Below are 144179 nucleotides of genomic sequence, written 5' to 3' on the forward strand. Positions count from 1 at the left end.
TCATTAGAAGGGGAAGGAAAGGAAAATTAAAACAGAGTAGCAACGGAGTTTGCTTGTTTTAAGACACTTCCTAAGAATGGAAGTGCCCTTAGAAAAAGGAAAGGGGACTCCAGGAAGGAGAGGGAGAGGCACAGGTGAAAGAAGGGGCTGCTTGGGGAGTTAAAGGAGGTACTGAAGGGAATCAGGATCAATGATTCTGCATGCACACAAAGCCTATGTAGACAGGCAAACTGAATCTGAAGGATTTTTAATTGAACTATTGAAAAGGATGGGAAGCAATGGACAGTATTCAGTGTTTTTGTGCAGAAGATAATTGCTTATTGAGTGGCAGAGGACATTATGGAGAATTTCTATAAAATAAAACCGAAAGCAAAGCACGAAGTAAAACATTAGCATTGAATGAGTTCCATTTCACAGCAACTGTACAGCACAGAGTGGGCTACACCCCCAAGCGTTCTAAAGCTCATTGCTGAAGCGCTCCGCCCTCTCTTTCTCCCATGAAATAGTTGGTGGTCTGAACTGCAGCAGACTCTCTTGTATAGTGTATCTACTTTCCACCGCAGCCCCTGTGGGAACATCTACAGAGCCTCCTCATAACGTGCATTTGGACCAAGAATCACAGGCCTTATTTAAGCTACAGCTTCGACTGGATTTAGAGTCTTTCATGACACAGAATTTTCTTCAAACCTATGGGGGGAGATAAATTACCCATTGTCCATTGGTGAATCTAGCAAGTTATTGCCAGTAGCACATCAATTTCTTCAAAGCCAAATGGATATATTTATTATCTATAATCCTAGATTTATTGTATGTATCACACAAAATGACATAAAGATCATAAACTACCCAGGCCACTATGAACTTTGTTTCATTTTATTAACAGCGTATTTTTTTGCCACAAATATACTCAATAAAGCACTGGTTCTATCAAATGTTAAAATAATATATATATAAACATTATGTATATAATAACATTATGTATATAAACATCATTATATATATATATATACACACACATTATTCTAGGAAAATCCTATCTTTGCTGTGTCTAATGCATGCCAGAATAATAAAGGCTCTGTAGAAACTCAAAGTTAAAAGTCAAATAAGAACAACGCTAAGAAAACACTTGTGTTATTAAGCCATGACCCCATATTTCTTTATCTTTCAATCATTAGTTCATTAATTCATTTGAATAGTCTCTAGCCGATTCCAAAGACTGAGCTGTTCCAAGTGACACCCATCCTCCCATGGAGGTGACCTGTATTCATATGCTATGCAACCCCAACTCTTGGACACCCCAGTTACAGAAGCTCTCTCATCTTTATAACCTCCAATTGTTTTCACCCTGCATGACGGGAGATGCAGCGTCGTGTTCAGTTAAGTACATTGTGTGTGTGTGTGTGTGTGTGTGTGTGTATAGAAGAATCTACACATTTTAATTTCTGTGTGGGCAGAGCATATTGAATCGGCAAGAGAGTCAGGAAAAAAGAACTAACTTGCCAAGGACATCTAGCCAGAATCACCAGGCAGGGATATATTTGTCGGAAGAGTACAGGGTCAGCACAAAAGAAGGCGAACCTCGATGGGATGATCGTCACAGTGGCTGCACTGGGCTCAGACACAGTAAAGTTATAAGGTCAAGGTCGGGCTGGGCACATTTTCTTTCTGTTGCCCATAAGGTCGTTGTGAGTTGGAGCAAATTCTGCGGCAGCTAACAAAAATGACGCATTTGAGACTGAAACTGTGGTTTCTAAACTCCTGATGCCCAGGACATTTCCCAGTGGACGGAACCCTGAGACGGTATCACACTGCAAAAAGAAAAAACGTGAGGGTAATACAGACACAAGTGTGAATGCGGACTCTGCCTCTGATCCACCACGTTTCTGTGAACTGTGTTTAATTTCTCTGAGCGGTTTTCTAAACAATAAAATAGCAGTCACAGAACTGGTCAGGCAGATCTGTTTTGAAGATCCAATAACCTAAACTACATAGTACTTAATGTACTGTGTACATAGTCCGAAGTACATGCACCAAGGTATAACACATGCGAGATGATTAAAAAAAGAGGGAATCTGTATTTTCCTGCATTTTGACCCTTGTGAGTTCGCAGTTGCTTGGGCACACGGGTACACTGAGCAGGGCTGGGGACTCCTCCGGGCGTCATCGCTGAGAAGCGCACCCCTCAAAGATCAGGGAAGGGGCTCAAGGACTGTGCTTCCAACTGGTTTTCTCAGAATTCATTATTTTCTTCTATTAAAATGAATTGAGGGGGAAAACATAATATGATCGCATTGATAAATGAATGCCGAGTGGAATATATTACTATTCTGGAAAAGTAATGTCCTTAAATGGAAATAAATTTAATGAAATTTTATTTCAGTTGGACACGAAGGCATTTCCAGTAAATATCATTAGAGACCAAGAGAGAGAAAACATGAGGCGGATTGGAGCATGATATAACAAACACATTAGCAAGTTATTATACACACTAATGAAAACTACAAAGAAACTGCCTTAATGACCCAGGGGGGCCCCAAAGCATGAGGGGGGCGGTTTGTGTTTGCAACACAGCCTCCGCAGTTTAGGATCCTGGCTGCAAGTCTGTGCCAGCCCCAAACACGTGGCTGTTTTCCAGGCATACTACATCAATCATAATGTTTGTTCCGCCAGCAGGCCTTCGATGTCAATAGGCAGAAGCCCACCTTGCTTCCTCTGAGTATTAATGAGACACTTCTGATTTGCTTTGGCTCCAGTTGTGTGCAAAGTGGATGCATTTTGGCTTTCGATTCAAGCTGTTCTCCTGGTGGCCATGACAATTCAAAGCCAAGGCCACCAGGACAAGACACAGAATGGAAAGGGACAACACTGAAATAAATACCCCATCTGAGGCGCACGGCAATGTGCCTGCTTTTTCTCCACCTGGTCCCTGCTTCTCCTAGGCCAGTATCTTGGGGCTTTGGTCCCTTCACAAAGCTACCAAGATGAAGGAGGGCCTGAGCTAAGCACCAGCAGCAGAAGATGTTGAGATTTAGAATCAGCGGTGTGCCATTCACCTGTGTATTCAGAATGGAGGAAGGGAGAGTTCTTGGTAGACTGCACCCCTAGTGGGAGTCTTCATTTAAATTCCATGATATAATGTATGCTGAATCGTATTCACCACTATATAGATTATACCTTATTGTATTTATCAGGATATTACTTGCCTAGCTTCGCCCACGATTTATGGAGAGCACTTCAATTTGAAAGGGATACAAGGCTTTCTTCGTCAGTAGGTTGATTCTGGCTCATAGAAACCCTACGGAGCAGAGTCCAACAGCCTCTGTGCATTGTTCCCAAGACTGCACACCTTTATAGGAGTACATCTTTCTCCCCTGGTATGGCTAGTGGTTTCTAACTGTGGACCTGGTAGGTAGTAGCCAATGTATAACACAGTAAGTCTCAAGGGCTTCGGGTTTGCCTGGCTAGGGCCATAACTAAAGGGAGATATTTTGGAATTATTTGTTCTAATTTTAATTTCAACTTCAAAATTTGTCAGGTGGTGAATCTGGTATATGTCTTTTACCTTTTCTCTTTTCTAGACCTTTATATGTCAAATGGATTTGGAAATAGATTAGCCTCATTGGCATATTTTAAGATGAATTTAAATACTACACATAATGTGTTTCACATAGTTGTTGGTCAGTACTTAATAAAGGTTATTGTTGTTATTGTTAAAACAGCATAGTGAAATAAAATAGTAGGTAAAATGTAAATATTTTTAACACTTTGATTGACATAGCTTACATATAAAATTCAATGGTTCAATCAAAATAAAGAGATTTTTGCAATTATCACTACAATCAATTTCAGAACATTTCCCTTCCTTGTACTCATTATTATCAGTTCCCCATTCCCACCTACTCTCTGCTCTCATCTCTCTAAGGAACTATTCATCTATTTTATTTACAGATTTCCCGGTCCTGGACTTCATATACAGAAAAGGAAGACAAAAACACAATAACAAGATAAAATAAAGACAAAAAGAAGGCCTTCTATATTAAAAATCAGAACAAATTTAAAGTGGGCCAAAAAACGAGATCACATGAAAAGATGTTCAACTTTAACCTAAACATGCCTGGAATAGCCCACTCTCTGATGTACTCTGACAGCAAAGGTACTCGCACGCCAGGGCTACGGTCAGAGGGCTTAATCCACGAGAGGACTCCAAAACTGGGCCGGCGGTTTCCACTGTGGCCCACAGCCTTCGGCAAACTAGTTATACAGAATATAAACTCGAATGCCTATCCCTCCTGTGGTCTGAGATTTTAATCTTTACAGCGCTTGGATCACATGAGTTGGTGTGTTTCTTTCATGCAGACTTAGCCGACACTTCACTTAGGCATCTGCTTGTTTTAAGTCAAATCTTTAATTCTCAAGACATTGATTTTTTTCTGATAGCTGGCTACCATCTGATTTATTCACCACACTTTCCTTAAGCATACATATCTTAACATTTTAATACCTACATGTCAACAATTCATGTATTGGGGTCTAGAAAACTGCCCTATATATGTATAATTAATTTTCTCAACAGTTTTTTTTTAATTCTATACCATTGGCTGAATTAACCGTATCATCAGTTAAATTACTATATGCCTTTTTGGGAAGATATATAATGTTCCCCAATAAAAGGATACTTATGTCTCTAAAGACAACCAAGAACATATCTAAACCATAGATATATGAATGCATTTTGAGCTTTGACTTTATTGTAGGCTAATGTAAGAACAATTAGCTTTATGAAGGAAGCATATTTAAATCAAATTATTATTATTATCTCAGCTTTCCCACTGAGTTTTTCTTGATATCATCCCCTTAACATTGCCATCAAACTGAAGAACTGGGTTATCTTCTTGTGTCACACTTGTAACGGATGGAGGGATGCTCAGAACTCATTGATCACTTGAGACCTTGAAGCTGCCTGCCCTTTGGATCATGCACCACCGCATACCATGCCTACTGCAGACCATCTGTACTGCAACTGCTACCTGCAACCATCAAATGTCCCAGAACGAAGTTGGACTTGCAGTACCTAGTTAGGCACAGGCTTTATTCCAGATGCTGGCAAACTCTTTTCTCTAACTCATCAGGTTTACAATAATTTTGAATTCAGCCCTCCTTTTCTGTCACAGCCACGCGATTCTGATGGTTTAACATGAAAGCAATATGGACTATCAATGTGTACGTGTTATGGTGTTACAATAAGATGCTATTCACAAATGCAAACTATGAGTCCACGGGTTGAATTTTGACAACCCTTGTTTGGAACTCTGCATTGCCTCTTATGTTAAACAATAAACCCATGTCAATTTCCTCGATCACATTGTGCTCACACATGGCTTTTCCTAATCCTCCAAACTGCCAACCCGCTTTCATTGAACACTAATTGTACGTTCCTATGCTGTTGAACCAGAACTGTCACAAATGAGTGCCTTTGAACAACAGAAGTTTATTTCTCAGAGTTCTATAGGCTGAATGTCCAAGAGCAGGGTCTCGACAGCCTTGATGTCTTCCTTGTAGGTCCTTCCCTTGAAGATGATCCTCATGGTGTCTCCCTTCACTGGCGCATTCAAGCCTACGGCGGTGTCTCTATTTCTCTTTATATAACTATGGTTATATGGTTAGGTTTATGCTACATGAGTATGAGCTCAACTAATTGATAATATCAGAATACATTTGATTACAATTCATGTACAAGGACTGTACATATATTTTTGAGGGTACAAAATTCAATATGTAGCACTTCATTTCAGGAACTAGGTAGCTTGGGGGTAACTCTGAAGGAACTCATACCTTAGTAGGGTAGGCAGTTAATAAATAATTAATTGCAAACCTAAGTAATAGATAAACTTCATTGTCCCTAAGGAAACTGACACCACCACCAAATGCAGAAGAGAGGTATGCTGGGAGATAAGCACCATTTATCTAAGAGCTAATATGCAATGAACTGTGTCCTTCAAAAGGATATATTCACATCCTAACTCCTGATACTGGTGGATGTTATCTTGTTTGAAGATAGGATCTTTAAAGAAGATGTAAGTTAAATTTACCTGAGGTCTTTCTGATGAAGTGTGGATCCTAGTCAAATGTGGGTAGTGTCTTTATAAAATAGGAGACCAGATAAATGCTAGAGAGATTTAGAACAAAGAAAACTATGTGAAGATGAAGACAGAGACTGTAGTGATGTCATTATAACCAAAGGATATGCCAAGGGTTATTTCCAGGATTCCAGAAGACAGCAGAGAGCCACGGGATATACTCTTTCCTAGCACCTCAACAAGACCATGGCCCCTAGGGTGTCTTTAACTCTATTTCTAGTCTCCAGAAGCGTGAGACAAGAAGTTATATTATTTTATGTCACTGTGTTTTTCTTTGTGATGACAGCCCTGAAAAACTGATGCAGGGGTGATATTATAGAAGGCAAAGATGGTGCTATATCTGAAATGATTATTTGGGAGGGAAGAGATGGAGAAGATTTATTCTAGGTAGAAGCAATAGCCTGAATGAAAGCACAAAATGCAGTATGCTGGAGAATCTAGTAGATGGAAGGTACAATGATGAAGCACATCTCTGCTATTAGAGAAAAATACTTATTGGGTGTGGATTACAAAAGACAAGACTAGCAAGAAACACAAGAAGTCATATTTGTGGAACATTAGGTCTTGTAATTGAATCAAGATTGCATATTGAGCTGGCCCCATCCACTAATATTAAGCAGGGTACTACCTTGATCAACCTTGCATCTCAGAAAAATAAATTACAGGAATATCAATGCATATTTTGCATAATGGCTGACAAATATTTCCCACTCAATAAATAGCAGCTTTCTCCTTGCTATTATTAATTACCATTGAACAAAAGGAAGAAGGTATTATAAGAAATAATAAAACAAGGCCTAGCAAGGTGAATAATGCTAACATCTCACTTGTTTGACTGATAAATTACTCATATTGGCCTGAAAGAGCACTCTGGCAGAGTGCACTGGGTAGTAGTGCACAGGAAGTGAGGAGACTGGACAGATAAGAGTTCAATAAATTAGCATGAAAAAGGTTGTCAACAGACCAGGCACCAATTAAAAAGGGAACGCAAATCAGTAACAATGCTTTATTTTTGCTGTTGCTCTCACCTTGCTGACGGACTGCGATAGTTACTGTGTATACCCGAATTAAAGCCGAGTTTTCCAGCACATTTTTAATGCAGATTTCATAATAAAATTAGGTGCCTCGGCTGATGTTCAGGTCGGCTTTTACTCGAGTAAATATGGTAGCTTTTGTGTCAACATGACTGGGCTGGGATTGGCAGGGGTTTGCCAGTTGAGATTTAGTATCCCCATAATGTGACCTAATAAAATGGAGTCTGCTCTGTAATGGGATCTGCATTGAGTGGCCAATGAACTCCAAGCAGATTATGGAAGAATACAACACCCTTACTCATGTCAAAGCCCAGATGTAAGTCAAAAGAAATTTCTTCAGGACTTTGGTCTATGTCCAAATTAAGTAGACCAGCTTGAAAAACTTGCTTGGTTTTTGCTAGGTCTGGATTCTGTATCTGGCTCATTGACCACCAGCTCTTTGAATGCAGCCAATGGCCTGAAAGGTCTGGGAGTGGTCCTTCAGTGACCTGCTTTCTGACCTGTCAACCTAGGATTTATTTAGTTCTCCAGTTGTAAAGTAGACCTGATGACCTCAGATTTACCCATTTCTACAGCCACCAACTTCTGATATCAGTGATGATCTTAGGTTTACCAGCACTTGAAGCTCAGAGTCAGGAGAAACCTCCAGTTGAGCATCTGACCCACACACATAAAACATGCCTAAATCCAGACTGACCCTCTTCTGAAACTAGGTGAGCCATTTTCTTCATTCTTTATATAAACTTCTCTCTCCTTTTATGTTTATATTTTACACACACACACACACACACACACACACTACTGGTTTTGCTTCTCTATAAAACCCAACTTAAGACAGGAAACATGTTTTTCCCTTGTCCCTGTGTTTGTTAACAAAAACATGGGACCCCAAATGGTAGAGAGGGGAGAGTGGCAGGCCTGGTGGGAAATGATCAAGGGTAAGGTTGCTTAGAGAAGAGGTATACTCTAGCCCAGGTGGTGACGAAGCATGGTAGTAGGGCAGGAGGAAAGTCAAGGGAGATGGAGGAAAGAGCTAGGAGTCAAAGGGCATTTATGGAGGTCTAGACAAAGACGTGTACATGCAAATATATATAGGAGGATGGGGAAATAGATCTATGTGTTTATATTTATAGGTTAAGTATTAAGGTGGCGGAGGGACCTTGGGCCTCTACTCAAACACTCCCTCAATGCATGAATACTTTCTTTTATTAAATTGGAACTCTATGATGCTCACTCTCCCGACACAACTGCTAGAGCCAAAGTGGGTGAACAAGTAAATGTGGTGAAAAAAGCTGATGGTACCCGGCTATCAAAAGAGATAGTGACTGGGTTCTTAAAGGCTTGAAGATAAACCAGTGGCCATCTAGCTCAGAAGCAACAAAGTTCACATGGAAGAACACACCAGACTGTGTGATCGAGTGGTCCCGAAGAGATCAGTTACCAGGCATCAAAGAACAAAAAATCATATCATTGACTGCATACCTCCATGATAGGATCGCTGAAGACAAATGGGTGCATAAGCAAATGTGGTGAAGAAAGCTGATGGTGCCAGGCTATCAAAAGAGATAGTGTCTGGGTTCTTAAAGGCTTGAAGGTGAACAAGCAGCCATCTAGCTCAGAAGCAAAAAAGCCCACATGGAAGAAGCACACCAGCCAGTGCGATCACGAGGTGCCAAGGGACCAAAAAAAAAGATATATTTGTGTGTATGTATGTATGGATATATGTGTGTATGTATATGTATATATGTGTGTATATATATACATATATATATGTATATATATACACCATATTAAATGAAGGGGGAAGTGCAGAGTGGAGACCCAAGGCCCAAGTGTCGGCCAATGGAGATCCCCTCATAGAGGGGTTTAGGAGAGGAGATGGGTTTATTAGGGTGCAAGGTAGTACCGATGAAGAACACAGCTTTCCCCCAGATCCTGGATGTTTCCTCCCCCCAACTACCATGATCCGAATTCTACCTTGCAGGGCTGGATAGGGCAGAGGCTGTACACTGGTACATATGAGGGCTGGAGTCACAGGGAATCCAGGGTGGATGATACCTTCAGGACCAAGGGTCTGAGGGGCGATGCTGGGAAATTGGTGGGTGAGTGGGTTGGAAAGGGGGAACTGATTACAAGGATCCACATGTGACCTCCTCCCTGGGAGAGGGACAGCAAAGAAGGGGCGGGGGGAGGGAGACTCCGGATAGGGCAAGATATGACAAAATAACAATGTATAAATTACCAAGGGCACATGAGGGAAGGGGGAGAGGGGAGGAAGGGGAAAAAAAAAAGTGGACCTGATGCAAAGGGCTTAAGTGGAGAGCAGATGCTTTGAGAATGATTGGGACAGGGAATGTATGGATGTGCTTTATACAATTGATGTACGTATATGTATGGATTGTGCTAAGAGTTGTATGAGTCCCTAATAAAATGTAAAAAAAAGAAAAGAGGAGAAAAAAATGATAAGGGCAAAGAATGTACATATGTGCTTTATACAATTGATGTATGTATATGTGTGAACTGTGATAAGAGTTGTATGAGCCCCTAATAAATTGTTTAAAAAAAATGATTAGGGCAAAAAAAAAAAAAAGACAGAACCCATGTAGTAACATGCAAAAGGAGTCTGCCTCCTTCCGAATTTTATTATCTCATCTACCATTGTGGCCCTTACTGACTCAAGGTCACTGTGTCATTTGTGACTGTTCTGATCTCTAACCCTCCAGAAGCAACATTCTTACCAGAGCCATCACAAAGTCTTGTTTAGATTGCTGATGTGAAAGAAAGATTAGCTTTCACTCAGTTCTTTGCATTCTTAAGATAGGACCCATTTACTTGAGCTTTGGGGGAATCCTTTAATAAAACGGGATGGAGTCCTTAATCAGAAGAGGTCTGATATCCAGAACCTAAAGAAATCATAGGAGTCATTTATAAAGCAATAATTCTAAAAGTGACTCAAGAGAGCTTTTCCTGAGTCTTAGATGGGATCAAGTTCCTTTCCCTAAAGAATGGCTGATCTTGGAGCCTTTCATTCACAATTGTCCACTGTAGAAGATACCGATATCTCTCTGGAGTCTTCACTATCTCAAGAAGATTCCAATAGTTTTGATAAAGCCCAGTATCAAAGGCATTATACTTTTAAACAATTTATACCCTACAGGGTCATTTTATTGTTATTTATTTTTTTAAAGAATACTATCAGGTGACATTTGATCAGTAAAATCGGCTCTTGATCATGTCCATCCCCTGAGCTTCCTTAAGTAATATCCTGTTCTGTATTTATTGGATTTTCTAAATGTAATTTTCTTTCAAAATGTTAGTGTTTTTTCCCCTACTCTTCTGTCATACTGTCATTATTTTCTTATTGACAAAATTACTGTTGCGTCTATTAAAAACATCTCAGCATTAGTACTCAAGACCATTATGCTGTATTAAATGAGGCCCCCTTCCCCAGTAAACAAATCACAATCCCTTGTGGAACCTGTGAATATGGCCTTATTTAGAAATAGGGTTGTTACAGAGTTAATCAAACTAAGATGAGGTCATAGTGAATTAGAATAAGCCCTAAATCTTGAATTTAGTAACTAGAGAAATCTATGAACACAGAGACACATGGGGCGTGCTATTTGCACAAGTGAGAGGCAGCGAATGGGGAAAGACCATGTGAAAATGGAGACACAGGCTGTGTGGAAGAAGCCGCACAGCTTCAAGGACTACTCACAACTATCAGAAGCTACAAGAATTAAGGAATATTTATTTTCTAGTGACTTTGGATGAACAGAGTCTTGCTTGAATCTTGATTTCAGACTTTTAGCCTCTAGAATATAAAAGAACGAATTAATGTTGCTTTTCACCCCATCATTTTGTGTTATTCTGTTCGGGCAGCCTGAGAAAACTAGCGTAATCTTGCGTGTAAATTTTCCTATTCTTAGATTATCCAAAGATAGATAGTTGGGGAAATTGGTAGTACTTATAAATTCAAATTATCCAGCTCTTCTCTGATGAGATGATATGAACTAGAGTTGAGAAACTTCACTAGTGCTCTAACACAGGAAGTCTATTGATTTCTTTTCCCTTTAAATTGCAGTGGTGCCTTTTTTTACAACTGTTAGCACCTCATTCCTGAAAGGCAAGCAGCGTGATTTGCTGGGAAGAGCTCAAAGCCTTGAAAATCCTATGGAGTAGTCCTAGGATGGGGTTGCTATGAGTATTAATCAACTTGATGGCAACTAACTACATCAAGATAACAAAAAAAGCTCCTCTTTGTTATCTGTAAACTAATCCCAAAAACTGTTGTAAAAGGTTTTTGATTGGTTTGTTTGCTTTAATATCAAGAAGCTTTGGGATTGGAATTCGAAACCTGTGTAATAAACTATAACCATACATAGAAGGATAATTTTAATAATATTGCTATAAATTTATAGAAAGTTTTATTAAATAAAAATATCAAAATTTGAAGCTATTATTCTTGACCTAGCTCTATCTACTGCTGCACATCTTTGAAGGTAGTGTTTGCATATACCTCTTTCTGGGGTGATTATGCACTGTTTTATTTACACTCAATCAAATGGTAGTTTGTACATCATGGAGAGACCCAGGTTATGTTCCCTTTAGATATTCCTTGAGCTTTGAGAACCTAAAGAAATCTTAAGGGTTAAGATCATGGCTACAGGGTACATACAGTATAGTTTCATACAGAAATTATTATAGGACACCCCTTTCTATGCTGCCATTAAAGAATGAGCAGGGAAGGCATTGCCATTGCTAAATATATATACAAAGTATATATATTTATATCCTGTTCTGTATTTATTAGATTTTTATATATACTTTGTATATATATATAGTATATATATATATATATACAAAATTTTCCTAGTCATTTTTCTCACCAACATAGATTTCAATTCTCTTAAAAGTTCCTAATACGTCCCTGTGACCACCCTATGGCTTGTGGGGGGAAAATCTATCAGTATTACTGACTCACCTTGAAGCCCCCCCAAAGTGCCTGAAGCATCGTAGTGGAGTTCTTTGTAGGGACCTCTGGTATGATCTCCATACCATCCCAGCAGGTATGTTATGTACTGTATATTGAGTCTAGTCTAAAAAGTTACAAAAGGTCAATGCCCTCAACTAGCAATTTAAAGGTTGAAGGTTTGAGTGCCCCCAGAGGAACCTTGGAAGAAAGTCCTGGCAGTCTACTTCCAAACAAATCAGCCATGGGAAATGTTTGCAGTAACGCTTCTCTTACATGCGCCAGGCCACCATAACTCAGGATCAAGTGAACAGCATCTGGTTATGTCGCCCAGCACACTCTTTCACCCTCCACTTCAGCTATTAGCGTGGTCGATCTTTCACTTTAGACCAGAGGTTCTCAGCCTTCCTCATGCCGCGACCCTTCCATACAGCTCCTCATGTGGTGGTGAGCACCAACCATCAAATTATTGTCGTTGCTACTTTATCACTGTCATTTTGCTACAGTTATGAAGCTTTATGTTACTATCTGATAGCAGGATATATTTGCATTGTTACAAATTGAACATAATTACAGCATAGTGATGAATCTTAAAGACAATATGTCATTATATATTGTGAAATATTTATTTTGAATGACATATATATGAAATGTTGTCTTGAAGCATGGTGCAGCATGGCTAACAGGCTTCATGCCGGTACTCGTTTGTGGGTATAGCTGCATGTGGGCGGACCTGCCTGGAGAGGAATAGAACAGCAGTGTCTCAGTTCCAAAGACCATGGGAATTATGTGCTTTCTGATGGTCTTAGGAGACCCCTGTGAAAGAGTCCCAAAGGGGTCACGACCCACAGGTTGATAACTACTGCTTTCGTACTTCAATGGTGGCTGTACACGTATAAAAAGAAGGTAGCAAGATTCAGGCTCATCTGTCTCAATAGCTTTCTGTAGTCTACATTCAAGAGATTGAATAGTTGTCTACATTTAAGAGATTAGGGTAGAAAAGAAAATCTTAAATCTTCCGAAGAAAGATTTAATATATACATGCTCAAAACAGCTTTCTAACCTTTCTGTAAAATGTATGCCTATTATTTTTTCTCTTTTAGTGATTATAGAAGAAAAGGGGCCGTTTACTTGGGCATCACAGTCATTTGCCTTGGCACGCTGCTGACAGAATTTGTGAAACTCTCCATACTCTGCAGATTGCTGCCTTACTCTTACTTTATCCAGAGAGCTAAGGTTGCCAGATGTATGGGGTGTGTGTGTGTGTGTGTGTGTGTCTGTGTGTGTGTGTGTGTGTGTGTAGGTGTTGTATTAGGTAAACCTGGCAGAGACACTGCCTCAAAGCCAGAGCTGTTTCCTAATGGATACCGTGCTATCTTCTTATTAATGAGATGCCCAAAGCTCAGATTAGCTCTCGAAGACTTCGAAGAGTGGCTCAATAGCCTCTTCTGAAAATCAGAGTACATATGGCAACCACTGAGTGCCCTTTAGCTACCCATTTTGAAATTTGGATATAAAAGTGATCCTATTTCTTGCCCTATTTTAGTTCCCCTTGTGGCTCTGTTATCACCAAGGGACACATAGATTTATCTGCCTTAATAGTATAGTTCATTGTTTCCCATAGGACTAGAGATAAATGGATTTGTAAAGAGAATAAAATTGGATTTTTCTTTTCCTTTTGATAACTTAGTGGGAATTCCAAAATTATTACTTGGGAGATTTTCCTTACTGTGAATAGATTATTGTCTATGCTACACTTTAATTCCTCCTGCCTATGTCCATGCTTTTTTAAAAGATATGACTATTTAATGATTCACTGTATGTTCTCTGTCTGAGGTCTGAGGAAAAAGAGGTGTCAACAAGTTTTGGTTAATTAAAAGGATGAGCTGTAGGGAGGGAGCTGCTTGTGGGTCACTCTTTCGGGTGTTAATTTTGTGGTAAGTAAGCAGTGCCCTGTAGACTTTTTGTCTGATTCACTTTCACTGTGGACATTTACATGTTAGTTATCTTGGTTTTTAAAAATATTGTATGTGACTCTTCTGTGTATGTTGCCCTAGACATTATAAGACATCAACTAGGCTTGTGTTACTAAAGATACTGCATCTCCTATTGTGGGCTGGATGATTAGATACATACTTCAAGCACAATTATGCCATCCTGAGAGATTGTGGTTTTCAGATAGCCGCATCATTAGAGGAAGTGTGTGTAGAAAGAGGAGGCACTTGAGATGTGTCTGTGAGGAAGCAGAGGAGAATGCTTCGGAAGTCGGCCATGAGTGTGCCTGAAGGAACGTGCTAGGTTCCAGCTCAGGTTCCTTTGTCCATCACATAGTGAACTGCCCTGCAATGAATTTTATGTATATGTGTGCTTCATAATTTATTACCTAGGTTAGTATTATTGGTGCTTCCTCTGAGATTCCCAATCACAAAATACTTGAATTTTCAATTTTGTTGCTATGATATATGCTAATAAAAACCAATAGCAAACATTTGAAAGGTTTTCTTAGATTAGGACCTTTAACGAATCGATAATCTCATTGACATGGTGTATAAAGCTATTAGTTCTCCAAGGACTACAGCTGCCTGAGAAAGCATGCATGTCAACACCATCAGAAAAATCAATGTTCTAAGTCGTCAATAATTCTTAAAGGCAATTGGAATTATGAAAAATCTAACTTGGGCCTCACGACTTAAGCTTTGTAAAAAACTGTATAGCAAACTAGTTTTTGCTCAAGACAAAATTTGGCCGTTTTGATATGTTAACTTATAAAAACAATACTTTATTGCTTCTAAGCTATAGTGTTGCATGCATCACTAGTTTGAGAGATGTGGATAACATCTCAGGAAGCATAAGACAGACAGAAGTTGTAAGTATAACAAATGACTCATGGAAGAGTTGGATGGAATGTTCAAATTTTCCAAATTCTGCTCATTCTTTTTTGGTGGTGATGGTTTCCCGACTTACATCAAGTATCAATGTTAATGAAACGTATTCTTACGCTCTGCTTGAGTCGATGCTGACTCCTAGTGACTCTTTAGGACAGTGTGGAACTCTCTGTGGGTTTCTGAGACTGGAACTCTTATTAGACTAGAAAGCCTCCTCTTCCACCCACCCTTACACTAGTCAGCCTGCTGGCTCACAGCCACCCTAAAGGACAAGGTAGAACTGCCTAGAGGGGTTTCTGAGACGTAACTCTACAGAAGTAGAAAGTCCGATCTAAGGTCCTTGAACATCTTCAATGCCAGCTACCACCCCACACCTCACCAGAGAGAAGCAACTCTAGCCACTAACTGTGGGATGAGCTAATTACATGTTTATCCAACATGGTCTGAGAATGAGGTCATAAACATGCCAATAGCCCTTGGCAGAAAGAACATTCTCCACCCCTGCTTTAGATGGAGAGAATAACAAACAGAGCCGTCCCTTGTGAGGACAGCAGCTCCTAGCCCAAGTAGTTCCTGTACCCATTAAAAACTCTTGCATTATTTAACATTGGAACTTCTTTTCTGTGGCTTAGTCATTCTTTGGTTGAGAATCATTAAAAAATATGTTTTTTTAATTAAAAATGTTTACAAATAAAATGAAACCTTATCCCTAATGAAACATAATTAATATAAAAAGAGAACAATCCTGGGAACTCCTCAATGTGATAATGAATTATACAGTCTTCAATCAAATTTAAATTTTAATTATAGGCAATTGTTCTTATTTTTAATGAGGCACTTTTGACCTAATACTCCATTATTATATAAGTAGATAATTAACTCCATTAATTACTTTATCATTTATTTTTCTTTGTTTCATTTAAATATTTATACATTATACCCATTTTTATAACCACAAATTTCAGTGTAATTAGAATTGTGAGAAAGAAAAGCAGTAAGACTAATGGAATGATAGACACTGCTTTTTCTTTATTTTTACTTATCACACTGCTTGATTTAATATAATACTAAGTATTTGCCAAATTTCTGTCTTATCAAACCTGTAATAGGCAAGCAACATTTCAATGAATATAACAAGTTACTAATGCCTACTATGTGCAATTTCCAAATTTCTGGGATTAAAAGTAAAGGAATATTCGAGGTGACTAAGGCTCAATCTTTGTCCTGTTGTTGATAGATTGCCAGGAGTCAGCTCCCACCCATAGGGAACCTGTGTACAAGAGAATGAAACACTGCCCTGCCCAGTGTCATCCATACAATTGTTGTTTGAGACCATTGTTGCAGCCACTGTGGCAACCTATCTTGTCCAGGGTCTTCCATGTTTTCTCAACCCCTTTATGTTATCAAACATGATGCCTTTTGTCAGAACTGGTCCCTTCTGATAAGAGGTTCAAAGGGCTTGAGACAAAAATCTCACCATTCTTGATTTGAAGTTCATCCAAGCTGTACTTCTTCCAAGACAGATTTGTTAGGTCTTTTGGCAATCTTTGGTACTTCCAATATTCTTTTCCAGCACCTTAATTTACATGGACTCATTTTTCTTCTGTCTTTATTCAATGTCCAACCTTCACATGCTATGGGACAGTTATCTAACCTTGCCCTCTCATCTTACAGCTTTATAATCATCAGTAAATTACTTTAACATTCAGTGCTTCAAAATGTTTCAAACCTCTAACAGTTTTTACCTCTAAAAATATGGAGTTGTAGGAATTTTGAAAGTTATTAAGTACAAAATTATGCAGGACAGTCACTGGAATATAGTAAAGCCTGACAATATTAGTTACTCACTCTATTCTGTTTTCATATGCATATTATCATTACTTATGGTTTGTTTTCCTGCTATTTAAAAGGATTTTGTAAATACTTTTGTTCCTATTCAAAAAATCACTCAGTACCCAAATGTGATTGATATATAGTGGTCAGGAACAAATAAAGGGGAGTATGTGTGCTTATTGTAACTCTTGTTTGAGATTGAAAAGCTATCCCATTAGTGTTGGAATTGCATTGAAATATTTCTCCATTACTTAACCATGCTTATTTAGTGGTCCCGTCACTTATGGAAACGTGAAACTGGAAGTTATGTTACAAGTACTTCAAATACCAGCTGTGTAATTGAAGGTGATCAGCTTTCAGCAGAGCTTCCAGAATAAGAACATGTTCTGAAGAAGAAATAGGAATTAGACACTCCAGGCCTTATAAATAGCAGCTGAAAATGATCAGATAATGAGCCAGAGGATGAGCCCCTCAAGTTGGAAAGCACTCAAAATATATATTTGACATTGAGTATGGATGGAGCAAAACCTTCAAGAACTTCCTCTGCTGGTGGGGCACCACTCAAAATAAAAAGAAATAGCAGCAAACATCCATTAATAGTCATAAATTGAAATATACAAAATATGAATCTAGAAAAATTGCAAGTTGTCAATAACAATCAATGTGGTAGGCATGAGTGAGCTGAAATGGATTGGTGTTGGTCATTTTGAGTCAGATAATTATATGGTTTCTTCAAAAGTAACATTTTAAGATCTATCTTAACAATGTCTGTTATTTGATAATATGTACACAAGTTAATAAAACTATTATTCAAATTATAGAAAAAATACTAAAGACAGTGATGAAGCAACTGCAGAATTCTACTAATATCTTTAGCCTGGAATTGTTCCATAATGTTATCAGGACTGATAATTATTTGTGATTGGAGAATTATAAAATGGAAGAGAAAGTTGGAAACTGTGATAGTTTGTTGTGCTAACTAGGCCAATAGGAACATGTGGGTGTAGTTTAATCAGGTCTCAGCTTGATTGGAGGGCAAGACAAAAGGCTTTCTAAGGCCTGCCCCTTTCTTCCTTCCTTCCTTCATGGTGAGTGGGCCAGCATGCTGCTGCTTGAGCTAGTTCTTTGCCTCCACCATGTGCTGCACTACCTGTGGGCCAACCCAGCCCATGGATCCTGTTACTAGAGCTTGAGACTCCTTCAAAACCTGCTTCGCCACACTGCTGGTGCATACATCATTTGAGCTTGAGTATGGTGGATCCTGTCACTATGCATCACTCTTGATTTTGAGATCCCATCGGGGCCTGCTTCACTAAGTTCCTTTGCTACTGACTGTTGCTGTCTGCTGCCTGCAGGCAGACTCTGCCTGCCTTGCCAAAAGGAGGACTTCACTATCTGATTCCTTGACCTAGGACTGGCTGTCTGCATGAGTTGAAGGACTTTCGGTATATTAACTGTTCCACAAAAGTGAGTTAAACTGAGCAATCTGTCATGCTGCATAGACTAATTAGCTTTTATATTACTTCTCCATGTATAGATCTATCTATCATCTATCTGTCTATCTCTCTATCTACAATCATCAGTGTCCTGTTTCATTTTTCTAGAGAACTCTACCTAACACAGAAGTTATAGCCTGGGTGATAGAAGCAAAGCTGGAGTTTGTCTGATAGACTTTGCAAGAGTTTCTTTACTGCAAATATATTTGTTTCTCAAAAACAAAAACAATGACTATACACACAGACTTTTCCTGGTTGAATATAAAAGAATCAATCTGACTACAGCTGTGGGAAGAGATGTGGAAGAAACTCAATATTACCAGCCAAATCATCCCAGGTTTCCACTGTGGAACAGACCATCTATTTCTCATATGCAAGTTGAGGTTGAACTGGAAGGAAAATAACACAAGTTCATGGAAACCAAATATAACCTTGAACATATCCCATCTATATTTAGAGAAAATTTCATAAACAGATATGATATCGTGCACACTAATGACAGAAACCCTGTGGGAAGAATCAAGAACACCATGTAGGAAGAAAGCAAAGGTCATGAGAAAGACAGAAAATACCAAATGGTCATCAGAAGACTGACACTTGATCTTTAACAGAGAGGCTCTAAAGCAAATGGAAAAAACAAAGTAGAATAGTTGAACATAAACTTTCAAAGGCAACTCGAAAAGATAATATATAGTATTATAATGAAATGTGGTACTTGGATATACAAAGCCAAAAATTGAGAACATACCGTATCTTGAGTTTAAGAAAATTGAAATCAAAATGAAAGCTTTGACTTTGATAATTCAAGGATGCTATCGATAAAATATTCAATGATGTAGAAAGTGCAAAATCAAGGTGGAAGGAATACAACTGTACATCCATATAGATGACAACCACGAACCAGGTCAAGAGGTAGAATATAATCAAAAAGCAGTCAAATTGGAAGAAAAGTCATAGCTGCACTGCAGGTATTGGCAAAGACACACAAGGATTGGGAGAACACCAGTTGAATTGTTTTAACAAGGGGATGACACATGGAGAGCATTCAGTCAAATATATCAAGACATTTGGAATACAGCTAGCTGGCCAATAGATTGGAAAACTCCATATTTGTACTCATTTTAAAGGAAGGTGACCCAATAGAATGCAGAAGTTATCAAACAAGGTCATTAATATCACAGGCAAATGAGATTTTGCTGAAGATCATTCAACATTAGTAGTTGCAGTACACTGACACTGTTGTGACAGAAACTCAGCTGGGTTCAGAAAAGGACATGGCACAAGATATGTTTGCTATGTAGCAATGTGTCGTGAATAAACCAACTGTCAGAAAGCAAGCAGAATACGGGGAAAACACACCATTATTTGTGTTTTACTCTTTATGAAAAATCATTCAATGCCATGGATCATAACAGCTAAAATTGAAAAGACTGAAAGTCAAGAACACTTAATTGTCCTCATGTGGAACCTGTACATGGAGCAAGAGTAAGTTATATAAATAGCATAAGGGAATACTACCTGCTTTAAAATCAGGAAAGGTGTACTTCAAAGGTGTATACTTCTATCAAAGTTATTTAGACTGCATGCTGATCAAATAATCCTAGATGCTAGCGTATGTGAAGAAACCTGCCTCAGGATGTAATGAAGGTTCCCTAACAGCCCATGATGTGCAGATGAAATGTTATCTCCTACTGAAAGAAGTCAAAGCACTTGTCTATGAAAATCAAAGACTGCTGTCTTCAGAGCGCATTGCAGCTCCATGTCAACACACCGAAATCCTCCCAAGTGGACCAAAAGAAAACATCAGGAAAAACAGGGAAAAGACAGAAACTGTCTAGGATTTCCTCTTGTCTGTATGAACAATCAGTGTTCGTGGACGAAGCAATCCAAAAAAGATTTAAATTCACATTGCACTGGGAACATTGTTGACTAAGATCTTTCTAAAATGTTGAGGAACGATGTCACATTGAGAATTAAGGTGTGCTGTACCCACGCATTCTTCAGAGAATTCATATCGGAATTCTGTGAGTTGGAAACCCAAGTAAGGGAACTGAACTTGACCATAAATCTGTTACAGATGAAAGGATCAGAAATTCTCCTTTGAACATAGAACTAAAACATACATGAGAAGAAATGGAGGGCTGTTGTCCCAAGGTGGGAGAACTGGAAGTTAGTGAACTGTGGTTCATATGTTTTGCTTTTGAGATTGTCTCATAACTGGCAATCTAGGACTAAAATTTACTGCTATTTCCCCACTTTCTTTGCTTTTTTTTTTTTGGCATGTCCTAGTCCCGCAAACAATGTTTCACCTTTGTGAGTGTTTTGAAAAGTTTCCCTTCTGCCTAACTCTCTTTTTACCACCTTAAACAGTGTTTAGTTCATTAAGTGTTGACCTTGTGTACATAAGTATGTCATCTATTTTAGCCTAATAAGCTTTCCTAGATGTGCATATTTTCTTCTTCAATCGTGCTTTAAAACCTTGGCTAGATTAATTATATTATTTTTATTATAATTGCCAAATATCTCATAAATATTACTTGAATTATCTTTCAACGAGCTGATAATGCTGCTTATAATGTGCACCATAGATGTCTATATATAAACTAGGTATACAGATAGGTTTTAGGCTCTCACTTTCTTATAAACCCTAATCTAAGAAAAATCAGTTCTTAACCTGTGAGCTTGCTCAATATTTGCCATCATGAGTGATTACTGAAGATATGGTTACCTTGTAGCAAAGTGTTGTGAATAAACCAACTATCAGAAAGAACAGTATCTGTGGTCTTAAAGGCTTGTTTTAAAGTAAATAGCCATGTAATTGAGGTGTCAGCTAAATCCACACAGAAGAGTTCATCAGCCCATGTGATCCACGACTTATACATAATAAAATCCAGTATCAGAGGATGGAATTGAACTAGAGCTTAAATTCTGAGCACCCATTTTGTGGAAAGCTCTAAATGACAGTGAAATCCAAAAATCTATTTGTAGTATACCCACATTGATTAAGCCTTCACTAAACTCACTCAGGCCATTGACAAGGGATGTAAACAGCCTGCCTAACGGTCTGAGTACTCTAGAAAGTGGATTACTTCAGACATAGCTATGTTATAACTTAACATATAGCCATTTGTTTTCCCTTGGGACCTAGTATTAATTTGTTCCAGTCTCTATTATCTTCTACTTTCTAATGGATTGTGGTTTTTTTCTTTCTTTTATTTTGATGCTGTTTTTTTGAACAACTTTCTTAATATGTCTAGGATAGATAAACGATAGAGACAATTTCTAAGGGACATTCTGGTTGTACTTCTCGCTGGAGCAGTGGGTTACAAGTAGGGCTGCTAGCCACAGTGTCAAACATTGGAAACAACTAATTGCTCCTCAGGAGGAAGATGGAGCATTCTGCTTCCATAAAGATTTACCATCTAGTAAACCCACAGCGGCAGTTCCACTCTGTTATGAGACACAATCAATCCACTCGCAGTCAGTTGAAGTCTTCAAGACAAAATTTGTATAAGCTCCTGGGAGTACATGGTACTTTCTATATTTTCACCATTATATATATTTCAAATAAATCGATTCTTCTACAATCTTTCCTATTCATTGCCCATCTTACATATATCGACTAGGCAACTGACAATGTGATGGATGTGTTAGTAGGAGAGATCAGTTCCTGGAGAGGGACAGCATGCTTGGATAAATAGATGGGAAGCAAAAAGGAGGAAGACCCTTACCAAGATGGAATGACACAGTGGCTCCGCCATGGACTCAAGCAGAGGAGCCCCTGTGAGGCTGGGACAGGACCAGGCGGTGTTGTGTTCTATTGTGTGTAGAGTTGCCATGGGTCAGAACCAACTTGATGACATAGAACAACAAAGCAATAACAACAGTGGGTTATGGGTTACTAATCACAATGGGTACACGGATGAAGAAAATCTTTTAACAATGGTGTTTATCTCTGATGTGTTTTGTCATTGTGAGAAGCCCCCTTGGATTTGTGTTCTATGCTTTTCAGTATATGACACCCACGAGTGATGAACCCATAGAGAAAATAAGTAGAATAAGGATTTCTGGGGAATAGAGTGGGGCCAGGGGTGAACAGGAGCTGATATCAAGTTGTGAAAGAAGGAAGAAAATATTTTGAAACTGATCCTGGCAGCAATTGTCCGATTCTGCTTGATATGATGGAATTATGGAATGATATGATCTGTATTGACTCTTAATAAAATGTTTCTCTTTAAAGTGTTTCAAATTGATTGTGGAAATGGTTGCATGACTCTTAATATATGTAAACCATGGAACTGTATGATACATGGATTATATACCAATAAAACTGTTTTTTTTAAGAGTACAGCATAAGTGTAACGAAGGGACACCCTCAAGAAGATAGATTAACACAGTAGCTGCCACAGTAGTTTCAAGCGTAACAATAATTGTGAGGATGACACAAGAGTGTACAGTACTTCCCTCTGTTGCACATAGAGCCGTTGAGTACGAATCCATAGGATGTCACATAACAACAACAACATTGAGTGGTCACATTCTATGGCCCATGCATTAATGAACAGTTACATGCTTAGAGTAGCAGTCTCAGGAAATAATAATACTATAAAAGTGAAATAATCATATTAAAAGGGGAAACTCTCTTTATTGTTCCTGTAATTTCTTTGCCATTGAATCAATTCCAATTAAGCACACCTAGAGAACACAGTACAACTACTTCACAAGTATTTAACAGACTAATCTTTTATGTTAGCAGACTCCCATGTCTTGAATTGAAAGGAGACACTGTTGGAGTTGAAATATTGACTTTTATATTAGCAACAAAGCACTTAAACTTTGCACCATCAGGGCCTAAGATTGAGGCTTACTGGAAATTAATCATTTAACTGTTCTAATATTACTTATATATGATTACAAAGGTTTATGTACAACTTGTTGAAAGAAACAGAGGTTTATGCACAATTGTTGATTACAGAGCTTCATGTACAACTTGTTGTCGAAAGCCAGTCCAAACCCAGGCACGGAGAGTCTCTATTTTTAAGGAAAGTGATGAAATACCCATCGAAAATGTTCAACAATCTGATGAAGCACTGGACGCACTCACTCACCTATACCAGGAAATGTGGAAGACAGCTAATTGACTAACTGCCCTGAAGAGTGCATATTTGTACCCACTCCAAAGAAAGGTGACTCCAAAGAATTCTCAAACTACCGAGCAATATTACTGATATCATATGCAAATAAAATTTCACTGCAGCTCATCCAACAATGGCTGGGGTAGTACATTGACAGGGATCTGATTCAGACAGGCAGGATACAGGAGAGGCCATAGAACAAGGAAAATCAAGGCTGAGAGCAGATAGATCTTGGCTCAAAGCAGAGAATAGGTTGATTTGTGTTTTATTGACTATGCCAAGGCATTCAACTGTGTGGATCAAAAACGATGGATGATCTTGAGAAGAATGGGGATTTTGGAACACTTCCTTGTGATCATATGGAACCTGTACCTGGATCCAGAGGCATTTGTTTGAACTGAACAAGTGAATGCTACATGGTTTCAGCTCAGGAGAGGTGTGTATCAGGGTTGCATCTTCTCACCATGCTCGTTCAATCTTTATGCTGAGCAAATACGCAGATAAACTAGATTATATAAAGAACAATGTGGCATTGGGATTGGAGGAAGTCTTATGAACAACGTACTAAATATAGATGACATAACCTTGCTTGCTAAAAATGAAGAGGATTTGAAATACTTGCTGAGGAAGATCAACGATTGTAGCCTTCATTATGAATTAAAACTCAGTGTGAAAAAGACCAAACTCCTCACATCTGGACCAATGGATAACATCATGATAAAAGGAGAAAAGATTGAAGTTGTCAGACATTCTGTCTTGTTTTGCTCCATGAACATAGTCAAGAGATCAAATGACACATTGCATTGGGGAAATCGGCTGCGTAAGGTCTCTTCAAAGAAATGAGAAGCAAAGATGTTACTTTGAGGAAGTAGGTGTGCCTGACCCAAACCATGGTAATATCAATTGCCTCATATGCATGAACGTGGGACATTGGATGAGGAAAACTGAAGAAGAATGGGTGCATCTGAATTGTGGCGCTGGAGAACAGGGAAAGTACCCGGACTGCTCAAAGGACAAAAGTGTCTATGTGGGAAGAAGTATGGCCAGGGTGCTTCCTAAAAGAAAGGATGGTAAGACTTTGTTTTACATACTTGGGACATGTTGTCAGGAGAGACCAGTTCTTGGATAAGAGACCATCAAGTGGTGAGGGAGTGTAAATAGGAGATGTAATAGGGAGTGTAAATAGGAGATGGGTGGACATGGTGGCTGCAACAATAGGCTCAAACATATGAACAATTGTGAGGGTGGAGCAGGACAGTGTTTCTTTCTACTGTGCCTAGATAGGGTGGCTATGAATAAGAACAAAATCGATGACAGCTAACAACAACAATGTTTTCAGTGAAAGAGGTCTTGATGGTGTTGTGAGATAAGTACTGATTTACCAACTGAAAGATGGGTAGTTCAAACCCTCTACTCCCTCCGTGGGAGAGAGATGAGACTGACTGCTCTCATGACATTTTCAAATAACAGAAGCCATAAGAAGTCAGTTTCCTCTTTCCTTTATGATAGTTTTTAGTTGAAATTGACTCAGACACAGTGTTTTTTTTTGTTTTGTTTTGTTTTAGGATTAAACTGTCCTTTGTATGAAGAAGTTCTGAAAGGAATCTCAAGACTCAATAATAATGATGGAATTCAATGGGTAAATATTTTAATAACAAATATTTTGCCTCAGTACTGTCCCAGGATCACTTTCCTGTTTTATAATTAATAAAAACAACGGGAAGCATATGATAGAAGGAATATTTTAATGAATGACCTAGCAGGGTATACTCTGGATGTCATAGAGGGGCTCTGTGGTGAGCTGAACTCAGCATAGATGACTTGTGGGGCCACGGCAAATGCCAAGACTCCTTATGAAAATAAAAGTCCACAGGGCAGCTTTTTCTGCTCAGCCCTGGGAATTTTTTTTTTTTTTTTTTTAGAAAGAGATGCATCCCTGAAGCCAAAAAGGGTGAACAAGCAAATGGGGAGAAGAAAGCTGATGGTGCCCAGCTATCAAAAGAGATAGCATCTGAGATGTTAAAGGCTTGATAAACAAGCAGCCATCTAGCTCAGAAGCAACAAAGCCCACATGGAAGAACACACCAGCCTGTGGGATCACGTGGCTCTGAAGGGATCAATTATCAGGCATCAGAGAACAAAATAATCCTATCATTGGGTGTACACCTCCATGATACAATCACTGAGGACAAACGGGTGCATAAGCAAATGTGGCGAAGAAAGCTGATGGTGGCCGGCTATCAAAGGATATAGTGTCTGGGGTTTTAAAGGCTTGAAGGTAAACAAGCAGCCATCTAGCTCAGAAGCAACAAAGCCCACATGGAAGATGCACACCAGCCCACATGGAAGATGCACACCAGCCTGTGCGATCACGAGGTATCGACGGGATTAGGTATAAGGTATCATCATTAAAAAAAATCTTACCATAATGAATGAAGGGGGAAGTGCATAGTGGAGACCCAAAGCCCATTTGTCGGCCACTGTAGATCCCCTTGCAGAGGGGTCTAGGGGAGGAGATGAGATAGTCAGTGTGCGATGTAACACCCATGAAGAATACAGCTTTCCTCCAGTTCCTAAATGCTTCTTCCCCGCATCTACCATGATCCGAATTCAACCTTGCAAGTCTGGATAGAGCAGAGGATATGCACTGGTTCAGATAGGAGCTGGAGGCACAGGGAATCCAGGACAGATGATATCTTCAGGACCAGGGGTGTGAGTAGTGATTCTGGGAGCGTAGAGGGTGAGTGGGTTGGAAAGAGGGAACTGATTATAAGGATCTACATGTGACCTCCTCCCTGGGGGACGGACAACAGAAAAGGGGGTGAAGGGAGACAGCAACAGAGTGAGATATGACAAAATAATAATTTATAAATTATCAAGGGCTCATGAGGGAGTGGGGAGCAGAGAGGGAGGGGAAAAAAGAGGACTTGATGCAAATGGGCTTAAGTGGAGAACAAATGCGTTGAAAGTGATGAGGGCAGAGAAAGTACAGATATGTTTTATACAGTTGATGTACGTATGGATTGTGATAAGAGTTGTATGAGTCCCTAATAAAATGCTTTAAAAAAGAAAAAAGAGAAACCTGCTATTTAAACAGAAAAGAAAGAGATGCATGCCATTGCAAATGCGACATAGAAGTCAATACTTCACTGCAATTCTGGGAAAACTAAGGGTAGAAATTGAGGGAGGGGTTTGTTCTTTCTGTATTCTCCCATGTGTTTTATCTCTGAATCAGCTGGAAAGAATTCAAAGTTGATGTCTGCACAGTGCACTCTTAATTTCTCCAAGTGTCTGGCTCACTGCGCATGCTCAGCAGAGACTTATTAATTCAATGATGCTAATATTTAACTCATGAACAGTGATGCGCCAAGGGTGTGAAAGCATCTCTTTATGTGTGGTTTTATTTAAGCTTTCCAACCATTCTGTGAAACCATTGGTATCAATCCAAATGTACTGATCTGAAAACTGAAACCCAGAGAGGCCAAATAGTTTTTCTTAAAATCAAAACCCTATTTGTCTCTTTGCTTCTTCTATTTTTAAGACACTTTCTGCAGGAAAACATTTTACTGGTACTCAGTAATAGTTTTGCCAGTTTAATACTTCTGTCCAAGAGAAACACCCAACCTTCCGCCGTGGGACCTGATAAAATTCCTTCTTTGAGACTGACATCCCAGAATATCGACTCCTTTCAGTATGTGGTCATTGCTTTGTCACGAGGAAATCTATTGCTCTATTATTAAGCCTGCTGGCTCTTTAACCCTGTATATTTTGTATATAACTATTCATTAAAGTAACAGAATATTTTGCGAACTCATAAGAAAAGAGAGTTAGCTACTGTCTGACAGGAAAGGCAAACGTCTAGGAAAATACCCAAGGAGGACAGCAGAGAAACCAATCAAAGTATTCTATCAGGAAATAACTTAAACACCAAATGGCTTGACCTTTTAATCCAAATGTTGACCAAACTAAATTATTTTATATTGATTGCACGGATACCAATAACTGCCTCAGCATTTTCACTCACTCATGCTCCTTTCCTATAACTTGACCACCGTGGGGACTGCTTGGGAGCTGGGGAGAAAATCCAGGTGAGTTTTGATTCAAAACAATTGGAAATCACGCAGGTAATTGAGCGCACCGTCTGTCGTGAGAAACTGAGTCAACAAAGTAGAGGCGCCTCTCCCTGCAAAAGCATGTGCATTTTCACATCCACACCTCTACGACTCAGACGCAAAACTACGGCACCGGAAACTCCATCTGTTACGTTTGAAACTAGGTAAAGAAATGTCTGCTTCCTCTTCACAAACAGAATAAAAAATAGGATTCTGGAAGTCACACTAGGTTCTAGCTCATGGGCAGGACCCTTTGATATTTTGTTGCCAACCTTCCTCCCTCTCCCTTCTGCCCTCCAAGGCTGCCCCCTGGCTGGCCTCCTGTTGGCAAGGTCATGCTGACTGTTTGTGACTGGCTTTCTGCCAAGCAGAGCCGAAGTAAAGAGCCACAGAGAAGAGCCCACTCCCTTGTTGAACTCCATGAAAGAGCAAAACAAGGCCTTTTCTTTTCAATCCACAGTTCCAACAACTTTCGAAAAAGAGCTTTCACAACTGGACAGAGGGGGTTTCTTCAAAAGGTCCCTAAGCCTCAGGTGCAGGAACGCCCCAGGGGCCATATTTGTTCAGTAGGTCACATCAGGCGGGCTTGGGAGCTGGAAGCCATCCTACGGTGTAATAAAGATGTCTAAATGTCCGTCTGACAGTCCTTTCCAGCCTTTATCAAGTACACACTGTTCTGCCTGGCAGGGAGGCCTTTATGTCATTACAGTCAGCTGATGAGTAGGAAAAAGTTAGTGAAGGCAAAGGCCATTTTCCCTGCATGGGTTAGATTCAAAGGCACAGAAAGCACTGGGTCAAAAGTTCAAAGCGGTGCCTGTTCATTTTTCTGGCAAAAGAAGGATCACAAGGGAGAAGGAGGTGCATTTTGCAAGAACTGAAAGAGCGAGGATTTTGAAGACGCATCACCGGCTCCAGTCAAAAGACAGCTACACTATGTTAGACTCCGTAGATAACAAAAGTTGTAGGCTGCTGGTGTATCTTCATGCTGAAGAGGAAATAGAAATGTTTCCTACAGCTCTGGCAGCCCAACAAGGCAGAAGACGTACCGGCAGAAGCCTAAGCCTTCAGGGGTCTGGCCCGCATCCCAGCCTTATCCGCAGATGATGGCAGGACTGTCAGAAATTCTTGTGGCACGGATCTGCATTTCCTGTCCTAAATGGTTGGACCATCTGGAATGTTTATTATGGAAGCCTTAAAATTATGGAACTGTCCGTGTGGGCTCCCAAAACCACGTCAAGTTTTCTACAGATTAATAATAAGTTGAATGAAGAATCTGTGCTGAGTACCAACTCTCCTAGTAAAGGAGGCATAAATGAATCAGTTATATTTTATTATGTTTTTACTAATCAATTCAAATTACAATGGTACATTTCCCAGAAAGATTTTCAATCCCCAAATAATAAGGAAAATGTGGGCTGATAAAAATGAAGCTCAGGTGATGAGATTCGGGTCATGAGTTTCTTCTGGAACTCCTGCTATTTCCCTTATGCACGTGATTAGGACGCAACGAGTCTGGACAAAATCCATGCCAGCCGCCCCATTCCCAAATGATGCTCAAAGTAGCAGGAAGCTCATTTGTCTACATAGAATCCAATATCGCTACTCTTTGTATAATTTCCATTTGGGAATTAATGTAGCAGTTAAAAATAAAAAAACAAAAACTGTAGTCACAATGCAAATATGGCCAACTAGATTATATTAGCTATCTATGGCTGTGTAAAAACAATCGTCAATGACATAACATATTTCTAGGTGGATTTAAGTGAGTTCTGTGAATTAGAGAAAGGGCAAACTCAAGGTTTCAGCAGGGCTGGCTTCTTACTGGGAGCTATTTCCTCCCAGTTGTTAGAAAACATCAAATCTGTTGGCTGTAGGACCCATCTCCTCCTTGCTTTGCTTGCTGCAGATGGGGCCTCTTTGAGCTCATTGAGACCACCACTATCCATCTCAGGTGGCCATTGATCTTCACACAAGTAAGGCATATCAAATCCTTTTACCCTGGGAATTTCTCTGGTCTCTGCTTCTTCGTACAGTCTGAGAAAGCTCTCCATTTTAAAGGGCTCATGTAATCAGATGAAGCCACAGAGTTAATCTTCCTGTGACACACATTTAATTCTCACTTACCGTAGCTACAGTCTCATTATCTATCATTTCATATTTATGCCAATACTTTAAAAATTCTACTATTTTGTGCATGGACAAGGTGGCAGGGATGGGAGCAATGGTGGCAAGCATGTCCTTTCTCAAGAAATATCTCTGAGTGGCCTATAGGCGGCTAGGCAACATGACCCCATGTCCTTTACCACTGTCTTTTATCAAAGCCAACAGATTTCCTCTGTGGCCATGGCATCCAGGATGAATGTGATGGTGCATTGTAACTTCACACCCGGACACTTGTCCTCCGGTTCCTGTCACTAGGTGACTGGGAGTTTTCAGTATCTCACAATAGTTGAGGCTCTCCTTGAGGTTTGCTATGGCTAATTCCTCTGAAGAGGACAGCCTAATCCTGCTTCATCTTCGGTCAATATTCTGGAAGCTCTTCTGAAACCTGTTCACATTGGGTGACTCTGATGGCCTTTGAAACTACAAGTGACATAGTTTCCAGCATCACAGGAATACATTAGCCACCACAGTGAAACCTAAGTGTAACCCTCTACAAGTATTTAGAGAAGCTGAATTATCGGAAGAAGAATACAGTATCACCCTTGGGAGGCTCATTAACAACCTTCAAGATACAGACTAAGCAACCTTCAATATGCAGACGACACAACCTTCAATATGCAGACGACACAAACAAGTTTGCCAAAAGTGCTGATGAAGATCTAGGAATTCTGTGTGAATTCCAACACAATATAAAAAAACCAAACTCCTCACACCTAGACCAACAGGGGACTTTAGGATAATCAGGGAAAAAAAGATTGAAGTTGCCAAGGATTTAGTCTTGCTTGGATCCACAAGAAACGCTGATGGAAGCAAAGTTCAGGAGATGAAAGGACACATTTAATTGTATAAATCTGCTGTACAAGACAACTTTAAAGTCTTGAAAAGAAAGGCTATTACTTTGAAGACTGAGGCGGGCCTGACCCAAACCATGATACTTTTCAATGGCCTCGTATGTGTGTGAAAGTTGAACGCTGAATAAGGAAGACAGGAGAAGAACCAATGTATATGAATTGGGGTGCTGGAGATTACTGAAAGTACTATGGACTTCCAAAGGAGAAAGAAAAAAACCCCAAAACAATCTGTCTTGGAAGGTGGATAGCCAGAATTCTCTTTAGAAGCAAGGCTGATGAGCCTTCGACTCACAAACTTGAACATGTTATCAGGGGATGCCAGCCCCTGGCAAAAGAAAAGAAGAAGTTGTCATGGGAAAGCCAAAGACCCTCAACAAGGTGAGTTGACACTGACTACAATAACCGGCTCAAACGTAACCCCCATTGTGAGAATGGCACAGGACGAGGCGGCACTGTGTTCTGTTATACACAGGGCCTCCAAGTTGGAAGTGACTTGGTGACATCTCTCAACATATCACTTGAGGTCCTACAACTGAAATTCACTGTAGAGTTGGCAATAGATAGGGCCTTGAATGTATGCAAGTTCAATGGCATCGGAAAATGAGGCAAATTGGGTTTTGTTGGGGTAGGTAGACAATCAGCCTCCAAGCATCCTGGCAGGAAACCCTGAGTTTTGGTGAATCCTCAATCCTTAGTGGCAGAGCAGGCGCTTGCGTTCATGAACAGAGTGTTTTCAGGGTTAGAATTGCAATCCAGATGTTGCTTCAAGAGGGAAACTCTGACTCAGTTGCACTCTTTTCCACTCAGATTATTCCAACCATAAATCAGGGACCTCTGTCAATGCCCTGAGGACATGGAAACCGGGTGAAATTCAGGAATCTCTGAGCACCAATCATATTTTGATGCATCCAGTTCTATAACAAAGAACTAGATAACAGCGGTGGTGCATGGAGAGTCTGATGATGGTTAGAACGTAGGTGTAGATACGCCTCGTCCCCTGAAAACTGCCCTACGTGCTTTAGAAGCTCCATCTCATAGGCCCCAGGTGGAGGAGGAAGGTGAACATGTATCACTGAGACAGCTCTCATGAGACATTTCATTGATGAATAAAGACTATGAATGCATCCAGTGACGTGAGCTTCAATCTCCACCCGAGGTAAATTTAGAGCCAAGGGATCTTCTGAACAAGAAAGCAGCTGAAGAACTTCCAGGGGAGAGGCAGACTAGGGAGGGGAGGCTGTTGTGACTGTGGATCCTAAAAGATCTGTTCATGCAGAATGACGGAGGCATTCAAACTCTCCCCTAAAATGGCCCACACCTTGGCATCCCCATGGAAGTAAACGCCGCACAGGTGTCACAAGACAACCAGGACAAGGATGCTAGGTACACACTTGGGAAGCATGAATTCTGCAAGACTTCGTCAGTGCCTCAATAAGATCACTGAGATAAATTAAGGCATTCATGATGACACAGGCCCTCTAATCTTAGATTGTACTGTGATGACAGGCTTAAAAAGGATGAACTGTATATAACTGGCTACTCTGGGGGAAGGGCAGAAAATGGAGATGATGGTAAAGGCAGGATTTTATTGTCATATTCTATGTTATCATTTATTCTAATAATCTCCATGGATTTTATGCTTAATAAGCTATAGACGAAATCACTAGTCTGTTTGCTATTTCTGAATAGCCTGTGTGACAGGGTTCAAGAATTACCAAGAAGATATTGTGAGTGTTTTTCATTTGAAGTACTTCTCATTGCAAGGATTCTAAATAGACCAAGTCAATAATAATTTGTTTGGGTCATCTTATTTCTTTTTATTTTTCTTTTCTTTTCTGGAGAACCCTCTTGGAGGTGGTAGGCATATTACTAAAACATATGAATTTTCTTGACTTAGTTGAAAATTGGCTGTGAAGAATATTTCATGTTTCATTCATTATGAGACTATATATACATAGATTCCTGTCACTACATTTTTATCTATTTTTTACTTAAGTTTAATTTTAGCATCCTAGACTCCCAAACTTCCCAAAGACATAAAAGGCCAGTCTAACTGTGGTTTCCTAAACTGGCTGATCATCATTATCAACCAGGGAGGGATCAGTTAAGTTAAAATACATATTAATGAACAATACTCCTTGAGATGCCAAGGTAAGTCTGGTGTGGTGTCAGCAAGCTCTCCTCTTATCAACCACCCCAGGTGATTTCACTGTGATACACACCTAACTTGTGATTGTCATACAGCCATTCTGGCCATACCCCTTGCAACCTAATGCAAATTAATTGGTTAATGTTGTTAATTATCTCTCCAGCACTCGAGATACTGCTAGGGTCCAGGTTTGACTTCCCCTCACCCAGCACCTAATGCAGGGTGAGTACTCAATAAATGTTTATTAGATTGATTGAGTTAATTTCAATCTACTAATAGTATGCAAATTGCAGTCTCAATGGGTTTGCATTCGGGAAAACTTGAAACAGACATAAATATAAAATCTCACAATAGTCAATCAACGCTAATTACCTTAAGTAATCCAAGAGCATTCAGGTGAGTGTTGTATACATTTATAATGCTTGTGGTGAATAGTAGGCTTAAGGTTGATACTTGTCCCCATCACTTGTTTTTGAAAGAATGTGCTGTTATGTTTCAGTTGGAATTACTAGAGTTGTTGCTTTTGTTTTGTTTTTTGCCTTTTTTTTTTTAGAACCTCTCACCATTAGCTATAATATGCTTGGTAGGAGAGCAGCCTTGGGAAAAAAATAAGCAAAGAATTGCACAATGTAGATACTGGAATATACACAATTTTGAATTCCAAGAAAACAATAAGGAAGTTACCATACATTTACCTTTACAACTGCTGGAACCCAAAAAGATTGAATACAAGCAATTGGATCTGACTAAAATATATTCCATTTGCAATTGCTAGAGATTTGTGCAAGATAGCAGGTAACACCTTCCTTTGAATTTCAAATACCTTATAACCTTTTGAAGTTAACAAGGGGTATTCAACTGAAATAATGGTAGGGAATTTATATCGGAGACCATGTAATTAGTTGTTATTTTCCCCAAGTATCACATACTCTGATCAGAATATATATTCATATAATTCCTCAGTAAGAATGTGGCTTCTTAAAAAAAATAAAAAAAAAAAAAAGAATGTGGCTTCTTGGTTCCTCCCCCACACCCTCAAACCTATTTTCACCTTTTGTTGGTTTTTGAACATCTTGATGCGTAAAGTATCTACTTAAGTGATATGTAAACTATTATCCTGAAATGCTTACGAATTCTATTGGCTTTTCAGGTTTATTTTTAATACATATCTTTATCAAAGCAGAGACTCAATAGAGGAAAAATGAAGCAAACACGTATCTTTCCTAGGGTAGTCAGTCTTCGTACCATCCACTCCAGTAGAACTGAATATCCCCACACCTACTCTGGAGCAAAGTCTGAATTTTCACTGATACTTTACAGCAGGTGTGTGTGACCCTTAGAAACATGTACAAGAAGTTCTTAAATACTGCCTCTTTGCTTTTTCCTAAAGGTTTAGGGGTGGGCAATAAATATATCAATATCCTTCAGCCATGACTGCAGATTCTTTTGACTTCTTGAAGGCTAATACAGACAATGAGTTTGATGATGACCGTGCTGTATCTCAGTTTAGACCCTAAAATTTAGAGAATTAGAACAATCTTCGAGAGAAGGAAAACTGGAGCCCTCGTCATGCTGTTCAGTCTGCCAAGTGGATGCCCACATTGCCTCAGGAAATCTCAAGTACATGCACCGAACAGACTTGAACCCTAATAAATACACCCATTTGCGATATGATATTAGTTATAGCATTATATACATAATATTTATATATTATGAATAAGACATCTATATCCGTGAATTCCCTTAAATAATGTGGCCTGATGAAATCTCGCAGAAATGCCGCAAAGTTGTTTGATGTCATGCATCAATCCCAGCTTCTACTCACCCTGTAGAACAGAATAGAAATTCCTCAAAGGTTTTTCTTGGCTGTAACTCAGATGGTAGCAGATCGCCAGGGTTTGAGCTGTTGATATTTCAATTAGCAGCTAAGCCTCACCCGTTGCACTGTCGGGGTCCTTGTAGTGCGAAGTCCATGCATGTAGCGCCTTCCCACCTGGTCCAGCAGCTCCACAGCTGGAATTCTAGAAGAAGGCATAGCCACGTAGTCAGGGAAGGCTTCATGGAGCAAGGTCTGGTGAATCCCAGGGAGCTGAGTAGAAACGGCTTTACAAGTAGAGGCATCGCGTAACAGGGGATGATGCTGACCCATGCTTTCACTCCAGCCAGATCCTGATGATTTGGTCCATCGAAGCAGCTCTCTTCAGATTACCATTCATTCCTACATGGTTAAAAAAATAAAAAGCCTATATAGAGTGCACAATGGATTCATTCTTCATAGTTATCATAGTTGCCAACATGCTATCAAACACTTGATCTACTCCTTTCAGTCCCTAGAACAGTGGTTCTCAACCTGTGGATCGCAACCCCTCTGGAGGTGGAACCACCCTTTCACAGGGCTCACCTGATTCATAACAGTAGCAAAATTACAGTGATGAAGTAGGAATGAAAATAATATGGTGGTTAGGGGGGTTATCATCACATGAGGAGCTGTATTAAAGGGTCTGGGCATTAGGAAGGTTGAGAACCACTGCCCTAGAAGCGTCCTTCAGTTTCAAATGTCACGTCAGTAGTTTTCAAGGCTCTTGTTTGCAACTGACCAACGATTCTAGCAGAAAGGCGACTCTTGTCCGTTGCTCTTGCATGTCTCCCAACAGGAGAGAGTAAGGAGAACATTTTCCTAACATAATGCCCATTGCACACTGCGGTCATTTACTTCACGTTCCTCCAGCTCTAGATTTCTTACTCAGCTGCTGCTTTACGCACATCCCACTACTAATCACTAAGTGAGGCTCCTCCTCTTTATGTGAAGAAACTAAAAATTGAGCATCCATATGCTTCTAATAGTGACAACAGAAATTTAATCTTGGATTACTTAAGATAATTAGTGTTGATTGACTATTGTGAGATTTTATATTTATGTCCGTTTCAAGTTTTCCTGAATGCAAACCCATTGAGACTGCAATTTGCAGGGAGAAAGTATAGCCAATTTCTGAAAAGCAGTTATATTGTTTTGTTTTTATGCTTTGTGCTCACTGATGTATCGATCACACATGTAAACTAAATATATAATGGAAAAAATGAAAGAAACAATAACATAGTAATGAAGAACATAAATAATAGAATTTTACTGAAATGCTTTTTTTTCCTGATTCACAGAAACATCTCCTTAAAATTTGAGAAAAGAAATTTGCAAGGCTTTAACTTCAATTCATAATGGTTCTGTGAGGGTTTGATTCTATACACATTGTAATTCCCTGCACAGTCCTCAGTTCTGATTCATAACCGACCGATGCACAACCCACCAGCATGACAGATGGGGCCATCCCCTCGCTCATTGAGCACCTGCTTGCAGCAGCCTTGTGTCAACTCATTTTATTGATGGTTTTCTTTTCTCCTCTTTCTCCTCCTCCACCTTCTCCTCCTTCTCCTCCTTTCACTCTTCCTCTTCCTCTGTCTTACCAAGTAGGATGTCCTCCTCAGAGAATGATCCTTTCTGATAGTGTACACACTACTGCACATTATCACATTACTTCTAGGGAACACGCTGGCTGTAATTCCAAGATAGATTTTGGGGTCTTGTGGGTAGAGCGTGGACTGTGTAATCTTCTTCACTTACACCTCAATGCAAAGGCACAGCTTCTTCTACAGCATGGCTGATTCCCTGTCTAGATCTCCCAGACGTGTGACGAGATGGATGAGTAAACCAGGTCCACCTTTGTCTTCAAAGTGACAACCTTGATTTTGAACACTGTGAACAGGTATTTTACAGACATTTGTCCCATATACTATGTCTCTGGATTATTTGACTGCTCTTCCACGAGTCGATTGTGGATTCACAAAAATAAAACCCTTAACGGCATTAATATTTTCTATATAACGTAATGTTGCTTATTGGTCCAGTGGTGAAGACATCTTGTTCAATAACACAGTACAACCACAATAAAGGTTGTAAATTTTGATTGTCATGACTAAGAAAATCAGGTCATCTCCAATTTCCACCAGCAAGGTTGTGCTATCTCCTTGTCGCACATTTTAATGAGTCTTCTTCCAAGTTTCATGCTATGCCCTTCATCACGTAGTCTAGATTTTTAGATTATTTGCTAAATAACTAAGCAAATACGCATTGAATAAGCATGGTTTATAAGAATTCAACCTTGATTCACACGTTTCTTGAGTATTCCCTCATTCTGTTCAAATAACTTCCTCTTGCTCTCTCTACAGGCTGCGCATGAGCAGAATGAAGAGTCCTGGAATTCCCATTCATTGCAGTGTTATGCAGAATTACTATACACCACACAGTCTGTTACCTACTCACGACAATAAAATATATTTCTGGTATTCTCTACTTTCAGCCAAGATTCATCTAATATCTGCAGCGCTCGTCTCATCCTCTTCTAAATCTGGTTTTTATTCTGACTACTCTTTACGATTTGCACCGTTTTTCAGTTATCTTCAACAGAATTTTACTTGCATTTAATATCAATCACATTACTTGATCATTGCCCATTTCCAACATGTTGCCTTTCTTCAGAACTGGCTTGCATCTCGTCCAGGCAATCGAGTGGGTAATTCTTCCACATTCCTTGTCAGTCATGGTGATGCTGAGCACTAGCAGTATTGCGTAATTACTGCTCCCATTTTACCGATGAGTTGACTAATTCACAAACTTAACAATGGTGGAGCTCAAATTTCAACTCCAGTTATTGGTATCAACTTAGTTCTATTTCCAACTTGATACTAATACTATTTATTAAACACATGACTGAGTTTCATTTCCTTCATGTCAGTTACTTGATTGACTGGTGGTTTTGACTGATCTCCACAAATGTAACTTTCAGGAAACCTTTAAAAGGAATCGAGTATTCTTATGCAATAACATTAGGTTGCTGAATATACAACTAACACATTACATTATTGGAATAGATACAATTTTAGTGCTTACAGCAATTGAAATAACATGGATGAAACTACCCCAAAAGGCTGTAGTGTGTACTATAAGAGGTATCTGAAACCTCTGATCTTAACCTAAGTCCTTTCCTCTTAGATACCTAGATTCTGTTGACTTCACCATTTAATTTAGTCAAATGTCTGATTATCTAAATCATGCATTATGAATCACTCATTTGGCTTCATTATCACAGTGCATTTCACATAATTTGTGAATGACAGCCTATCATATGCACATTGTGACTTTGGGAAAGGACATATCTTTCTATTTCTCAATGTATCCCCTTAGTTGGCTCAGTGGCGATCTCTCTGTGCCTGGAAAATAAAATTAAAATATCACCAACTAAGAGAAATTTCTATTATGAAACTAATATAAAAATTCCAGAACCCTAGATCTCAATTCATTTCTTTGCCACTGTAGTCTATTAATTTGGCTGATTAGATTCTAAACATGTGCACCCATGCTTCTTAAGGAGGGGAGAAAAAACATGGAGAGAATTTGTAGCACTTTTAAAGAAAACATTCTGCTTATTGATTCACTAAAATACTCCTTTTCCCAGAACACTCTTCCCATGTTTGTTCTAAGGAAGAAACGTGATGCAAAGACTTCAGGCAGAAATTAAAGAGAAAAATATGCTTCCAGTGGGATCCATTGACTATACATTTGAATAATTCTGAAATAGAAAGAAAGTGTTCATTATTATACGGAGTCTCAAGTGTTATGTCTCTTTCCCCGAGGTTGTGATCGGAGCTGCATCTCGTGGGTCATGAAATAGGAGGCGGGTTATGAGGAACAAATTCCCTTCAGTTCAACTTGGCATGTCCTTGAGGTGGAATTAAAATATATACTTAGCATCCAAAGGATAGCTGGAAAATCAGAAGAGGTGGGTTCTACATGGGCAATATCAACTGAGCATATTGTGTCTCAGACATTATCTTAGTTGCTGTATAGCTATTTTAAAAAATTCTTTAAAATCCCCTGTGACTTAGTTATTGAATCCTGTTTTACAAGCGAAGAAAAAAAGACATGGAGGCTCCTGTTATTGGGCATCAAATTGTTATGCCATTATACACTGTTTCCACAAACTGTCTTACACACAAACTTACTTGCCTGCCTGACACCAGTAAACAATGTTCCCTTATCATTTAATCCTTAGTCTTTCTTACAACTGTTTACTGTTTTCTGTGCTTACAGGTATTCAGCTCAAGCAGAGATTTCCATGTTTTATTTGCGTGATGAATCATAGTTCCAAAAATAATGTGTATTTTTTCCTTGCATTTAAACTTTCTGACACATTTTTAAAATTTACAGAAAGTTGCAAGAATCATCTAAGGGTTCTCTCCTGGCTCATTTTTAAAAACCATCATTTCTCGTATACAGAACACTATGCAGATGCTCTTTTTGCTGGTTGCCACCCAGTCAATCCTGCCTCATAGAAACTCTGTGTACAACAGAAGGCAACTCTGCCCCATTTCGTTCTCACAATTGTGTTGTTTAAGACCATTGCTGCGTCCCTCACATCAATCTCTCTCATTAGGGCCTTCCTCTATTTTAGCCTAGCCTCTACTTTACAAACATAATTTCCTTTTTCAGGGATTACTGCCTCCTGATAATAAGTCCAGAATACGTGAAACTGAGTCTCACCATTTTCTCTCCTGTGAAGCATTCTTGATCCATTGCCTCCAAGGCAAATTGTTCTTTTAGTAGTACATGAGACTTCCACTATTGTCCTCCAACACCACCGTTCAAATGCATTATCCATGACCTGGCGTTCCTTATTCAGGGTCCAGTTTTCACATTCATATGAGGCAATTGAAAAAATACCATGGCTTGGATCATATACCTCTTGGTTTTCAAAATGATATTTTTGTTCTTTAATGTTTTAAAGATGTTGACGGCAACAGATTGTCCATTGCAATATGTCACTAGACTTCTTGACTGATGCTTTTGGGAGCATTGAGACTACCCAAGTAAAGCGAATTTCTCCATTCCTCATGATGTATGCATATTATTTGGGATGTATTTTAAAGTCAGTTCAAGACATTTATGTATGGTTGCCCCTAGATAAATACTTAACTGTGTGTTTTCTAAAAGCAATTACATATTCTAAGATAATAATAGTACATTTGTTAAAATTAAAAGAAAAAATGTGCAATAACAGTGTAATCCACATGGCAAATTAAATAGCACCAATTGTCCCATTATTTTCCACTTAACTATTTTCCCTAGTTCAGTGTTATCTAGAGTCACAAATCCTGTTAGGTTTTATGACCCTTTGTTCTCTTTACCCTGGTATAATTTTAGAAAACGTTTACATAGTTAATTAATCAACTTTTATCTTTCTTGAGGTGAATACTCTTCTTTAAAAAATCAGCTGCCAGTTATTTTTTAGAATTGTGTTTAGTTTGATCTCACAATTAGCAAGATCTAAATTCAAGTTACAATTTTTTAGTACTGCATATAAAATATTATGTCTACCTTAGGTTATATAGACAAGTGAGCACAGTCTGTCCATTTCCCTCAATATGAGTGAAAATAATTTTCATCACTTGGTTAAGTTGATAGCTTTAATATTAATCACTGTCTAGTATTACTTAGTTATAAATAGTTAAATAAAATAGTAAGAAATATATGAAGCAACATAAAGACCTGCAATTTCTTCAAATTTTCACATGATACTTTCAGTATCCATCTCTGATTTTCTAACTTTTTTCTTGTACAATATTAAGTAAAATTCTACTACAATGGAACATTTTCTTCTGCTTCATTTATCATTTCTATAATATTGTTTTTATTATAATCATTGTATTTTAGTCATTATAATATAATTTATTATAATTTTTCTTATATGTAGGGAAACATTGTCCCTGATTTCATCAGTGTGAATTCCTTCAACTTGTTGTTATTACCTTTTCCAGCTTCAATGTGGTGCCCTTTGGCCAGGCTAGAGGGTTGGTTTGTGGAAGCAGCTGTATAACCCCATCTCAAAGAATGCCTCTGTTTACTCTCCTCAGAGGGACATGGAGCACAAATAGAGCTTGTCTTGTGCTTGTGTTGAAAAACTACAGACTGTCACCCCATATTGGCTCCTCAGCACTGAGATATGTTTCCCAGAAGACAGACAGAATCTACCATCCTGCCAAGTTTCTACACTCTGCTATGTGTGTTCTATTCTAAGCATCGACTCTATCAATATTCTCTCATGGAAAAAAAATAACTATAATTTGGGGTATTGCATGATTGTGTAAACTGTATTAATTCTTGAAAACAACATTTAGAAGATTCATTGCAAATGTATTGTACATGATCAATAAATATATAGTCTTGGGTATAGCCATATAGCTCAATCGATGATTTATCATGTGATCAGTGTATGTTGAATTAATTCTCTAAATTAATCTACTTTTCACATATGTCCCTTGCCTAATGTTATGTCGCCAAATTGTAGAAATATTAATATAGAATTATCAATTTGATTATGATCAGTATACACTTCTTGGATCAAGCCTACTTTGTGAATTAGGGCAGAATTCTAAAATTTCCTTTGCCACAACCAACTCCTTAGTGTAAAATGCTACTGACAATTCCATTGAATGATACGAAGATTCCCTACAGGAGTGTTAAAAGATTCATGTCACCCTACTTCAATTGTGAGTGACAGAGGCAAAATCCAACTGTAGTTGGTTTGTTATACAACCCAAGTTAGTGAGAAAAATGACCAAGTGAAAGTAGCTAAGAGGCACCACTGGCAACGTTCCCTTTGGGGCAACATGTATCCTCAGAAGGGAATGGATCTCAAGCCAGGAAGAGCCATGTCTAAACTATGTAGAATAATCAGGTACCTACTTTGTCCCTCAAACATCATAAATCTCTTATTTTCTAGCCACTTATTTTAAGGACAGTATTATGAAACCTGGTGTCTGTGTAAGAAATCTCAAGGCGTGTCTACTTACAAGGCATTAGAACATATCTTAATGAGAATGTAGGCATTATGTTATTATAGTATAGCTATAACCATTATGTTATTGATAGTGTAGTATTATACTGTCAATTATAATAAGATGATTTAAAGTAATGTCATGTGATTTGAAATGTCACTGAAAATTTGAAATGTCAATGAAATATTTTCAAAAATTTGAAATGTCAATGAAATATTTTCCATCATTAAACCTGCTAATAAAAACCACAATCTTCAGCTTTATAATTTTCTCTCAATGTCCAATATGTGTGTGTGGTTGTGCACACATGTGTGCACATGCTAAAATCCTAATATGCAAACATTGTCTATTAAGGAAAGTTACATAAAATATAAGGAAGAGAATTAAATCTTTCTTTAAAATATGGGTCAAAGTTCATAATGTTTAAAGTCAAGATAATGAATCAAAATAAAATTACAGAGATTAACTTCATTCAGGTTTATGAACACATTCAGAATTTTTTAATAACATAGAAAGTAACTTCTTGTGGAAGCAGAATCAAGTTTCACTTTGTTTCATTACAGGCTGTGCTCTAAAATTTCTCATCTTACAGCTAATTTATTATAACATATTTTTATAGAATAACTATGTCTATATTTAGATGATTCCATCAAGCTTCATTGAGACTTCATACTGGTAAAATTATTATTAAATATTATACGTAAATTTATAATTTTTCATGTATATCCTAAATTTGCTAATTTTGATATAGTTGCTAATAGTAACTAATGTGTTTTGTCTGTGTTTACCATTTTGCCATCTAAAAGAAGAAAGCATCTGCTTGCTCTCATTAGTAAAGTTGGCATGAATAAAACTAATTTTTATGGTCTTCCCTAAGGCTTTTTAGTTGGAAAGGGTAAATGTCTTCAGGCATTCTCTAGTTTAAAAAGGAAAAAAATTGCTCCCATAAATGTCATACAGCTGGATTCATGGCAACACAATCTTGATATTCTTTGAAAAATTTAGACTTTTACTGTAGGCCATGGGAGAAAGGCCCTACTGCTGTTGGCCACTTTCATATAAAATATAAGTAGATAATCTATAGGCACCAATGCAATGCGATACCCATTATATGCTACTATAAATTTATAATTAAGGGTGAAAAGCCATTGCCTTTTAATCCATTTCCACTCATATCACCCCCATACATTGCTGAGTAGAATTATACTCCATAGTGTTTGATGGTTGTGACCTTTTGGGGAGTAGATCAACAGGCTTTTGTCCTGAGGCTCCTCTGGGTGGGTATAAATTGCAGATATTTCCATGTAGTAACTGCTACTTAATTGTTTGTGCCACCTGGAGACTGCCAGTGTTGGCTCCAAATCCAACTGATCTCCACTCAATTCTGACTCACAGTGACCCTCTTTTGGGTTTTGAAGGCTGTATACCTTTACAGGAGCAGACAGGCTCAACTTCCGCCCACTGAGTGACTGCTGTCATTAAAAAACAAACAAACAAACAAAAACTGTCCTGTATCATCCAAAGAGCAAACATTTCTCTCTCTTGATTCTGATAACTAGGTGTACATCAGCACCTGATTACCCAAACTAAGCCACTTCACTTCCATTGAGTCATTTCTAACTCACAGAAACCCTATATAAGGGTTCCTAGGCTGTAAATATTCATGCAAACTGATACTATAGGAAATCTCCTCTATCCCATCATGTGGCTGGTGGGCTCAAACTGCTGCCCTTGTGGTTAGAAGTCCACCCTTAACCCACAGCTCCACCAAGCCTTCTTATAGGATATGTGTTTGTTTATTTGCAATAATATCTCCATGAAAACAAGAACTGTATATTTCTTGTTCATCTCTGTATCTGAAGTAACCAGAAGAGAAGCTAGGCCATGATAAATTATTAGTAAATATACATTGAATTATAAGTTAATTAATTGATGAAATCCTAAACTAGATTAATCTAATCTCAGCACATTAAATTCACCAAAAAAGTGCATTGAACAAAATAGGAGTATTTATGCAAAGCAGAAAATAAAAAGTTGAAAGCTAAAAGAAGGTTCCACATCAGTCTAAAGTTAAGGATATAGAAACCATACAGGATCTTGGTGAAATACCTTGCCTGATACCTATAAACTGAGATCTGATAAAAAAATGCAAAATATTCAGATGATAATCCAGGGATTCATAAACATCAGATGAGAAGATAAAGAATTGGATTAAACTCCAATGGGAAAGGGAGCCAGGAAAAGAAAAACAAACAGTGATGATTAAGAGAGACAGTCCATTCATCTAGAGACACAATAAGCAACATTAACAGGCAAAGGAAAACCAACTTCAGGTAACTCCTGCTGGGACAGAGGCAGTGTGGAAGTGAGACAAGTTGAGGATGGAATAACAATGCTCATCAAGAGTAAGCACAACCTCCTTCCCCTACCGTTCTACTCAATGTGTGAGCCTCAGGATGAATGACAGCTGGCAGTCAGCACCTACTTACTTGGCTTCATGACAAGCAAGTGCAGCACACACAGAGTCATTGTATCAAAAGAACCAGTCAATGGTCCATCATTTCAGGAGGTAGCATCTGAGCAAAAACCAATGCTGGTTAAGGAAGAACTTCAAAATGCACTGAAAGAATTAGCCCCCGAATTAAGAGTCCAGGTATTGATGGAATGCCAATTGAAATGTTTCAATAAGCTGATGAAGCCCTGGTAGCAGTCACTCATCTATGCCACGAAATTTTGGAAACAACTTGGCTAACTGCCTGGAAGTGAACCATATTTTTGCCTATTCCAAACAGGTGACCCAATAGAATGCTCAAACTGTGGAACAATATCCTTGACATTGCACACGAGCCCCATTTTGCTGAAGATCATCTAACAATGGCTGGCTGCAGCAGTACATTGACAGGGAAGTGATAGAAGTTCAGGTGGGATTCAGAAGAGAATGTGGAACCAAGGACATTATGTTAGGGATCTCTATAGAGAGGAAACCAGGCCACTAATGATTATATATATATGTACATATATACATATATATACAGTTAATTAATCTATAAAAGAGTACAAATTGTTCAGAGTAACTCACTTCCCTGAGACAGCTAATACATTAGAAGATCTTCAAGTCTTGAGGGCCACAGGTAGTCCTCTGTAGAGCAATTCAGGCTATCAGGGCACAGGCAGCAAACAGTAAGGCAGGTCACCAACAAACAGCCAGATGACAGGATCCAACAGTCCCCAGCTCAAGCGATGCATACTCCAGTAGCATGGTGAAGCAGGTCTTGAAGGAACCTCTAGCTACAGTGACACAGTTCACGATTAGGTGTCCCACAGGTAGAGCAGCTTGCACACTGAGGCAGAGAACAAGCTAAGGCAGTCACACACTGGGCTAATCATCGAAGAGCAAGAGACAAGAAAGGTGAGGCTCGTTGAGCCATTTATCTCTTCGCCCTTCAATTAATCCCACATGTGTCCTTTGGCCAGGTTGACAAAATAAACCTACCTATCACAATCCACAGCTTGCCAACTTAGCACCTGTACATTATTCTTTAGCCATATATAATTTCCAGATATTAATAAAATCAAACTTATATTTAACATCAAATATCTATCATGCATATAAGTGAAAACACACTGAGCCCAACTGTATCTGATATATCATACATGAATAAAGGAAAGATATTCAATAAGCACATATCAAGAAAATAAACTGATAATCACAAACCTCACTTTTGCAATTGAGCACATGTTCAAAACTGATATGTAGAACTACCGTCTTCTACTACCCATTGTGTTACCTTTGACCTAAGCAAGCACCTCAGCTGGCTGTGTTTTTTTGCTTGTTGGGGTGACCCCAGACCTTCATTCCTGAGGGCTCTGGGTCATTATAAGTCCTGTCAGGATTTGGCTGCTGTAACTTACTATTTACTTTAATCACAGGCATGGTAATACTAAGTCAGCCTACAGGACCTCCTGGATTCCAGAAACATTCTTCTCTACCTCCATTATGTAACACCAGTCCAATTTCTCCTTGGTAATCAGGATCAATCACACCACTCAGTACAGTGACACCCTTCCTGACCTGTTGATCCAAAGGCATGTGAAGCCCAAAGTGGCTAGGGGGTATTCTCAGCTGCCAGTTCAGTGGAATCGTGCTGTGTTTCCAGGTGGGAGAGTTCCTTCCTTTGGGATCAGGACCTCCAAGTCTGAAGTGCATAAGGTTGCTGGAACAAGAAGCGAAAATGCTGCAAGGGGATCACTAGGAGTAATAATGAGTGGTGCCACCCCAGCTTCCATCCCTTGGTTCCCGGACCCATAAATTCTGGCACCATATATTGGCCGCTGGTTTAGAGCATATACAGCTTCCTGGAGAACATTGCCGAAGCCCCGCAAGTTGTTTCCACCTAGTTGGCACCGTAATTGTGTCTTTAGGAGACCATTCCATCATTCTATCAAGCCGGCAGCTTCAGGATGATGAGGTACATGATACACCCAGTGTATTCTATGTGCCTGGGCCCATTGCCACATTGCATTTGCTGTGAAGTGAGTCCCTTGATCTGGAGCAATGCCATGTGGGATGGCATGCTGGAGGATGAGTTCATGAATGGTAGTTTTGGCAGAAGCATTGCATTCAGGGAAGGCAAGCCCATATCCAGAGTAGGTGTCTATTTCAGTAAGAACAAAACCCTGCCCCCTCCATGGCGGAAGTGGTCTTATGTAATCAACCTGCCACCAAGTGACCCATCCAGAGAGCTCTATCCACATTCCTCTTCCCCTCACCTCCTTGTCACCAATTTTCCAATCATGTTCCTTCCAATTCCCTGACCATCCAGCCAAGCCATTAGCCACAGACCATGAATCAGTATACATTCTCACATCTGGCCATTTTTCCTTAAATGCAAACAGAATAGCCAGGGACAATGCCCAATGCCTGGTCATTGGGAGGATTTCCCTTCACCACTGTCTTTTAGGGAGATCCCAGAAAGGGGCTGTAGTGCTGCTGCTGTCCACTTACGAGTCGTACCTGCATATCAAGCAGAGCCATCCATAAACCAAGCATGACGTTTCTGTTCTTCAGTTAAAGTATGGCAAGGAACTCCCCGGGAAGCCATAGGTGCAGACTGAGAGAAGGAAGGTAGTGTGACAGGAGTAGAGACTGTTGGCATTTGGGCCACTTGTTTATGCAGCTTACTTGTACCTTCAGGTCCTGCTTTGGCCCAATCTCATATATACCACTTCCATTTAACAATGGAGTGTTGCTGTGCACGTCCAACTTTATGATTACGTGAGACAGACAATACCCAGTTCATGATGGGTAGGTCAGGCCTCATGGTGACTTGGTGGCCCATGGTGAGGCGTTCAGTCTCCACCAAGGCCCAGTAACAGACCACCTACTGTTTTTCATAAATGGAGTATTGTCTACAGAGGATGAGAGGACTTTACTCCAAAATCCCAACAGTCTACGCTGTGATTCACAAATAGGCGTCTGCCAAAGACTCCACACTATCTTTATCTACAATTGACACCTCTAGGTCAGCTGAATCATATGGTCCCAGTGGCAAACCAGCTTGCATAGCAGCCTGAACCTGTTGAAGATCCTTTTCTTGTTCTGGGCCCCACTAAATATTGGAGGCCTTTTGTGCTACTTGGTAAATCGGTTGAAGTAGAACACCCAAGTGAGGGATTTGTTGCCCCCAAAATCCAAAGAGGCCCACTAGGCATTGTGGCTCCTGTTTAGTTGTTGTTGGGGGTGGGGGGCAGATGCAATAGCTTATTCTTCATTTTAGTAGGAATGTCTCTACATGTCCCAGACCACTGGACCCCTAGAAATGTTATTGAGTTAGAACGTGCCTCAGTCTTTGATTGGTTAATTTCCCAACTTCTTGTTTGCAGATATTGTGTCAATGAATCTAGAGTCTTTGATACATCCTCCTTAGTGGGTTCAATCAGCATAATCTCATGGATATAATGGACTAGTTTGACATTTTGTGGAATAGACTGGAGATCAAGGTCCCTTTGGACTAAATTATGGCATGGGGCAGAAGAGTTGATGTAACCCTGGAGGAGAGTTGTGATAGTGTATTGTTGCCACTGCCAGCTGAAGGCAAACTACTTCTGGTGGTCCTTTGAGACTGGTATTGAAAAGAAGGCATTGTCCAGATCAATAGCTGCATACCAAGTACCAAAAGTATTAAGTTGCTCAAGCAATGAAATCACATCTGGAACAGCAGCTGCAATTGGATCATCACCTGGTTAAGTTTATAGTAATCTACTCTCATGCTCCAGGATCTATCTGTCTTCCTTACAGGGCAAATAGGTGAGTTAAATGAGAATGTAGTAGGAATCACCTCCCCTGCATCTTTCAAGTCTTTGATGGTAGCACTGATCTCTGCCATCCTTCCAGGAATGCGGTATTGCATTTGGTTTACTATTTTCTGAGGCAATGGCAGTTCTAATGGTGTCCACTTGGCCTTTCCTACCATGACAGCCCTTATTCCACATTTCAGGGATCTAATATGGGGGTTCTGCCAGTCACTAAGTATGTTTATTGCAATGATGCATTCTGGAACTGGGGAAATAACCACAGGAGGGGTTCAGGGGTCCCCTGGTCCCACAATGAGGCGTACCTGAGGTAAAATTCCACTGATAACTTGACCTCCATAAGCCCCCACTCTGTCTGGTGGGCCTTCGAAACATTTTGGGTCTCCTGGAATTAGTGTCAGTTCTGAGGCAGTGTCCAGTAATCCCCGAAATGTTTGATTTATCCTTTCCCCCAGTGAACAGTCACTCTTGTGAAAGGCTGCAGGTCCCTTTGGGGAAGGCTAGAAGAAAGACTAACAGTATAGACCTTCGGTGATGTAGCAGGGTCCTCCTTCAAAGGGACCCGGCCTCCCCCTCATTTAAGGGGTTGTGGATCTGTAAACTGGCTCAGGTCTGGGCATTGTTTGAGTGATCATGACTGTCTATTCTGGTTGTTCACCTGATCGACCATTCTTCCATCTGTAAGTATTTAGTAGGTTTTGCATCTATTTCATTCTTAGGGACACCGTGGCTAAGTAGCCAATGCCATAATTCCACACGAGACAAGTTGCTTTGATTACTATGGAAACCTTGTTGTCTATTATAGCCATGCCCACCCTGTCTCTTGATTCAGTGCTGAAACCTGCCCTCTACCATCACGGGAACCAATCAGTCCCATTGTGGCCAAACGTCGGAGTTCCCATCGGGATGCTTCTACTGCTAATCGTGGTGCACATAAAATAGCAATCACAGGAGTCTTCACAAATGCTGGAGCCCACTTCACAAACTTGTTCTTTATGGTTATGCTGAATGGTATGCCCACAGGAAACCCACTTTTTGGGTTTATGGGAACATCCTAACATACCAATTTCCCTAAGTTTTTCTACAGTGTACCAAGGTAGGTCAGGTACTTCAAGTTGGTCTAACATAGGCCACCTAGCAGTCCATGCATCAGCGAATCAACCAAATAAAGAATTAGATTCTCTCTTAGCCTCTCTTGCTGAGACATTGAAAGAAGAATCTGTGCTTAGGAGGCCCATATCCAGAAACTCAGGCTGGTCTAATATTACATTTTTTACACCAGTATCCCACACCTTTAATAACCATTCCCAGGAATATTCCCCAGGCTTCTACTTGTATGTTTTTGAAAACTCGAGCAGAGCTTTGTGAGCATAGCACTCTTGGGTAATCATCTTAACCTCACCTTTGGAGCTTTCTGAGCCTTAATTTTATTTACAGGTCTAGAGCAAATAATGGGTGGGGAGGGTGTTTCCCTGGTGCTCTCAGCGTTATCTTGTAAGGCATCTCCCTTAGGCGATACTTAAGATTTAGGCCCACCTGGCATTTCAGCTTGAACAGTTTGGTTAATCTGTTCATGAGTGGCTTGTTCTATTGACAGTGAATTAATACATTGAGATTGGAGGGATGGATCTACTTTTTGGAGTGCCTCAATCATTTCTAGGGGCACAACATCCTCCTCTTCTGGAAAATCAGTCCATATGTTTACATCCATGTTTCAGGGTCTTAAAATTTTCCTATCAGTGCCCCACTTTAGTATCAGACACTGCACTAGACCTGCAATTTAGCTGATGTTGTAATTCAGCCACTCATATGACGAGACTCTGGAGCTGGTTCGCAGCATTGTCAGTTCTATTGCTAGAGGAAAGAAGGCTCTCCTTTGTAGCACAGGCAGAAGATTTTAGGTCTGTTATTCGGCACTTGAGGTGTGCTTCTAAGGTTCTGAGACCATCTCTCTCCTTAATCACACTTTCCATTGTAAGAAGGACCAGCCAACCAACTTCCCTATACTTGTCATCCTGACAAAACTGCTGGAAAATATCAAACACACAATCACCCAGGGCCTCTCCTTTAACCAGCACTTCATCTACTGGTGGCGATCCTGTAGATATTAGCTTTGCTATTTCACACCATGGAATAGTAAAAGTGGCAGACTTAGCCATGCGTTTAGGTGTAGAAATAACTTTATCAGTGCTATTAAGCCTAATCAGGTTGGAGAGGCAATTTAAGAAGCCCATATATATGATTTTATTTCTCTAGAACAACTCTTGGTACCAATTATGTTAGACAGGATTTTCTAGAGAAACAAAACCAGGACACTAGTGTGTGTGTGTGTGTGTGTGTGTAGTGTGTGTGTGTGTATAGATGTATATATAGTTAATTAATCAGTAAAATAGTACAAAAGGTTCAGTGTAACTCATTTCCATGAGACAGCTAATACACTGGCAATCCTTCAAGTCTTGAGGGCCACGGGTAGTCCTCTGCAGAGTAATTCAGGCTATTCGGCCACAGGCAACAAACAGCAAGGCAGGTCACCAACAATCAGCCAGATGACAGTCCAATAGGCCCCAGCTCAAGCGATGTATACTCCAGTAGCGTGGTGAAGCAGGTCTTGAAGAAACCTCAAACTACAGTGACACAGTCCACAGTTTAGATGTCCCACAGGTAGTGTAGCTTTCAAATTGAGGCAGAGAACAAGATAAGGCAGCTGTTCACTGGTCCAATAATCAAAAAGCAAAAGACAAGAAAGGCAAGGCTTGCTGAACCATTTATCTCTTCAACCTTTGGTTAATTCCACATGTATTCATTGGCCAGGTTGGTACAATAAACCTACCTATCACAAATTTCACTGTTGATGTCAGATGGGATGGATCTTGATTGAAAGCAGAGAATGCCGGAAAGATGTTTACTCATGATTTAATTGCTATGCAGACATTAGTATATGTGGGACATAACAAACTATGGACAGCTTTGAAAATAATGGGAGTTTCAGAACATTTCACTGTGCTCATGAAATAATTGTACATGCATCGAGAGGTCATGGTGAGAACAGAACCCTGGTATATTACATGGTTTATAATCAGGAAATATGTGTGTGTGTCAGGGTTGCATCCGCTCACCATAATTCTTCAAGCTCTATGTTGAGGAAATGATCAGAGTGGTTGGATTATATTAAGAAGAATGCATCTTTAGGATTGGAGGAAGGTTTATTAAAGACCTTCAATATGCAAAAACACAGTCTTGTTTGCTGAACGGGAGAATGCCTTGAAGTACTTGCTGATGAATCTCAAAGATTGTAGCCTACAGTATGGATTAAGATTCAATGTAAAAAGGACCAAAATTCTCACAACTGGACAAATAGGTAACATCATGATGAACTGAGAAAAGATTGAAGTGGTCAAGGATTTGTTTTGCTTGGATCTACAATCAATGCTCATGGAAGGCTAGTGAAGAAATCAAAAGACGTGATTCCATATGGGTCAGAATCTACTCACTGGCATCTAACAACAAGAAGAATAACAACAACACAATACTATCAGGAGATAATTAAGACGGCACTCTCAACAAATATCAGAGAAATTAGAGAGAAATTCAACACATATACCAAACCCAAGTTAACAAACAAAAATTAACAATACTAGCAATCCACTGGATCTGATATTCATATAGAGAAAACTCTACCCAATTACAATGAAATACACATTTTTTTTTAAAACAAGGCACATGGATCCTTCTATAGAATCTACTACATGTTAGCCCACGTCAAAGTCAGGTTTCCTGTCAGCGGGGCTGGGCCAACTTTTTCGGTAGTTTGGACAATTGAAGTCTTCCCTTTGGAATCCACTCTCTGCTGGGATCTGCTCTGGACACAAGGCAGGTGCAAGAAGATGAGGGAGGAGCTCATGCTGTTTTCTTAGGTCAAACCTTGTATAATTGAAAGAGTTGACATCACTTGGGAAACAGCATTCATGCATTTCAGATTTTCAGTAGGTAGTCACTCAGAAATGGACAGACTTCTGCTCTTTATAAGTTTTTCAGTATGTACATGAACTCTGTACCCCTTCTTAGTCTGTCCGTTTGGAAGCCCATGTTCTCCTCGGTGACCTGGATTTTCATGAACACACCCATCATCAACTTCCAGTAGCACAGCAATGCATAAGCCACCACAGGAGGACAGACATTTTGTGTGTAGCTGTTAATCTTAAGATATGGCTTTGTAAATGAAAATTCACACAGTGTTAGTTTAGAATAAATGTCATGTTGACAAATTACATTTATCCAGCAGTTTCTGTAAATTAATTTTTCTAATATTAATAAAGAATCAAATCCCACTTTGTGTTCATAAATTCATATACTAACATACTATTTTGTCAGTAGTTTATAGAGCATGCTATAAACTATATTCATAAGTTTCATTGGTATAATACTATGGGTCATATTAATCATGATTTGCTTTCCAGAGTGATATTAGTTTCATAAAATAAATGAGCAATCTTTTTTTTAAACTGAAGACATATATAGCATGATAAGGGAATTATTTTTAATAAATCATATGAAAAGCTTCTTACAAAGGCTTCAACATTTAGTAATTCTTTGAATAATTTCATTTTTATAAGTATTATTTGATAGTTTTATTTTTCTATGACATTTTAAATCCCTTTATCACCTTAAAATCCCTGCATCTTTTTCTCAACATTTTCAAATTAATTGGCATAGATTTATTGCATAAAAACCCCTACAAAAACTCACAACTATGTGTCATGAAATCTCAACAGGACATGTAGAAGTGCCGTGCAGGTTTCTAATGCCGTGACTCTGAGTGGAACTGGAAAGTTTATCTCTCCCCAACCAAGTGGCTGGGGGTTCCGACTACTGACCCTGGGTTTATTACTCCAATGTGCAATTCACTATGTCATCAGGTCTCCTGTTTAATGTATGTTATATGATTTATTACATAACATTTATTAGCTAGGATACTCTCTTCAGTGACCATTGAATCTGCAGGAATATCGCCATTTAATAGGTTTTGAGGATTAACCTCCCCCTTTAATTAAAACAATAGGTTATTTTGCTAATTTATTTCTCTGTCTTCTAAATCCCCCTACATGTTATTATTGCTAGCGGTTATCTGGCAGAATAGGTTTGGACTCATATCCACTGTATGAACAACAAGATGCAAGACTTCCCCATCACCACAAATGTGACCTTAAACCCATTGGTGCAAACACTGTTTCCGTTCATCTCCTTCATGCACTTCCTCTTTTTTGCTGACCTTTAGTTTTACCAAGTGTGCCAGTGTGCTGTCCTTTTTCAAAGCATGTCCTGATAACACTTTTGCTTTGCTTTGTTTTGACTTAGATGAGTCTTCCATTGGGTGGGAAAAGAAGAAAAGAAAATGCTCAGAGCAGCCAAGACTAACATTTGCTATTTCTATTTTTTTCTTTTAACCTTAACTGTAACCCTCCATTTGCTATTTCCAACACCCCAGTGATCACCAATATTGCTGACTCTCTCTATTTCTTAATCTTCAACAAGTTTGTGGGGAACAATGTAGAAGGCGCGGTCTCTGAAGCACATACGAGACAAGGTTTTGCAATCCTGGCTTTCCAAGGACATTCTAGTCTGGCTTTACGTCTTCCGAGACAGATTTGTTTGTTCCTCTGACAAACCACTTTATTTCGCCCACAAAGACCCAGGAAGTGACTGAAACACCAAGACTTAGGTCAAGGCCCCTTAGTCCTTGTTCTTCAACCTTTGAAAGACGGCTTGTTTTATTGGCTTTCGCTTTCGTGCGCCTTGACTGTAGATCCAAGCAAGATGAAAATTTTGACAACTTCAATCTTTCCCTATTTAATGTGATGCTATTTAGGGGTCCTGTTGTGAGATTTTGTTGCTGTTCCCATTGAGTTTCAGCAGTTCTCATCATGTGGGTCGCAACCCCTTTGGGATTGAATGACCCTTTCACAGGAATCACCAAGTTCATCACAGTATCAAAATTACAGTTATGAAGTAGCAACGAAAATAACTTTATGTTTGGGGTAACCACAACATGAGGAACTGCCTGAAAGGGTCACAGCATGAGGTACACTGAGAACCACTCTCAGTACTGAAAGGTGCAGTTTCGATCTTCATCAGCAAGCATTTCAGGTCCTCTTTGTTTTCAGCAAGCAAGGATGGTTCATCTGCATATCACAGGTTGTTAATGAGCCTTCCTCCAATTCAGATGCCAAGTCCCTCTTCATACAGGACAGTTTCCTAGTTTATCTGTCCAGCATTGAGATTAAATATGTAGAGTGAGGTGAGACAACCTTGATGCACACCTCTTCTAATTTTAAACTATGAAGTGTTCCTTTATTTTGTTAGGGATATGCCTCTCGGTGCATATATTGTTTTTTTTTAAAGAGCAAAAAATTTGTCCTGGAATTCCCATTTTCTCTCAATGCTCACCATAGTTTATTAAGATCCATACAGTGGAATGTCTTTGTATAGTCAGTAAAACACAAGCAAACATTTTTTTGACATATTCTCTGCTTTTAGGCAAGAGCCATCTGACAACCGTACCAATATCCTTCATGCCACATTCTCTTCTAAACTGGCCTGTCTGTTTCTAGAAGCTTCTTGTTCATGTACTGCTTTAACTGGTTTTCAATCATCTTCAGCAACAATTTTTTTAGCTTATGATATTGATGGTTCAAAACAAAACTCACTACCATCAAGCCTAGTAACTTGGAGGGCTATAAATCAAGCTGAGTGATTTCTGAGAGACTATAAATAAAGTCTTTACCAAAATAAAGTCTTATTTTTCTCCCACTAAACTGCTAGTGGTTCCAAATTGCTGAGCTCAAGGTTAACAGTCTAAGTATATTTTCTACAATCTGTTGGAATATACCACACATAGCATATTCTTAGGTGTACTTTTCAACTGTTAATTTTCAATATATTAAATCAATTAATTTAACTGTTTCTTCCTCCTGTTATCCATAAGTTTACTTTATAGAAGTTGAAAGCTTATGTTATTGGATTCATTTTTGTTAATGAATATTGAAACATTTAGAGCTGTGTATTTTCCCGTAAGTATAGTTCTAGGTGCATTAATTGCTGTGTACTTACTATGGATTCATCCCTAATTCATTTAACATTTATTTAAGAATAAACTGTGTTTTTATATTTTTGTTTTGTTCTTTAAACTTTTGTTATTATTTTATAATATAATGCTTCATTATTATTAAACAGAAAGGTGTCATTTTTAGGACTAAGGTACAGCTGACTAAAACCAAAGTAAGGAACAGAGATTACCTAAAAAGAATTAACCTCTTCGAATTAACATATTATGGAAGAATATTGAAAGTACTGTCAAAAAAGAGAGAGAAGAAAGAAAGTACTGTCAACTGCCAGAAAAATGAACAAATGTTTCCTGGAAGAAGTACAATCAGAATGTGCTTTAAAAACGAGGATGGCAAGACTTGGCCTCCCTTACTTTGTATGTGTTACCACTAGGGACTATTCCCTGGAGAGGATCATCATTCTTTATTGAAGGGTCAGTAAAAAAAGGGGAAGTCTGTCATAGAGATTGATTGGCCCAGTGGCAGTACCAATGGACTAAACATTGCAATAATTGTGAGGATGGCACAGACCAACAATTTCTTGTCTGTTATACATGCGATTGCTGTAAGTCATATCCAACTGGGCAGCACTTAAAAAAGCCACAGCCTAATGCCAAGCAATGTTACTTAATAGCTCTGAAATCTGTCTTACATGTCAAGTTTCAGAATTTTACAATATTTGCAGGCGTGTTTAAAAACGTGTTTTTAAGGTAAATCCTCAATGGTCCTTTAAAATAGATGATCTGCTTTTGTATGCTCTATATAACTTTTACCTGCCTTATTAACTATTGTGTGCTATGTTGGTAAAATGTGGTGTTTGAAAATATTTTATTCTATTTTAACTCCAAAACCAAAACTTACCGTGACCTCATAGGGCAGAGTAGAACTGTCCCTGTTGGTTTGGAAGGTGAGGAGTCTTTATCTGTTGAACGTGTCATCATTCTCCAGTGGGGTAGCTGGTCGTTTTGAAATGATGACCTTTATTTGTACCCTGCTATACCACCAGAGCTCCTTGTATTCATTTTACAAAATTAACTAAAATTTGCTATCAAATTAATTCCAACTCATAGGACAGGGTAGAATTATGCCTGTATATTTCTGAGACTATAGCTCTTGAAGGGGCAGAAAGCCGTCTTTCTTCCTTATTCTATTTCATATAAATCAATTCCTTTAAAATTAATTTAAGCACTAAACACCTTTTGTTTATTTTCAACTTAGCTTCTTTTGCTATTACAAACTTAATAATATATACTTGAGAAAAACTTATTTCATAGAGAACATAGATTTATACTTATTTTATTGATCTTTTAAATACTTTATTTTCAATTTAAAGCTACTTAGAAAACTTAATTATGACAAAAATTGATAAAACTGGTTATATTTATGTCTCTTATTTTATGTTTTTCAATTAACATATTTTCCATTTGTACTATTTCCTTTAAACTTCTTGTATGTACTCTAATCTTTCATGTTAAACTGTATTAATGATTTTGAAATACATCACCTCTTAAATATTGAGCTTTCAAATTTTTAGATATGAAACATTTATTCATAATATTAATTTATAAAATTATAAAAGACATTAATCAGATGTTAGTTTTCCACCTTTCAAGTAAGTCAATTTTATTAGTCTTTGCTATTTAATTTTGAAATTTTGGATATAAATCACTTTATAAGTTATGCATATATAATCACACTTCCAATAATAAATTAATATTTAAATTATAATTGAATATAAACTGTAAACCATTCGAATGTATGTTTTAATGTTAAAGAATATTAGAAGAAGTACAGCCAGGAAGCAAGAAAGATGAGACTTTGTCTCACAGACTGAACATGTCATCAAGGGGAACTCATCCCTAGAGAAAAATATCATCTTTGGAAAAGCAGAGGGTCAATGAATAAAGAAAGAACGAAGGAAAAACAAGAGTCAATGAAGCAGGCATTTGCATGACTTTACCAACAGAGTGAAATGAAGCAATGATGTGGGTGGCATGGGACTTAAGCTGTTTCCTTACGTCATTCACATGGAGTCACTATGAATTAGAACCGGATAATGGTACATAAGACCAACTAATTTCAAGGCAAACACAAAAACAAACCTCATGGCTGTCCGGCCAACTCTGACTAATAGAGACCCCACAGAACAAAGCAGAACTGAGAGCAGAAAATCGCATCTTTCTCCTATGGAGCAAATGGTGATTCCGAACTACAGACCCTGTGGTTCCCAATCCAATGAGCAGCCCAGTAAGCCTTCAGGTATATGAATGTTCAAGCATAGGGGCCTTTGATTCAGGACTTTGGGGTATCATGCTATCAACTCCCTTTTCCTTTCTTTGTTGCTTTTTTTTCATTTGTTAAAGTGGAATTATAGTATATTCTCTTACATATAACTCTCAATATGGCACCTTAATAATAATAATATGTCAATAAACTACAACTGATTTCCGTGAAATATTTTTCCGTAAAGTTATTTGACATTGTTCCAGAATTTAGTGTGGGATAATCCCATTTTTACTCTTGAATTTAAAAAAATACTTGATAAGATATGTGTCTGGGTTTTATTTATTTAATTTTACACTGAACACCATAAAACTTTAAAAATTATGTAAAGTGATCTTTCAGTTTAGATATATGCTTATTGATTATAATCTCATTTTTCCTTAATTTTATCTTTTTCTGCATATACTATTTTTTTCTGTATATACTAGTTTTACAGAAACTATATCAAGCTATTCTACTCTAAATATAATACATTATAGTCATTTTCAAGTTGCTATAGTTTTCTTTTTTTCAGTCGTTTTATTAGGGGCTCATACAACTCATCACAATCCATACATACATCAATTGTGTAAAGCACATTTGTATATTCATTGCCCTCATCATTCCCAAAACATTTGCTCTCCACTTAAGCCCCTGGCATCAGTGCCTCAATTTTTGCCCTCCCTCCCTGTTGCCCCCTCCCTCATGAACCCTTGATAATTTATAAATTATTATTTTTTCATATCTTGTCCTGTTTGATGTCTCCCTTTACCCACTTCTCTGTGTCCATCCCCCAGGGAAGGATCACATGTAGATCCTTATAATCGGTTCCCCCTTCCCAACCCACCCTCCTCTATGCTCCCAGATCGCCACTCAAACCACTGGTCCTGAGGGGATCATCCAGCCAGGATTCCCTGTGTTTCCAATTCCTATCTGTACCAGTGTACATCCTCTGGTCAAGCCTGACTTGCAAGGTAGAATTGGGATCATGATAGTGGGGGAGTGGGGAGGAAGTATTTAGAAACTAGAGGAAAGTTGTATTTTTCATCATTGCTACATCACACCCTGACTGGCTCATCTCTCCCTGATACTCTTCTTTAAGGATATGTCCAGTGGCCTACAAATGGCCTTTTGGTCTCCACCCTGTACTCTCACCCTCATTCACTATGATAAAAGCTATAATTTTCTTTAGAATTAGTGGACCATCTTCCAATGGTATACAGACTAAAAAGAAGGGCAAGGAAATCTACTTAAAAAACAAACAATAAAACAAACAAAAACCCCATCTTATGTGGGAGGTGAGCGGTGAGCCATTTATGACGGGGACAGGGGAACAGAAGGGGTGCTAAAATAGATGGCAAGAAGGGTGTGTCTCATTGGGTTGTGCTTAACCAATCAAAATGTATCTGTGAGAAATTACCAAGAGGTGAATAATGGGAAAACATGATAGTGGAGCAGGAGGAAATGAAAATTAAAATAGGAAGAAAGAAATATATATTTATTGGTGTATGAATACATAGATATATGTACATACATACATATTTAAATATATAAATTTAGGTGTATTTGGGTGTGTGTGTATGTGTGTGTGTGTGTGTGTGTAAATACAGCAAGGAAGCAGATTGACTCTGAGCCTCTACTTAAATCTTACTTCAGTAAAAGAACAGTCTGTTCTAACAATGTGACATTGTAGATACTTACCTTCCCGACACAGTCACTGAAGACAAAATGGATGTGTAAGCAAATGTGGTGAAAAACTCTGTTGGTGCCCAGCTATTAAAAGATATAGATTCTAAAAATAATAATAATAAAAGATGTAGATTCTGTGGTATTAAAGGCTTGAAGTTAAACATGTAGCCATCTAGCAGGGAAGCAGCAAAGCCCACATAGAAACACACCAGCCTGTATGATGATGATGTGTCAAATGAAAGAAGTAGCAGAAGGTCAAAAATAAGCAAGTGAATTGATGTGAATGAGCATGTATGTGGTGGAGCTCCAACACCCACCTGTTAGATAATTGGTCAGTCCCTCACAGAAGGGCCAAAAGGAAGGGATAATATGAAATATCCAGGGTCAGGTGTAGCACTGGTGAAGCACATAACTATCCTCTAGTTCTTTAACATTCCCTCCCCCTACTATTATGGTTTCAGTTCTACCTCATTAACCTTGTTATTCTCGCAAATGGTCATTGGCAAAATTAAGACCCTTCTATGCATAAAAGCTAACAGGTATTCCCCCACCACCACCAAAAGAATGTATCAGGAGTAATGGTTTCCTGAGCGAATGAAACAGGGGGAGGGTGGCTGAAAGGGTGCTGATTGGAATGATGACTGTACAACCCCACTCAAGGGGAGCAAACAACAAAGGTGAATGGATGATATATTAGTGTAAGATAAGGCATATAAATATAAATATATAAACAATACTAAGGGTTAGGGGGAATAAGGGTTAAGGGAGGGCTATAGGGGAGCAGATATCGAGGGGGTCCAGAAGAATGAGAATATTTTGAAATGATGTGGGAACAAGTATATAATACTGCTACATGTGACTGAACCATGGAATGTTACAATATCTGTACGAGTTCCCCCCAAAATTATTTTTAAAAAACCTCAGCAGTCCCCCCTCCCTAAAAAAATCAGCTTGTGCAACATTATAAATAACACTGGAATTTCGTCTGGTATAGTGCTGATATATGAACAACTCAAGTTGGAAGGTTCTCAAAAATATCACAGTGGGAAAGTAGCCATCTAAGGGTAAAGTTGAGTTGAATGCAATGGATAGAAGAAAGCTTTCGGTATTCATTCCTTGATTTTCACATCTCAAAATGAGAAGAGTTGCAAACAGCCATTAATAAGAAAGATATAGGGTTATGAAATCTGGCTCTATGAAAATGAGAAGCTCTTACAATATAATGGAATACATAAATATACATTTCCTAGGTATTATTGAGTTTAAATAAACTAGTATTGACCATTTGGAATCAAACACTAACAAGGCCTTCTGTGCTGTAATGACAAATTGAAAAGAAATGTCATTACATTAATTATCCATGAAGTGGAATGCTCTCAGTGATGGATTAATATCCACATGATCACAAGGAAGACCATTTAACATAGGTATTATTCAGATTCACATACCAATCACTAAAGTCACAGATGACAATATTAAAGAAAAGTTCACTCGACATCTACAGTATGAATTTGTTCAAATAAACAATCAAGATGTATATTGATAATTACTGGTGATCGGAATATGGAGTTGACAGCTGGTAAACATGGCCTTTGTGATAGGAACTACCCTGGAGATTACTTGATATGGTTTTGCAAAGTCAATTACTTATTCACTGAAAATACCCTTTTCAGCCACATAACAACTAGACACATTAACTTCATAAAATAAATGTTAAGTCAAATAGACTATATCTGTGGAACAAATGATGAGGTTCAACGCATCAGTCAGAACAAGTCCAGGAACAAGCTGTGGAAAAGACCATCAATGGTTTGTGTGCAAGTTCAAATTCATGCTGAAGAAAATTGAAACACTATTTCACGAGAACCAAAATATAACCTTGGAAACATAACCTTAGATATGAACCCTGATATCCCATCTGACTCTAGAGACAGTCTCAAGAAGGCATTTGAGCCTTGGCCAAAGCTGTACGTAGACTAAGAAGAGATCATTCAAGAATAAGAAGGGCACACTGGTTAGTTTAAAACCAGGGAAGCTGTGCTGCAAAATTGCATCCTTTACCACACTTATTCAACCAATATGCTGAGCAAACAACAACAGAAGTGGAACTACTGTGTATACTCGTGTATAAGCCGAGGTTTTCAGCACATTTTTAATGCTGTTATTGTGGTAAAATTAGGTGCCTTGGCTGACATTCGGTTCAGTTTATACTCAAGTATACAGGGTATATGAAGGAGAAACTGGTAGGAGGATAGGAGGAAGACTAACCACCAGCAATTTGCAACTGACACAACCTTGCTTTCTGAAAATTAGAAGGACTTCAAGCATTCAAAGATGAAGATCAAAGACTCCATTCTGGATTACACCTCCATATAATCCAAGTGATTAGACTCACAACTGGGTCAATAAGCAACATTATGATAAGTGGATAAAAGATGGAAGTTGTCAGTAATTTTATTTTATTTGGATGCACAATCAACATCCATGGAAGTAGCAACAATCAAGAAATCAAACAGCATGTTACATTGGGCAAATCTGCTGCATCATCGCTCTTTCCAGTACCAAAGCAAAGATGTTCCATTGAAGACTAAGGGGCACTTGACCCCCACACTGGTGTTTCCAGTAGCATTACATGCATGTGAAACCTAGACACTGAACAAGGAAGACCAAAAATCTGACATCTTTGAAGTGTGGTGCTGATGATGAATATGAGTACTGAATATATCACGGATTGCCAGAAGATGAACAAATGTATATTGAAAGACATACAAATGAAATTGAAAATAGGGAGTTTCCGTAAACTTTGTCTCACATACTTTGGTCAGGAGGAACCAGTCCAAGAGGAAGGACATCATACTTAGCACAGACAGCAAAAAGAACTGTCGTCATGGGATAGACTGACCAGGGTGGTGGCGACAACGGAGTCAAACAGGATTCAATTTGAGCTGGTGAAGGACATAGCACTGTTTCTTTCTGTCATCACTATGAGTCTGAATCAGCATGAGGGCACCAAACAGCAACAATAACAACTTTATATTTAATCCTATGCATGATTCAATTTTCTGTAGGGTTTTCTGATAACAGATTCCTCTCGTTTCTATAATGCCCTATCTATAAAGCAAATGGTCTCAAGCTCGCCGCTACAGACATTTGAATTAGGTAAACAAGAGCCCCATCCTTTATCTTCCATGTGTCAGTCACAGAACTCTCCCTCATACCACCAGTTGGACAATAAAAAAAAGTCCCCACTGGTTAGCAAATATTCTTTGGAATATGAGAGAGAAAACAATCACCCCATGTTGGGAATCATTTCTTTAGTGTTTAAATTTTTTTTAAATATTTTATATATTTTTTCAAAATGAATATGTGTATTTTCATTTTCTATGAATATTTGACCCTTATTAATTGACATTGGAACTACCTATGGTTTGAGCCTTAGAATTTTGTTTATTTGGGTCTCTCTTTTTGTTTTTCTGTTTTAGCTTTTTTTTTTTAAATCATTTTATTGGGAGCTCATACAACTCTTATCATAACCCATCTATCCATCCATCCATTGCCTCAAGAACATTTGTACATATGTTGCCATCATTGTTTTCAACGCATTTTCTTTCTACTTGAGCCCTTGGTGTCAGCTCCTCATTTTTCATCTCCCTCTCTTATCCTCCCTCTCTCCCCCTTGAACCCTTGATAATTTATAAATTATTAATTTTTCATATCTTGCACTGTCCCATGTCTCCCTTTACCCCCTTGTCTATTGTCAATCCCCGAGGGGGAGGGGGGCTAGAGGAAGGTCATGTGATCGGTTTCTCCCTTTCTCCTGCCACCTTCCCCTTCCCCTCCTGATATAGCTACTCTCAATATTGGTCCTGAGGAGTTTATCTGTCCTATATTCCCTGTGTTTCCAACCCCCATCTGTAGGGTTATGTGGTAGTCACCTAATCTGGTGTCAATTTAAGGATTAAGAGTGTAGGGATAGATTCTAGGCTGTCAATCTGGAGACAGCCAATGCAACTTCTGTGTGGGCATGGCCTTCTCCTGAGAATTCTGGGAAATCTGGAACTTCCTCCTTGGATGTGGAAGATATCTCTCTCTGCTACTCTCTGGTAGACATTGCAGAGGACAAACCATATGGACAAAACCAGACCTTGGAAGCCGGAGAAGCCACAGAGAGACCACTTCCAGTGGACCCAAAGACTTTCTACCCATTGGCTTGTGATCATCCTGCACTTGGCTTCAGTGCATGCATTTTGTGAGTCTGAAGAGAACTGTATAGATTGGTATCAGACATATAGGCTAATATCAGACTTAGGGCCTTGGACTGAACTGGGTTGGGATGTTTTCTTAATGTACAAATTGCTCTTGTATATAAACCTCTTCCTTATACACATATGTGTGTCTATGAATTTGTTTCTCTAGCCCACCTGGAATAACACAGATCATGATAGTAGAGGGGAGGAAGCATTAAAGAATCAGAGGAAAGCTGTATGTTTCATTGGTGCTATACTGCATCCGGACTGACCCGTCTTTTCCCCATGACCCTTCTGTAAGGGGATATCCAAGGGATATGCAATTGCTTACAGATTCACTTTGGTCCTCCACTTTGCGCTTCGTCCTCATTCACATTATGATTTTTTTTTTTTTTGCTCTTGGTCTTTGATGCCTGATACCTGATCCCATCGGCACCTCATATCACACAGGTGCTTCTTCCATTTGGGCTTTGCTGTTTCTCAGCTAGATGGCTGCTTCAAGCTTTTAAGACCCAAACATTGTATCTTTTGATAGCTGAGCACCATCAGCTTTCTTTACCACATTTGCTTATGCACCCACTTTGCCTTCAGCAATCTTCTCAGGCAGGTGAGCATCTCAGAATGTCAGATTATTATAACAAAGTGTTCTTGTGTTGAGGGAGTAATTGAGTAGAGGCCCAATATCCACCTGCTTCCTTATTACTAACCCTATAATTATATGTACATAGATCTATTTCCCTATTGTCATATATAAATATATTTACATATGTACATGCCTGTATTAAGTTCTCTATAAATGATGTTTGCCTCCTAGTTCTTTTCTCTATTTCCTTTAACTCTCCTCTTGTCCCACTATCATGCTTAGCCTTCATTTGGGTTTCAGTAATATCTCTCGGTTACATTGTCCTTCATCAAGCCCTACCAGATCTCCTATACCTTCATTGCCACTGATTTTGGATCACTTGTTGTTCCCTTTTCCCTGGGTTTGTTAACACGCAATTTCTTTCCTCCGCCTCTTCCTCTCCCATGTTCCCTCACCCATCCAAACTGCTGTTCTCTCTTCTGGCTTGTTTATCCCACCTATCCTATCCAGATAGAGAGGCAGAGACAACAGTATCCACACACACAAGACTGAGCAAAACAAAATAACAATAAAAATAAAACAATAGTGACAACAACAATGACAAAAAGGGGATGACAAAAATGCTTATAAAAAGTTCAAGGTCAATTTGTTTTACACATCCTTTCCTGTCGAGTCTAATGAGGCACCATGGCTTGGATCCACAGTCTATTTTTGGTGTTCCCTGGGGTGTTTTAGTTGTTTAATCATTCATTAACTTCAATGATCATATATATACCAGTTTGTTTAGAAGACTTGGTCAATCTGCAATTTGTAATTCAAGTGTGCGATATAAAATAGAAGTCCTTCCATTTATTTCCAGTGTAGTATCTGCTTTGCATCTTTAAAAATTATATAAGTTCAGGATGACCATAAGCCGCATCACACTTCATTCACTGCCTTCAGTCCTTTGCCCTTACTCGTCTTCACCATTCTTCCATCCTAGTTTGTGCATGTGAGCAGGTAACTGAAAGCAAAGTGGTGTTTTATAAGTGAGATGCAAGAACAGCTATAGAATCCAAACTGTATTTGAGTACTGGGCTAAAAATATCAAGTGCACTACTTCCTTTTATCATCATGTCTCTTTGAATAGACACTATTATTATTCTTACTTTATAGACAAGAAAATCAATAGTGAGAGAGCTAATTAGAATATCTAAGCTAGTAAGTGGTAGAGTTGAAGTTTGTGTCTGATACTTCTGACCCTGGAGACTAGTTCCTAGCCAACACATTATTCTGTAGATGCTATTTCTTTTATTTCATAAAACAGCCACTGTGGATTGGAGGGAAGTAGGGTGGCAGTGAGGAGCACCTGCTTAGTTCTCTACTCAAATTGTCTTTTGTGACCTAAAGCATGGAATTGACAGTTCAGTAAGTCAGAGGGTTTTGTTACTATTTTTGACTAGATATATACTTTAATTCAGGTCAATCCAACCCAAGCTCACTGCCGTCAAGTCAATGCTGACTCATGGCCACGCTCTATGGCTTTCTGAGTCTGTAACTATTTATGTGAGTAGAAAGTCCAGTATTTCTCCCAAGGAACTGCTGGTGGTTTTGAACTGCCGACCAAGTGGATCACAGCCCAAGGCATAATCTTTCAAGCCAAATTTAAATCCATTATTTTGGCAGCATTCTCCGCCAACACTAAATTACAAAATTTTCTAAGTTTCTCATAGTTCAAAAATTTAGATGATACTTCTAAGAATTTGGGAGAGGTAGTATTAGTCCTTGAGAGTATATATTGAAGTATTTCACTTGGAATTTTTGATGGAATAAATGCATTCATTATACATATGTATGAAGGGGCTTCAAAATGTTCATGGGGATTTTCATTAAGTTTTAATTCCAGTTTTCTACAAACTTTATGAAGCCTCTTCTATATCCTTAACTAATTTAAATATTATACTAAATTGGGATTTAATATTACAATAAAATTTTAACTAAATAAAGCGCTTAGAAAAATGTGGGGATACTTTCCATTAATTTAGCTAAGTGATTTTGGTGTCCAGGTCTTTTATACTGTCATAGGGCAGCAATTATTTCCTACTCTGGCTCAAGCATTTAAATAAATATAGAAAACTAAATGAAGATTTTCAGTATTTTATCCTCAGACAGAATGACATTTTGTTATTTGGAAATATCCTTTTTCTTATTTTTAACAAGATCATCAGCTTATAAAATGAATTTTTGAACTTTGTATCCTTCAATTAGACAACATCCCCCCTTCCCCCAACTATAAGACAATCTTTTGCAGAATAGACATAAAGGAAGTTCCTTCTGCTGTAGAAGAATAAGAGAAAATTAAATCCCAATCCGGGAAACCCACTGTTGTCTGTTTTCATTCTAAGGTATTGAGATTCAAGTGAGTTGTATCTCTTCCATGAGCTATGTGATAGAATGCAAACAACATCAGAAACTCCAGGGAGGTATCTGCCTCTTTATACCCAGATATGGCTTTAATTCAATTCAGTACTCCGTGTTCCGGTGCCCGTCCCCCTCGTCTTCATACCTGGCAAGACCCTAGCGTTGCTTGCATTGCACCGTGCCCAGCCTACAATAGAGATTATATTAAGTGTCAAGGTGGAAAATATTGTTCTCCAATGTCCTAGGCTGCATTGCAGTTATCCACATTCATCTGGCACATACTGGAGCAAGCAATCTAGAGAAAAATTCATTGGAAGTTATTATTTGGATGATTTTTATTCCCACATCCATGAGGATAGAATCTATGAGTATAGATCTCATGTTTGATTCTACCATCAAGAATTTATAAGGCAGTAACTGAGACAAAGAGAACCACCCATGGAGGGTCAAAGAGAGGAAGAATGGCAGATACCTTGGTTTCTGAACTGAGTAGCCAATCAAATACCACCATCACACATGTTAATGTTTTTCCTGTATGAGAATAATAATAATAACCTATGTTTATATCCTGCGATTCAGGTTTTCATTGCTTGTAGCAAAACAGGTTCCTATATGCTGTTATATATATATATATATTTATATATATATGGCATTTATATATATGTATATACTTGGGTATAAGGTGAAAGGTGACCCAAATATCAGCCAAGGCACCTAATTTTACCACAAAAACTGTATTAAAAATGTGCTGAAAAACTAGGCTTATACATGAGCATATACTGTGTGTGTGTGTGTGTGTGTGTGTGTGTGTGTGTGTGTGTCTATACACATACATACATAGTTTGGGGAAAAGGGGCTAGAGTCATTTCTCCAGTAGTCAGCTAAGTTCGGTTATCTAAGGTGCAAATATTGATGTCTCTCCATCCAGAAGAAAAATAATGATAAAAATCAAAAGACACATGGTGTCTTACCTAGTCCAATTGCCTAATGATACACAAAACATCAGTCTTCTCCAAACTCTGAGGATAGACAGAGGCCAGTTTCCATGACCATCTGCTCTGAGAGAACTGCACATTGGGTGGTCCTGGGGAGAATGGGAGGAAAACACGGAACAGGATTCAACAGGAGAAGAGACTAGATTGAATGGTCGGCTGCAGACCGATGGGGTTCCAAGGCCAGGACCCTCCGTCACTCTCCAGATTTGCAAATGAACCTCCCACTATGTTAGAATACCCAACCGTGTCAGAAAAAGAAGCGACACTTAGCCATGTACACTAGGATAGAAAAGAAGGGGAGATAAAAATAGGTAGCCATGGAGAAAGTGGGGTGCAGAGTGGTACTCTGAGGTAACTGAAATGGATGACTTAAAACAAAACATGTGTAAATCGTGGCTATAAAACGGATGCTCTGCTTTGTCACCCATCCCCCAAAGCATCACCTAGTTGTTTTGTTGTTGTTGTTGTTATTTACTCTAATTTATTTATTTTTAACAAAAGAATTGTAGGGTATTTTTTCTCCCAAGTATCAAATACCCATGGAAACTTTTATGAGAAAATGTTCTCATTCTACCCTTGCTTTAATAATGTAGTTACATTGTTGTTCTCTTCTCGGTAAAATCCATCTTGCTACACCTATCTACCTATGTCTGTAAACAGCCTTTGCTACCAAACCATAAGCTGACTTCCAAAATCTGCTTCTTTTCACTAATGACTTCTTACACTTCCTCTTCCTTGATGGATACGGACGCATGCACACAGGCACACTCATGCGGGCATGTCATCGTCGTGCTGCATCGGGCTCTCCAATGCATGAAAGTGTCAGTCAATTATTTATTGGTGCAATACACAAGGCTACTAGCATATGAAGCAGTCAATATCCTTGCAAATGGACATCCTAGCAGTTACCTACAGCTGGAGGTGGGAAGGGGAGGGATTATAAATGGGAACAAGATTTCGTTGGGACACAATGTCCTAAAACTATATTACGCTGGTGATTTCACCGCACTGTCAGTGTGCTGCCATTATCAAATTGGACAGTCTCAGCAGGTGAATTGTATGCGTATGTAAATTACACCTTATTAAAGCTATTAATAAAAACAAAGTAGCGCCTCAGCGACACATGCACAGTCTTGCAAGACAATGAGCGTATGTCCTCCCCTGGTTGCACATTCGCACTCGCTGAGAGCTACCACATACATTTGCCACATTCTCGTGTCACTTTATTATTCACCTGTCAACAGAAAGCTGCACAACTCTGAGTGCGGGCATGGGTGGGAAATGTCTATTAACTTGTCAGCAAATGAGAAGGGGGATGGGTTTTCATCTCTGCTGATGAATCGGATCAGGTGCAGCATGTCTCCGCGATTGCTAATTAAAACTACTCAGGACTTATATTTATTTTGCATGAAAAGGAGTTTCACATGTGTTTGAAAACTGTAGGAAAATAGAGCTTTTAAGAATTTGACTATAAAGTCAGGCTTTATTTCTACATTCTATCACTTCATGAATGGGAGCGACTAGCTTGCTAGGACATTTCACGCTTTTGGATTAAAATACTGGCATGTTTTCTATCCCACAGATCCCCATGGCATCTGAGCTGGTGTGAGAGCAAGTGTGTGTTTTCTATCTGCGTCATTTGTACTCCACTGCACAGAGTGGCACCAGTATATTTTTATACATAATCATTGGAGGGTCTGACCTGCTTGTGCTTTCAATTTTTACGTTTCTTTCTTTCCTCTCAGGGAAGGGAAAATAAGGTGCTGGGTAAGAAAAAGGAACAGCTTGAATGGTCTATAATACACATTCTTGAAAGAAGTCTCAATATCAGTGTCAGAAAGCCTGTATTTGGAAATCTTATGAAATTTTAAGCAAGTCACTAAGCCTATCTGTTCCTTAGATTCTTAATCTCATAAGGCCTAGCTCAAATGTCACACCTTTCACGAAGCTCCTCAAGATCCCTTTAGCTGCAATCAATATTTCCTTGTTCAATATTCCCACAGAACTGTGTGACTCCACACACTCAAATACACACACACACACACACACACACAGAGATGCAGAAGGCAGCAAGCTGAGAGCATAGAATTGTGAATAAAATTTGAATTCTGATGCCAGTGTCTCTGGGATCAAAGACCAGGTTTAGTACTTTCTACTTTTCTGACCTTGGAAAACTTTGTCTCAATGCATAAGCACAAGGATGGCACTCCTCTCACTTGCATTTGTCGGGACAGTTAAGTGAGAGAATCCAAGTAGATCCTTTAAGATAGTGTCTGAAATGAAGAAATTATTCTACAAGAGAAAGTTATTTATATTACTTATCAGAAAGACAGTATAACATAGGAAAAACATGTAAAAACAATTAGACTGCTTCTTTCTGTTTGTGTGATCTGGGCAAATCAGTTAATTGATCGAGCACCTGTGTTCTCATCTATACATTAAGATAAGAATGGTACTAGAGTCACGTAAGGGTGGTAAACATGGAACTGAATCTGTGAAGGTGTTTTATAAACAATTAAGTGTGAGAAAATATTTGGAGGTGGATTCCTGTCATAAAATAATTATAAATTTTTAGTTTTATTAGGGGCTCATACAACTCTTATCACAACGCATGCAAACATCAATTTTGTAAAGCACATCTGTACATTCATTGCCCTCATCATTCTCAAAACATTTGCTCTCTACTTAAGCCCTTGGCATCAGGTCCTCATTCCACCTGCCTCCCCGCTCCCCTCTCCCTCATGAGCCCTTGATAATTTATAAATTTTATTTTGTCATATTTTTCCCTGTCCTACGTCTCCCTTCACCCACGTTTCTGTTGTCCATTACTCTGGGAGGGCTATATATGTAGATCATTGTGATCAATTCCTCCTTTTTCTTATCACTTTTCCCTTCCCCTCCTGGTATTGCTACTCTCAATATTAGTCCTAGGGGGTTATCTGTCTTGGATTCCCTGTGTTTCCAGCTCTTATCTGTACTTGGGTATATGCTCTGGTCTAGCTAGATGTATGTGGCTGATATGTCAATAAAAGTGTTTAAAATTTTTTAAATTGTAATTTATAGTCAATTAGATCTGGGTTTAAATTTGGGATTTAAGTTTATTCATGAATATAAAAAAGCGCATGGAGCAGCATTATGCTTCTTCTGTATTTCAACATCATTCCTCCATCACTGGTACTCTGAATTCCAGCCAAACTCCTTGCACTGGGATGTGTCCTGTGCATTTCCATCTTTGAGGGTTTGCTTACTCTGAACACATCCTTGCTTAGTAGTTCGTCTCTGTGCTTCCTCACACAGTACAAATAAATGGTGTTCATACTAGTTTGGTACTGTAAGAATAGAGTAAACAATATTTTAAGTATTTTATCTACTCTGGAGTATGTATCCAAATAGTGGGAATCAGATCACTCGTAGCTTTATTTCTTATCAGTTGTTTTATCATTTATACATGTCTGTTTCTTCCTGGGACACGGAACTCTTAATCTTCTTTGTAAAAATCTTCATGTAAAAAACATGCAAAGCAGGAAAAACTCACAGACACTCTGTTCATCTCGAAGGGTACTGCAACTCACTCTCCAGACCTAAGGCATAAAAGCTATCGAGACCAGGATGGGTTTCCTTTGCAGCAGTTGAATTTGTATCCAAGACTGGAATCAATTGATCACTGAAGACAAAATTACCTTGACAATTCCCAAGTTATTGAATAGGAGAATACATATTTGTTTATAATATTGCTCCTAGAGCTCCAGTTTATACATGCTTGTGCTTATTCCTAACAAAAATGTGTCTAAAGCTGTCTCTGTGATCATTGGATGGCCGCAGACAAATTCTCTGCTACACACGTGTCTCTACCTTGTCTGGATGCTTTTCCAAAATGTGCGCCCACATAACGTTTGGCTTCTGGTGGGCCCTGCTGGACCAGTTAAATTCAAGGCTTGGAAGTTTATGGTGAACTCGTGTGTGTGTGTGTTTGTGTGTGTGTGCACATTTCAAAGCCCTACTTTTGATAGATTTCCAAGAAAGGCTAGGGTCAATAATGGGTACTTATTATGAGAATGTTTTCAGAAAATTAAAAGATGCATTAAAATTGAAAACGGGGAATTTTTCAATACAGTAAGGGATTGCTTTCTCTCCAAATAATGCATCTGTCCATTATTCAAGGGTAACAAGGAGTGTCCTATAATAATTAACTGGAGAAACCTTACCCCATCCACCATAAAGTCCTGATCTGCTCCCTCAGGGTCCCTCTTGATCACAGATGTAAAGAACATTTTAAAGTAACATCACTTGGCAAAAAAAGCAAGCAAGAAATAAAGAAATACCAGTCAGCTCCCTGGAGGATGCCCAAACTGCTGTTTTGACTGCTGCGTATAGAAAAGTGAAGATTTCTTTGAGGAAAGTTAAAGAGAAGGAAACACTGACCTCATATATACATTTATATGGAGGGTATGTCAAGAAACAATACCTTTGCATTTTCGTGTATTTATCTAAGATAGGTTTTTATGATGTTATAGCAATACCTTTTTACTTATGCTCATATGAAAATAATTGACAGTATTATGTTCCTAAATCATAATTCTACACTAGACACATCTCTTGGTTTTAGCTTCCTGAAATTTATTCCCTGCACTTACTTTTAGCCAAGCAACAGCTGGACGGGGTTGCGCATCTTACACAGCATCTCCTTACAGTGTTTAGGTTAAGGCAGGATTGAGATAAGCCACCTTCTCCAATAGGCTATTTGAATGAAGAAGTGCATTTTCAACCCAGTTCACCTGCTCTAGTGTAACCAATAACTAATCACTTTTAAAATTAAAAAATTTAAATTAAAGATTATCAAAAGTATTACTCACTCTTATAATGTACAAGGCTAATCCTTGCCTGATGTGGTAGAATCGATTCTGCTCTAAGGCAAGCCTACCTGTAGCAGATTTAGGAAGACATGTGAAATATGGAAAGGAAGATAGCAATGATGAGAACCTGGTTTTGGATAGAGAAACAAGGAAAGATATGTGCACTATCAATCGGTCAGAAAAATGGCCAGTTTTCCTTCGACATAACTGTTGTAACAATGATCAGTAACTGACAGACCTTGACTAACAGGATACCCCTGGGCCCGTCACAAAGGAACCCCTGGTGGCTTCCTATAGATAAATATGCAAAGCTAAAGGGAACATGTGCCTGCCATTCTGACACCTGTCTCAGTCTTACACTGCATTCTAAGACCTCTGTCATACTAGATCTTCCCAGTACCCAGCATCTTTGCTACAAAACTCAGCCAAGATTTACATAGATATTCATTAAACAGTAACAGAAATCATGCACAAAAATAAACTCAGGTTAGAGCAAAGACCTTCATGTAAGTCCTAAAACTCAAATGACCATCAATGAAAAGTTAGGAGCAAACTAAGGGCACTAAGGCATGGCATAAATTAACTATCAAACGTAATTGAATACACATAAACAGCAATGGACAACATAGTTGGTGGGAAACTCCTAAAAAAAGCAACAACAGGCATTTGTGCAGATCAAAAGATTTCATAAAAAGAGTAAAATGAGAACCAACACACTGAAAAAATATCAGATAAAAGATTAATCTCTAAAATGTAATTAGCACCTAACCACAAAAAGTCAAAGAACCCACTTTAAGAAGAAATGGGCAGAGGACATGAAGAGACCCTTCATGGACTGCCAAAACAAACTTGAAAAAACTCACAATCACAACCTCTGGAGAGATGCAAATGAAAATAGCAATTAAAAATAAATAAATAAATAGATATATAGATGACGTGCATTACCGTTTTCCACAATGACACCAAACACATCCCAGCAATAATGGCCATGGAGTGAACTTTGAGTCATAGCAACCTTATATAGGGGTTCTCAGGCTGTCCATCTTCATCATGAGGCCTGATAACCTCATCTTTCTTCCACAGAGTGGCTGGTGGATTTGAGCTCCCAACCTTGAGGTTAGAAGTTCAGCTTTTATCTCACACATAAGTGCCAGCAAGGCTCCATTCCAATATCCAACCACATATCAAACTTCTCAATAGTCCTCTCTTCACCATTTTTATTTATTTATTGTTGCTCATTTCCCTCTAGTTGAGTGTGTTAGGTTGGATTCTCTTGAGAAGCAAAACCTGGGATGCTTGTATGTAAATGTGTACAGAAAGGGATTGATGCTCTACACATACTATACATATCAAGAAATGGCTAATGCAAATTGCAGAATTATGTAAGTGGATTTCAGTTCAAGTCCATAGATCAGATATGAGCTGGAAGCTTCTCCTGACACATGTTGATGAACAAGAAGCAGGAAGATAATCATAAACTGTTCATCATCTGTACTTCACCTTCTAGACCTATAATTATAATAGGCAAGAATGGGTAGAGAGGGTGCTTTGCGGGAGAATCCAACCTGTATTTTGTAATGCATCTGCCTCAGACATTCCTCCAGATTCAGCCTCTGTTGCCATACCAACATGCATGTTGTTGTTGTTTTTAGGTGCCCTCAAGTCTGGTCTGACCCATATCCCAACATGAATAGTTGGGGCTAAAATCCTCAAGTGTGAGTGATTGGGATAATGGTTTTTGAGAATGAATTAATCTTTTCTGGTGGAAGATTTGATGTGGTAGCTGGAGTAGCTCAATGGTATCTAAGGGCGCAATATCTCCATCTTCTGGAATATCAGCCCCTATATGCCAGAGTGTCAGTGTCGTGCTGTATTTCAAGGAGTTGTCTCATTTTAATAGAAGACACCTTTATAGGTTGAGAATTAAGGTAGTCTACATTAAGACTCCACCTTTACTTTTGAGCAATATCAATTCTATTAGTAGAAGGGATAAGGTGTTCTTTCATGGCAAAATTAGGAGATCAAGTGGCAGAAAGGTACCAAACAATCACCCAGAGGATCTCTCACAAATACCTCATCTATTGGTGGTGCTCATTTGTTGCTTATCATTTGTTTATGCCATATATCAGGTCCCCTAAGTCTTCCCAATATTTTCATGGAAAATATTTATAACTCTGGGATTTATATTTGTCTTTCATCTATTTTGATGAAAAATAGGCAAAGGACATGAACAGACCCTTCAATGGCAGCCAAGTAACACTTTAAAGAGCACTCACAATCATTAACCTCCAGAGAGATGCAAACCAAAATAGCAATTAAAATAAATACATAAGTGAATGAATGAAGTACCATACATCTTTCGCAATGATACCAACACATCCCAGCCCACTGTGATCATTTTGTATGTGGAGTGAGACATTAGTCTTGTTTCATTCTTCTGCAATTGGAAATCTAATTTTGCCAGCATCGTTTGTTTAATATGAATAGATTTATTTCTGGGTTCTCTATTTTGTTCCATTGGTCTATGTATATCTCCCAATTGTACCAGTACCAGGCTGTTTTGATGACCATGTCTGCATAGTAGGTTTGAGATCCTGAAGTGAAAGGCCACTTCCTTTCCATATAAAGCTGGTGATTAGCATTTTCATCTTTATAAAGAAGGCTGCTGGTATCTGCATTTCAATTGCATTATATTATATTCATAGATCCCTTTGGGTAGTATGGATATTTTTATAATGTTAACTCTTCCTATCCATGAAACAGGACTGTTCCTGTATTGATGTAGGTCCCTTTTGGTGTCACATAGTCGTGTTTTATCATTTTCTTGCATAATTCTGTTCCTCAGGTTCTGTTTATCCCTAAGGACTTCATTATAGGAATGGCTAATGTAAATGTTAGGGTTTCTGGATCTCCTTTCCCCTTTCAGATCTGTCCTCATTAGCATACAGAAATAGACTGTCTTTTGTATTTTGATCTTGTACCCCACAATGTTGCTGAAACACTTCATTCGTTCCAACATTCTCTTGTTATTGCTTTGAGCATTTCTATGTACAGAAACATATTATCTGAACATAGAGAGAACTTTACTTGTCTAGGTCGCCATCTTGCTGGAAGTCCCAGGTACTTCCTTTAAAATTTAGAAATCAAAATTACTTATGACCCACCAATTCTATGACTAGGTATATCCTAGAGATAGAATGGTCATGCCACCTGTAGAGGCATGCACAGGCACATTCATTATGGTATCATTTATAGTAGCAGAAAAATAGAAATCATCCAAGTGGACAAATTAAGATATGTATAGATGATGGAATACAGTGAAAACTGCACAAACGAGCTTGTAGGGCATCATAAGTCAATCACAAAAGGGTCAACATTGTTTGAGACAACTATTATAAAAAGTCAAGGGAAAGTTTACAAAGAGGGGGACCAAGGAAAACCCCAACCCACCACTGTGATCAAGCTGATTCAGGCTCAAAATGACCCTGAAGGTGGGTCAAGGAAGGAGTGAAGAGGAAGACAATATATAATAGGAGGGAGACCAGCAAGAAAAATCATAAAGCCAAAAATAAAAAGCAGAACTCTCCAATGGCACTGAATCTTAATGCCTATACATCGATCCCAGCCCACTTGACCACTGGCTGTTATTCACTGAAAGGAATAGTGACCAGGGAGCCAAAAGTAATAAAACAAGAAGGCAAGAAAAACTGCTAAACTTAGTAGTAAGCAAAAACAGCGCCATCAATTCAAAGTCTGCTAACAAACACACACTTTTGGGGGAAGGCAGCAGAGCCATTTCCCCCAAATTGCTGCTATGTGCCCACAGGAAGCACTGTCATGAATCCCCTTTTTGAGGAGCTTGCCAAGTTCAAGCATTAAATATTCATTTCCCCCACTTCTGGCTCTTTCCTACACCGTGTCCTTTTCCTGGGGACTTAGTTGCAGAGTAGTAAAATGAAGGACTTTCTGAAGCTTGTAGCTAATTCCATCCAGGGAAGCTGCTCAGGTGCTTGGGGACCCATCTGTAGCTCTTGAGGCGATGACATTGGACTGAAAGTGCCGTGATTTCCGGACCCTGCTTCCAGCTGGAGAAACCACCGAGGAAGCCAGACTTGCAGCTCTTGCTGCAAAATTGCCTCCATCCATCCCATCTGCTATCTTCCAATGATAGATACTGACTTGGAATGTCCCAGAAACGGAGGAAAGGGCTGCCAGAATTCCACCCAGGGAGGAACCAAACGATAAAAAATAAATAAAAGGATTAGAGAACTTGCGTGAACCAGGCTAATCATTGGATGCCCAATACCTGTCCTGCCCCGCCAGTCAAGACGCAGAGGGAGGCAGCATCACAGGTACACCAGCGGCAGAGAAACAGAAACTCCACGCTGCTTATCGGCAGGAGAATTACAGATAGCTCAAACTCTAAGAGATGAAGTAACAAAGTACAATCATTTTTCGGTAAAACTTGACAGTAGTGGAACCAAGGTGAAAAAAACTTCAAAGAGGTGTAAGCAGGAAAGCTCGACAATGTCGTACAGAATGTGAGAAAGAAATGTAGAGGAACTGAGAAGAGCGAGAAGCCAGCCCGCCACGGAATAGGGAAAGGTGCTTGTCCTGCACAGGCCTTTTGTTCTTGGGAAGAGGGACCTTCATCTCCCTGCCAACTGTTTATCAAGGCAAGTAGGAGAACAAAGCTGCACTTTCTTCTTGGTGTGGTTTTTCATCTTCGCTTCAGAGTGCTCCTACTGAACCAAAGCCTCTGTGTGGAAGCCGAAACTGCCCTTTCCCCTCTGGGTACCTGGTCTACACTCTGGTCTCGTCATTATTTCTCAGGCCCCACGTGTCAGGTGCCTTTCATCTTTTCAGAAATGATTATCTTCAGCCGTGGTATGTGAAAAGCTACAATATGGAACATAACACCCCCGCGCTTTCAAAAGGGCGATTCTGAAAAACGAATTGTAATATTAGCCTGAGACTTTTCTGGTGAATGTTTACCACAAGTTACTATCGCAAGAAAGAAAGCAGGCGGGAATTAGAATAGGATCAAATCCCTATTACTCCAGTTTAGGCATTTTTAGAGAAAGAATAACCTTTCTGCTACATTGTTAAGTATAACTTCCCTTGAATGAAGACATGAGTTGTCTTACAAAAAAAATACCAATAAACAGAAATCAAAACACTTCTTCCCTAACAGGCAGAGATGATTAAAATCACAGACATGAAAACTATGCAAATATATACCAAAACTTTAAGCTATTTTAATAACAAAGCTTTCCATTTAGTTTCCTAGTAACCAAAGCAAAAATATGATAAAGTGTTTAATTATTAATGGATGAGAAAATCCTTGATAGTTAATCAAGGATAATACATATTTTTCTAATAGTGGAATATAAAATATTCATTGATATATTTAGGGAGCTATAGGTGTTTAAATAGGCATGGGAATGGACAGAAGTCGAGTATCATGATTTTGAGATGACACTGTCACATCAACTACATGCTTACTGTGTGGGTACATGTATGCAAACACTCTCTAAAGCTGTCATGCTGAGAAGTTGTGTTTCCAAATTAGCATAGGGTATTTTGAAAATCTGCCTACCCTTTGGGTGACATATAAATTTTTTATCAAAATACTATACAGTAAGGAATCAGTCTTTGCAATTGAAGTGCATTTTCCTTCTCATATCCCTGCCTAGTGGAGACTTTCTGTTCCACTGCCAGGGTGCAGAAGAGAGCAAGTTCTGGAGACAGCTTCATTATTCCATAAACTAACAGACAAAATATGTAGGAGAAAATATAAATTTAGCCTTATTTTTACACTTTCAAATATACCCCATATCCTATGCCGATTTGGTCCCACTAAAGTACAGAATCTTTTTCCACCTTTGACCTCGTTGTCCTTACCTGCATAAAAAATTTTTTTTCTCACTGTGACAATCTTTAAAGCTTAAACCAAAAATATCCACTGAAGGTTTTTTTGAGATTAAAAAAATGTTTTGGGTGTTATTACAGAGTCTGTGTTATTATATGTTGTTGCTTCCACAGATTTGGTTGCACATATGGTCATTAAAATCAGACCTGACTCAGCAGAACTCAATAGCAGCATCACATGGGACATTAATATAAGCAACGCAAAAAGCTCAGATAGATCCTCAGGGAGCAGTGATGTCATGTTAAATGAGGAAGAACAGGTCAGAAGAGGATGAGATGGTTTGTATAACATGAAGCCTGCCATCAATGTCATTGACTTTTACATGTCCTAACTGTTCAAATGGTTTGTCATATATGCTCCCCACAACAACAAACTAAATAAAAATTCAAAAATCGTGTTCTGAGATCTACATTTCTATTTGGACAGAAAACATTCTTACTATTAAGACTCAGAGGCCAGAAGATGGGTTTCTTTATGATAGTCCTTTGAAGTAGGCCCTTCTTTTTCTCATGATCGAGTTGGAGACTTGATGATGATCCATCATGTATTACAAGGCTTTGAGAAAAGTTCTTCAAATCATGGAACACGGGACCCATGAGAAAGAAATGTTGCAAAAGACATGTATTTAAAAAGCAAAAAGGCAATAACAACACATTGGCTCTCCGGTGCATTTGAAACAAGATGAACAATATGCTAACTAGCTGTGAACCATGGTGGTCCCGACAGAATAGCCCAGTACTACTAACTGTGAGGGTGCTGGTTCCAATCCACCAGCTGACCCAACAGAGAGAGTTGGGTTCCCCTTAATGACTTACAACCTTGGAAACCCTATATCACATTTCCACGGTCAGAATGCACTCTACAGCAGTGGGTGAACTATAAATTAGGAAGGTGACTAAGTTCCAAGCACATATCACACTACCAAACTCTGTTATCAGTATTGGTATCTATTGCATGTCACAGATGAGAAAACTAAGCTATGGAGAAAGGAAGTGGTTTCCCACAGTGTCACACATGTATTGGATGGGAAAGTATACTTTGAACACAGTCATCTCAAAACCCTGTTGTATTCAGGGCTGCACTGCCCAACTTTCAGACTTCCAGAATCATTCTTGACTCAGCCAGAAGTCTCACTGGAAATTCTTTACAGACCTTTGAGGTGCCACGTGATTTTCTACTAAGAGTAAAGATCAAACAAAAACCAGTAAAGGCCCATTCCATTGTCTTCATTATATCACACAAGATAGTATGTGTGTAGAAGGGAATTTCAAAGCAAGACTAAGAGAACTGACAAACAAGAGGCTGTGCTCAAATTACATTCACACTGACTGTCACAATCAATGAACAGCATAGCTTTGCTTGTTTATTTTATTTCTATTCTCGAGGGAATTTATTTAGATCACAGCTATGCTGCTGGAGAGAGAAATCCTGGGGTGCCACTTGTTAACTGTGAAAACTTTCCCTGGTCACTTAATATATTTCTATGCTTCAGTCTTCTTTTCTTTTCTTTTAAAAACATTTTATTGCGAGCTAATACAACTCTTATCACAATCCAAACACACATCCATTTTGCAAGCACATTTGTATATTTGTTGCCATCATCATTCTCAAAAGGTTTGCTTTCTATTTGAGCCCTTGATATCAGTTCCTCATTTGCCCCTCCTTCTCTGTTCCCTATTCCCTCATGAACTCCAGAAAATTTATGAATTATTATTATTTTGTCATAGCTTTACCCTGTCTGACGTCTCCCTTCACCTACTTCGCTGTTGTCCATCCCCCAGGGATGCAGTTGTATGTAGATCCTTGTAATTGGTTCTCCCTTTCTCCCTCACCTTCCCTCCACCCTCCCGGTATCGCCACTCTCACCACTGTTCCTGAAGGGATAATCTGTCCTGGATTCCCTGTGTTTCCAGTTCCTATGTGTACCAATCAATATCCTCTTGTCTAGCCAGGTTTGTAAGGTAGAATTGGGATCATGATAATGTGGGGAGGAAGCATTTAAGAACAACAGGAAAACTGTATGTTTCATCCTTGCTACCCTGTACCCTGGCTGGCTCATCTCCTCCCTGCAACCCTTCTGTAAAGGAGTGCCCAGTTGCCTACAGATGGGCTTTAGGTCTCCACTCTGCACTCCCCCTCATTTACAATGATATGATTTTTTTGTACTTTGATGCCCGATACTTTGGTACCGTCTATACCTAATGGTCACACAGGCTGGTGTACTTCCTACATGTGAGCTTTGTTGCTTCTGATCTAGATGGTTGCTTGTTTACCTGCAAGCCTTCAAGAGCACAGACACTATATCTTTTGATATCTGGGCACCATCAGCTTTCTTCACCACATTTGCTTATGCACACATTTGTCTTCAGCAATCATGTCAAAAGGTGTGCATCATGGCATGCCAATTTGATAGAACAAAGTGCTCTTGCATTGAGTAAGTACTTGAGTGGAGGTCCAATGTCCATTTGCTGCCTTAATACTAAACCTATATATATATGCAAGTAGATCTGTTTCCCCACCTTCCTATATAAATATATTTACATATGTACATGCCTATATTTAGACCTCTATAAATGTCCTTTGCCTCCTAGTTCTTTTCTCTATTTCCTTTTACTTTCCTCTCTTATTTTCTATGATGATACTAAAAGTGACTACTTTGAAGGTTTTCTATAAAGATTAAACATATTATTAGAGGTAGATTCGTTAGAATGTCCCTACCACAGAGTGAGCACACAGGATTTAATTTATCAATATTTTTCACTTATTGTTCTTTGAATATAATCCATTTGTCACCCTCTTTGGACATCACAGACATCATGTTCTTCTTCTCAAGACAGGCATTTGAAGTCAATTCAGCAAAAACTGGAAGCAACATCACAGAGGGGCCCCTTCCCATGGTCACAAAATAAAGTCTTTACTGCACTACAAAGAAAAGGCTGCCTTTGTAATTCTTGAAGTGTGGCTGTGCCTCTGGTTTCTGTCTCAAATGACACAGTGTCTGGATGAGGAGACATATCGCAATTTTTCTCTCTCCTTTTCTTACAGGGAGAGGGAGAGAGAATTTCGTACACCATTTCAAAATAAGACGGTTTTCCTAATGCACCTATCTATTTGTTAAGGCAGCAATTATTCATAAAAATACAGGCTTGTGACACTCACCTAAAGGCAGCTTTCATGTGGCAACTGTGAAGAAATAAAGAAAGTGTGATACCCATTGAATGGCAACCCCCTGGCTATTTTAAGAAGAGTGTGAACTCCACTCTGGATTAACTAGAAGTCAGCGCTGTGAGCCATCTCCGATGGGGTACCCAAGGTGAGCAGGTAATTCCCGATGGCTCAGGGCCACCCAAATGCAACCTTTCTTCTTCCAATGACTGGTTATGGGTCTCTCATCGTGGACTCCTCAATGCTTCATTTAAATCCTATACGTTTTATATTCTTTTTCAATCTCAATGACCCCCGAGGGAAAAATGGTATATTATAGCAAGCTTCTTTATTTGTCCTAGAAGATTTCATTTGATATATTGTAAAAGACGTGTAGTGTGGAAAGCAATTTTGAGAAACCTACTGTACTCATTAGATTTTCAGGGCTACTATCCAGTCTACTTCCAACTTATAGCCTCACCATGAGACAGAATACAACTGCCCCTTTGGGTTTATGGGGCTGTGTATCCTTCATAGGAATGGAAGGCCCCATCTTTCTCCTGGGGAGCACCTGGCTGGCCGTGTATTGAAGTGCCCAACGCATGACCCTCTACGTAGACCAGCAGAGCCTCTCAGAATTGACTCAATTGCAGTGAGCGTGGTTTGGGAATTATGCAGTTCACTTAGCCTTAATCAGGATGAGTTTGGTATCATATTAAAGTTCTCTATTCCTTCTCTCATATCACTTACCATGTCTCAGTAGTCCTTTCCTCCGACTTAGTGTATATGATTCCAGTTGTGTGTCTACGCTATGAGACAGAATGACTGCAGCAACAGATTGATTAAACACGGGGACACACTATGGTGGGCGTGTGTGCTTTTTCATTATGGCAGAACATGGTGGCCATAACTAAAAAAAATAAAATGTAGTGCACAAAGGCGTCTGTCTGTCACATTATTAAAAGCTTACTCTTGCACCCTTACCAACGCGGTCTCCCAAGATGAGCATGGCTATGGCCACAGGTGGCTATGGCCACAAAAGCTTATCCATCGTTCCTATCTCATGCCTGCCATGACTCGACTGCTGATGTCTTCCTCATTTCCTCACTCCAAGGACACGTCTAGTAGACCAGGCTCAGTGCTGAGTGTTACAAGTCTCCCGGGAAAGAGAGGGGCATCATTGTCACGGTTCAAGCGCTACTCTGAAGTGACACATCGCTTTGCCCACATGGCTTTCAACAAAGAAAGTAACAAGGGGAGATATGTCTTCCTGGTGGTGAAATAAGTAATATTTAAGATGTCCTTGATGTCTGGCATTATGAAAGTTCTAACTAAAGAGTTATCAGTGGGGTGTTATGGAACGGTTGATATTTTGTTTACAGCTATAGAAACAAAGGGCATAGAGAGATGCTATGTTCTCAAGAAGGAAACCAAAGCTACGAATTCCCTCCCACGGAGTCAGTGCTGCCTCAGTGTGATACTTCTGCCCCCAACACCCGTGGGTTTTCAAGACTGCCATTCTTTAGGGGTGTGGAAAGCCCAGTCTTTATCCAAAGGGGCTATTGGTGGCTTCAGACTGCTGACCATGAGGATTGCAGTCCAAAAGTGTAAGCACTAAGGAAGAGGGTCAACATTTAGCACGTTTATCCCCTGATCACCCCCCTCCCCCAACCCGGACTTCCTATGCCCATCCCCACCCCCTATTTTTTCTTTGCTAGAATTACTCTGCTCTTCTTAGGAAACCACCATGATGGGAAGCTCACTACTATTTGTGGTAGCCTTTTCAGTGACGGTTAAAGGTAATGGCTGTGAAATATCCCATGGGACTGTGTGGCAAATCCACCTACGGGGTGTGAGAGTCACTGTTGCAGAGAGAAGCCCTGGACATTTCCACACAGGATCAGGAAAGATGCAGCTGGAAGCTTACGAGCACGACTTTTAGGCGTATTGAAGAGGAGAAACCATTCGGAAACATAAGCCGGCATAAAACTGAGTCCGAGGTTTAGACAATCAGAAAGGACAACAACAGGGGTGAGAGGAATCGAGAGAACAAAGATTGGAGAACAATTGGTAGACGGTAAAGGACCGAGGTGAAGGAGAGTGTATTTTTCACCCATAAAGTTCAGTAGTGCTTTCAGAATTGCAAAGATGCATTTAAATTTAATAATACAATTATGGTATATTAAATGTCAAATGACTGTTACAGCAAAGCACTTAAAAGTAATACATATGCATGAGATAAATCCTGTCTGGCTGTCAAGGTCTGAATTCAAAGTTACAGAAGCCAGGCTTTTGCACTGAATTTTCTTACTTCTTAAGGTCGCAAGATCTATGAATTTAATTGGAATTTAGCAAAGAGGCATGAGCAAAGCTTAGTTAGAACTGGGAGAAAAGATAGATATGGGGAAAATGAACAACTAATCCTGAATGGTACACAAATCCCAACTACAATGGAAGGCCTGTGCCTTCATGGCTCCTGTAGTTGTCATTATCATTCGCTTCCTCCTTCTCCCCTGCTGCTTATTAGCACCAGTATTCACGCATGCGTGCTGTCATCCTGAAGTGCAGTCTGTCCTTTCTTCCCCTTTCCCCTGCTTTCTATCTTGAATTGAAATACATATATGAAAAAGTCTATATACATAATGTTCAATATATCTGTTTTTAATTCTTTTCATAAAAGGATATACAATGTTTTCCTCAAAGGTGATCAGCAAATGCATGAGCAGGCAAAAGGGGGAACATGTCCTGTCAGTGTCAGCGGACCCCACCCCAAAGCTACCCACTTTGCCTTTGACTTTCACTCAAGGAATGATTTTCTATAAAGGTAACGAATACTTAAAAGCAGGCAATTGTCAGCGAGCAAACGCAGGCGCCATGCTTCATCCGCACGTGTTCTGCTTAGGCAAGTGTGGCAAAGGAGGCCGCCTTTTCCCGGGGCAGCCCCTGCTCTAAAGGTGAGTCCAAACTTGTGGTTCAACCTAGCACATGAAAGTAGGCCGCTTGCCGTACTTCTGTGCTAGAATGAGCCTGCAGTGACAGTGAAGAGATTGCTAAGGTAAAACCCACAAAGTGAGAGAGTGACAAAATACAGCAACCAAATTTGGGATGCTGGCAAGCAGATAGGTTAGGGGCAATCAACCAACAGATAGATAGCACCTGAAATCTAAGGAGCAATTTCCATAGGTCAGAAATCCAGGTCAGCAGTGTAAAAAGCCTAGCATCAGATCAAATTCCTACCAAAAGTTTCCACCCAAAATGAAGGCTCAAATGCTAAATGGTTCTAAAAATGTACAGTGTAGTTGGGTTTAAAATTGCCTAATAGGCTAAACTTAGGTTTTGGAGGATTTATTTTGGGTGATATCAGATTGATCTAAAAATACATGAAATTTGGAAGTTTCCCCATAAATTGGACTGCTCGATCACCTTGGTTTAAGTTTCATTCGCAAGTGAGTGCTTAACTCAAAAAACCGAATGGGTAGGCAGAAATCACAAGGCATTTAAGGGAAAAATGTTTGGGGAGGGAATTGATCAGGGCTTTCCTGTCATGTGGCCCAGTGTTTACTTGTAGAATGAAGTCTAATCAGTCAGGACATTTGGTTCCTACCCTTTCCCATCTCTTACTCTGTCTCCAAACATCTATTGTGATTGGTACGTAATACGCATTGTTCCTCATTTATAGTTTGGAAGGACCTGAGACTTGGTAGCCAATTAAAGACTAAGTGCTCCCCTGTGAAGTTCCTGCGAGGCGGTGGGTCAGACTCACACGTGAGCCCACAGGAGAAAGATGTGACACGTTTCTTCTGTCAAGATATGCCGCCTTGCGAACCTTCTTCAGTAGCTCTATCCTGGCCTATTGTGTCAGTCTGAGTCAAGGTTGACTCGAGAGATGGATTTGGTGTTATATTTTAAATAGCAGTCACTGCCAAATGCCTCTTCATTCTCCACTCCGACTTGTACTTCTATAAGACAACAATTCTGAAGTGACATAACTGTCTCTGAACTTAAACATCTAGAATAAGGAGGGGCAGGCTGTACTGGCAAGTCCTCTTGGCTGAGATAGAGAGTCATGTTTTGTAGTATGTTTTATGATCATTAGAGCTAGCACTTTGGTCTACACCTATCTATCTTCCGTATTATGTTTTTCAGTTTCATCTGGTAAAGCCATCCAAATTCCACTTGTCATTTCTTCCTTCCTTCTTCACAGATGTTGAACTCTTGATGAGTTTTTATAAAGGATTTGCCCTACCTCACAAGTCCTCTGCTATTTCAATTAGCTACATCCTGGACTACTCACCAAAGTTGAACACACCCAGAGATGCCCAGAGGAAAGGCCTGGGCCTGGCAATGTGCACATGAAAGATTAAAGGCTGGAAAATGCCAATGGAACACAGACCCATTTCAGGCCTTGTGACGTTAATGAGTTGGCATCAACTCAATGGTAATTTGTTTGTATTTTCTTGTGCCTGCCACTGACATTGGGACTTCTTGGAGGCTCATCCAGTCTGAGTGCTGTCCAGACGCAAGGATGGACAGACTTCGTCTCTCACACTTTGGACATGTTGTCAGGAGAAACCAGTCCCTGGAGAAGGACATCCTGCTTGGTCGAGCAGCCGGGCAGCGAGAAAGAGGAAGAGGATTTAAGCACATGTTGAGGGGCTCTAACCTAAGGACAAGTGCAAGGACGGCACAGGAGCAGGCAGGGATTCATTTTGTTGGGCATGTGGCTGCTGTCAGTCGGACCCATTCAATGAATCCAAACAACAACAACAACAAGTTTTGCTAAGAGTCCTGGTGTTGCAATTGATAAGTACGGAGCTGCTAAATGAAAGACAGGTGATTTGAAGCACTATCCATAGCCCGACAAAAGATCTAGCACATTTTTCTTGGAAGGAATAGAGTTCTAATCTGGATCACTGTGCACATAGGGTTATTATCTAGGATCACCAGGGATTAGAATCATTCTGACAGCATATAACAACCTTTTTGCTTTAAATGTTGTTAATGTATCTTTGATATTACTATTTGCTCTTTGTTTTAAATCAGACATTTCAAGGGATTAAAAATAATTGTATGGTTCTAGTTGTTCCGGAATATTTCCTTTTGGTTCTTATGCATTCATTTGTACTTTTTAAAGAATGAGCACTTGTAATTTTTTAAAGTTAAATTAAAATAAAATTGATTCATAAAAATATAAAGGAATTATAGACATCTAATTATTCTATAATAAATGCTTTCACTTCCTATCTCCTCAAAATCTATCATTTCACTTTCCATGGAGACTCTGCTCATCCCAGTATTAGTTTCATATTGCTATGTAGCAACTGCAGTAGCTTTAAAATGACAGCAATCGATTAACTCGTGTAGCTGAGAACTCATATCTCTGACACTGAATTCTCTGATCAGGGTATCATAAAGTTTCTCAGATCAGAGTATCTGAAATCTAAAATCAGTTAGGCTGAGCCCTCATTTGGAAGCTCTGGAGGAAAATATTCTAATCTAATTTTTATGTGAGCAAAATTCAATTCCTTCCAGGTACAGAACGAGAGTTCTCGTGGCCTTGCTGTTTGCCAGTTGGGACTGTTACAAGTGTGATCATTTTCCTCGGTGCATCAGTTCCTTCAGCTTCGAGTAAGCAATGGAATATCAAAGTATGTGTAGTGCTGTGACCCTCTCACTTCTTTCCCTACATTCCTCTTCTGTGTGCAACCAGAAAAATCTTTCTGATTTTAAAATACTTGTGGAATTAAGTCATCTCCATATATATAATCTCCCTATGTTGAGGCAAACGCTGTCCTATAATAAACCTTCATCATGGATTACAGTTTCTTCTTATTTACCGTCCTGGGCATTACGGAGCACTTGTAGACCAGGAGAGTGACTAATAAATCTAGGATGCCATTTTTAGAATTGTCTTCCATAGTCTCTCTCCTGACCTTGGACAACAAACAAAAAGCAAAACAGAATAACAACAAGAACAACAACAAAAGAAAACATACCAATCAAAATACCAATTCCATCCATTCTGGTGGAACAAGGGAGAAAAATCTTAGATTGTGACTAAATGACATACCAAATACTCCCAAGCCAAAGTCATCACTTTAATCCTCCCCTCAATGATAGGACACGTAACCTCACATCTCCCTGGGCGAGGGAGACTGGCTGCGTAAAGTTAACTTATACTTGGAGAATAAGTCAGAACAATCCTTTACTGCCACCAGGCTATAATAAGAGAGGGAAACAGAAAGAAATCTCGGAATTGAAATTCAAACTCTGATTTTTTTTTTAATTCTCTAATTGCATAACATGTTTCTCCTGATCTGTATAGGTTGGGGACGAGGATGACACTAGAAAAAGCAGGAAGTGGAGTTGACTGGAAGGGATATGGAAATTAGTAGTCAAGCTATCCAAAGAGAAGTATGGATTTACACATAGAGTATAAACTACCCAATCTGATCCTAGAAGATAAAACTTGAGGATGGAAAGGCAGCTTGAGATATTATATAACTCACACCATAATTGCTTTCTTAAGATCCGTCTTGCTTATTTGTACACTTCAAAGGGTTAATAATCTATAACTCAAGTCTATATTTGGATTGTTACTTTTTGATCCATCTATTTTAATATATGAGGAAGTTTATCATGCTAGAATTGTGGATTATAAGTAATTGTGATAGATCCTTCCTCTCTGGTTTCACAACACGATAATCACAGGAAGCACATTACAAAATAGTACAGGTGCCGCTACGTCAGCATGTCCCAAAGAGAGCACTTCATTCTCGTTCTCCATGCAAACCCACTCATCTAACAGTGCCCCTCTGTGTCCGTGGTGTCTAGTGCTTTACATTGTAAAACTGAGCATGCTTCATAACGAACCAGTGAAGTCCTATTTATTAATATTTTCAAACTCTGTTGAATCTAATACATTTTTATTGCCACAGTCTTTTACTGACAGCTTTTAAAATATCTTGAATGTTAAAACTAGCACAAATGTAACTAGATCATAAAGGAGATAGAATAATAGGGTGTTAACTTTTAACCTAACTACAGTTTTACAATGTTATTTTTGTTTGTGTTTTAATTATTTTTTGTATATGAAATATAGGATAGATCAATCAATAGAGACAGTAATGAGATTAATAGTCCCCTGGGGATATGGCAGGAAAGGTTAGGGGGAGATTAGGAGCCAATACTGATGAATAAGAGAATGAAGATATTGTTCTAAAATGGATTGTGTTGATGAGTATACAAATCATCTTGATGTGACTGAACTATTGAATTGTATGATCTGTGAATTGAATGTCAATAAAACTGTTGGGGGAGGTTAAATAAATAATAAAATGAATTATCTTCAAAGGCCATTACTCACATTATTTTTCTAATTTATACTCAAACCTCCAATCGTGCCAACACTTTCCAAAGCTTCCTGCAACTTGATGATAAAGGGAACTTTTTAATACATATAAAATGAAGCTAATTATTTCAATCAATTCATTTTACAAGAATTTATTGAATGCTTTTTATGTGTCAACTCTTCTACTACTTATGGTGTAAAAATTATAAACCTTGGCATTTGGGAAATGACTGGGAAAATTATGTATGTAGAGTACACGTAATTTAGCCACCAAGTATATTAATTTACCAAATAACAAAAGGTATGGAAATATGGTAAATCTTGGCTAAATCTGTATAGCTAAGCTATAGTGTTTGATTTATTTACACAATATTGTTTCATCAAAGGTCATTTGCAATTACAGGAAAGATATTCAAATGTATTCCATGGCACGTCTGTGGCAGATAATGACTTGATGCTCACCAATATAGGTCCTCATGCAGTGCCTCAAATATAATTAGGTTTATGAAGCTTTCTTGAAGTTTGGTTGAGATGGTGTCATTGCATTCTGGACAATAGTTTGTACAGCCCTGTTCATCCGTAAATTGTTTATTGATTGTCATCATCAAGGCTGGTGGAGAAAGTGAAAGCATAGCTTCAAAAATATATTTTTTAATTTGGCAAAATAACTGTATGTCTATTAAATCTAGACATTTACAAAGTGATTATATTGACTTTGTCAGTAGTTAGAAGACACATGTATGGTGATGAAAACAGTCTGTTTGCAAAAGACTGAAATCCTCAGAAACCCTGGTGAGCTGATCTACCCTTTTCTATACAGTTGCTGTATTCAGAATGCACTAGACAGAAATGGGTGTGTTTCATTGTTTGTGTTGTCCTTTGATACTTACCTGAATAATATTCAGGTACTGAAATTTAAAACATGCCTCTCCACATATATCTATCTTACTCTGTCTTCCAGAATTTCGCCATCTGAATGTAATGTCAAGCAACACATTGACATTTTATTTTATTTTTAATCATTTTTTGGGAACTCTTACAGATATAACAACCCACAATGAAATTATATTAAGCATATTTGTACAATTACTTCCACCATCATTTTCAAAACATTTTCTTTCTTCTTGAACTCTTTTGTATCAGCTCCCCTTTATCCCCTTCCTCTCCCACCCTGTCCCCGGGAACCCCTATTCTTATATTACAAATAGGGACCTTTTTTTCCCCATGTCTTACACTACTCACTACATACATTACCCTACAATTCTGTTACCTGTTCCCCTACAGTGTGGTGATAAAGTCGCATTTCTTTTAGGTTCCCCTTCCCCCCATGTCCCACTCTCTTCCCTAGGAAATCTCTGCTCCCATTACTATTTCTGACGGGTTTATCTAACTTGGATTTCATGCATCAAACGATCTTCATTATACAAATGATTATTCGCAAGTCTAGCAAGCTAAATGAGGTAAAACTGGGACAATAGTGGAGGAGATAAAGCTGTCTCCTTGGGATTGCTTATTGTGCCTACCTGATATGCCAAAAAAGAAGAGAGAGAGACCACACAAGTAGATCCAAGTTTAGCTGTTGTCCCCTGACCCAGAGTCCCTTACATAGCTAGCAGAGCTTGTTATAATCCCTAGATCCCATCCTCTTTTGTTTCAGGGACCCTTTTCCCAAAACCCATGTACATAACATCCCTATATCCTTTTAGGCCTCGGCGTTCATGTCTAAGGGACGTGCCTTCCATAAGACCCCACAGCTATTCTTGCAGTCAAGGATGGAGTGGTCTGGTGCCCCAACCCCCATCCCTTTAGGCCTTCCGTGTGGCCCCCTTGTGTACCTTCTCCAACCAGCTCAGATGAAGTGCCAAGCATCGCCCTCCAAGTCAGATATCTACCATTGAGCTTCCTGAGGGACTTTGTGGCTTTGTTCACCCTGGTGGTCTGCTACACTGCCCTCTTGATTTGACCCCTGTAGGCAGGTCTGGCTGGCTGCACTCCCCAAAATGTGTGTTCAGTGCTGTCCTCTGTAGCGCTGCCATCTAGGGACAGGACCTCATGTCTTGAGCTGTGGAAGACACTGCAGTCCTCTCTGTGATGAGCCACTTTGAGCGGGGAATGTTGCCCTCCAGTGAGGACTACTCTCTCTCTCCCTTTCCTATCCGGACAAACACTATCCTCTCCTTGGGTGAAGTAGTGCTATGTTCCCCAATTGCCATTTTTTTCTTCTTCTACCACTCTGTGGGCAGGAAAGGTATAGGGGTGGGGCGGGATAGTAGGTGGGGATTTTCAGCACAGGTCCTAGCTGCATCTTTTTTCCTTTGTTTTCCTTTCTTTTCGGATGGCACATACATCATTAGATTTGGTCTGGTTCTTGACAGTGTATCTTGCTCCTACACCCGGGAACTGTGCGATATGTACATTTTCCCCTATGCCCGTTCTGCAACTTGAACTGACTTCAGTGCAGTCATGTACTTGTCCTTTTGTGCTTGGTGAACTTCAGGCAGCATAATATCCTCCAACTCTTACCACAAGACGGTGGCGTCATGTTCTCATCACTAATCTTTAGGGATGCATGGTAGGTACTCCATTGGGTGACTATACCAGAGTTGTTGTTGTTTTTTAATTAATTTGGCTATTGATGGACATTTAGGATGTTTCCAATTATTTGTGATTGTGAACTAGGCAGGGGTAAACATTGCAGCACAGTTGTCTGGCCCTGACCTGTTTCTTATTTCTTCTGGATATATGCCCTGTATTGGAATAACTGGGTCATAAAGTAACTCAGTTTCTATGTTTAAATATCACCAAATCACTTTCCACAGTGGCTGTATGTATGTACAAGACCACCAGAAGTGAATAAGAGTTTCTACCTCACCACACCCCTTCAACATTTGTTGCTTTCTGCTATTTCCAATTGGGCTATCCTCGTGGGTGTTAGGTGGTATCTCCTGGTTGTTTTGATTTGCACTTCCTGGGTGACTATTGATCAGGATCATTTTCTCATATGTATATTGGTCATTTGGGTTTCCTCCTTTGTGAATCTTCTGTTTTTTCATCCACCTCCTCAGAGGGCAAGTCACTTATTTTGTTTGTTTGTTTTCTTATTGTAAGGGTTCTGATGATTTGTGTAATAAGGCCTTTGCTAAATATCTGTGGACTCTCTCACTAGACTCTTGATGAGCCTCACTAGTTTTGGATGCACACAACTGGTTTATTTTTAGTATGTTGCACAAGTCTATTTTATCTTCCTCAGGGTGTGTATCCTCCATTATTGCTGATATTCCCTGTGTTACAGTTCTCAGTTTTGTCCCAAATTTTTCTTTGTTGATCCTGATAGTTTTTGGTTTTCCCTCGTGTTCTGGGATCCACCTTGAACTGGTTCTTGTGTATGGGGTGTGGTAAAAGTCTTTCTTCATTCTTCTACAGGTTGATACCTGGTTTCTATAGCACCATTTGTTGTAAAGTGCATCTGCTCCCCATTTCATTTTGGGGGGTCTCTAACTGAAGATCAGTTCTCTGTATCCTCCTGATTTTATTTCTTGGTTTTCTGTTCATATCCATTGGTCTGAGTTTCGAGCATCATACCAGTACCATGCTGTTTGGACAACTGTAGCTATATTCTTCTTTTTGAGTGCTTTGTCAATTTTATGCTTCTTGCATTTCCACATGAAGTTGTTAGTTGTTTCCTTTCTTTGAAGAATGACGCTGGTATGTGTTTAGCAGTGGTTCTCAACCTTCCTAATGCTGTGACCCTCTCATAAAGTTCTTCATGTTGTGGTGACCCCCAAACCATCAACTTATTTTCATTTCTACTTCATAACTGTAATTCTGCTACTGTTATGACCCAAAGGGGGTCGCAATCCAGAGGTTGAGAACCACCTTTGTATTGGGATTGCATAGAAACCATATAGTACCTTAGGTAGGATAGATATATCTTTTCAATATTGAATCCACTGATCAATAAACATGGGGTAATTTTCTATATCTGAATGTCCCTTTTAGTTTCTTATAATAATGTTCTATAGTTTTCCTCGTACAGATTTTGTGTGCTATGTATATTCCCTAGATATTTCCATTTCTGCTTGGCTATTGTGAAGGGTACTGCTTTCTTGATTTCTTTTTCTGTAATCCTATCAGTTATATATAGCAATGCAGTCGAATTCTGCTTATTGATCTCGTAACCTTCTAGTCTACTATATTCCTCGATCACATCCAGCACTGCTACTGTGGAACCTTTGGGTTCTCAATATATAAAATCATATCATCTGCAAATATTGACAATTTCACTTCTTCTTTGACCAGATGTATACCTTTGATATCTTAATGTTGCCTTGTATTATTAGCTATGAGCTCCAGACGATGTTGAATAAAAAGCGGGGACAAGGGACATCCTTGTCTGGTCCCCTTTTTCAGTAGGAACGTTTTCATCTTCTCTCCATTGAGTGTAATGCTGGCTGTTGGATTTTCATATGTTTAGCTTTCATTATTTTGAGGAAATTTCCTCCTGATCTTATATTCTTTAGTGTCTTGACTAGGAATGTGTGTTGTGGAACTTGGCACCATTTTCCTGGGAATCCAGAAACCCTGTGATTTCTCTCTCAGTGGCTAGTAGGAATGATTCTATGGACTGGAACGACCTGCAGTGTAGTTTTAAGCTACATTTTAATCTCACTAGAATTGACTCTTCCCCTAGACAACTGGGGTTATCTATTTGGAGGGTGACATGGGTGGCCCTCTAAGGCTAGGTATAGGGTGGGGGATTGTGGGCAGCAGGGTGGTGTGGTGCTGGTCAATTGCCTGCATCATAGGCTGGTCTTCATGAGCCATAGGGAAACACCCCAACATTTCAGGAGTCAACGTGTACAAGCAATCTTAGCAACTAAAGATATTTGAAAAATGAACTAATAAATATCATAAGGTCCTGCATCACATAAAATTACATTTCAGATTTGGTGTATTTTAATAGTACAGACATTTCACATTAGTGAAATAAACATAATATACTTAACACTCTAAATTGGGATAACTAGTTAGCCATTTGGGTGAGGAGAGAAGTCTGGAGCATTTTTGGAAACATTATGCTTACATATTTAAATAAACATTCAAACATAAAAATGCTAGGAATAACTTCCAACACAGTTTTTAAACTTTAGCATAGGAATAACCTTCCTCAGCATAATCTCAGCAGAGAATAGAATTATAAATCACAAAGACATTATCTAGACCATGAATCACTATGGAAAATGAGAAGTCTAGTAGGAACATAAGCAAGAGACAAAAAAGGCAAATCACAATTTTCTTTTAAAAAATGACCATAAGACATGTGAAAACAGTCTCTATCTCCCATGGGTATTTAAAAGATATTAATATGTGTAGCTGAAGGAACATGAAAGAGGATATAATGATACAGGAAAAATCTATGAAGTTATCATGATTGTGAGATTTTTTAATCAGCTGAAAATAACCCATAGATTTGATAATGTTAGATAAATCTAAATATTGGCATATTATAATAAAACAGCATTCATACATAGTAAAACTTTTTATAAAAAGGCCAAAAATAAAGTTAATACATAAAAGTGACATTAATTGAGAAATTAGTCTTCTCAACAGAAACAGTGGGAGACAAAAAAATTAGAAAATATCTTAAAAGTGATATTTCCATTTAGTACTCTTAGCTTTCATGTCTATATCTATATCTTTGATCTACATCAAAGAGTCAAGAAACCAAATTAAATAGATAGGAATGCTAATCCTTGAGCTTCACAAGAAAGAATAGAGCAAAAGATCAAATATTGACTAGAATTAAAAACTGAACAAAACTCACCCAGAAGGAATCATAAGGAACAATGAAGTGTCAATTGTGAGACACCGTTCAGCACTTTTTAAACTATGCATGCAGTGCTTTGCTTAGGTCAGGACATGGTATGAGCTTCATTTTTCCAAGTCGGTCCCACTGTCCATACCGAGAGGCAATCAGTACGATGCAAGGTTCCTTTTAGTTCTCACATCCTCCCAGGACCAGAAGTATCACCACCACGGGTCTATCTACCTGGAGGCCGGTGATACCTTTCACCCATACTGTGCTTGCCTCTTTTGATCTAGCTCTGTGTATACGCCTTACCTATATTTGGAGGCATATGCTATTAACCTCGTCAGACCAATAAGCTTTCTCATCCCTGACTAACTCTCCATCCTCACCTGACACTGAAGTGACCAGAATCCCTCTCTGACCAGGGGTCCCAATTGAAGGAGTACCCCTAGAGACAGGGCATGTCAATCCAGACCAGACAGCCTGTTCACCCACCACCATCTAGCTCTATATTGGCAGAAACACCAATTAGGCGTCCCAAACACTTTCCCCTATTTCATTTGCTCTTTCCCTTCTCTTTCTTTGTTTTTCTATTTTCCTTCTTTAGTTTTTATGTTCCCTCTATTGTTTTTTCTTTCATTTTAATCTCCTCTTGTTTATTCCACTTACTTATTAAACTTAAATGTATGTATCTCAAAATATTATTTTATGGTTTTAACAAAGATGTGAGGTAAAAGAATGGAGAATTACTGGGTAGAATATAGACAAGTGTTCTTTGGGAAAAGGAAACTCAATAGACTGATTTTATAAGAATTGTAGGTCAAGCACACTGAACTATGAAATAGCAAATGTGTCTAAAGGTCATATTATGTCACAAAGTTAAGCTACAATTATACTTCAAAATTGTAACATAAAACAGGGCAATAAAAAGTGCTTTAGGAGACTAAAAAAAAACTGTTCATCCTAATTTTGTTTTTCCTAATGTGGTCTTCAGATGCACTAGAAAAAAATAAATGGTTTATAAGATGAACTGTAACATTAGGGAGGTACATCCTCCTTGGAATAATCAGCCATTCAAGGTCAAAAGGGCAGCAACCAGCAAAGGACAGTGTTCAGGTCGTTATGTAAGGAGAAAAAACAAAAGGTGGTAGAAGGGGAGCTGAATGGAAGACTGGTGTGTTTGTCAAACTCCACCAATTCACCACAAACAGTTTAAGCAAAGGTATTTCTCACAAAAAGTATAGCTCTTGTGGTTATATTACATAAGTATATTATATTAAATGATTTATATATATATATATAAATAAACTCCTTTGTCTGTATTTTGATGAATTATTTCAAAATAAACATAACATGTGTATGCTCAACTTTTACTAGGCTCTTTCAGTTCCTATTGTCCTAAGAATAACCACAATCTTGATTTTTAACACAGTAACTTGCCTGTTTTTATATAATATACATAAACCAAGTAACTTGCCTGTTTTATATAATATATATAATATAATATATATAAACCGAGTAACTTAACTAGTAAAAGTTGAGCATACACAGGTTATGTTTATTTTGAAACAATTCCTCAAAATACAAAGGAGTTTTGAAATATTCAGGAAAAGTGCCATAACCATTCAGGTCCATTGTTTCACACTTTTTGAAGCTCATAGTTATGACATGCATGCATTTCTATGGTGGATTCCAAAAACTGGTTAAACCTAATTAGAATTCTGGTTATTGAAAGAGTGCAAGTTTTTGACCACCAAATTAGCTAACTGAATTCAAATGGAAATTAACTGCAACGGAGTTGATAGTAACAAGGATAGAAGGATACTAGTGTGTAGGATCTATTAATTAAGTAACCACTGGAGTACCTTCATAAACAGGTCAGACTTGGGAAAGAATGTTTAACTGGGAAATGGAGTGGACAGTCAGAAGATACTATTTCTGAGAAAGTTCCCAGGATGGTATGGTTCAAGGAGCAAGCTTTCATAAAGACCTTGAAGAATGCTGGTTCGAAAGTAAATCGTAGAAGAACGGAAGTATATCCCTACAAAACATGACACACAAATGGATGGTGAACAATGACCCCTATATTGGAAGAATGCAAGGCAAACGAAAGACTCGGAGAGGGCTATAATTTGGGTATGGTAAAAACCAGAGAATAAAATGCTGCATTTAGCAACATAGGAAATGTTCTGTAACAAACAAAGTAAGTACCAGAGGGAATGGTAAACAGCTTAGAAGAAAAGGAGGGACAGAAAGCAGGGCTAGAGAAGAAGAGAAAGGACAAAGAAGAGTTCAAGGAAATAGGAGAAAGGAATTAGGTGTAACCAAAAATAAGTGTGTTTGAAATGATATCAAGTCATGTTAGCAGACTTTGATTCTTGACATTTTAACCCAGAGCAATCATCAGTTAATACCCTTGAAAGCCCCGGCCTGCGAATAGTGGGGTGCATGGGGAATGGGTAAGAAATGGGAGAAATATTTCCCCCTCCCTTTCACATCTTTCTGATTTTCACTTAAAGCTTAAAAGACCACAGTTAATTTAAATGACAAGTCGCCATAACTATCACTCTTATGACCATATACACAATAAGCATTTATACAATGTAAGCACTATTCTATAACATCTCTATTACAAATTCTCCCAGTCTCTTCTTTAATACCTTAAGCAATGGAGAACTAACTTTTATTCAATTGCCTTCTTCAATTTAATTTAATTGTTAGAAAATTCTCCTTAATTTTCAGTCCATTTGTAATTCCCACATGTTAATGTTGCTTCTGTTTTCTAGAGACAAACAGAGCAAATCTGCGTCCCGTTCCACATGACAACACATCACATTTTTATTGACAGCTCTACTGTCACCCATATTGTTTGCTAGTCCAAATTCCCTGAGGTCCTCACTAGCTCAGAATCAATGGAGTATTGAAATTTAGATGATATAAACTTCATTTTTAAAAGACACGAACACCTGTTTAAGAAACTAAGATGACAAAGTCAATAGCGTCCTAACCAGTATTTACATTTGGGAACCATCTGGAATATACAAATAAGATGGATCTATGGATGTAGATATCACCTTCCAAGTGATATCACTGTACTTATAACTTTGTGTTATACCGCTACTATTGAAACAATAACTCAACTTCCTACTCCATGTACAGATTGATCTTAAAGAATTATAATGACAGTCTCATGGTTGGTAACTACAAGTTATAAAACACTGATTTTATGAGAACTGTAGGTCAACCATGAAATGGCAAATGTGTCTAGATATATTATGTCACAAAGTTAAGTAATTTTTATACTCCAAAACTGTACCTTTTAAAATGTACCTTTTAAAACTTGGGAATAAAAAGTGCTTTCAGAGACCCCCCAAAATACCACTTCCCCCATTTACTCTGCTTGTTTCTGAAGTGGTCTCTGGAGGCAGTGGAAAATGCAAATGAAATGGCAAAGAAAACTACTTCCCTCCTTTCCACTGAGATGAAATATAAAAAAGACTTTGAACACTGGGGCCCAAGATGGGTTGTTGTTCTTTCTGCTTGCATTGGCACGTGTCTCAAAATACAAAAATGCAACTCTTGCTCAACCAACTGTAATCCAAGGACCTTCTCTGAGTGTGGTGCTGCATTATATACTTGGGTAATTTCAGTAGGTGTGTAAGACATTATCCATTTTCAAAGACAGTTTTCATATGGTTGAGGTAATAAGATGAACATTTCAGTGTGATTTGCATAGCGCAGTCTCATTACTGCAATTAATTAACTAATGCTTGTACATATCATTGTAAATTACATTCATAGAAACAGAAGGCCATTTTAGTTCTAACTTTACCAAACATCAGCCATTTGCCTTTGACCAATGGGTCATGGTAATTTTAAGTCACATCATTACATTTATTAAATGGCCACTTGCCCAACCTTCCTGTGGTTGGCAGATGCCAGTGAGTTGGTTCCGATCCTGTGCTTGAGCCTGGATGCAGCTATGATGCGGCTCCATCCTTTCAGGGCCTTCCTTCCCTCCACTGCCCGGCTACGTTACCAAACACGATGTCCTTCTCCCGCGACGTGCTTCTCCTGACAACATGTCCAAAGTCTGGAAGATGAGCCCGCGGCTCCAGGGAGCTCTCTGGCCGTACGTCTAAAGAAATGTTTGTTCTCTTAGCAGTCCATGATACTTTCCATATTTTTCTTAAGCACCACAATTCAAATGCACTGACGATTCTCTGTTCTTCCTTATTCAAGGTCCAACGTTAGCGCACATGCGCATGAGGCGATGGAAAATACCATGACTTGGGTCTGGGCACCACAGTGCTTAAAGGAACCTTCTTGCTTTCCAATACCCCAAAGTTCTTCTGAAGCAGAGTTACCTAATGCAACGTGCCTTTTGATTGCGTGACTGCTGCTTCCATGAGCACGGATTGTGAATCCAAGCAAAATATAGTCTTTGGCAATTTCAACCTTTTATTCCTCGATCATGGTACAGCTGTGAAGGTTTTGATTTGCCTTACATTGAATCATAATCCATATTGAACACTACAATCCTCATCTTCAGCAATCAGTCCTCTCAGCTTCAAGAACTCACTTTCAGCAAGCAAGCTTGTGTCACCTGCATATCACAGGTTGTTAATAAGCCTCCAATACTGGTGCCACATCCTTCTTTAGATAATCTAGTTTCTCTGATTATTTGCTCCACAGATTGAAGAAGTCTGGTAAGAGGTTACAAGCGTGACTGATACGTCATCATGTTTGTTCTGTTACGTCCTAAGTTCAGTTGTGCCATCACGTTGTTTTGTTTTTTCAACTAACACATAGTGTCCCCAAGTGCAGCAACATAAAGCTGCCTGGTCCTGTGCTATTCTCACCATCATTGCCACGTTTGAGACAATTGTTGCAGCCACTATGTCAAACCATCTCAGTGAAGGTAAGAAGGAGGACTAGACACAGGAACGGGCGGTGGGGAGGGAGTTCCTGCATGGAATCCTCTGGTTCAACCTATGAAGAAAGCTGTGGACCTCAAAAGGTGAGGTAGTTAGTTTATTGTGCCAATCTGGCCGAAAAACACATGTGGGATTAATTGAAGGGCGGAGAGCTAAATGGGGCGGAGAACCTCACCTTTCTTATCTCTTGGTCTTTGATCACTGGACCAGTGTGCAGCTGTCTTGCTTGTTCTGTGTCTCAATTTGCAAGCTACACTACCTGTGGGACGCTTAACCTGTGGACTGTGTTGCTGTAATTTGAGGTTCTTTCAAGACCTGCTTCACCACACAATTGGAATTTACATCTCTTGAGCTGGAGAATGACTGTTGGTGACCTGGCTGACTTGGTGACCTGCCTTGCTGTTTGCTGCCTGTGCCGGAATAGCTGGAATTCTCTCTACAGAGGACTACCTGGTGGCTCTCAAGACTTGAAAGACTGCCAGTGTCTCACAACTTCCTCACGGGAGTGAGTTGCACTGAGCCATTTGTACTGCTTTATAATTTATCTATTCATTTCTTGTGTTATATATCTACAAATCTGTATATAATTTAACTGTTCATTTCTTGTGTTCTATGTTTATCTGTATATATATATACAGATATATATATCTATATATATATAATTATAAGCAATCTGGTTTTGTCTCTCTAGAGAACCCTGTCTAACACAAAAGGACAGAGGCCCAAATCCTAGTGGTCCATAGCACACATCCTTGGTTCCAAAGGGCTCGATAGACACCAGCTCAAAGGTGTGCAGTAAGGAACATAGTATTAGCATCCCTTTGGGTCCTAAATAAGTATTGTGAACTTTTAAAATTTTTACCCTGATGGGAATTTGCTCCACCTGGTTTATCTACCAACATTAAGGTAATTGCCTTCTCTGAAACATACATGCCCTTCTCCCCCAATATTTTAATGATATCCTTAATGGGAATGAGAGCAACTTATAAATTATAGACATATGAATGGATTTAGGGTTCACACTTAATTCTAGGTCCAGTCTAAGAGTAACTAGTTCTTATTACATGCGCTTTCTTGATAGTCACCTGCGTGAAGAAATTGTTGAAGATACAGTTGTTATAACAAAGTGTGAGCGAGAAATCAGATAGTGCCTGGCTATCAGAAAGAATAACATTGGCGTTTTAATGACTTGTCTTCAAGAAGAACAGACATTTTAGATGCCAACTAAGTTCAAATGGAAGAAGAACACCAGTATGACTCAGACTGTTAATGTGAAAAGACAAATCCAAAAGATGGAATGGTATCAGAGCCTAAATTGTGAACAGCAGGTTTGCAGAAGGGGATGGGTGGCAGTGGAAACTCCCAACCCATTTTCAGGGTTGTCATGTGGATGAAGCTTACAGTGAGTCCCCTTTGATCATAGCCGAGGTTGTAAATAACATTGCTGTCTGACAGAGAGCATCATGAAGTTAATTATGGCAGATGTGCTTAGGTTAAAATGTAATCCCTTATCATTTGTTCACCTTTTTTGACCCATTTTACAGTTTCACTTTTAATATTGTCTACTTTCTTTTCAAATAAGGTTTTATATGTTTTGTCTTGTCATTGATGTTGTCATTTTGGTTTATGTATTTTCTGTTCATGTTATTCTGATTGTGCATGAAATCGAGGGTAAGTAGATCTATGGATACAACAACTTGATTCATAAGTACCTAGGGGCATGACAGGGAGCATTCTGGGAACTATGGAGCTCAACACAATGAGTACAATAAAAAACATTTTGAAACTGAAATTGTTTTGAAATTATGGTGATTGCACAAATCTTCATATAATGGAATGATTAAAATGTATGATATGTGAAGTATATGCAAATAAAAATAATTTAAATAAATGAAATGGAACTCCTAAAGATTGATCTCCTAGGCAGTGGTGAGTTGGCAGTAGTGAAATGGACTGGCACTGGCTATCTTGAATCAAATAATTACACGGTTTATTGTGCCAGAAATAACAATCTCAAGAGGAAATGTATGATATTCATCATCAAATAGAAGATTTTACAATCTATCTTGCAGTAAAATGCTGCCTGTGGCAGGATAATATCTATACAACTACAAGGAACACCAGTTAATACAACTATTATTCAATTTTATGCACCAAATAACAAAAGAGTGATGATGAAATTGAATAATTTTGCCACCTTCTCCAGTCAAAAATTGATTAGCATGCAATCAAGATGCATTGGTAGTTACTGATGAATGGGATAGATAAGATGGAAATAAAGATAAATAATCAGTATTTAAATATATGGTCTAGGTGATATAAATGAATTTGATATAGCATGATAGAATTTTCCAGGACCAAGAACTTCTTCATTGCAAATACCTTATTTTCAGGCAACTGAATGATTACTGTACACGTGAAACTCATCAGCTGGAAAACATAGAAATTAAGTTGACTCTATCTGTTGGAAGAGAAAAGATAGAACCTCATTGTTAGCCATCAAAACCACACTAGTGCTGATGGTCAAATAAACGATCAATTGTGAATATGCAAATTCAGGTGAAAGCAGAATACATTTAAAATAAGTCCACCAGGGCCAAAATATGACTCTAAGAATTTATTTAATGCTAATTGAAAGGTTTCGACAGTATCATGAATTTAGAAATGATTTCAGGAACATATTGGATCCACTGGGCATTAATGACTGAAGCCAAGATGAGCTGTGGGATGGCACCATGGACCAGATGCTTGAAGAAAACAAAGGATCTTTTGGTTTGAAGAACAAACCACACAGATGTCATAAGAAACTCTGAAATTATCTCTTGATTATAGAGTAACCAAATTGAAGGGAGCCCGGGTGACAAAGTGATCAAGGCATTGGTTTGCTAACTCAAGGTCACAATTTCCAAAACAACAGCCACTCCTTGGGAGAAAGATGAGGCATTCACTTGTCAAGATTTACGGTCTCTGAAATCGTATGAGGGCAGTTCTGCCTTATAGCATTATTCTGAGTTAGTACCAACTCAATAGCAATTAGTTGAAAGTAAATAGGAGCTACGATGGAGTATACAAGTTGGACAGACAATTTCAAAAGGCGGCTTAAGAAGAGAAAGTAAAGCTTTAAAGTAAATGTGTCAGGAGCTGCAGGTAGGAAACCAACAGGGACAACTGACCGCGTATCTCAAGCTGACAGAACTGACAAAAACACAAGCCTCAAGTTGAAATATTGAAGGATTTTTAAGGCAAATTATTGAGTGATGAAGAAGCAACGGAACAACTGGAAAGAAAATACAAATTCACGGCGCCCAAAATAATTTCCAATGTTCATTTTAAGAGGGAGCGTCTGTTCAAGAACAAATGATACTGAAAAAAATCTAAGCTGCACCAAAGGCATCAATGAAAAGCAGGACTCCATGAATTGCCTTAATGCAAAATGAAGTGTTTCAATAATATCTTGAAGCATTCACTATATTCATATATCAAGAATTTTGGAAGACAACAGCATAGTCAACCAACTTGAAGAGGTCCATATCTGTGACCAGGGCAGAGAGTGGTTTAAGGGTTAATGGGTGGTTTAAACATGGCTGGGTCAGGATTCTCAGTGATTTGGGAGTTAGGATCTAGTAATTCCCGAAGGATGTGGTCTCCTTGAGGGTGTGGCCTGTTTCCAGGCCTGTTTGTTTTTTGCCTTATCTAAATCTTGCATCTGGCTCTTTTACTTCTGCACTTGAGCCAATGGGCTGCTTGAACAATTGCCTGCTAATCCTGGAATCATCAGCAACCTGGGATCTGCCCTCCAACCTCGGATTAATTTGCCTCTGCAGCCACAAGCTACCCAACTGGGTTTTTTTTTTTTTTTTTTTTTACATCTCCAGTCATAAGCCTGAAGTATTCCTGCAAATTTCAGGATCATCAGACTTTGGAAGTCAAGAGATGTCCTCAAGCTAATATCTGAACCAAGGTCTTCAAACTTGCCTAGATTTGCAACTTGTCCACTTCCATAGCTATGTGAGCCAATTTTTCCTTTAAATTCTCTCCATTCATACATATAAAGGCTTCACTGATTTTACTTTTCTTGAGAATCTAGACTAAGACAAAAGATGACACAATAGAAATTCATCTCATGTGCATTGGTCATGTTTTCAGAACAGAACAATCCTTGGGAAAGGGCATCGTGGCTGGTGAAGTAGAGCAGCCAATAAAGAAGAACACCCTCAACAGGATGGCTTGACACAGTGGCTGCAACCTGGGACTCAAATATAAGGGAGTTTTGAGGGTGGCCTAGGACTGGCAATGTTTCCTTCTATTGTACTTCTGGTCACTGAGATGGACCCTCTTTGATGGCATCTAACAAGAGAAGGAGCAAAGAGAAGAAAGACACAGCAGTGAGCCAGAGGGTAGGCATGGGTTAACATCGCTGAAGGGGAATACAACGTGCTTCAAGAGGGACATGGCAAAAATAGAGAGAAACAAGGCAGGCCAAAGGGGGATTGGAAAAGTTGTTTTGGTTGTTGAATGCAAAAATAATAATCTGATAAATAAATCTACACTTAAGCCATGATCAAACTTTCTGTGAAAAACATACAAACATACAAAAACGTAGTGTTAAAGAGTAAAGATTTCACTCTGAGGACTAAGGTGTACCTGCTCCAAGATATACCATATATACTCGAGGATAAGCCAACCCGAATATCAGCTAAGGCACCTAAATTTACCACAGAAATTGAACTAAAACTGTGCTGAAAAACTCGGCTCACCTCATATGCATGTGAAGCCTAGACAATTAATAAGTAAGACCAGATAAGATTGTGGTGAGGGATAGTAAGTGTATCAAGGCCCACCACGAGAACAGACTTATCCTGGAGGAAGCACATAGGGAATAATCCTGAGATGCAATGATACTAATGCTCTGCCCCACATACTTTGGACCCATTAAAGGAGAGACAAACATGAAATTTGACAAAGTTGAGGGTCAAGTAAAAGAGGAAGACCCTCATGTTTGTCAAGTTTCATGTTTGTCTCTCCTTTAATGGGTCCATAATATGTGGAGCAAAGAGGAAGACCACGTCGGATGGTGTAAGATATCACAAAATAATAATAATTTATAAATTATTAAGGGTTCATGGCAGAGGGAGGGAAGGAAAAAATGAGGAGCTGATACCAAGGGCTCAAGTAGAAAGCAAATGTTTTGAGAATGATGAGGGAAACATGTACAAAAGTGCTGGACATAATGGACGTATGTATGGATTGCCATGAGAGTTGTGCAAGCCCCCAGTAAAATGATTAAAAAAAAGAAAAAGGGGAAGACTCTTGGTAAGATGGATTCACATATCAACTGTGACAATGAACTTAAATGAACAACAATTATGAGGCTAGTTCAAGATAAGACAGTGTTTCATTCTATTGTGCATTAATTTGGAGCCAACTGGGAACCTAATAACGATAGTTATCTGATATTATTGTATGCAATGTCCCCCTCTATTTCCATGCTCGACCCATATTGTCGCCCTTTGACATGGCTAGGCTCATTTTGGGTTTGGGGTCTTTATAGTAACCATTCTTGTGTCTGCAACTTTGACGCAAATATCTTCATGACTGGTTTCTTACTAGCATCTACGTCTCTTCTGAAGCAATCTCCTTGGAGATTACCATGTAAATAGCAGTGATGGAGATACTTCCGAACAGTAGGGATTTTAACTGGCCCAGCTGTTGTACTTTGATATCTAATCTATGTTGTTGTTTCTGCATCGAAGATATGTTCCCTTCGTGAATTATTAAGTGTGGAAGTCCGTTAAGGCAGATCTACTCCTAGCAGTCATGGGATTCCCCTGACGGCCATCATTAGAGTCAGGTTTCCTGACAGCTCTGCCCAGTCTTACACTGAGACAAAGCCGATGGGACACTCCATCAGTCTGTCTTCTCTTCTATTTCACTCAGATGAACACTTTCAACATTGTCTGTGTGTTGACCAGGTTGACCAGAAGAAGAAATCCAGAAACATTAAGAAAGCATTTTCTATCAAAGAGTAATTGTATATTAAGAAAACATCCTAGCCCAGTCCAGATCAAGCACACAAGTCCGATATTAGCCCATAAATCCAATCCTAGTTCATAAATTCCTCTTCAGACTCAAGGAGCCACTTGCAATGATGCTGAATGCAGGAAGATCACAGGCCAGTGGGTGGAAAGTGTTGTGGATCCCAGTGGTGCTGGTGTGGAAGCATCTCAGTGCTGGTCTGGGTCTCTGCTACATGGCTAACTCAGGTCTCAGCGTGTCTCCACATGACTTGACAACAGGAAGATGAGAGAGAGAAAGAGAGAGAGAGCACTCCCCACCTCTTCTGATGGCAGAATTAAGAAAGAGGAAGTTCCCAGAATTCTTATGAGAAGGTCATGCCCACAATGAGGTATCATTAGGCTGTGACCCGGTTGGCAGAATAGACTCCACAGCTTTACTTTTACTATCCTTAAGTTGACACAAGATTATGTAATGTACAGTCTGTCAACTCCTCCAACTTTCCCACCACCTCACTATTTTTCCTTACATGTTCTCTAATTAAATTATTCATGTTTGCTTTTTAAGAAAACTCAAAAGAAAACTGAGTGGATATTTATTCTAGGCCATTAGTGATTTTATGAGAAGAAGGTATACCTTACATAATTCTATTTTTTAATTGCTATATTACTCTTCCTCACAGAAATACTGTGCCCATTTAATGCTTTAGTAGTTGAAGTTTAGCTAGGGTACAAGAGACATACTAAACAAGTATAAGAACAATATTTGCCTTCAAACATGTAACCATTTAACTGTATCATATTTCCTCTTTTATACCAAGAAGAAGGATCCTTCAAAGAGCAGTGATTAGGTACTAGGCTACCAATCAAAGACCAGCAGTTTGAGTACACACATTCCTATGCCAGGATAAAGATTTGTCAGTCTCCCTCAATGAAGATGAAGCCTGTATCTATATTATACATTCACATATACTGGATTTCATGTACAGAAAAACATAAACAAGAAACAAACAAACAAAAAGCAATAAAAGAAAACCTCAATGTAAAATCAAAGAATATTAAAAATTAGAAAAAATTTAAAATGGCTCCAAAGTGAGATCAAGTGATAAGGTGTCACATTTTGACCAAACTGTATTTATTAAAATCAAACATGTAATACTTTCTGTCTGATAGCAAGGCCATTCACATCTTTGGATTCTCAGAGGGTTGTTAAGCAGGGTTCCCTAGAGAAACAATACCAGGACACTTATGATTATATATATATGGATAGGTTTATATAGCAAGAAGGAGTATAACAACTAATGAGTTCCCACAGCAGTATAGCGGGCTCATTTCAACTCACTTCCATGTAGCAGTTAATATACTGTAAGTTCAACTCTCTTGAACTGCCAGGTCCAAGGTCAAGGAAGCAGACAATGGAGTCCCCCCTCGGGCAAGGCAGGCAGAGTCTGCCCACAGGCAGCAAATAGCAGGGTGTGTGTCAGCAACAGTAAGTAGCTCAGGAGCTTAGCGAAGCAAGCCCTAGTGGGACATTAAATTCAAGTAATGCAAGGTGACAGGATCCATCAGCCCATAGCTCAAGCCGATGTACGCACCAGCATCCTGGCAAAGCAGGTCTTGAAGAAGGCTCAAGCTCTAGTAACATGAGCCATGGGTTGGCTTGGCTCACAGGTAATATAGTTCACAGGTTGAAACAGAGAAGTAGCTAAAGCAGTATGTCAGAATTCGTCCATTAGCATATTCTGATCACCAGAACTCAAGAAAGAGTGGTGGGCCTTGCAGAGCCATTTATCTCTTTGTCCTCTAATCAAACTCTGATCTGATTAATCCCACAGGTTCCTATTGGTCAAGTCAGGACTATAAACCTTACCATCACACAGGCGATTCTTCAGAAGCTTCATCCACAAAGGGATCCTGCAAATGGATTGGGGGCTTCTACTATCACCCATAGATCTGTCTCAAAACCAGCTCTTCCAAATTTAAACTCAGATATCATTCCCTCCATCTATATTTTATTATTTACAATCCTTGGATCACATCATCTGGCATGCTTCTTCCATCTTGGCTTAATTCATGCCTCACTTATCCAGTTTCTTGTTTAAGACAATCCTCTAAGACCCCAAACACTATTCTTCTATTTTTAGCACTTCAAAGACATCTCTTGCTCTCTTGACTGCTGCTTCCAGAGCTTTAGTTTGTGTCCCTACATAAAATAAAATCTGTGATAACTTGATATTTTGTTTATAAGGATGTCACTTGATGGATCAGTTATGAGAAATGTTTTTTTTAATTGAGGTGAAAGCCATACAGAAGGTTGTAGTCTTTAATTTACATCATTAATAACTTCAAGTCCTCTTCGATTTCCACAAATTTTGTCATGTGCACATTGCAAGTTGATAATGAGCTTTCTTCTAATTCGGATGCTATATTATTCTTCTATCTGCATTCCATCTACATAAATTGCATACACATTTTATATCTGCATATAGATCATCTTCAGGGATTATTTGACAATCATATCAATTAAATATATACAGGGAAAATATATAACCCTGATACAAGTTTTCTGATTTTAGACCACTCAATATTGCCTTGTTCTCTTTGAATGATATCCTCTTGGCCTATGTACATGTTCTTCATGAGCACAGTGAAGTGTTCTGGAATTTCCTTTCTTTGCAATGGTATGTCTAATTTGTTATCATCCACAAAGTTGAATATCTTCTCACAATAAATACAACACCAGTAAACATCTTTCTGATATCCCCTGCTGTCAGTCAGGATCTCTTAAGGCATCCTCAAATTATGGCCCATGGGCCACATGTGGCCCGCCAAGGACATTTATCCGGCCTGCAGGGTGTTTCTGCCGTGTTTGTTTTGACTTCAAAATAAGATATGTGCAGTGTGGATAGGAATTTGTTTACAGTTGTCTTTGTTTTATAAACTATAGTCCAGTCCTCCAACAGGTCTGAGGGACAGTGAACTGGCCCCTGTTTAAAATTTTTGAGAAACCCTGCTAACTCCAGCAATTTTATGCTTCGTTCAAATTTATGATTCTTCTGTGGCTGTAGTACACACTCACCTTGACATTATGAAAATGGATTTGATTCTGGAATCTCATTCTTTTAGTGAGTCAAAGTTCAGTTTCCGTGTCAGCATGGGATATTTACCCACAGTGTGCTGTGACAGAAGCTGTGTAGCTTGTCAGCAGGTTGTGCTCTTACCTCATTAGCCCGAGCAGAGCCATTCCACTCTGCCGGCAGCCCAGGCCAAGAGAACGAACCCACGCTTCCTTTGCTATTTTTTAAAACTGAATTCATCTGTTTCTCCAAATGTTCTGAATTAGAAGGGTCACTATATGTAAACTTTACTGCAAATACTTTCCACTTTTTCTCAGCTATCATTCTTGTATCAACTCCCTTGCATCACAAGGAGATGTAACACATTTCAGAAATATGAAGAACAACCTCTGTTCTCAAACGCCAGGATATTCAAAGAAACAGAAGTTATCAGCTGTGTAGTGTCTGTGTGTATCTTTTCTGTGAGGTTTGATGGGAACATCATCAATGTCTTCAGAAAAGCCCACATCTGCCAAAATGAAATTGATACAACTCTGCACAATTTCAACCAATAAAAGTTTTCTTAGAAATTTTATATTTAGGCATTTTATTCAATGTACAAGGATAACAGAAAATTATTTGCTTCAAAAATATGGGAGAAAAAATGTTTTCTGTCAAAATAAAAGGAAAAGTGTCATACTTTTAAACAGTGAATACATGGTGCAATTCAAAAATAATGAGGATGATTTTAAAGTATTGCTTACACACACAACTCCCCACAAATTTCATTTTTAAATGCACATCACATCGCTTCTCGGCCTTTTGGCTAAGATCAAGTGTAAATGCACATCAATTCTTATCTTTATTATATTTACCAAGGTCAGCCGATACACTGTGATTTTTTTCATGAATTCTGATCAGTAATATAAGATAGCATTATTTAAAACAAAGACAAATACAGTTTTCTAACAGTAATTTCATGATAGTGATTTTATTCATTTTGCAGAAAAATAAAACTGAAAATCAAAGAGGAGAATTAAGTTTTCCAAGGTAATATATGTAGTTACTGTCGGAGGATGTGGTGATGAGCAGATTCCAGGTTTAGTAGTTTCTATTACTGCTTAATGTATGCTCAGCTTATAGGAACAGCACGGTACACTCCAACTCATCCTAAACAATATACACTATATCGCATATGCTTTTGAAGAATAGTTTTATCATGTAAATGTTGAGGTTCTTGTTTCAAAATAGCATCAATAATACCTGTACTTTTCTCTCTTTTCAGGAAGTTTAGAGGTAATTTCTGTCTTGAACTGGAAAAGGCAGGATTTGAATGTAGCTTTGAGGAATAGATAAGATTTAGGCAGAAAAAAAAGGAAAGGGAATGTAAAGAAGAGCCCGTAGGAGGAAGGAATGGGAATATTTGACCTGCAATGGGCATTTAGCTGCATATAAAATAGTTTGATGGCAAAGACTAAAGAAGGCAAGAGGAAGGAATTTGGAGTCATTGGATATTTTATGGAAGTAAATGCTGGTAAAATGTAATGAATTTAAGATTGATCTTACCTGAATTAACACTAAGCCATAGGGATAACTGACAACGATAGATCCTATATCTTTTTCCAATGGATCTCAATTGCAATCCAGTCTTATATCATATATATAAATTCAGGAATATGATATAAATATATCATATATATATATTCAGGAATTGAATTCACTCAGAGATTGATCACTATTCTCCGTAGCTTCAGACAAGTCTTACATCCACCTTGGGAAAGTGGTATTTCTGAGAGCTAAGAAGCATAGTCAAACAACAACATGGTCAAACAATAACAATTCAGGAATCATGGACTTGACCTAATGGAGCTATTCCATGGTATGATCAAATGGAAAGAAGATGTATACATCATGGACCAACACAAGAAGGAAAGTGGGGTCGATGGACATAGCCACAGGCAACTCCCAGGAAATAAAAGAAGTGAACTTAAAATTTCCAAAGCAGAGATAAATAAAAAGATATTCCACATTTACTCAATTTTATCATAAAGTCATCCACAAATAGTTAAGGACATAATTTAAGGGTATAAGTTACAGTAGACTTCAAAGATGATATGGAGTTTTAATAGCTGTGACTCAGAATCATTTGCATGTTCACAGAGAAGGTAGACACCACAAATGACAATACGGAATGCCAGTTGATAAATGAGCCAGGTGGGTAACCACCAAAACACATGAGAGCAATCTAAGTCTCCATAGCTACTAGAAGGTAAGCCTTTAACTTAGGGATTTGAATCATCACATGAGTCCCATATTGTAAGAAGAATTTCAATGTACTCTAGAACCAAATCATAAGGTCAAAAGTTCAATTCATATAAATACATGGATTAGCTGATATGAGAATGGGGTTCAATTGTCACCTTTGGAAAAAATCAACTCTGTCGAATTGATATCAAGAGTATTAAGATGATCATATTAATCAAATTCTGATTATAATAAGGCTGTTCTGTTTTATGAAGCAAAATTAAGCATTTTTCAAATGTAAAGATCCTGCAAACTTTGTAATAACACCAGAGCATTATTAAGAGTGTTTCCACATTTAAATAAAATTAACTTCCAGCCTAATTATTTCAGGCAGTTATCTCCCCATGTTAGGTGACTCCCCACTAGAGTTTCATTTAAACAACCACACACAGGGGATTTCACAGCTGTTTATCTCTTGTGACAGGATAGATATTGAATTTGATTTTCTCATGTTGCTAAACTAGTGGTTTAACCATCAAGAAGCACTTAGTATTTGGACACTTTGGTAATGGAATTGTGCTGAAGAGTGCATACATTAAAAATAAAAAAATTTATCTAAAATGTACTGAATAAAGCCCTGATGGTGTATTAGGTTTCTAACTACAGGGGCAGCAGTCTGAACCTAACATGCGCTCGCACAAGAATGATCAGGCTTTCTGCTTCATTAAGATTTACAAGTTTGGAAACCCACAGGGGGCAGTCTACTCTGTTCTTTAGGAAAACTGAGTTAGAACTGCCTCAATGACAATGAGTTTAGAGTTTTATCTTGGGATATAGACTCCACTGTGAAGGTAAGCCAAGACCTTTTATCCAGGAATTGCTATAAATTAATATTTTGAATACTACAGTGCAGATTTCCCCACGTATTTTGGAAATAAATGAAAATGTCTTTTCACACAGAAGTTGAAGCTCTAGGACCTCAGCATTCTAGCAGCCAATCCAGTGACTCCGTTTCCTTATAGATTTGTTTCCAACGTTTAGCTTTGCGATGAGTATCTTGAAGTGTCCATCAACGTTCTGTGGATTGAGTTCAACTACTAAATAACAGGTATCTCTTGGGATATTAACAATAACTGCTAAAACTACTGATTTCTACATATTCATGACTTATCACAGGAAAGATTTATTATCACTCATATCATATAGTTCAATCTTTTTTTGTACCAGCAAGAGAATCCTGGTTTTTTTCTATCTTATGTGGCCACCATTTTGACAGCCTTTCCCAAATCTCTACTGGATTGTCTCCATGTACTCATCTGAGTTGTGAAGAGAGGTGATATAGACAGTAAGTATCATAGGGTGTGGGGCAATAGGACTGACAGGTGAGCCTCTGCCTCATACAGTGATTGACACATTAAAAAGAGAAAAGATTCACTGAGGACCATATAAATAATTGTGGCGTGTGTGATCAGATCTTCAAAGAAAATGAGTTTTGCAAGAGACAATTTCTGAAGAAATTTGGTGTGCCCCACTCAGCCATTCCTGCAGTCATGCATTCACTCACATATTGAAACTTTCACTCCGCAGGCCCATGGTAAATAGGTTATTGAAAGGGGGTGTGTTGGAGGGGAGACACTAACTGCAGATGTAACATATGGCAAGAAACAAAAAGTGAATTATGAAGCAGCTGCTTTCCTTGGAGGACTAGGACATTTTAGAACCCCAAATTGTTTAGAATGGTAGGATGTTTACCCTTAACTTGTCATTTCTTAATTTCTGCCAAAGAGGGTGAGGTCCATGAAGGGGTTTTTCCCCCAGGAATGAATACGATTTGAAAAGCACCTGACAAAAGAATCTGAGTAAACGGGACATAGGACTATGTGCATCTTGTTCTCAGGTGCCGTGAAGTGGGTTCTGAAGCACAGCAAGTCCATGACTGCAAAAGAGCAGAATGTTTCCTGTTTGTAAAGCAACCTTAATCATTGCTGGGTTTGAGTTCTTAGCCACTGTCGATTCATTGCATTGTCTTCCTTTTCTTTGCACCGATCCTCTTCTTTACCCTGCCAAAATGCCCTTCCTGAGGTGACTGTCATTCAGACAAAAGGTGCAGCCTCTTCTTTTCTGAGGAGGATCCCATCAAATATGAAGAAAAAATACACTCATTCAAACTACAACACCTAATGGTGGTTCATGAAAATTTATCCGAAGGAAGTCATTCATCAGAAGCCAAGCTTTCTATAAATCCACAAGTACATGGGAGCATTAGCTGCAGTAGTTTGAGGGGAAATCAAGAAAAAAAAAAGAGTAAAATGTCTAGAATTAAACTTGAGAAAACATTAAAAAATTAAAAATGCTAAATTGCAACATGAAAAGGTTTAGATATTTTAACATAAATAACCAATGAAATGTTTCTTTAATTTGGACAAAGAATAAAAATATGAAAATAAAGGAAAGTCAATTTGTTTTATTGAGATGAAAGCAATAGTTATTTTAAAAATTTGAACCATTTCTTTAACATTGATATATTAACTTATGAGGCAAATCATATAATTTATTATTTGTCATGCAAATTTGTCATTTCAGAAACTAACATTTTCCATCTAGAATTTTCTAGTTTGGTTTTCATGTTTTCCTCTTTCATCTTTACAGGATTTTTCGATTCCCTTTTCTGCCTCCTGTATGGAACCCACTTTCCAGGGTTCAAAGGCTTCCTTCAGCCAACCTCCAAGTTTTACTTCTCGTCTGATTCTAGTCACGATTCTTTGACCGATTCTCTAAAATCCAGAAAATTCCTAGATTTGGGAGTATTAGGTGGGTCATGTATAAGGGAGGAAGCAAAAAAGAATGAGAAGATGCAACAACAAATATAATGTATAATTAATTTGATAACTAAATGAAGCAATGAATATAAAGCCTTGGTACACACCAGTGGCCAAGCCCTGGCGTCATGTTTGCTGTTCTTGCTGTTGAATCAAGTTAGTTCCAACTGGTGATGACCTTATATAGAACAGACCAAGCACTGCCTTGTCTGGTGCAATCTTATCGTCACTGCTATGTTTGAACCCAAATTATGGTTATTCTCCTTTTTTGAGTATTTCCCTCAATTTCATTGACCCTCTATTGTACCAAACATAATGCACTTCTTTTCTAGAGCTAGATATTTATTATCCTCAACTCTCAGGAGAATTATTGTATTTCTACTACAGAATGTAATAAATACAAGGCTTCAATGAGATAGTACATATATATTTTTTCTTTTGTAAAACAATTTATTAGGGGATAATACAACTCTTATCACAATCCATACATATACATACATCAATTGTATAAAGCATATCTGTACATTCTTTGCCCTATTAATTTTCAAAGCATTTGCTCTCCACTTAAGCCCTTTGCATCAGGTCCTCTTTTTTCCCCCTCCCTCCCTGCTCCCCCTTCCCTCATAAGCCCTTGATAATCTATAGATTATTATTTTGTCATATCTTGCCCTATCTGGTAGCTCCCTTCACCCCCTTCTCTCTTGTCCATCCCCCAGGGAGGAGGTCACATGTAGATCCTTGTAATTGGTTTCCATATATTTTCTTTTTTTTTTTTCAGCGCCACGTGGGTTTATTTGTACAACAAACAGCACAAGAAGACACCAGCGCCATGCAGGCAGCAGCCCAGGGCTCACACCAGTCCCTCTCGCCCTCACAGAGAACTCTACTTTGTGGGAGCCTGGGGGCCTTTGGGAGCTTGAGCTGGGGCAGGGGCGCCTTTGGGAGCTTTTGCTGGAGTCTTGGCCTTGGCTGGAGCATCAGCCTTGCTTTGTGCCTTGGCCTTGGGCCGGCAGAGCCTCAGACCCTTGGCAATACGTGCCCGAGCCCGCTTGTCAAGCTTGGGGTGGGCAATGTAGGCCAGTCGGCTGAGCGTGCGGTTGACGCCCATTGGGATTTTGGCCTTGACCTCTGTGGGCTTCACAAGATCCTTGATGGCCTCAGCGCGAGCAGCCGCAGCCTTGGCGTTGTTGGCCTGCATTTTCTTCAGGCCCTTCTTGTTGTGCTTCTTGGCGAAACGCATGTTCCTCAGGAACTTGGGGTCCACCCCTTTAAGAGATCCGTATCGTTGTGACCGGGGTTTTTTGATGCCGTTTCTGTGCCATTTCCGGGATTGGTTGAGCGTGGTGTGGTTCTTGGATTTGGCCATGTCTGCACCGACGCCTGCAGCTTCCGGAACGCCAGGGACCGGAAGAGAGCCCCATATATTTTCTTTACATAGTTTTCAGCATATGTATTATCTTGGTTTCTTTATAGAAGCAAAATCAGACATATACACATAGAGACATCTATATACACACACATACACACATATCACAAAACATGCATAAAACATATACAAATACTACATATATAAAGATAGATAGATAGATACAAAGATACACACACACACACACACACACACATATATATATATATATATATATATATATATATATATAATTTTACATCAAGAAAGTCACTAATATAGTTGTAGAAGTAGTTAAATCCAGATTGGTCAAAGTTAGAAGTTAAACTGGAAACATTTCCTAATTCATATAGCTGCTGAACTTGAAAAAAAAAAACAGGAACCAATAAAACATAAAAGCTGCTGGAGGCCTAGAAAGATGAATCTAATTCATGCTGGTGACGGTTCTGAATTCACATAGCTGCTGGGGCTAGGGAACCAGAAAGAAGGATGTGACAGACAGCAAGTCAACATCATAGCTCTGGGTCTAATGAATCTAATGTCGTCAGGCAGCATGGCAAGTCAAGCACATTCCTGGTTTGAACTTCACGATTGTGATTAGTCAACATTGTGATTAGCAGTACCGCCATTACGCGATGATGTCACCCGGGCCCTTTCCAAGGGGACTAACCTTCCTTTTTTCCTTTATTTTCAAACATTTTTCTAAGGGCTGTAGCAACTTGTTTGAGGGCACTCAGTTTTCAATCGACGTAAAAAATTTGGCCAGAAAATTTCATTGAGCTGTCCCTAATTAGTATTATCAATGTATTAACTATAGCCAGCGAGTTTTAACAATTTCTTTTAATATGCATTTATCTAATATATTTTATTTAAATTTTTAATTTATTTTCACTGCTGCTTATGGGTATTATCTTTCTTCTCTCATTCTTCAACTGTAGACCCCTTTGATTTCTAGAATTCTATCTAGTCTCATCTTTCCATGGACATTACAACCCACTACTACTCATTCCTTCTTAGACTTCTCCTCCACATGCGACTAAAACATCAATGTTTATAAGATTTTCTAATTTAAGCACTACACTTCTCTCAAGAAATGTTCCTTAGTGAACTTCAGGATTTTCTTGACTTTTTCTATAATGTTTATATAGGTAAATCCCAAATTTAAAGCTATATTCATGAGTGATATATTATCATAGCAGGTTAGAATATATTGATCCTTAAAAATAAAAAAGTAATAAATATATACTTAATAGTTACTTAGTAAAACATTCTCATTGATTTTATCACTTTAATATCCAGATCTATCTCCAATGTAGACGAGCCTTAGTAGTGTAGTGAACTATGTGATAGGGTGCTAACTGAAAGGTCAGTAGTTCAAACCCACCATTCACTCCTTGGGAAAAATATCAAACTTTCTGCTCCCATAATGATGAACAGCCTTGGAAGCACACAGAAGAAGTTCTACTCTGTGTGAGAGGGATTCTATGAACTAGAATCAGCAGTATGGCAGTGACCTTGATTTGGTTTGGGCTCTCAGATGACAAAATTAGCCCAAGAAGAAGCACTGGAGGAAAATCTGAAAACTGCCCTGTATCTTTTTGTCTCACACTGCAAAAGACCACAATATAGACTAATCCTTACAAATTGGAAATCTGGGTGTCATCTTCCATTTATTCCCTTTTTGTTCCATGGTCATTCAAATAATCAAATAATATTTAATAATCAAATAATATTTACTTTGCCTGCTAATAATATTTACTTTGCCTGCTAATAATAATATTTACTTTGCCTGCTAATATTTATAAAATCCATACTATCTTGTTTTACCACCTTTTGTTCCCCCTGGTACGTTAGTTTGGGTCCATTACTCCTTACCTGAGATATCACAGTAAAGAGCTACTTAATTGCTCTTATCTATTGTTTTTCACTGGATTATATCCATTCTCCACACTGTCAACAGGGATTTTTACATAAGACATAAATAAGGACAATACATTTACTCTACTTAAAACTCATTATACCCCTCCAGTTGACCTACTTGGTTGTGAACCTTAGACTTTTAAAATTGAGATAAAATTTATTTTCTATATTGTGGCACAGTAGATAAGATTATGCCTCTGTTTGGTAATAACCAAGGCACTTCTCTTTAAAAGCATTGTGTGTGTGCAATAATCCATTCATCTTTAATTTAAAAAAATTAATCATTTTATGGGGGCATTTATAGATCTTATAACAAGCCATATATCCACTGTGTCAAGCATATTTGTACATAGGTTTCCATCCTTTTAAAAACATTTTCTTTCTACTTGAGTCCTTAGTATCAGCTCTTCTTTTTTATCCTTCCCCTACCCTCTCACCCTCATGAACCCTTGATAAATTATAAATTATTATTTTTATATCTTACACTGTCTTCTGTCTCCCCTCACCCATGTTTCTGTTGTACCTCACCCTGGGTGGGAGTTGGAGGGGAAGGGGTTTACACATCTTTCATTGTGATCAGTTCCCCCTTTCACCCTTCCAACTTCTCCCGGCCCTCATAGTATCACTGCTCCCATTATTATGCTGGAGAGGTTTATCTGTCATGAATTCCATGTGTCCAGAGCTCTTACCTGTACCAGTGTACATGCTTTGATTTGGCCGAGTTTGTAAGGTAGAACTTGGGGTGAAGGGGAGCATTAAAAACCTAGAAGAAAGTTGCATGATTAATCGGTGCCATACTGCACCCTGGCTGGCTTATTCCTTCCTTCTGTGAGAGCATGTCCAATTGTCGACAGATGGGCTTTGGGTCTCCACTCTGCCCCAAGCTTGTTGACATCAACATGATTATTTGTTTTAGGTCTTCTGATCCCTTCAAAATATCATCATCACACAGGCAAGTGCGCTTCTTCCATGTAGGCTTTGTTGCTTCCTAGCTCGATGGGTGCTTATTTATCTTCAAGCCTTTAAGACCCCAGACACTATTCCTTTTAATAGCTGGGCACCATTAGATTTCTTCACCATATTTGTTTATGCACCCATTTTGTGCATAAAAATCTTCAAAAAAATTTTTTTGAAAAATAAAAAGCCTATAAATAGTTCCTGGTATGTCTGATGAACTCTATGAATATTTTCTGACCAAATCTGATGTGGTGTCAAGCCCTGCCACCAAAGTCTGTTCTGGGGATTCCTTGGGGACTTTATTGCTTTGCTCTCCTCGCTGCTCTGTTGCACTCCCTTCACATTTTGCTGGGGTGTGTGTGTGGGGGGGTGGGGTGGTCATACTGGGCACAATTCCTATGCTGTCTCCAGTGTTGTCCCCATAACACTATGGGTTAGTGTGGGGATGCCATGTCTCCTGGTGGGCCCGGTCTGACGGTCCTCTCTGTGCATTAGCTGCTCTGAGCAGGAATATTGTACTCAAGACTTGCTGGGTCTGCATGTAGTCCACTTTCTCTCTCTCTCCTTCCCTCTTAATTTGCTCCAGTGTGGTCTGAGCAGACCCATCCTTCTCCTTAAGCTCTATCTTTGGTGCTGTTCTCTGTAGTGCATTGTTCTGGGGAAGGGGGCCCACGTTTGGGCGGCCCCGCAGAACTCTCTGTTCATTCACTGCTTCATGACAATATGTTTCAGTCAAGTCTTGCTGCACTAGGTTGAGTCTGGTCCCTCTCTCCCTTTCTTGAGGAGATATAAACAATTCCCAGCCCCATGAGTGGGTTAGTGTTCTGCCCCGCCCCCCCTCCCAGCCCTGCCCATATCCTCTCCCTGTGGCTCATATCTTTTTTTTTAATTTCAAAAAAGAATCTTAAACCCTCAGAAGGTTCTCTGAACTATAAGCTCAAATAATTTGATAGATAAGAAAAACCAAACTCACTACCAAGTTAACTCTAACTCATAACAACCCTATTTATAGAACAGGGCAGAGCAGTCCCAATGGGTTTCTGAGACTTATATGCTTCCAGATGTAGGTATGTATATGTATGTGTGTGTAGACGATACATATATATGTATATATATATATTTCCTTCTATGACATCAAAAAGCTCTTATGGCATCATGATTTATGTTTTGGGCTGTTAACCACGAGGTCAGAAGTTCAAATGTTGGCCACTCTGTGGGAGAAACATGAGGCTTTCTGCTCTTATACAGATTGATAGTCTCAGAAACCAAACCAACAGTAGTACACTGTCTTAGAGGGTTAGTGTTAATCAGAAATGGCTTGATGGCAGTGCCAGCATAATTGTGATATCATAAAAAATACAAAGCACAACAACAAGAACAAAGCATCATGACAATGTTGAGAGCATCATAGAAAGTGACTGTAAAATGAGTATTTAATATAACTAAACTATGAATTCATTTTCTAATTACAAATAAATTGCCAGTCTTGTTTGAAAATATATATCTTCCCAAAATAAAATGTGTATATTGAAATTTTGTTTAAAAAAACACACAGTATTATGGATAAGCTAAAAACAAATCAAACATGATTAAAACAGCAATTGATGAAATTGCCCTGGATGTACACAATGAGGAGGGACACGAGAAATAAGTTAGGAGAAAGATAAAGCTAGAAAATCTCATGCACTCTCAATCTAGAGTGAAAAGAAGTAAGGAATATGGATCTACATTTTCAGAGATAACAGTTGAAATTTTTCTAGAACTCTTAACAGAAATCAACACACACCCCAATCACATAATTATCTGTTGTATAATGAACTGCTAAATACCAAAGAAAAAGATAAAACCCTAGAAATAAATAGTCAGTGTAAAAGATGATTAATTATAGAAAAGACACTAACAGAAGAATTTTGAACAACAACAATAAAATGAAGAACTCAGTGTGGATAAAAATGTTTTGAGACTCCCCCGAGAAGAATTTGTTTCAAAGGACAACATTGATTCTGCAGCTCCCGGAGATGGACATATCTGATCAGAGCACACAGGAGCTTATGAAGGGGGAGGAGGAGAGAGTGGAACACAGCCTGGCCCACCAGGCCGTGAGGATGATGTTCCTGAGTAGAGCAGCCAGTCCACAGAGAGAAGAACATGGCTGGCCCTACTATGAGACATGATGCCCCTCAGTGACTAAGGGCGATACAAGGGACATCACCGGAGACACAGTGTGGGAACTGCACCAGACCTGATCCCACCACACCGAGGCAAAGCACTGGGGGAGTGCAGCGGAACAGCAAGGGAATGGAGTAGCAAGGTCCCCAGGGAATGCTGAAAGTGGACTTTGGGGCCAGGGCGTGGTGCCCCAACAGACTGGACTGGAAAACACTACTAAGGGCCAGCAAGCGATCCTTGAACTAACTACAAGCTTTTCTTTCGTGATGTGTTTTGTTTTGTTCTTTGTCAGTGGTTTGTTTTTGTTGTTTTGTTGTCTGGTTGTATACTGTTGCTTTGTTTTCCTCTGTATTATTTTCGTGCATGTTAGTGTCTCCACAGGTCTGTCTGAATAGGACAGGCTGGATGAATTATCTGGAGGAAAAAGAACGGGACTGACAGTTCCGGGCAGACTTGGGGTGGGGGGAGGTAGAGGGGTAAGGAAGTGGTGTTAACAAACACAGGGACAAGGGAACAACATGGGACCCAAAATGGTAGTGAGGGGGGAGTGGCAGACCTGGTGGGGAATGATCAAGGGTAAGGTTGCGTAGAGAAGAGGTATAGCTGTAGCCCAGGTGGGGAGGGAGCATGGTAGTAGGGCAGGAAGAAAGTCAAGGGAGATGGAGGAAAGAGCTAGGAGTCAAGGGGCATTTATGGAGTTCTAGACAAAGACATGTACATGCAAATATATATATATGAGGATGGGGAAATAGATCTATGTGTCTATGTTTATAGATTTAGTATTAAGGTGGTGGAAGGACCTTTGTCCTCTATGCAAACACTCCCTCAATGCATGAATAGTTTCTTTAATTAAATTGGCACTCTACGATGCTCACTCTCCCGACTCAACTGCTGAAGCCAAAGTGGGTGAACAAGTAAATGTGGTGAAGAAAGCTGATGGTGCCCGGCTATCAAAAGAGATAGTGTCTGGGGTCTTAAAGGCTTGAAGATAAACAAGAGGCCATCTAGCTCAGAAGCAACAAAGCCCACATGGAAGAACACACCAGCCTGTGTGATCACATGATCCCGAAGGGATCAGTTATCAGGCATCAAAGAACAAAATTCATATCATTGGCTGCACACCTCCATGATACGATCGCCAAAGACAAACGGGTTCATAAGCAAATGTGGCGAAAAAGCTGATGGTGTCCGGCTATCAAAAGAGATAGTGTCTGGGGTCTTAAAGGCTTAAAGGTGAGCAAGTGACCATCTAGCTCATAAGCAATAAAGCCCACATGGAAGAAGCACACCAGCCTGTGCGATCACGAGGTGCCAAAGGGACCAGGTATAAGGCAATATGCACTATACCAAATATATATATATACCATAGTGAATGAATGGGGAAGTTCAGAATGGAGACCCAAGGCCCATTTGTCGACCACTGGAGATCCCCTCATAGAGGGGTTTAGGTGAGGAAATGGGTCAGTCAGGGTGCGATGTAGTACCGATGAAGAACACAGCTTTCCCCCAGATCCTGGATGCTTCCTCCCCCCTACTACCATGATCCAAATTCTGCCTTGCAGGACTGGATAGAGCTGAGGTTGTACACTGGTGCATATGGGAGCTGGAGGCACAGGGAATCCAGGGTGGACGATACTTTCAGGACCAGGGGTGTGAGGGGCGTTACTGGGAGAGTGGAGGGTGAGTGGGTTGGAAAGGGGGAGCTGATTACAAGGATCCACATGTGACCTCCTCCCTGAGAGATGGACAGCAGAGAAGGGGGCAAAGGGTGACTCCAGATGGGGCAAGATATGACAAAATAACAATCTACAAATTATCAAGGGCTCATGAGGGAGTGGGGAGCAGGGAGGGAGGGGGAAAAAAGAGGACCTGATGCAAAGGGCTTAAGTGGAGAGCAAATGCTTTGAAAATGATTAGGGCAAAGAATGTATGGATGTTCTTTATACAATTGATGTATGTATAAATATGGATTTTGATAAGAGTTGTATGAGCCCCTAATAAAATATTTAAAAATTATAAATTATCAAGGGTTCATGGAGAAGAGGAGGGTGGGGAGGGAGGGGAAAAATGAGGAGCCAATACCAAGGGCTCAAGTAGAAAGCAAATATTTTGAGAATGATGAGGGCAACAAATGTACAAATATGCTTGACACAATGGATGGATGTATGGATTGTCATAAGAGTTATATAAGCCTCCAATACAATGATTTAAAAAATGTTTTGAGAGGCATAGAAATGTATACACACTGACTGGATCTTTCAAAAATGGAGTGATATAAATTTATTTTCTGACAAAGAGGAAAAAATAGCTGCCATCACAGGCCACTTTACATATACTAGAGGTTGAAGTATAATTGTTAAAACCAATGTAAAATAGTTTGATATTAGCCGCTTCAGTTGGACATACAAACATTCTTCACCTAAATTATCCCTTAGCATGTCCAGTAGTAAATTTCATGTACCCGAATATTCATAGCAATACTATGTCTTTATAGCCAGATACTAGAAACAATGTAATGAGTTATTCCATTAAATAGATGACCATATTGTTTATATTCATAAATGTAACAATGAAGGTAAATTACAAGCTGAACTTAAATCACAAACTGAAGTGTAAAACAAAGGTGCAGAATATATGCAATGCACTTCCACTTATATAAATTTTCCAACACACATAAAAACAAATCCAAAATAAAACATTGTCAAACACTTGAAAAACCAAACAATGCATCGTTTAGGGTTATAAGCGTGAAAGAGAGAGAAGCAAAACTTCAGAGGGTGACAACCATGAAAATCAAAAAGTGTTCCAGCGTTGGGTGTGAAAGAGCTGGAAAGAGGAGCACACTGTGAACTGCAAAGGGGTGTGCTTTAAAGCCCTGAAGCCTGGTGGGAAATGCATTGAACTGCTAACCACAAAGTCACACTTCCCAACCACCTGCACTTCCTGACAGAAAGATGAGTCTTTCTTTCTTTCTCTTTTTTTTCAGTAGTTTCACTGATGTAAAATTCACATATCATACACTAGCAGTCAAGTCGCTTTTAAAGAGAGTTTTATATACATCATCACAATCAATTCTAGTGTTCTCTCTCCCTTCCCACATTCATTGTTTGTTCCCCAATTCCCTTCACCCTTCCCAATTCCCTCACTCTTCCCAATCCGCACCCCTTAGCATACCCTCCTTCTAGGCTTCATGAATTGGGGAACCTAACAGAAACAACAAATACATAAATAAACCAAGAAGAAAAAAATAATATAAAGAAAAATTAAAGAGAGAAAATACCACTAGCAATATTAAAAAGTCAGAGAAGAAATTTCTGTCATGAATCAAGCGAGAAATATCTGAGCCTTGAGCAAATTCAGGTTGGGTCAAGAGAGAGGTCAAATGACCAAGTATCATATCATGATTTGATCCACCATAATCAAGTTTACAATAATCTGTCTGATCCTAAAAGTGTTTGAGTCCCTTGCTGGTGGCTTAGTTTAACTAGGTACTCTGCAGATGGATTTGGGGCTCCGCCTGTCCAGAGGCTTCTAAAAATTGAAAGTTCACAATTTCAGCTGTGGCAGCTAAGTCCCTCCTCATGGTGGCAGCTTGTTTGAATACAACCATTTACGACTCCAGGCACTATTCTAATTAATAGCTGGGCACCATTTGTTTTCTCCAGCAAACTTTTCTGTATACCTTCAGTGATTGCTTCATAAAGGCCAGGTTAAAGCATGGCCATGTTATAAGAACTAATTGTTCTTGAATTAGGGCTAGAATTAAGTGAGAGTACAGAAGCCATCCGCTTGTCCAAGGGTTATGAATACCTCTGGTTTATTTTAGTGGTCATATTATCATGTTATGAAAAAACCCAAAACAAAAACAATCAACTAAAAAGAAAAACATTGTAAATCACCCTTTCCCTGGGGGGAAAGGCTATTTCATGATAATATTAAGCATTTATCCAATGGCATTGAATTAATGAACATGTCATTCCAACACAAAGATGGGGAGAGGGGGGAATGGTGAGGAAGGACATGGGGGAGGGAGACGATGGCACTGGGGGAGTGGGCACTAACCCACCCAGGTTAAGGGTAATTTTTATTTCTCTGCAGAAATGGGAGTGTGCATATCGACCCCACCATGGCATGACAAACCTTGAGGGCAGGGTAACCACATGGAATCACAGGGTAACTACATGGAACAACTCATGAGATACAGGGCCAGCCCCAATCAGAGCCAAGCTAACCCCTCAAGAGAAGGATGTGCGACAGAGGACAACACTAAACCTACAGGTTGGGGAGAGGGACCAGCCTGCCCCACTCACACAGAAGCAAGCCAAGAAAGAAACAGAGAGATTGTGGGACTAGACCCCACAACAGCACAGCAAGCCCTGAGGACAATGTCCCTGTGTGGAGCTCCTAAGGCACAGAGAGGACTGTAGGGCCGACAACAGCTTGAGGCACAATGTCCCCTCCCTGGCGCATGCGGCAACAAAGGATATTAGTGGGGACAAACGGCAGGGAATCAGTCTGGTCTGAAACCCCCACAGCAGGGTGAATCAAGAAGAGACTATAATGGATCAGCAATGGGAACAAAACAAAGGCCCCCAAATAGACTTCAGGCTAGGAGAGGCAGTCCCTGGAACCCCCAGAACCAGTGGGGAAATAGTCATAATAAAAGTCAGTGGACAAACCTGGAATTCTGCATGTTTTTGGCCTATTTTTTGCTAGTTATTTATTTTTCTTTTGTTTCCCTTTTTATTCAAACTTTGTTTTCTTTTTGTTTTGTATCTGTTATTGTTGGTTTGTATAATTATATAATATAGACATGGGAAGCAAGCCCGATGAGTGAGCAACTGGACCAATGGTTCTGGAGGGACTTGTGGGGAGCAGTGAGCAAACAACGCCATAAACAGGGAAACAATTAGGGAATTAAAATCAACAATGAGGAGGACAGAGAGATCCGGGAGGTGTTAGAACAACAGCAATCTAGCTGAGAGGAATTGGTAAAGAGGCAGAAAAGTGTGAGTATGATGGTGGGGCAGGAGGAAGGAAAAAGGAAACAGAGGAAAGATCTAGCATGCAAGCTGTGGAGAGAGGTATAAACATAGATGTATACATATGTAAATACATTAATTCATAAAAGATGTATTGGCATATGTACATATATTTATATGGCAATACGTTGAGGTAATAGATGGATTTGGGGCCTCTGCTCAAGGCCTCCCTCAATGCAAGAACACTTTGCACACCAGCTTGTGTGATCATGACCTGTTGGCAGGATCAGGTAACAGACCTCAGAAGACCAATAACATGCAACAAATATTTTAAAAATTATATATATATATATATATATATATATATTGTTGAGAAGGGGGGGGGAGATAGCAGAAACCCAAAACCCATCTGTAGATTATGGGACATCCCCTCACAGAAGGGTCACAAGAAACAGATTACTCAACCAGGGTGAAACACACAATATCGCTCTGGTTCCTTGAGTCTTCCTCATCTCCCAACAATCACGACTCCAGTCCTGCCTTTCACTTCAGGCTAGACTGGAGCATGTACACTGGTACAAACAAGAGCTCATGACATCATAATCCGGGTCAGATAAACCCCTCAGGCAAAAATGGGAGTAGCGATACCAGGAGGGTAGGGGGAAAGTGGGGAGAAGAGGGTAAAAAGGGGAACTGATGTCAATGATCAACATAACCACACATCCTTCCTCCTGAGGGGGATGAACAGAAACCATGGGTGGTGGTGGTGGTGGTGGTGGTGGTGTGTGTGTGACATGGTCCCTGTAAGACCATTGTCTAAGGTCATCATAGTACTAAGTCCATTGTGTGATTCACAGAGGGTTGGGAGGAGGCTTATTCTAAGTATCTACCCAGGAACATGGACCGTGGTGTATTATCCCCGCAATTACTGTTTAGCATCTTTCCCAATGAGAGGCTGTTCTTCCCCATTCTTCCACCACACCCACCAACCAACATACAAGTTCATCCTCTGAAATGCAGATACAGTCCTTTCCCCTCGGTCTTAACTTGGTTATCCAGTAAGGTTCACCTCTCATTCCTATGGAGGACCTCTTGATTTGTCGCAGCCTTGTCTCCGGGTTTGATGGCATCCGGAGGATGGTCGTATCCCTTTTCCCTCTTCTTCTCGCAGTGGCCCCAGTCAATATGAGGTCTCCTCTTTTGAGGAGGTTCTTATGAAGTGCATATAAAGGGGGTACTGTGTGATTGTGGCCAATAGGCAGACTTCATATTTGGCCCTTTATGATACTAACTTCACTCAGTATAATGATTTCCAGAACCTTCCATGCCATGTGGTGTATCGGGCTTTCATCACTGTTTTTCAGGGACACATTATTTCATTGTGTGCATGCACCATGATTTCTTTATCCATTCTTACATTTGGACCACTTCCAATTTCTTGCTATTGTGAACCTGTGATCTAAATGACGTGGGAGAGCAGATATTCACTTGTGCTGTGTCTCTGATTTTTTTGAGGTGTATATGATTAATAGTGCTATTACTGTATCATATGGGATTTCAAGTCTCAGCTGTTTAATTATTGACATATAATTCCCCATAGTGCTTTTGCAAGTATTTACAAGTATGTTCAGACAGTTACAAGTCCATCAATACTGTAGATGAGTTCTATTTTCTCCACAACCTCTCCAGCATCTGTTGTTTTCTGGTTTTTGATTGGGTTGGCTTTTAGGATTTAAGGTGTTATCTCATTATGGTTTTAATTTGCATCTCCAAGATGACTAGTGATCATGAGTGTTTTTTCATGGATTTGTTAGCCATTTACATTTCAATTTTGGTGAACTGTGTTCATGTCTTTGCCTAAGTCTTAGTTGCCAGGCTTGTTATTTTCTTACTGAGCTGTTGTGGAGTTGTATATATTCTGGTAATTAGACTCTTATCAGATGTGATATTAGTTAGAAATATGTTCCCTAATCTGTGGGATCTTGTTTTACTCTTTTGATGAAATCTTTTGATGTGCATAAGTGATGTATTTTCAACACATCCCAGGTCTCTCTTTTGTCTTCCACTGTTAAAGCTTCCTTTATCATACTTGGTAGTCTAGATATGTCCTGTATTAAGGCCCTTCATTTTGTTCCAGATTTCTAGTTGATGATCCTAGTAACTCTGGGGCTTATATTTAGGTCTTTAATCCATTTTGAGTTTGTTTTTGTGCTTGGTGGGGAGATTTAGGTCTTATTTCTCTCTTCGACATATGCAAATCCAGTTTATCAAACACCATTTGTTGAAAAGGTGTCTTTGCCCCATTTGATAGTTCTTGGGCTTTGAAAAGATTAGTTGCCTATAGGTTGACGCATTTCTGTCTGGGTTTTCTGTTCTGATTCACTGGTCTATACATCACTCATTGTACCAGTGACAAACAGTTGACTACTGCAACTATAGTAGTATGAGGCCTCTTATTTGCTTCTTCTTTATAAGACATTCTTTGCTCATCCTTGACCTTTTGCTTACCCATGTGAAAATGATAATTAATTACTCCATGTCTTTAAGGAATTTATTTGGGATTTGTATTACATTGTAGCTGTAGATTGTTTTAAGTAGTATTAAGATTTTCACAATATTAAGCCTGGCTATCATTGAGCATGGAATAATCTTCCATATATGTAGGTCATTTTTAGTTCCTTGAAGTAATACTTTATGATTTTCTCTGTATCGGTCTTTTGTTTCTTTAGTTAGGGTTCTTCTCAAGTATTTAAACTTTCACATGGTTTTTGTCCGTGGTTTGTTCTCATACTGTCTTTTTCTTCACTCTCTTCATGGACATAAAGGAATCTGATTGGCTTCCGGTTGTACATGTTGGGTCCTGCTGCTTTGCTGACCGCCTCCATTGTTTCCAGTACGTTTTTTTATGGATATTTTGGGTTTTCTGTATTTACGATCATAACATCTGCAAGTAGGGTTTCCATTATTCTTTGCCAATTTGTGTCCTCTTGATTTCTTTTTGTTATCTGATGGCTACAGCTTCCACTAAGGTGTTGAATAGAAGTGGTGATAGGTGACATCGTTCCATGATCCCCATCGTCAATGAAAATGTTTCCAATTTTTCTCCATTGTCCATGATGTTGGCTGTTCATTTTTCAAATATGGCTTTTATCATATTGAGATGTGGCAATTTACTTGAAAACACAAAGAACGTGTGCAAACATGCATTGATAACAGCGACACTGTTTGATACAGTGCTTGAAGATGAGCTCCCCGGGGTGGAAACCCGTGGATGGGACCACGTTCCAGAAGCTTCCTTTACTAGTGTACACTAACTTAAACAGAGAGGAAACAGCAGTAACATCGATTAATAACTGGAACATGAAATGTATGAAGTATGAATCTAGGAACATTTAAAGGTGTCAGAAGTACATGTAATGTATAAATATGGATGTCCTTGGAATCGATGAGCTGAAATGAACTGATATTGGTCCTTTTACTTTGAATAATAATGTAGGAGAGTATGCCAAAAAGTATTGCTTCCACAGGTCCCCATGCATATACATTGTTGTGATTAGGTATTGTTTACTCAGGTTACCAGTTGTATAACTGAAAGAAACACTGCCTGGATTCCACTATCCTCCACACTGTTAGGTTCACATCCATTGTTCCAGCACTTTGTCAATCATCATTTTATACAAACCAGTTTGTTATAAAGAAAACTTGCTTAAATGTACTTGTGCAGTCACTGAATGACTGAAGATAAATTCTGTCATTAATACACTTCTCTAGGTTTCTTTATGATATCTTCCAAAAATACCTAATCAAAAGAGTAAATTCATATGGGAAATTTGGAGTCAATTAAATGCGAAAAAGTAAGGTGAGTTCAGAAGGATATAGCAATTGGTTTTTGGAGATATACTAAGGCAATTTTCTCTAAAGGCAGAGGATAACCATGGAGGCTTATGTTGAAGAGGTTTTAAGAAAACTAACAGTTGTATTGGTGATAAAATAAAGAAGCCAGAAAACAATTGTTTCCATTCTTACCAATGCAGCCGCTCATTTTATGAGTGTCCTAAGGTTTTGTCCTATAAGATTTTTATTAGGAAATCTTACTTTAACTGGCCTAGAGTTCTGACCTAGCCCCCTTCAGGCTTATTGTTCTTCCTCAAACTTGAATATTGAAAAGGAAACATTTGAATGCCTTCAGGGTGACAAAAAAGGCCCCTTTGGATACGATATAAACATGTCATGTGCCTTCTAATTGGTTTGGCCATGTAACAACTCTATGGAGAGCAGAAATGAAATGCTGCCCAGTGTCCCTGAACCATGCTCATAATGGTAAGGTTGGAGCCACTGTGCCAAATAGCTCACTGAGAATATTCTCTCTCTCTCTCTCTCTCTCTCTCTCTCTCTCTCTCTCTCTCTCTCCCTCTCTCTCTCTCTCTCTCTCTCCTTTGCATACTCTCACCTTATCAGCATGGTATCTTTTCCCAGGGACGCCTATTCATCTGTCTCACCATCATACTTCCCCCAGGAAAGATCTGATTATTCTTCTGGTCAGCCGTGGTGCTTTTAACAGTCTTCCTGTACACAATCATTTAGATTTTCCCACAGTCTCCCTTACTTATTATCCAGTTTTAATAGCCATACTGAAAATAATATAGGCCTCAAAGTAACTTTTTCGTTGTTTAGCAGTTTAAAGAGGGCTGGTGCAATAGATTTCCCTAATAACATAAGTTGTTTTCTTTCTTCACTGTTGCATCCATGAGTGTTGACTGTGGGTCCAAATAAAATGAAATCCTTGATAACTTCAAACATTCTCCATTTGCCCAATTAGTCTAGTAGGCAGTATTTATGTTTTCTTTGCATGGAGTTTATAATCCATACTGAAAATTGTATTCTATGATATTTTTCAGGATGTGCTTCAAATTCTCTTCATCAGGCAAGGTGATGCCAGCTACCTTGTACGGGTCCTGAATGAGTCTCTTCCTCCAACCCAGATGCCATGCTCTTCTTCATATAGTGGAGCTTCTCAAAAAAATTTAAAGGACTACAGTAAATAGATACCAAGGGGCTCAATAGAAAGAAAATGTTTTCAAAATGATGATGGCAACATATGTACAAATGTGCTTGATACAATGGATGCATGGATTGTTATAAAAGCTGAAACAGGCCCCAATAAAATGATTTATTTTTAAAAAGGGATATAACCCTGACTCACACACATACATTTCCTGATTTTAAACCACCCAGAATTCCCTTGTTCTATGCAAACGACTGCATATTGGCCAATATAAAGGTTGTGCATGAGCATAATTAAGAATTATTGAATTTGCATTCTTAGCAATATTATCCATAGTCTACTATGGTACACAGAGTCACATGTTTGTATAGTCAACAAAATGCAAGTAAACAACTTTCTGATGTTCTCTGTTCTCGGGCAAGATCTATCTATCCTTCGCAATGATTTTTCTCCTTCCATGGCCCTTTTCTCAATTTGATTTTAATATCTGGCAATTCCATGTTGTTTTAATGCTACAACTATCTTTATACTATCTTTAATAAATTTGTACTTGCATGTTGTATTAGGCCAGATTGACTAGAGAAACAAATCCAGTGACACTCATATATGTAAAGAGAGAGATTCACAACAAGAATTAATGATATATCAAGAAAGCACCCAGGCCAGACCAACTCAAGTCCTTGAGTTCATACTGGTCCATAAGTCCCTCTTCAGACTCACGCAGCCACATACAATGATGCAGAATGCAGGAAGATCACGGGCCAGTGGGGGCAGGGCTATGTGGATCCAAGGTTGGCAGAAGGGTGGCAGGGCTCCAGTAGCTCTCAGGGCTGGTGGAAGAGAGTGAATGGTTCTCAGAGTCCTCCATATAAGAAGGCCATCCTCTCCAAGGAGACAGCATCAGGTGGTGACTTGAATGGTAGGGTTCACTCTACCCCTAGCCAGCAGTGTCTAGTTGACATAAAATCATGTCACAGCCACACAGGTGCTATTAATGATCTTGTTCAGTCATTTCTCCAATCTGTAGGACCACTTTTTTGGACAATGAACAGATAGGATCTCCTCTAGTCTCCTGGCCAGGTAGCAGTCTTCCAAATTTCTTGGTAAACGTTTCAGTTGGCAGTCCGTCCATGCCTTCAGCCTTGCTTTCCACTAATGCCTCAAGTGAACCTTGATCATAGGCCACTACTGAAATGTTGAATAGCTACCAACTATTTTTGGTTATAGGATTCTGTGTACGCTTACCATCATAGCTGATGCTTCCTGCCTCATCCGACGTTTCACACATAGAATATTAGAGTATTGCAATGTGAATCTTGACTAGCTTGTCAGTTCTTTCGCCTTCAGAAATGCGGAGTGATCTTTTCTTTTGGAATCCCAGGTCCAGTTCTTTGCACATTTCACTACAATGCTTTACTTCATCTCCTCGAGCTGCCCTTGAAAACATTTTTTCAAACCTTTTACTTCATTTCTTACATCTGCTTTATCTGCTCTATGCTCAAGAGGAAGTTTCAGTCTCTCCTGATATAGTCTTTGTTCTTTTCTTTCTTTCCTGTCATTTTAATGTTCTTTTGCTTTCTTCGCATATGATATTCTTGATGTCATACCAGAAATAATCTGTTCTTTGATCATTAGTGTTTGCTTTAAATCTGTTCTGGAGATGGTCTCTAAATTTAAGTGGGATTTACTCAAGGCAATTTTTTTGTTTTCATGGACTTATTTTAGTATCCGTCAGCTTCAACCTAAACTTGCATGAGTGTAATGGATGGGCTTCCCATTGGTACACACCTGACCTTATTTGGAATGGTGGTTTTGAACTTCTCCATCATCTCTTAAAACCGAGAGAAAATGTGTTTCATTTGTGCTCTATCTGTTGAAGTCTATGTATATAGGGAGGTCCATGAGTCATAATTTGTGAGGAAGAAGTTGGTGGCCTTGCAAACTTTTATCCTGAATTCTCTTGTTATATCTCCATAGCCAACTCTTCCAACTCTGACCCTTTCCCTTTGTTTCCAAATTTCACATTATAATAATAGTAACTGTTCATTTGTCTTTATTATTTGTTGATCAGATTCAGACAAAATTTTTTTATATAATTCTCTAATTTCTTCATCGTTGACTTCAGTGGCTGGCACTGAATAGGAATAATTGTATTAACCATTCATTTTCTAAGCATATAGATATTATGCTATCGCACGCAGCATTTCATTTCAGAGAGACATTTAAATGTACTTTGTTAATGAATACTTTCTCTTCCATTTGCCATTCCTTGATTAATGATTAATCATATGGATGTCTGATTCAACATGGCTAATACTATTTCATTGCAGCTTACTAATGCCAAAGATATTGATTTTTATGCATTTTATTTCATATTTGACAACTTCCATTTTTATCAGATTTATGCTTCATACATTCCATGTACTGACCATTCATAGATATTTGTAGCTGTTCCTTCTGGTTTTGAATTATGCCACATCACAAAAGGAAGGAACCAAAATGTTTGCTCCATTTAAGAGATTAAGGGTCACTCTGCTTTGAGGGGGAGCTCTTCCTTTATCATCATGTGAGTTCCCTCCAGCTAGAGGTGGTCATCCTCCAGCACTACGTCAGACCATGCTTCACTGCCTTCCAGAAGGCTATCAGTGGCTTCAAGGCTTCAAGATCGTCTATTCCTTCTTCATAGTCTCTCCCTGTGTCTGGAAGCTCTTTTGAAATTTTTTCACCACAAATGCGCTTCTGGGATAGAAACACTGGTGGCATAGCTTCTAGCTTCATAGCAATACACATGTTACCACAGCACAAGGAGCTGCCTGAGAAATGGAGCAGGGAAGGGCTAGAGCGATGGGCACATGGCCTTTAATTATATTAAAGCCTGATGAATCTTGGCTGAAAAAAAGGCGCATACAATAAAAATCTTTACTTTTGTGTCATTGATAATTGAAAGGCATTCAGATGTGATTATCATAACTAATTACAAATAATATCATGAAGAATGGACATTCCAACCCTTATTTGTGCTCACAAGGGAGATGTGCATACACACAGAGAGACAGTCACTGGTGCAGGACAAGGGGCTACTACTTGGTTTAGTTAAGGAAAAATGTGTCCTATGTTTGTATTCTTTTGCAGTATGTATTCAATTACTTGTACTAAGCACAGCGATGGTTCTGCCTCACAGACTCTGCGTACAACACATGGAAACCCTGCCTGGTCCTGAACCATCCCCACAATGATGATTTAGAAGCCCGTGGTGCAGCCACTGTGTCAATCTATCTCCTTAATAGTTTCTCTTTCTAATGACTTTCAACTTTACTGAGCGTGGTGTCTCCTTCTAGGGATTGGTCTCTCCTAACACCATGTCTAAAGCGTGGGAGAACAATTCTCACAAGTCTCACTTTTACGAAGAACTCTGCCTATTATTTGTTCAAAGACAAGTAAGTTTGTTCCCTGAGCAATCCACAGTATTGCAATATTGTTCAAGAACACCATAATTCATACGCATAAACTATGAAGCAATCTTCCTTGTTTAATGTTGAGCTATCGGATGCACATGAGGCAATTGAAATTATCATGCTATGGGACTGGGTGGGGCACCCTAGTGCTCAAAGTGAGTCCTTTGCTGTTTGACACATTAAAGTGGTCTTGTGTAACATATCTGCCAAATGAAGTAAGTCCTCTGATTTATTAACTGAAGGTTCCGTGAAGCTGTTAATTGTGAATCTAAGTCAAATCAAATCTTTCGTTCAATGACCCCATGTCGTCGGTTGAGCTCATTGTAAATGTTTTCGTCTTCTTTACATTGAGTTGTCATTCTCACAGGAGGCTGCAGTCTGGGATTTCCATCAGCAGGTGCTTCAGCGATCCCTGATTTTACCAGGCCAGGAGGCATCATCAATGTAGTTCAGGCAGCTCATAAGCAATACTGGTGGACAAGTTCTTCAGATAGATAGAATAGATGCTCAGATTAGTTACTTAAAATGCCGATTGAACAAGTATAGTGAAGGAATACGACCCTGACACACACCTTGTCTCTTAAACTACACAATTATTCCCTTGTTTTGCTTGAAAAACAGCCTTTTGATCCATGTCCTGGATTCCCATGAGCAAAAGAATTTCTGGGGTTCTCATTTTCCTCACTTTTATTCACAGTCGGCATGTTCCACAGAGTCGAATGCCTTTGTATGGTTAATAAAACTCATATGATCAGTTTATTGTCATCCCCTGCCTTTATCTAAGATACCAGGAATGCTATCTCTCTTTCTTTGTCCTCTTCTGCGTAAACTATCTTGCAGGTCTCAGGGCATGTTCGACTGTTAAATTTTCTTCAGCAGCAAACATTGACTTGGATGCAATATTAATGCTACTGTTAGATAATTCCAGGTGGATCCCATGTTCTTTGGGATGGGCACCTATGTGGACCTCGTCCAGTTAGTTGGACAGGAAGTTGTCTTCCAAATTTCTTGGCAAAAACAGTAGGGACTTTCAGTGCCTCATCTGCTGGGTGAAACATGTCAGTGGACAGTCCACCAAATTCTGGAGCTTTGTGTTCCACGGGTGCTTTCAGTGCAACTGAGTCTTATTCCTGAAGGCCTACTGTATCTAGTTCAAATGTTACATACTGAAGTGACATAATGCCGACCAATTGTTTGGGGATATTTTTTTCATCTTCTGATGGTCTCTGTGTTTTTCAATATTTTCACCATAGAATCATTTAATATTGAAAATAGAGGCCTAAAATTTTAAAATGAAATACTGAGCATGTTCTCTATATCTATTTTTTTTGACTCAAGGAATTTTCAAGATAACCCGTATGCTAAATCATGAAAAAGCATGAATCTTTTTCTCTCAATTCCACCTTGATTATTCTATTCAACTGAGATGAATAGCTTCAGTTAATGAGTTACTGTCAAAGTCTACTTGGTAAGTTGACTGTGGAGTCTGAAATCTTTTATCTCTCCTTATATCAATCAACTTCCTCTGTGAAGAGCATCTTTGGGAGGAACATGAAAATTAATAACCTAATAGATTAAAATATGTGGATTTCAGAGTAACAGTGGGATACTTGACAAGGTCTCATTTCAAAATGACCGTCTTTGTGTAGATTTATGTGTGATTGGTGGTTACACATTAGATTTAGTATTTATTATCATAGTTGAATGTCATGTTATGACTTTCCTTTTGCACCTTTGGCTGTCAACTACATAATATGTGATTGGTGTGAGTATGTGCATACATGTGTGTGTGAGAGAGATTGTATTTTATATGTTTATACACTTAATACATATAGTATATGTGTTTCTACATATAGTACATATAATGTGTTGTATGTGTTCAATATAACTGTGCCACTTTCTTTTACAACGGGATAAAAAAATGACAGTAAGACTCCTGCTTATGAACTCTCAGAAATAAATACAAGCATCCTAGCAACCATGTTTTCTCCCTTCCTGTAATCGACTCCCTGAAGACTAAGGCTCCACAGAACAGAACAAGAGAAGGCCCAGGACATCCCAGGATGATGACTTATAAGTGCAGGCATTTACGTTGGCCTTTAACAATGTAATTCCAAGTGATAGGCCAGGGGAGAGGAATAACACAAAAGGCCCACAGAGCCCCAGAGAAAATGCAGGATAGGTGAACTCTGGAGCTCAGGTGCTGGCCCAGAAATCGGTTTGCTGGGAAGAAAACATTACAATGGAACAATGAGACACGTTTTGTTAGTCGAGTTTTGTTTTGCTTGAAAAAGCACCAAGTTCCTGGAAATAATACCCCTGCGTGTGGTCCATGCACATGTATAATAAGTGAAAAATAAAAGTCTAGCCTGTTTGCCAGAAGCAGTTTGGAGACCAGTGTAGACTAAAGTCTCATCAATTTTAATATGCATCCTGATATTAAATAAGGAAAGTCTGCATCACTTTTTACAAGTTTTAAATATTGTAATACTTATTTACTTAGAGAGAATCACAGAGGAAATATCTAGCATACTGATACCTGAAGGATGTTTGAGGTCATAACTTGGGTCTCTTGCTTTCTGATAGTTGGATCAGGGTGCAGCTGCCTTAGTCAGTTCCCTGCTTTAGCAGGCAAGGCCCATTTCCTGCAAGACATCCCTGATGAGAAGTCACATGAACCTCCCCCGATGCAGTCCTGGGTGCTGAAGCAGCTATGTGGAGACCCCTCCCAGCGCTGAGATGAGTACACATTCACTGATCCAGTTTTCCTCCTGCAGTAGGCATCATTGCGTGTGTTTTGTGAGATGGAGGAGGACTTTGTGGATTGGTGTTGGACATATGGGCTAATGCTGGACTTGTGAGCTTGGGCATCACTGGGTTGAGATGTTTTTTTGATGTGCACTTACCCTTTATAACTCTCTTATACATTTTTATACAGTTTTTTAATACATTTTAAAAACGTATACAGTTTTTGTGGATTTGTTTCTCTAATGTACCCAGATTAACACATTACCATGTGAACTAAGAGTTGAATCTGCCCAAGGAACACTGAGTTGAGAGCAACATGGACAGAAAGAGACTTTGATAATTGCTTTCCACCCTCTTGAAGATGGAGCAATGTGTGGACAGATTCCCCTCTAGGGACCTTCTCTCCTGGTAAATGGAAAAAACAGCGGATGCAGCTATATGTCTTTTACCAATTATGTAGCAATTCAATTTTTCTTCAAAGAATTCCAAACAGTACAAATGATTTATTGAGTCTAATTTAATTCTAACATGCTGTTTATTCATTGTCAGATTAAATGTTAGCAATAAAAAAACTGCTGAATAATCATTATTCCAAATATTCTCTTGAAAATGTCAATCTTCTATTTTACAAATTCACACATTCCCAACGTACAATTCTACCCTTTTAAAACACTAGAGATGCAGGTATCTAAGACAGTGATGTCGGGAGTCCTGAAACACCTGTCACCCTAAGCAATAAAGCAGGACACCGTGCAAAAATTTAGAACTAGGGAAATGAACAAAGGTATGTAACAATTTAAAATGTGTCAATCAAGAAAAAAACTACCAAATAATTGTCTTAAAAAACCCTGAAGATCTAGTGTTTTTGCTGAGCGCTTCTCCCATTTCCATTCCACCCTCTATTGGGTTAGCAGAGTCGCTGTGCAGAGCAAGGCAACGTAGGAAAACCATCAGCCCTGAGAGTGGAGAAGGCTGTTGGACTTGAGTCCAAGCTTGGAAAACCCACTTGCACAGCAGCATTGCTAATAATAGCAGCAATCTCAGTGGCAAATATTATATGTGTGTGTGTGTGTGTGTGTGTGTGTGTGTGTGTGTATATATATATATATATATATATATATAAAGACTGGCAGCTTTGTGTGCCTGAAGTTGTATAACTAGTAAAGTAACAAAGTGGCAAACCAAGGGAAACAAATGAACGTCCAGATGTAAGAAATGAGGCATTGAAGGAAGTCCCAGTTGACTGGAAAGCTACCAACATATGCAAGAAAGAACAAGAAGGGCCAAGTGCCGTTCACATCCCTGATTTTACCGGAGGTTGAGGGCACAGGCAGGGCATGTACAAAAGCCCAAGAGAAAGCATAGTAAAGAAACCCCTGGGGACGCTTTGTGTTCCTGGTACATTCTCTGACACTCTCACACATTCACTGGCAGAGATAAAAAGAGCTCCTGACTCAAATCATTTGACTTATGACTAACATGACTAATCATCGGATATTCACTAAAAAGTTAATATTTATAGTTTACAGACTAGAAACCATGTTCAAAAATGTGAAAGCAATAAAGCAATGCAGCCAGATTTCACATATTTAGTTAAATAAATTATTTTTAAAAGATCAACAGCCATAAACTTCAATATAGAGAATAGAGCACAGAATTATAACATTGTATATAAAGCTTAAAAAATGTTTACAATTAAAATGATATACTAATAATACTAAGATAAATATCATGGGAAGCCCAAGAAAGTATGGGGGCGGTGGGGGGAAAGAAGAAAGTGACTGAAATACTGTTTTAAAAAATAAGACTGAAAATTCCAAAATCTTGAATAAATATATAAATCTAAACAAAAAGTAAGGCACCAAAACAAAGATTTAAACCTATGCAAATCATGTCAGATTGTTGAAAGACAAGGAGCCAATCTTGAAAACACTAAATAATTCCCTCAGCAATACAAAGAAATAAAATGTGACTTTTCATTAGAAACCATTGAATTCTTAAGGCACTGGGATAACATATTCAAAGAGAATGAAACAAAAAATGAATTCTGTATCAAGTAAAACTATCTTTCAAACATGACAGTGAAGTAGACTCTTTCAGTGAAACAAAAAGTAAGCAATATTACTTGATGCCTCATCTCTGTGAAGTCTTTCAGACAAAGAAAATAAGGCAACTGAAAATAATGCACCCAAAGCAATGAAGATCTTTGGGAAAGACACACACACACACATGCTCACTCTCTTTCTCTCTCTCTCTACACACACACAAACACACACACACACACACACACACACACACACACACGATGAAACCAAAATCCCTTTCCCAACAATGACAATATTAGGTTTCTCTCACTCTGCTTCTAGAATTGACATTAAAAATTTGGCCACAATTCATATTATTTTTCCTCTGAAAACAATTGCATCATCTGGTAGTATATAGGTTGTTTTCTAAAATTTCCTATCATTCACACAGGTCCTGGTTTTTCTTTATGCACACTATTTCATCATCTCTAAGATATTTAAGGGGTCTGGGTGATGTAGTGATTATGCAGTTAGCTGCTAAGTGTAATTTGAAGCTGGCGGCTGCAACTGGGAGAAAGAAGAGACTTTCAACTCCCGTAAATAGTTTTTATCTTGGAAAGTGACAGTGGCAGTCCTACCCTGTCCTACAGGATTGTGATAAGTCAACAATTGACTAGATGGCAGTGAGATTTTTTTCAAAGATATTTTAATATTAGATCATCATAACATAGCATACTGTGAAATCTTTTTGGATTAAAATTGTACCTATTTCTACTTATCTAGCTATCTCTCTGGTTATTCTAAAATAATAATGGTTCTGTTTCTATCTTTCATATTTATTAACCTCTCTTATATGCTCCATAGGCCATCCCTTATTTATGTATCTTCTAAATAGGTGAGGCAATATGATCTTCCTGCTCACTTATTTATTTCTTCACGGCAGCAATTCTGTTAATTAGCTATGTCTGGGTAAATATTTCATATGTTTATATTCATGAATCTGCTGGGTTCTTTTTCTTGCAAGTTTTCAATGCTAATTAGTGTTATCAATATCTTACCCATATTTTTAAAGAGATTGACTCAACTTAATTTTAAATGTTCATCTCTGTATTCCAATTACTCTGTCTTATGCAGTTTATATTTCTTAGTATTTTGCACTACATTGAACATGTACTCAGATGTCTTTTTGTTTTCCTGTTTCCACTCATTTCCCTTACCCAGTGTGTTCATCAATGGACAAGTTTCTTCTGGTAAAAATAATCTTAGCACTGGCAGGCTCATGCTGTCACTGTCATTCTCCTCTTCTCCTCGGAAAACCTGCCCTTCTTTAACAGTATACTTTCCTTGGTTCTAACTTCCTAAGCCTGAGGTTCAGAAAAAATATGGTAATACTTAGCAACTCTCCTTTCTTGGGAACTTTTCATCTCCTCTTAATAAAATCATGCCCCTGCTCCACCTTGTTCTTCCTTTTTTAAATACAAAAATTGATTTATTGTAGTCTCTAAATATCAGTGACTAGTTTGCAACTCTGGCTATGCTCGATACTGGTTGAGTGGCATGAGAAATGTTTCTCAGTTTCTTAAGGCTTGATTATCCTTATACATAAAACACACTGGAAATAGCCCCTACCTGCCAGGGTTGTTGCGAGCTCCAAATGAGATCACATACATAAAGTGTTCAAGTGGTATCTGAACAGACAACAGGTTCAGGGCTAACATCCTCACTTTCCACGCTAGAGTTGTGCTTTTGTCTCCTGCCCAATACCTTCAATGCTTAGTTACCAATCCTGTCTATCAGTGGCAATTTCCATGCTGCATGATGGCACTAAACAGGTTTCAGCAGAGCTTTCAGATAAAGGCAAATAAGGAAAGTCAATGAAAACCTTATGGAACACAATGGTCTGATCCGCAATCAAAAGAACTGTTCAGGACTAAGCAAGATTATAGTCTATTGTACACTAGTTGCCATACTCAATGGGAGTGACCACCAGCAACATCGTTATTAGTACAGGGTCTAGCCTGTGGCACTCACTCACTCTCTCACTGCCAGCAAGTCAATGTTACTTATAGTGACCCCGGTGGGTTCCTGAGTCTGTTTATGGGAGTAGAAAGCCCAGTCTTTCTCTTGTAGAACTGCTGGTGGTTTTGAACTGCTCACCATGTGGGTTGCAGTCTAATGCATAACTGCTACACCACCAGGGTTAGCATGCCATAGGTATTCGATAAAGGTCATTTTTAATGATTATTTTTCAAATCCATTTTATTGGCAGTTAATACATGTATCATTTCATAGTTCAATCACATCAAGCAGTATTGTACAATTGCTACCACAATCAGTTTCAAAACACGGTTTAAAGTCCACCCAGATGGGCTGACCCATAGAGCAGTGTACATCTGTCCTTCTTCCCTTGTGCAGAGGGACCTAAGCAAAAAGCCAGAAGATTAGGCATTCCCAAAAAAGGAAGCACTAGGGTGGACAAACATGAGTGAATTGGGTCTCATTCCCTCATAGCTCAAAGAGTTCTGCCTCTTTTAGGGCAAAGGATACTTTGGGGTCTTTTTGTCATCGTTGCTGGATATTGTTAGAATTGAGAAATAACAATTAAAGTGTCCATTACAAGGAGCATCAGGTTTGGAAGTCTTTTCCTTTCGTTCAGACACCTAAGCAACCCAAATCCCAAAGCATCTAAAAATGCATGTCCTCGTGTGAGTCATCCACCAGACACTAATAATTTCTAATCATTTTTTGTGATCTGGTACCTAAGCTTATATGAAACTCATTCTCAGATTATCAGGTAAAGGATATGGTTTACCAGAGACCAGCCATGCTATTGTCATGCCATGAAACAAACCTATGAGTTAATGTTGCATCAGGTTGCCTGAGAAATGAGAGAACGAATTTACAGTAGAGGAAGGCAAAAATGGTCATAATGTACCCCATTATTAGCATACAGCTGTTGTTCAAAGGTCCATTACATGTGTAAGAGTCACCTAAAAATATGTTGGATCTGTAATAAATATCTCTACCAGTTTGATTTTTAAACAAATGGCTAAGGTCTTTCAGGCTGACAAACACGAACATTTCTTTTTTTGAGTGTTGAGAAATTAAAATGAATTATTTTCATACAGAGGCATCTATACAATTGAGGATGAGCTTACTTGTCCACCTCCCTATGTGTGCTCAGCCCCCCTCCCTATATACCCTATTATATAAATTTGGTTTTAGAAAGCACTTCATCAAGTAGCCCATAGCACTTGGCATCTGTAGAATGTGATATTGAACCCAAGACCATACTCACTGTGACATTACAGAAATGGTTGACACTTGCCTACAGCCATGGAATGCCTAGTAGGCATCCCCAGAGAGAAACAGCGAAAAAATCAGAAAATGCTTTCTGCTGTAAGGAGGCTTAGCGATTCATGGAGGGGTCAGTTGGGATGAATAGCGGTGGCATTATGGATCACAGCAGCTCTAACTCAGGCAAAAGTCTTTTGTAAATCATTTTATTGAACTTGAAATTCAGACAAGATTTGGTCAGTAGCATTTATCAATCAAGGATCTACATTACTTCTAGTATAAAACTATTAAACTTCCTGTTCATGTGGGATTAGGGATTGATAATAGATGACAACAAAAGTCAGAAGAGCCCCTAGCTTCACCGTGAATTCAAACACAGGGCAAAAAGCTTATGCCTGAGAAGGAACAATGATCTTTAGGTTTGGGGATGCCTATCATCGCCATGCGAACGCTTCCGACTTCTTGAACAGAAAGAGAGCCATGTACCAGTAGCCTTGAGAACTGATAAAGAATAAAAGCTTCCGGACTATCGTGAGGGTTTAATTCTCTATTCTAGTCATTCAGCAAATACGAAGGAGTGTGGTGGTACGACGCACAAGCACTTGACTGCTAACCCAAAAGATAGGCTGATCGAAAGACTGACAGCGGCACCAGAACGGACAGTGAAAGACACAAGTTCACAATAATAATATAGAGTTGATCAAGGATTCACCAAGGGCTCAAGTAGAAAGAATTAGTTTCGGAAAAGTTGATGGCCACAAATGTACCAGAGTGGTTAATACTATTGAATGATGGAGTGTTACAAGAGTTCTAAGAGTCCCCAGTAAAATGATTGATTAAAAGACAAAGAGAACTATCACTTTTGAAAACCCAGGGAACAGTTGTACTATGTCCTATAGGGTTGGCATGAGTTTGAATCGACTTGTTGGGAATGGGATTAGCTTTGTTTTAGATAACTACTGAAAAAATAAGTGCTATATCATCTACCACCGTTGAATTCTAATTAACACTAGTACTAAAATACCGGACACCCCTGATCTCTGCTTCAAACTCCCATTCTACTTCAAGGAACATTGGGGCCCGTGTCTAATCTGGGAAAACAGACTGGGAATCTGAAAATTCTTTGGGATAAAACCACAGGGGGGCTGAGAGCCTCAGAAATGGTGCATGGCAGCAGGAGAACCCCGGAGGTTTGTGCCCCACCTTTTCAGCCTGAGCCTTCATGTATTTAATTTAATGCACTGGCTTCTGAAAGGGCTCACACAGAATACAGACTGCAAAGTGAGTTATACTGATGAACACATTATAAGGTTCATTCCAGAGACAGTCAATCCAATCATATAATGAGTTTAATTGATTTTTAAAAAATTTAATTGCTACAATTAATATTTGGTATACATGTTAAAATAGGAAGAAATATCGTATGGAATATCAGCATGCAAAGATTATCTGAGTAGCTACTTTAAGAGAGGGGCAATTTAGCACCAACAAACCACACAACACTCCTCCAGTTCTTTACTCCGTCCTCCCCCATTATTATGATCTCAGTTCCACCTTGAAAATCCTGCTCTACCACTGTGCATAGAGGCACACATGAGAACTCTCAATATAGGGATTTCACGAAAGACAATCCCCCTAATGATCAGTAATGGGAGCGAGGACTCCAGGAGGGTAGAAGGGCAGAGGTAGGAGAGGGGGTGGGGTAGGGGGAAGGGTAGCTCTAATGGCAGAATAAATCCCCTCAAAGTGGATGAATAATGGGATAGTAGGTGAAGGAATAGAATGGGCGGTGCAAGATACGCATAAATAATAATAACAATACATACTATATTAAGGCTTCACAGGGCTGGCAGGGTGGAGGAGAGAAGGGCAAAAAAAAAAGAGGAGCTGATATCAAAGGGTTCAAGGAGAAAGATAATGTTTAGAAAGAGTCAATGCCAACAATCATACATGCTCGCCTGAGATAATGAATGTACGGATTGCTCTCATAAATGTAAGAGCCTGAAATAAAAATGGTTCATTATAAGTAAATAAATGAGAAGGGCAGAGGCTGCCTTCTAACCTCAGTGTCCACTTTTCTGAGTATGAAATGACAGTAATAAAGATGGGTGAGAAGATACAACCACTGTCTAGACTCAGGTGGTGACATGTGCCCCATGAAGTTTACATGGAGAAGTGAGTTTGTGGGGTTTTTCTTTCCCCACGAGCCCTAGAGAAGATTTACTTAAGATCTGGAAATAACTTAATTTGTCATGTCCTGGAAAAGAGAAGGTATTTTGCATCTAGCTTTGGTTGTCTGGATAGAAATCTATCTTCTTGTTGATTTTTTTTAAGTTGAAAGAAATAAACTTTTTATTGCCAAAAAATGTTCCACATTCATATTGGACTACATTTGAGTTTAAAAATAAAACGATGATTTTGTTCCCTGATAATTGTCAAGCTCAAAAATAATATAAGCCCCGATCACATAGGAATTCCAAGGAAAATTGGTTTGCAATAAGTATGGAGAAATATAATAAAACTTCAGAGGAAAATGACAAGATTTATGTTCCCTAATTACTGTTATTTTATATCTTGGGTAATAATCATTTATGACATTTGTAAAGTATTTTTCATACATTATAATCCTGCAGTTCTTCTTCTATCAAGGGCTGCTCTATGAATGCCACTTTCTTATTCCGTGACATGCTCTCATCCCAAGATAAAAGACCACGGCCCTTCAATGAGAAGGTACATTATCATTCGTTTAAAGAAAAATAACTGCAAAAAATTCCCCAGGGGAGGAAACTCTGGGGCTGGGTGTACCTTTGCATCTAA

The sequence above is a fragment of the Tenrec ecaudatus genome, chromosome 8, assembly GCF_050624435.1.
Source record: "Tenrec ecaudatus isolate mTenEca1 chromosome 8, mTenEca1.hap1, whole genome shotgun sequence".
NCBI classification, from domain to species: domain Eukaryota; kingdom Metazoa; phylum Chordata; class Mammalia; order Afrosoricida; family Tenrecidae; genus Tenrec; species Tenrec ecaudatus.